Source organism: Lytechinus pictus, chromosome 5, assembly GCF_037042905.1.
Source record: "Lytechinus pictus isolate F3 Inbred chromosome 5, Lp3.0, whole genome shotgun sequence".
Classification (NCBI taxonomy): Eukaryota; Metazoa; Echinodermata; class Echinoidea; order Temnopleuroida; family Toxopneustidae; genus Lytechinus; species Lytechinus pictus.
This window is the reverse complement of record NC_087249.1, coordinates 42,990,103-43,134,281: the sequence shown is the minus strand read 5'-3', so window position 1 is coordinate 43,134,281 and position 144,179 is coordinate 42,990,103. Positions and strand designations below refer to the sequence as shown.

Here is a 144,179-nt window from a genome sequence, read left to right as displayed (position 1 = left end):
ATCAGCTACCCCCGTACTCGGGGACTTAACCGGATTTAAAACAAAGATGGCTTCACTTAATCAACCAAGTAAGACATTGAAAATGATTAAAAAGAAGTATTTCTCAATTTTCTTGCTTGAATTTGTAAGCCCGGAATATTAAGACACTGCTACATTATGTATGGGCATGCCCATTTTAAAAATATTTTTTCGAACTCTTAATACAATACTCCTCTGCAGTATCATATGAAGGTTTAGTAAATTTAGTTCTCAAACCGTTTAATTGTCAAAGCCATTGACTCTTTTTCAGTTCAGCGGTCTACCGGTCTGCAGAAAAATGCACCCATGATCAGCAGCATGGGTCAGCCACTAGTGGGTCGGAGAGACTCTGCCCTAATCATAATCCTCATCACATGTTTCTTAAATCAGTGGCAAGTTTGAATCACTTCCATCATCAAGCCCCGGATTTCAATACCCCCTTCCTGTTTTGGGGACATTCTTTACTTGTTCATTTATATTTAATCTTTTCTTCTTCTTCCTATCTTGCATTCTTGGGTCTTTTATTCTTCTTCATTTTCTTTACTGTTGTCTTCTTTTCTTTTTTTTCCTTTTTTTTTGGCGTGCCTGCTGAAAACGGCAACTGTAGCACATGTTCCCCTGCCATATATATAAGGACAACAACAGGATTCGTTGTATTTGAGCCGTACTCACCATTCAATGGATGCGATTCTGAGTCGTGCAATCTCCTGCCTCGAGGTTGGTTTAGTCTCCTTTTCACACACACGAATGCCAAACATACCATAAGGCATACTGACAGGAGAACAAGAACAGCAATACCAATAATAAATAGAACAGAAAGTCCACCTGTAAAATGCAGGATCAAATGAAGTATTAAAAGAAGAAATAAGGGATATTAGGAAAGGGGAACAAATGTATTTCTTAACAAAATATAAAACATTACAGTATTAAATGTATTCAGGAAGCTGTGAACGGTTTTTTTAATAGTAAATTAAGAGGCTTTTTTATAGGAGGAAATTATAATTTCCTCCTATAAAAAGCCTCTTAATTTCCTCCTATAAAAAGCCTCTTAATTTACTATCTATTGTCCACGGCGGACGGCATTTGAATATTAATGAGTCAGAAAGAAGAGGATCGAGGGTATTTGAATTCCAGTTCATCGTGGCTTAGCCGTGAACCAAAATAGCCTGGTGGTTGAGTCGCTGCCCGGAAAGCAGTAGATGGCAGGTTCGAATCCCACTGGTTCCAATTTTTTCTGACTTATGATCTTATGATTTTCATTACAGATCGAGCATACTGATCTTAAACAAATAGGAGTAATGCAAAAAATTTGTTAATCAAATTATAATTTCCTCCTATAAAAAGCCTCTTAATTTACTATCTATTGTCCACGGCGGACGGCATTTGAATATTAATGAGTCAGATAGAAGAGGATCGAGGGTATTTGAATTCCAGTTCATCGTGGCTTAGCCGTGAACCAGAATAGCCTGGAGCATACTGATCTTATGAGTTTCATTACAGATCGATCAAACTGATCTTAAACAAATAGGAGTAATGCCGAAAAATTTGTTAATCAAATTATTTTTTTTTTAAATCATGCATTTTGAAAGCAAACATTAAGTTTGGGAGAATCTATAGATTATTTAGTTTCAAAATTTGAAGTCACTGAAGGATTAGATAAGAGAAATTAAAATGAAATGCATATTGTTTAAAAGTTGTGATGTCAGATATGATGAATGCAAACAAATTTTTTTTAAATATATTTCTACACAAAATTGGAACCTGAATTCTTTAGTTATTTTTTAATATTTTGTTGTGTGAAATAACTTTTCAAGGAGAAAACTGGACTAAATGTCAACTCAATCAAGGTACTATGTTATATCAGTCATCACATTTTGTATAAAGAGAAAAGAATTTATAGTCCAACTTAATTCATGTCATTGAAACTTTGCCACAACTTTGGAGAGTGTGCTTTAATTAAGCTACAATGAAACATTTCTATGTAAACTGGTTTAGATTTTAGGTACTCCCCCTCAAAATATAAAGATATTTGGTAAAGCTCCTAGAAAATTAAATACTGTATTCTAATAGCCCTCCAGAAAGTATGAAAAATGGAAACACATCACATGAAAAGTGTAATAAAATGGTCATGGTAAAAAAATACAGTGTGAAAATGTGGTGACAAGACATTTGCTCCTGCGACAATTTCTCCGGTCTTAATATCATAGAGGTCATATGATTAGAGGAAGGATTGTAATAAGAGTATTTGGTTCAGAATAATGCAGAGATAAGGATTGGGTTTTATTCAGTTTTGGAGGTTGGGATTTATGTTTGGCTTTACGTTCAGATTTACCATCGGAGCAATAGTCGCCGGAGCAATAGTTGCCGGAGCAAATGTCATGGAGCCAAAAATGTATCGATATCTAAGATTCCTTCATTATGTCCCATATTCTCAAAAGAGGTAGCATGCACACAAACCATGGACTGTATACATTTTATATTACTTGTACATATTTTACCATGCATAATAAGAAAAGTCCAATTATGAATATGCGCTTTTGGCAAGCGCGCTATTAAAATTCATGCTCGAATTTAGACACGATAATACAAGAAATTTGCATAGTCCACTATGGTACAATTGAAACCTCTTTTGAGAATTCGGGCCCAATATGTTTGTCTGGTAGCTTTGACCTTCACACTGACCTTCAGGTTGGCCGGATTCATCTCCCTTTGGTGTGGTATGTTCCGTTCCCTGAGTACTACCCGGTACGCTAATGGTAGTAGGAGGTGAGGTAGGAGGATCCACTGCACAAAAAGGAAAACAGTATACACATTGAAATCTATGTATCGATCAGTCAGCTGATAATCATCTGTTTGGAAAGGTTTCCAAACGTTTCCTGACTTTGGGGGTTTCTTCTCATACACGGACGGCTCGCCATCTCGCACACATTGTTAGAGACCAATACCCCATAGGCTTAATGTATTACTCCTCTAAATACAATGGTTTCAATATTCTTACATTAATTCTTATAAGGTGGTCTGTCTACGACAGATCAACTATTAATTTCGTCAGAATTTTATTTATTTATTTATTTACATGTATTCATTATTAAGCACCAATGTTTGTCGCCAAGTTTTCTCCGAAATGGCCATATCAATTTTACTGAATATTATGCCCTCTATAAAGTCTATCTTACATGTAGAGATGCCCAACTAAGCTTTTCAAGGGCATCAGGTCATGATGACGTCATCTAGGCGTAATTTTGTAAAATTATTTATTGGTTCATATCTACATAACGGATCATCAACAATCATATTTACAGCAAATAAACTTTAGGTCAAAGGTCAACTGTTGATGTCATCAAAATTCATGCAGAGGTCATGACACGCACGTGTCAAAATTAAAAAATGCTCAAAATCGCCTACATGTATATCCATAAAACAATGACCATTATAAACATGGCCAGAATTTATTCCCATCATTACTATGGTAATCCTCAAAGAGTTCCGTTTGTAAATAAACAATTTCATATACATTGTTTAAGAAAACTGAGACGACAGACCACCTAATTCGTCCGCATGACAAAATAAAATCTAGTTTTGTTATGAAATTGCACCGAGATAGTGTTGATTGCTAGATTCTGATTATAAACTGGGCTATGAAACGGCTCCCAGATCTAGAGAGACATACCGTATTCCAGAAAGACAGTCTGATTGGCAGTTGGGACACCCTGAGAAGCACATGTATATTGCCCTTCGTCACCCTTCTCAAATTCCTTTGTAAGAAGAGTCGACACAATCTCTTGGTCATCAATGATCTCCTGCGTCGTCGCCTCTCCCCAAGTATCAGTTGGGGCAAGGAGTTGCCCGGACGGATTGAACCACTCCAATGTAGGGGTGGGCATGTTAATGAATGATATTGTGCACATCACAGAATATCGGTTGGCAGTGGTGTTGTACTTTCGCTCGCTCATTGTCACATTGACAGATGGAACTGCAAGGAATATTCAATTAAAGAAAAAAGAAAAACATGGTTAATAAAATATCAAAATGCGCAAAATATCGACTATTATATACATGCATATACCAAACTTTTTAAACTCATGTAATTTCAGCCAAGAACGTGGCATGGTTATACAATAATTACAAATGTAATACATGGGATTAAATTTATTCCCCCTTCGCCCCAAATTGGTGAAGTTATAGGGAAAATCAAAACTTGGCTCTGTACAAGATCCAGTATTTTTATCAAAGTTTACAAATGTAAAATATTGATGACTATTTCTTTTATTTCTATTTACCCGTTATATTCATTCTTGTCAGTTCCCCCCCCCAAAAAAAAAAAAAGAATATATATGTTTACTTTCTGTTTATCAACTATGCACATTGCTCTACATCATAACATTTTCAAAACTTCTTGATCACGTCATTCACAGCAAAGCCCCAAAACTCAATATTTCCCTACTCGTTTTCACTGACTCACCTTGATCATTCAAGAAATGCACTTAGCATGACAAAGCAGAATAATAAAAATAAATATCAATCATAAATGAAACAGGAAGTTGAATAGGCTTATTTCCTTGCTACTGTCAAATGGATCTGCATACACAGTATGTTAAGGGAACAAAAAGAGGCACATAACGGGGAATTTGACATTTTTCATCACCATTATATGAAATGGTAAAAATTCCTTTTTATAATTCCATAAAACCAAATCTTGCATTATACGAATATAAAGAATGTTATTCTTGGTCATGTTATTCTTATACATACATGTATGTGTGTGTACATGTTGTATGTTCAATTCCCATATTGTGCAATGGGTATGATTCAAACATAAATTTCAACTACATGTATGTCTAAATATTATTGCTTTTCAGTGCATCCCAAAAGAAAATGGGAATTATAAAAGTAGTCCTTTATAACTCACTATCAAATATAACTGATAAATGACATAAGGCTTAGGGCCACTTCTTTGATCTGACACAACTACATGTACATGTATCTATTTCATGCATGACTATGCAAAAACAGGTTAAAGATTAGAAAAGAACCAAAAGGCCTGAATTCACAAAGGTGGTTTTTAAAACCATCCGTTAAACCCATGGTTTATGCAGATTTCTGGTATAAATTACGCTTATTTACTGCGTATAATAAAAATGTCCAATGCTGATGCGCGCTTTTGTCACAGTGCGCCATGGTTATCCACATTAGTTTATTCACGAGTCCACTGTTTAGAATGAATGAGTTCACAAAAATGCACATCAGCATTGGTCATTTTTTAATATACGTGGTAAATAAGCGTAATTTATACAGGAAATCTACTTAAACCATGGGTTCAACTGATGGTTTTAAAAAACCACCTTTGTAAATTAGGGCCCAAGTGATTTGAAAGACAGTATCTTCAATGAGAAAATCAAATATAAATATTTATAAATTCTTCCCATTCATGTTTCACCCTATTTAACAAAATTGAATAATTAACAAATCTCGATTTGCTTAAAACTCGTCTTTGCATTTCCTCAATTTCATTTGATAAATTCATTTTCACTGATTGCTGTCTGAAGCAATAGGCCCGTATTCTGAACTCAGGTTTAAATTAAACCCTGGTTTAAAGTTGTGGTTTAAGCATGGAGAGCCAATTGGGGCACAAATCCTTAACATTACACATCCAATCTATTAACTCATTTGACAATCAAATTGTTCATAATTGTCTGGGAATGATAACTGAAGTATATTTCTTCATTATGAGGGCAAAAGGAAACAAAATAGTAAACATAAGAAATATACAATATACACAGAATTTTTTAATTTTTGGCTCCCCATAATTTTAGCACAGAGTTAGACTGTGGTCTAAGTTAAACCCGACTTCAGAATATGGGCCATAGTATTTAAATCAAACAAACAAATCATTTTGGACTTGCTGATCTTCAACATGACATAGTGGTTGTTTTAGTATGACAAGAAGCCTGTGAACTTCTTTAAAAAGTTTAAATTCGGATACCGTACACCAACTGACCTTTCAGCATCCTTTCTATTAAAAAATTCTTTTTTTCACTAATGCAAGATGAATGAACATATAAAAAAAGAATGTAAGCCTTTACAATGATATTCCATCTATTCATCTATGATTAAGTAATGATAAGACACTGACAATTCTTGGGTTTTTTCAGGGATACATCGTGTAAAAAATAAGAGCGAATTGCTCTTCATTGATAATAGTTCACCTTCCAAATTTATAAAAAAACAAAACTTTTCCAACAAAAATTGAAAGGAGCAGAGCTTAATGTTTGAGCTAAAAAAAAACAGTAAGGAGAAAATACCAATTGAGTGAAGGTTATTCATACACAGATACACTCTCACTCTGCTAAATGAATGTTAGCAGATTTGGTGGCGTTTCTTCCTGCATTTCATGACAGAAAACTCCTGACAATATTAATTTTTTCTTGCTTTTCAAACAATTAATTGAATTTTCTAGGACATTTACGGATGTTTAACATTTTCAAAGGATGTCAGAATGTATGGGAATAATCTCTTTATTTTTTCTTCATAGATTGACCTCCAAAGTTGATGGGCCTGGCTTCGAGGGTTTTAAAGAAAAATAAATAATAATGTGGCTTAAAAAGCTCAAAATCCACTCTGTTTGAGGTGCATAAAGAAATTAAGAAGTAAAATGTGTTTTGATCAAATATATGACAAAAATAACAATATAGTATATTAATCTAACATTTGTTTCTACATCACCCTTTAATAAACTGAATGGGTACAGCCATCACATTGGGTGTCAATGAGTATTGCCAACACTATATCATTACTGTTGTTTGCACAAACAAAATGCAATCATAAGTGGGGAATCCCAACACAAGGTCAACAGAATGCTACCATAGACATATTATATATACTGTACATGTACTTTGTACATGTAGCTTGCATTAAATTTATCATTGGTTAAATACATTCTTTTGAATGACACCTCCAAATCCATATGATTTATTACTTGCCATTTGACTACTTCTCAAAACCCTTGTTAGTTAAAAAGCCTATTTCTAGTTTTGGTAAATCCCCCCCCCCCCCCCCCCAGTGAATGTCGCTATTCTGGTTATTACTACATGATACAAGCGTGTACAATATGCCCTATAAACAGTTACAATGTGATGGATGTTAAATCAAAATGTTTTTTCTTGGACAGATTCTGTGATTTTGCATGAAAATTTATTTTGATTGGATACCTGAGCAATTAAAATATTTGCATATTTCTTTTCTTCTTTTGATATAAAATATCCTCCCAAGCTTCGAATGGGCTGAAAATTTCAATTCAAAATTTTCAATGGCCGCTACACTTCTGTAAGATCAGAATACACAATGGTTAGCAATTGATCATATGCTTCATTTTTAGAATTGATTGTACATTGTTGTCAATGCAATCAATCGTAAAGTTATTCTTTTACGATGATTGCTAAGCCCAGATTATAGAATATTTCAATTTTTACTGATATGACAATAACAACCAACTTGACTTAATCATAATCTGTTAAAATAATGGTAATTGAAATTCCACATGTTCAGAGTGGAATAAAATTTTGTTTCACATGACAATGAGGAGAAAATTAGAATTTTTCATATTTCATATTCCATCCCCTCACAAAAGAAATAGTGAGGAGATGACGTCTGCTCATTTGCATATTGACCAGGATGTGCATATAATTGTTTTGTGAAACTTCAAAATGTCATAACTTTCTTATTTTACATCCGATTTTGATGAAATTTTCAGAGTAAGGCTTTTTCTCCTTTTATTCAAATCAACTTTTTATTGGGGTGGGCTTGACTTTTAAGTAGGGGTGCGCGGTGCAGGAGGGATTTTACAATTCCCCCAAATCAGGGGATGAATCAAAATGACAAAAAGAAAACACCTACACACACTTAAATTTAGAATAGCATATTTCCCTACTTGTACTTTCCATACCTTTAAAAATACATTTTGCAATGATCACAATCCATGCAAATCAACGTTTTTTAATGTTTTATAGTGCAATAAAATGATATGATTAATACATGCATAGCGTGGCAACTAAGGAAAGTCACATGCAATACATGCATTCATATTGCAATGCAAAAATAATAATGTACAAAATTGTACAATTTTTTATCATAAAGCATGTAGCAGAAAATGGTAAAAATGTGCTAAATATAAAGACAATGTAGAGGGAATAGAAACAGGGTGGTTCACAAACCACAAAGTCTCGCCTGATCCTTTGACCCCTAGATGACCTTTGGCCCCATCATCCTCAAGAACACACATGTGGTATTACCCAATGATCATTTGATCCAAGTGGGATCAAAATTGATGTAGAATAAAGAAATGAGAGCAAGTTGAACGAAAACTTTTAACAATTTGTAATAGATTAACAAGGATGGACATGACCTCATATCATTTGACATTTTTGATCCCCTATGACTTTTGACCCCATCATCCTCATGGACACACATCTGGTACTACGCAAGGATCATATGTACATGTACAGAGTGTGAACTGATTCAGAATTAAAGGGATGCTCCAGGCTGAAGATATTAATATCTCAATAAATAGAGTGAAATCCACAGAGCAAAATGCTTTAAATGCTGAAAAATTGGATAACAAATAACAAAGTTATTGAATATTAAAGATTTGCATTATTCCAGTGGAACAGTTCTAGACATGTCTTGAATATTCATTAGGTGGGCTGATGATGTCATATCCCCATTTGTTTTTTTGTATTTTATTATATGAAATTAGGTGTTTTCAAAAATGTTCTACCAAGAACTAAAAAAATTGGATTGACAACTGATTAATGCATTAGATATTTATTGCCGCAACCTCTTTCATCATAATGGAACACATCATTTACACATGAAAAAATGAAACAATTATGATTTCATGTAATAACATAAGAAAAGGGAAAGTGGGGATGTGACATCATCAGCCCACCTAATGAATATTCATGAAGACATGTCTATAACTATTTCACCAAAATAATGCAAATCTTTAAAATTCAATAACTTTGTTATTTGATAAAATTTTCAGCATTTTTCTCTGTGAATTTTACTCTATTTATCTAGATATGAATACCTTCAGCCCAGAGTATCCCTTTAGAGAAAGGGGAGCAAGTTGAACAAAATCTTTAACATGTTGTAATAGACTCACAGACCAATAGACTAACAGACCAACAGACTAAAACGGACCAGCAGACTAACATGAAAAGTGATCACTAGGTCTCTGCCAAACTTTGTTCAGGCAAGACAAGAAAGGAAGTGTGTTTATAAATCGATCTGCTGTTAATACTTGATTCAGTCATCAACTAATATACAACTGACCAGGTGGGTGTTTCATAAAGCTGTTCGTAAGTTAAGAGCGGCTTTAAGAACGACTGGTGATCCTTTCTTGTGGAAAATAGTATATTCATTGACGATAGTCAAGCGTGTAAGAAAGGTTCACCAGTCATTCTTAAAGTCGCTCTTAACTTACGAACAGCTTTATGAAACACCCACCAGGGTCTTAAATTGGGCACAACTACTATAATGTACAAGCATTTTTCTACTCCATTACAAACCAAGAACCCACATACAACAATAATATCCAAGTCCTTTGGAAGCGCATAGAGACATTATTCATAATTGTGATATGCGCTATACAAGAACTGTTTATTATTATTATTATTATTATACATGTATTACTACAAGAAGCCAGAAGAATACAAAGAAAATATGTCAATTTTTAGCTCCCAGTTAAAACAAGAAGCTCATGCAGGTTATCTTTTTTTTTAAACATAAAAGGAGACAAAAATGGATTGGGTACTTATATCAAAGGGGAAAGTTGACCTTGATACATGTATCTTGACTCCTTTCAGTTATGCGTATTTGTTCTTGTAGATGCATGAATACATTGGGGGCAATCATGGGGTGTGGCAACAATTTGGAAAATGTATTATAAGGCATTAAACTCAAGATAAGCAAGAGACAAAACAGGACCTCATTTCAAAAGAGGTGTCGTCTAAAAATAATGCCCAAAATCTGTGACATATTTGCTCTTAGCCAATCAAAATACAGGACTTCAGTAGCTTATAACAGCGAGATGGACATTGTCTCTGAGGCAATGACACTGTCAGCAAATAAAAGAAGGGTAATGATATTGCACAGGGGTGAAACTAAGGCTCGATAAAAAAAGTTTGTAAATCTTCTAGAATGACTCATTCCCACATGAAAAAGGTGTTTTCTATGGCCGAAAATATGTTGAAAAATTTGAATTCAGACTTTAGTCTGAAAAGTGGAGTTCTTTATTGTATTTGCTGGGGCAACAACAAAGATTATTAAGGAAAGGCTGGGATTGAGTTTTAAAGAAATACACCCAACCTGTAATCTGCTAACTGAACAAGAAGGGTTTTGAAAGTCTCCTTTGATAAAATCAAAGTATATTGGAGCAAGGAGGGGGGATGTATCTCCCACTATTGTTAGTGCAACTGTTCATTGCCACAAACTACATTGTGCTCGAAATTTTGGGCTGCTAATTAGCCGTTCACCTGACATTAATAGGTTATAGAAAGTACACCACTGTTGAGAGAAATTTTGTTTTATAGCATTCTAGAGGTAGCTCTGTATGACGGAAGAAGCAAAGTTAGTTTACAGTAGTTGATCAATTAAATGCTGCAAAGGTAGATCTACAGGGACATTGTCGGAAGAGACATCTATGCTCATGTGCACTCTTGGCCTGTTTACCTGGGGTTGGGGTGGTTGTGAGAGGATTCTTATTCCTGTAACATGCATCTAGGATATCATCTCCAGAGGGGGCGGACTGCCAGGGGGAGCACCAATCTGGACATGTGACCCCCTGGCTATAGCACGGCAATTGCTGATACATTTCACTCAAGATCAAATTAGCAGGGCAGCGGGAACATTTAGCACATTTACGGCTGCTAATATCGTAGAACTCTCTGTGGTTGAGGCAAACAGAAATCAAGAAATTAAAAATAAAAAGCCGTGCAGGTTGGGGGTGCATGCGCATGCAATCTACCTGGCGGGGTGGGAGTGGTCGGAGGGCACGCGTCTCTTCCTTCGTTTGGGTTCCACGTCTGAGTCTCCTCCGAGCACCAGTTGGGGCATAGTGAGTCGTATTGACTGCACATGCTTATCTTGACAATGACACCTTGACCAAGAATTGCATCTCTAGGACAAGGGCTGCATTCTCTGCACGCTCCAAAGTTCGGGTCCCAGTATTTCCTATAGGGAATGTTAATGGTAAAGGTGGAAGGAAATATATCATATGAAATTAGAAACATTATGGATTCTAAACTGCACAGTCTGCACAGTCAAAATGTATACCCCTGCCTTACTGCCAGATCAAAAATGTACTATTACACATCTTTCTTCTAAAATTTCCCAAAATATGACCTCTGATCTAATGAGATCATTCGCGCTGACATACATTAAACAAGTGGGACGCATCTGGCAGTCTCGACTGCATTACCTGATTCAAAATAGCAGCAGTGCTGACTCTGTAAACAACTAAGATGAATAATTACTCACAAAAAACACCAATCAAATCATAATATAATACCAAGTTTGACTCATTGACCCTAGATGACCTTGATCGTGTGACCTCAAACCTGTGCAACCTGATCAGTGATACTTAATTACCCTTATTTCATGCAATAGATCCATAAACTGTCTAAGTTATAATAACATAAAATTGAACCTTGGTTAAGATTTCAATGTTGATACCACAAAATCATCAGAGTTCATAGACCCAAAGTGACCTATGACCTTTATCATGTAACCTGGAATTCAAAAAAATTATCAATACTACTTGATTACCCTTATGTCCACGTTTAATGAACTAGATCCATAAACTTTCTAGGTCATGATGACATTTCAAAAACTTAACCTTGGCTTTTAAATTTTTAATGTTGATGTCCCTAAATGACCTTTGACCTTGGTCATGTGACCTGAAACTGATGCAAAAAGATCAGTAATACCTAATAACCCTACATGTATGTCCTTGTTCTGTGCAATAGATCCATAAACTTTATAAGTTTATTAATGATAACATAAACAATTAACCTTGGTTAAATTAAGGCAAAATGATTAATGCTACTTTATTATCCTTATGTCCAAATGCCCAGAACTAGATCCATAAACTTAAAGTTATGACATTTTCAAAAACTTAACCTTGGTTATAGAATTTCAATGTTGATCCCCAAAACATGGTTAAAATTTATTGTGCCTAAATGACCTTTGACCTTGTCACCTTGGTCATGTGTCCTGAAACTCATGCAAGATGATCCATGATAATTTATTACAATTATGGGCAAGTTTCATGAACTAGATCCATAAACTTTCTAAGTTACTATGAAATTTCAAAAACTTAAACGTGATTAAGATTCAAAGTTGACGCCGCTGTCATAGCCGTCAGAGCTCGCTTGATAGTCTCCGCTATGCAGGCAAGACAAATATGCTTTAAAAAGTCCATGGACATGGATGCCTTTTGTACAGCAAAAGGACGCTTAGGTGTGGGTTTTCTCAGCTACACACCCCTGTCAAAATTGAAAACTGGGTAAAGTCCATCGACGCGAGAGGGCGCACGAGATATAAAATGTCATTACTTGAATTTTAACGAAAATAAACAGTTGAATAAAAGATAGCCACTACACAGATTGACACACGATTGACCCTATCCGCCTTTCATATTTAGCATCTGAACAAGATTTTATTTCATTCTGTCATTACTGCAACTTCAATGGACTCTTTGATCTTTATTGGCTGTGGAACACTGCTACCATGGTACATTACAATGTACATGTAGTTACCACTGGTGACAAAGCTAAACCATCATGAAATTAACTTTCATACAATGGGGTTCTGGGTCCCGTTGCATAAAAGTTACCATTACATGTATGGTATCTTCACCATCCAATGGTAACTACCATGGCAACAATGCTCAACAAGGATTCCATGGAAGTTTACCATTGGATGGTAAAGTTACCATAATGGTAACTTCTATGCATGGGACCCTGGTTATACATTGTAAAGACTCCTTTTCTACAATTAGCTTCCCTTGTTAATACAATAAAATATACCCTTCTTGACATAGAAGACAAGAAAAAAATACCAAAAGCTACTTTATGACTTACCCGTAGGGGCAATCACTTGCTTGGCAAGACACTACAAGAATACAAAATAGGCCTCCTGCAAAAAGAAGCTGATTTGGTAGAAAAGGAACAAAGAAGAAAAAATCAAGTGAAATTCTATTTTCTTTTCTTTTCATTCAAAGAGCATTATAAAGTCCAGTCTCGGGTAGAGAGCCATACAAGGAGAAGTAGGCCTACATCAATTGGAGATTTTACTATTAAGGGCAAAGGAAGTTTATAATATTGCCTTAATACAAATTAAGATTTATTTGGAAAACATAATTCTTGATACAAATTTATATCTGGCTGTGAGAGTTGCATGGTATATGTGTCTCAAAATGATTGATAACAAATGTTTTGCAGAGCTCTTAGAAACTACACCAGATGGTAGAATCAACATATATTTTGATACAGTTTTAATTCATTAAAAACCGGCATCACAGAAGAATATTAAGCTCCTTAAGTATCAAAAGATGATTAAAAACAAATTATTATTGTCCAACTAAGTGATGAAGTGCACCCTTCAAACCCCCTCAACCCCCCCCCCCCCCAAAAAAAAAAAAAAGTCAAGCAAAGCAACTTACCCGTAACGTTGCCATGGTCTTTGAAAATCCAATCGGACCAATCCAACTGCTTTGACCCTTTTTTCTGATCCTGAAATGAATTCAAATCAAATTCAACAAGGTAATGTTCAAGTACATGTAACAATGAGCAGAAAGAAAACTGTATGGTGCAAAAATGACTGAAATTCTGAAAATATTGCATTGATCATGAAATACGGTAATTAAAACACAAGTAATCCTGGTAAGTAAGCTGTGGCATAGGCCTACATATGGGGGGGGGGCTTGGGGGTGCTTGCCCCTCCCCTATTGTTCACGACCAAGGAAAAAATAGAAGGGAAAGAAAAGGAAAGAGAGAAGGGTAAATATATTATTTTCTGAATATTGTTTTATCAAAATCTATCACAAAATTGGATTTTGTCATAAAAATGATGATTTTTTTTTTTTTTTGCCTCATACACTATTACTGGCCTCCTCATTTTTTTTTGCTCCTTACACCACTGCCGGTATTAAGCAATCAACTTCAAGAGGATAGTACAGTCATGATTGGTTATATACTCTACCATACAGACCTACATATAGACTTGTACGTGCCATCACATCAGGTTATCACGTGTGGACGGGCAATCACATAACCCGACCATTCGAGAAAAGGGCCCCCTGAATTCCTGAAAGATCGGGTCCAATCCAACATATCTCGTAAATCAGACCTAAACATTCGTACATTTGACTGATAATTTTTACAAAGTGTTGAGCTAACTGGACCCGGCCTTTCAGGAATTTAGGGGTCCCTTTTCTTACACGATCGGGTTACAGGATTGCCCGCCTGTTCATGATACCCTAAGCAAAAAATGAATGCCTACAATACACGTGTATGAGTTAACATCTTGAAATCACAGAAATCTAGCAAAATTTAACTTTACACGTTGTCTGTAGAAGAGGCAGATAATTCATACTTTACTAAACACAGTTGAGCATTAATGCATACATTTCAAAAATTTCTTTAACAAATAGACAGTTAATATCTGAAAGAATTTTACACTATATTTTGCACACAATTCAGCAAATTTTTCATTTTCTATCACTCAGCACCTGTATAGTTTATGACCATTTTGATGGTGTAACAGCATGCCATTTTGTTGAATTGTATTATTTTGAATTCACTTTGTACCACACCCAGAACATTCAATCAAAAGTACACGGTAGCTACAAGTGAACACAAAACAATCATGGTTATCATGCAATAGCAAAACTCAACAAATATGCCCAGATCTTAATTCCACAATTTATGGCAAAACGAAACCAAATTTGATTTTAAATAAGAAATAACAAACAATCTACAGTTCAAGTACTTCCTGATATACAGTCATGGCAATTCAGAGCTTTACCTTAATTGGAATTCCTCTATCAACTACAAACACAAAAATAATTTTTGAAAGCAGAAGTTATAGAGTCCACTTTCGGATAACACTGTAGACCCAGTTGATGTATCCATTGAAAGAGAGGACGACGATTTGTTTAGAGTAAACCACTTCCCATTAGAAACAACATGGTAATCAAATCACAGTCTACTGCGTAACAAAATCATGTGAGCAAAATGTACAAAAGAATATGTATTGATGAATGAACAGAAGGAACTATCAGTGTGACACAAGTCCAAAGTACACCTTTAGCCCCATGTTAGTTGAATAGTATAGTATGTATTGTGTATATTGTGAGATGTTATGATAAGAATATAACAAATACACACAATATGATAGTATGTAGCTACATGTATATAATAATGAAAAAGTATATCCGTGGGTATGAAATAAAGAGGCTTTAATAGGAGGAAAATATAATTTGTAAACAAATTTTCAGCATTTCTCCTAGTACAAGTTAAGATCTTTAATGACAATCTTTTCTGAAAATGATTTTCATACCAGATTGAGCATGCGATCTTAACTTATAGGAGTAATGCGGAAAATTTGTTTACAAATTATATTGGAGGGCTGTATAACGAACAGTACACTGTTAAACTGTTGTTTTATAATGTAAAGCAAGCTGAATGCCACGTTCACCCTATCCCATTTGTGCTGTGCCTGATAAAAAAGTGGTATTGCCCTAAAATTATTGAAATTTAGAGGGAAAGTCTACCCCAACAAAAGGTTGGTTTGAAGAAAGGGAGAATTTTCATGGATGTTGAATGTAAATTGTAATCATAAGTTTAAATATTTTGATTTTTTTTGCTTAACATGCAAATGAGAGAGTTGATAATAACACTCACTATTTCTTATGTATTTTATTGTACATTTGTGTCATTTTTTGTAGACTTGAAAATAAAGAAACTTGTCATCAACTCACAATAGGTGAGAACATCAGAAATTCTACATGAAACTTTGTTTCATACAAATGTATTTTATGAGGAGAAAACTAAAATGTTCATTTAATAAAATACAAGACAAATAGTGAGTGGGTTACATCACTTGTTCCTTCCTTTGCATACTAACACTGACGTATCCGGGGGGGGGGGGGGGGGGCAAAGCCGGCCCGTACCCCCCCCCCCCCCTTTGAGATTAAAATTTTAAAATTTTTAATGTAAAAATGCTGGTTAATCAGAAGTGCCCCCCCCCCCTTTTTGAAAGTGAAGACCTTTTTTTTTTGGCTTGTCATATTTTTCCTTGGAAAATGTGCCCCCCCCTTTGGAAAATCCTGGATCCGCCCCCTGCATTACAACCAGGATGTACTGATTTTATTAAAACTTTGGAATACCATTGTTCTTATTTTATACCCGATTTTATGAAATTTCAGATTTATTATCAAAAGCTTGACTGATTTTCTCTTTTCATTCAAAGCAACTTATGGTGCCCAGGGTGACTTCCCCTTGAAAAGGAGAATGATACCCTGGGGTCAAGTTTAGCTTGTGTGAAAACAGCAAAATCAAAGAAAAAAAATGAATGACAGTTTGAGAAGCAATGATCAAATATTAATCAGTTATGAGCAATTTAATGTTGAGAGCACAAATGATGTGGACATCGTCCTATTGGCAATGTGACCAACAATGACACCGTTCTCATTATACTTTCTAAAACTAGTTAACTGGAAACCGTTTCAGGAAACCACTTTGAAAGATCGCTTTGCTAGCATTCCCATTTGATCACTTGAAAGTGGTTTTCAAAATAACTTCACATAAAGCGTTCTTGTTGCTACGGAAAAAATCTGTGGGGTGTCACGTTTCGCGCGAAATTTGAAACAGCAGCGTAGGCATTCTACACACAGTGTGTGGAGTAGCGCGCTCAAAATGTGCAAAGGTTGCTTCCCGAAGAACGGTTCTGTCCTCACTTACGCTAAAACCAGTTTAAGGAGGCAAAGCGATCTTGAAAACTTCATTGCGAGGTGGTTTTATGAACCGGTTCAGAAGATCGCTTCCAAGATTGCTTCGACTGTTCTCATTACATTTTAAACTTTTAATTTCCACTAAACTAGTTTTAGGAAGGTAGTGAGAACGGTGTCTAAGTGTGCTGTCACATTTATGCAGCTCTCCAATTACTTTTCTCTATTTATCAAAATGTATCTAAACGTGCACCCCTTCCCCCCCCCCCCCCGCCTATACCCTTGCAGCCCACGAATGGGAAAGACTCTCTGAAATTGACATTTTAATTCAACATTTTTGCGTTTCTATAGCCAAGGAAGTCGAAAATAGGAATTCAATAGATCATTGATATTACAATAAGAATAGTTTTGAATATATTAGTGAACTGATTTTTTTTCAGGTGCACCACAAATGAATTACCAAAAATTAATCTGAAAGTAGATCTGCAAATAAGTGCCCCCCCCCCCCAGTCTTGGTTTTTCATGCTCTACACACACAAACATTTGAACTTTGAACAACACCAAACATGAACTTCCCACATCAACGCTATAAATACTGACAAAAACATTGTCTCCCGCATAAAGACAGAATGTAGAGAGTCTAACAGACAGCTCCAGCTTTCACAAAGTTAATGATTGCTTTACCGATGAAGGGGGTGCCCTACCAGGGTCCAGTTGCATGAAACCATGGTAACAATGATCAACAGCCAATCAGAATGAAGGATTCAATGAAAGTTACCATAATCAACTTTTATGTAACAGGGCCCAGGAATAACAATTCCTTGGATTACAATAACCACATAAATTATAATGAATAGATACCATTAGTGGACAAAGTGGGAATGGGGGTCAAATGACCCACTATTCCCCCTCCCCCCCCCCCTGGTGCTGCCACTGCTTGTTAAAAATAAGAGAAAATAATAGGACTATTTTGCGTAGATTTTGTTTATAAGTAATCGCTCTTAAAAAGAAAGAATTATAAGCAATAAAAGATAAATCATTAATCAAACAATCCATCTTGTGTTAGAATGCATAATTGTGGTTATCAAAATCATTTCAAAGTAAAACAAGTGGAGCGCCTCTGGCAGTCTTGCGTACATTAAGCAATTCAATATAGCAGCAGTGCTGACTTTGAAAACTACTATTAAATAATTATTGACAAAACACACCATTCATATAATGACATAATACTACGTTCATTGACCCTAAATGACATTTGACCTTGATCATGTGACCCAAGACTTGTCAATGATACTTGATCACGGTACCCTTATGTCCACATTTCATAAACTATACCCATAAATTTCAAAGTTATGAGGGCAATTCAACAATTACCCCCAACATGGCCAAAGTTCATTGACCTTAAATGACCTAATACTACATGTACGTTCATTGACCCTAAATGACATTTGACCTTGATTATGTGACCCAAGAATTGTCATTGATACTTGATCACGGTACCCTTATGTCCCTTAGGTCATGTGACCTGAAACTCGCACGGGATGTTCAGTGATACTTGATTACTTTTATGTCCAAGTTTTATGAGCTTGATCCATAATTTTTTAAAGTTCTGATAATAATTCAACAAATACCCCCAACTTGGCCAGTTCATTTACTCTAATGACCTTTGACCTTGGTCATGTGACCTGAAACTCAGGCAGGGTATTCAATAATACTTCATTAACCTTCACAAACTAGGTTCATATACTTTCTAAGAATCTAAGTTATGATGACATTTCAAAAACTTAACCTAAAGTTAAGATTTTGATGTTGATTCCCCCAACATGGTCTAAGTTACATGTATTTGACCCTAAATGATATTTGACCTTGGTCATGTGACCTGAAACTCATGCAGGAAATTAAGTAACACTTCATTATCCTCATATCCAAGTTTCATGAACTAGGTTTATATACTTTCTAAGTTATGACGACATTTCAAAAACTTAACCTAAGGTTAAGATTTTGATGTTGATTTCCCCTACATGTACATGGTTGAAGTTCATTGACCCTAAATGACAAGTGACCTCGGTCATGTGACCTGAAACTCAGACAGGATGTTCAGTAATACTTGATTAACATTATGTCCAAGTTTCAAGGTCTATATACATAGTTATGATGTCATTTCAAAAACTTAACCTCCGGTTAAGATTTGATGTTAAAGACGCCGCCGCAGTCGGAAAAGCGGCGCCTACACTGTAGTCTCGCTCTGCTATGCAGGCGAGACAAAAAATATAGATACATGCCCTTGTTGGTCAATACCAACAGCAGGGCTCCACACTAACTTTTTTTTCTGCTGGTCCGACCTAATTATGTCGGACCAGCAGATACCCAGTTTTTCCATTTTTACTGGTCCATATCGAAAATTTACTGGTAAAAAAAAATAAAGAAAAACATTTTTTTTAAACTTATTTTATTGCTCTTTGTTACCCCCCCTCCCCATAAGAAAGCAACAATGTATGTAGGTCTACACACACAACATAATTCATAAGAGCAATTTTTTGAGACACCTGAACCATTTTTGTAATTTACAAAAGAGAAGAAAATATCATTTGCATCAGTTTTCATTTTTACTGGTCATGTCGGACCAGTATATCTGGCTATTTCTTGACCTGACAGCAAATTTTACCAGTCTGGTACCGTCGGACCACCGCAAATGTCGCACGCTGCCAACAGTAATTTAGAGCAAATTCAGAATACGCTAAAGATAATACGCCAAATACATGAAACTCCATACATATACATTAGGTTACACACCTACTGGGCCAGGTCATAATCCTACTTCGAGAGCACACGCTCACCCGGCCCACTCAGTTCAATAAAACATTTTTTTTTATATGTTGTTAAAAAACAGGGTCAGTCTGATTGGCCTATATCCCATCCCAATTCACATACATTCCATAGGGATTGATACAGTACAGTATTACAACATCACAATCTTATTCTTAGTTGTAAGCTTGGAAAAATGAAAACATTGTATTTCCCCCCCCCCCCCCCCCCCTCTCTCTCTTCCCTCCTCCTCCTCCTCATCCTTCTTTTTCTTTACCTCCAACTGAGCTTTTGGACACAAATTTCCTTGTGAAAAGAAAAGGGATATGAGAACATAAAAAAGGGAAAACAGAAGGAAAAGGGAAAACAGAAGGAAAATGGACAAAGGAAGGAAAGTTAGAAGACATGTGAGAAAGAACAAATCATCCCAAAATGAGTGGCCGCAGATGGGGGGGGGGGGGGGGCTTGGGAAGCTTGCCCCCCAAAACTACCACCAATAAAAAAATATATAGGAATAGAAAGGAATGATAGAAGAGTGAAATATGATATCATTTCATGTCAAAATCTATTAGTGGATATTTTAACCAAAAAAAAAATCAAATTTTTGCTTGCTTGCTCACTGGCAAATTTGTGATAAATTTTGCCCGATACGCCGTACTATCTAGCCCCCTCAAAAATTTTAGCTCGTTGCGCCATCTGACTACCCTTAGTGCTAATACATTAGCATGAGAAAGGGAAATTATAAGATATTGAAATGGCAAGGGGAAAATGGCGGGAAATGGAAAGAGGGGGCATACAGAAGCGAGAAAGGAAGAGAGAAGGGAATGGACCAAAAGCTATTAGAAAATAAACTTAATCGGACGAAAACCGGGTTTCCGAAGATTGAAAATAAAGAACGAGAAGATGAATTGCGTATATAGAAATGTTTATTACTATAAGCTTGCTAAATTTTATGCAATGATTAACGGTCGCAACCAGGACAATTAGGTCCTTATACGGCCAAGGGCCCAGGTGGGGGGGGGGGACTACTCAGATAATAACATAATAGGCCCTACCTACATGTATATGTGCCACACCAAATTCGAAAATAGGCCTGGGGGGTCTGGAACTAAATCTTGGTCTCTTGGATCAACGATTGCTATTTAAACTAAAAATGCCCTGGAACGGACACATGAAAAAGATGAATGTCTCTGGAACTCACATCGTACCATGGTAGCGGCAATGGTAGCGCACTGGGACAAGAAACCAGGTATTTGAGGGTCTCTGGAACTACTTAATCTACTAAATTATTATTTTCTGGCTCGCTTCGCTCTCTGGCGACTCTTTACAATTTTTTTCAAATCTATATCACCCGTGATTTGATTTAAAAATCTGCCATCTGTAAGGATTAAATTAGATAAATTAATATCCAAAGGTCCCAGGGCTACCAGCATACATGTAGCTCAGGGGTAACAAGGGTTTGGCCCATGGCGCCGAAATGTCTAGGAGGAAAGGAAAAAAATGTAAGATCATTGTCAAAATCTATCTCAAAGTTGGATTCTCATGAAAAGTCTTTTTCTCGCTCGCTTTGCTCACTCGGGACTTACATATTACGTAACTTTTATTTTCCACATGCGACATGTGCTGTGCCCCCTCTTATATACCCCTGCACAGACTCGTCTACATTGATTTCAGTACACGTATATAAGCGTCATTGTAAAATTATAACAAAAAGAACGCCTTGAATAAAGGCCAATAAGCCTAGAGACTCGCGAGTGTCATGCGACAACTCGCCCTGGATTTGCATGTACACGATCCTACTGCGACAACAGGTGTCGCAAGAGTTGGCCAGAAGAGGGGATGAAATCTTCTTTTTTTTTTCAATTCAAGAAAATTACCAGTGAGTACCGATTTTAAATTCGTAAATGAATATCAAATGAATTTTTTAGACCTAAATTTAGAGGACTTGGCTGGAAATTAAAGGCCGAACCCACACCCGTTTGGAGTCGCCTTTTTTAACACGCAATTTTCTTGAATAGGCGTGTGGCCTAGAGTGGGCCACTCACACGTATTGCGAGGTTAGTATTAGTATTACTAACCTCGCAGGCTCGCACCATGAACCGCGTTTGGCAGTACTTGTACTTGTATATTTCCTTCCTCCGATCTTCGGAGATCGGCGGCAAGCCGCAAAGTTCAGGTCCTTTCTTGATGGTGCTGTCGACGTAGGTGGATTTTTAAGATGTATCTTAGGCAGTGACATGTCAGAGAGGAAGCAGAAGAGGAGGGCAGAGAGTGTGAGGGAAAGAGGATGCAAGGATGAGGGGGTCATTTCCAGTGAAATCATTTAGGATGTGTGCAGGCAAGTCAAGGTTCTCAACATGCTGTAGTAGGTCCAGACGCTGCGTCAAAAGGACTGGACATGAGGCAAGAAAGTGGGTAGTGGTTTCTTCCTCTAGAGAGCAGAGCTTGCAGGTTGGGTCTGTGCTCTTCCCGATGGTGACTAGGCGTCGTTGTGTGGGATAAGTGGACGTAAGCAGCTGAGCGCGTAAGATCACAGCTGATCGAAGATGGGTCGGAAGTGAAGAGGGGTAAAGTAACAATATCTTGGGGAGCATTGAGAGGTTACTCCATAGGCTGAGGGATGAGAATTTCTCAATGCACACTCTGGCTTCTTCCATTTGGGCATCATACACTTTACTCCTGCACACAGTTTTCCAGCGGTAGTATGAGAAATCTTCAGATAGGAGAGAGGTGAGTGAGGGAAGGTTGTACTTAGAGAGCAGTTTATTCCAGTAGATGATAGTAGGAGTCTTGGTGGAGAGGGCATGGAGGAATGAGCGAAATTCAAATCTACTATGGTCGATGTTAAAGAGCTGTCCTATTAGAAGGAAAGTGTTCAGTTCAATCTCGCGGGAGAGGTGAAGTAGGTCAGTTAACAGGAAGATAGAGATATTGGGGGCAGATCTCGGTAGACCCAAGAGTTTCTTGAAAAGGGAGTGTTGGGCAAAATCAAGTTTGTTGAGTGAGGATTGAGTGAAACACAGGAGCTGTGAGCCATAGGTCATTCGGGGTAGGCAGAAAGTTTTCCAGAGCTTCGCAAGGGTGTGGGGGAGGAAGAGGTTATTGCTACTGTTGCTACCGATGATGGCGAAGAGGGTGTTGTATCCCTTGGTGATTATGTGTTGAGTGTGGTCATACGGGATGGTTGATTTGGTGATGCCAAGGTGGGGATGACGAGAGACCTCTCTGATTCTGTCACCGTCAATGAAGAATTGGCAGGATGGGTGGATGCTGCGCTTTGACTTGAAAATGAGGATGGCACTTTTTGAGGGATTGATAGAGTATTCCCAATGAGTGGCATATTCATCTGTGACATTCAGCATTTGCTGAAGTTCAGTGGGAGAACTTGCAAGAAGGGCAACATCATCAGCAAGGATAATTACACCTGCATATCTATTCTGGAAGGTGCAGCCAAGCCCCTTGTCCCGGAGAGTCTTGATGAGGCCATCAACGAATACGTTGTACAGCGTGGGAGAGAGTATTCCTCCTTGTCTGACACCCTTGTTTAGAGGGATGAAGGAACTGACAGAACCTTTCCAGGTGACACGGCTTGAAGCACCTTGGTAGAGGGCGTTCAAAGTAGATTGTACAGAGGATGGAATTGGTGTGTCTTGAAGTTTTGAGAAGAGGCCACTATGAGAAACAGAGTCGAAGGCTTTATTTGCATCCAAGAGGGCAAGATAGGTAGGGTTCATAGCAGATATGTTGAGTTTGATTGAGAGTTGGAGGGTTAGAGAAGTCAGAGTACACGACTTTCCTGCCTGGAACCCGAATTGAAGCTCGTCCGGAACATTGACAGAGGAGAGAGGCTTTTCAATATGGGGCTTCAGAACATTCAGTGGATTTCTAACTAGTGGGTCGCGCGTGCTGCGATCCCACTTCTGGTGTCCACAACACATGAGTTCCATGGCTTTATTTTTCTGTGCGTGGCAGCATGTAATGAACCCTTGAGTGGAGCATCGCACTGTGTGGGCAGAGCTCCAGGTCACTGCTAGCCATAGACCAAAAGCTTCGGTCTGTTATGTTGGTTGTTCAGCGGAACTCCGTTAGCTTCACTCACCAAAACAGAGACCGAAGTTCTAGCGCGATCTGTACAGGGGACTCAATGGCCATATGTTTATGTACTAAGTTCGGATAAAACAGGGAGGTGAAGTTGCGCGACAGCCGAGGTAAGTCACTGTGTTTGTTCCTTTTAACTTGATTTTTCCCCGTTTTTTGGCAATTAATACCAAGAGGGAATATTAATGAAGCCGCGCGGGTCCTAAGTTCAAATAAATAATCCACTTACCTGAAACTTAGTTCAGCCCGGCTTGGTTCTCGTATCCAAAACAGCACTTTTGTAAGAGTTTCGGCAAAAGCGATGCTTATCATTCAAAGGTTCAGACACATGTGATGTTTACTGCGGCAGCCCGAACACGTACCGTAAGGGCACTAGTATTCAACCCGTTTGGAGAGTTTCCTCAAATATATCATTTAGAAATATAGAATTTACCTGAATTTCAGACCCGTCTTATTTCCAAGAGCAAATGCTGGTTATTCCTTTTGCATTATTTTTTTCTTCAACCAGTTGACTGTGTGCGCGGGCGATCGAATTATACGGCGACGGATTTTGGTACTAGTATTCAACCCGTCGGCACTAGTATTCAACCTAGCGATGAAAGATGGCCCTGTCTCTCAATCTGCCCTTGTCCCATCCGACTATGGACTAGACCATTTGAGATGAGACCTAACAGGGAATTAATCAAAGCCAGAAATTTACATAGATCTAGATCTAATTTAGAGATAAACCCTTTTGAGATTTGCTATCAATCCTCACTAGGTTGAATACTAGTACCATTCAGCAAAAGGCCATCGCCGCATAATTCGATCCTCCGCGCATACAGTCGACAGATTGACAAAGAAAATATCGACAACAGATTACCCTGGAATTAACAAAGGTGTGAAATTAAGATAAATTCCCTATTTCTAAATATTTTAGGGAATATGTCAAAATCTTTGAATTATGCCGGGTTGAATACTAGTACCCATACGGTACTGTGTTCGGGCTGCGTTGTGAGTCACCCCGACTCACCAGATGAAATCAGATGAGCATCGGGAATCAATCAAAAATACATAAAATTGCACAAAACTGTTAAAAAGGAATCAATACATACTTACAACTTAAGCCGCAATATGGGCGGCCCTCAAAACTTCGAAATAATTCCCCAAAACGAAGCAAAAACGTCGGAAAATTTTGCCGGTGTGCATTAAAACTCGTTCGTACAGGAAGCAATGGAGGATTGATATAGCCTTTTGACGAGGCAACGAGATAAATTGATTTTTATTACCAAACGGGCAAAAAACAAAAAACAAACGATAAAAGAGAAAAAATACTTTAAAAATAAAATAATTGAATATGCGATTTCAGTAAGTTCTTATTATCATCAGATCCTGCCAATACCACTAAAGTCCATTATAGATAATACAACAGAATGCCCCGACAAAAGGCTATCATTTGATGCGTCGGATAGAGATTGTTATGAATATTCATGAGTCTAGTTCCGTAAATTCTTGCTTCACCCTTTGCCTGGCAACTATTTTAGCTTCGGCTTTTTCTTTGAAAGAAGTAACATATTTTCGTTTGAATTATTTGTTTTTCTTTCTCCTCCATTCTTTTCTTTTGTTCTGTTTTATTTTCTTTTCCCCTTTTTTTATTTTTCTTTTTATTTTTTCCTCTACCTTCTTTTCATTTTTGGGGTCTGTTTTCTTTTTCTTTCTTCCCTTTTTTTAAATTCTTCTCTTTATTTGCTCTTTTTTCTTTTTTCCTTTTTTTCTTCGTCATTTTTTTTTTTTTTTTGTCTTTATTCTCTTTGTTCTTGTTTCTTCATTGTTTTCAAGAGATTATGCACATGGTATCGTACTACACGTTTTTTTTATTATTATTATTAAAATTGGAAACTGTATAGATATATGTAAATAAAAAAGTGAAGAAATAAATGAACACTCATATATTAAAGGAATATATTCGTTGATCAAAATTATTGAGTGATCAGCAAACCATCTCTTTAAGATTTTGATGCCTATTTCTGGAACCCAGCCTCTGACAGGGCTTTGCTGGCTTAGCCTAGAGGACTCCGTGATGCAAAATTATTTTAAAAATATCACGGAATCCAATGCTGGCTCCCACATATTTTTTTATCTCTCTCTCACTTGTTATGTTTTCCACATTTTGTTTATTTTGTATACTGTCCATGTATCCTTAGTTTTAATTTCAATTGTATGTTGTATGTTTTAATGAGAATTTAAAATAAATGAAATGAAAATATATGCAAATCTCATTATCATCCAACAACCATTTTCATACAATTGATGCCTATTAATTTGTATTATGTTTGAACGGAGATGTGATTATAATTCATATGTTTGTTTATAAATTAATATGTTATCTTTCATCTTGTTGGCATTTTTAAGCTTCAATAATTGGGTATATAAATCTCTGCGGGATAAGTATAAGCCTATAATTACTAAGAATTGAGTTGCTCATTATAGGACGCATAAAGTCGCCGCAAATCCTGCTTGTCTGATTGTTTTCCAGGTGTCCAAAAGGGTTTTTTCCTAAAGACATCCCATTCTTTATATTGTTTTTGCTTAAGAATTAATGAAAATCATGGTGACGCTAAATCAGCTTATATACTTCTAATACCATTGGTGGCGGAAGCCAAAAAAATCAGGGGGTCCACCTGAAATTGAAATTTTGGGATAGACACAGGTAAAAAAAATTGACAAGCAAAAAAAAAATTATCAACAAAAAATTTAGGGGGGGGGACCGTCCCCCATCTCAAATTTAGGGGGGACAGGTCCCCCTCTGCTTCCGCCGCCTATGACTACTACTATACCATTGAAGAATTGACGCAGAAATCAAATTTTGTGATAGATTTTGTCATAACATACCAATAGGCCTTTATCATGCACCTTTTCCTTTTTTTTATAACAAGTACGTAGCAAGGAGGCGGTGGGATGATCTTCCCCACCCTAACTCCCCCCCCCCCAAAAAAAAAAAAAAAGAGAGAAGAGAAACGGTGATAGCGAAGGGGTAAACAATGGCGAAAAAGAAAGCTTTGCGGGATTTTCTTTCTCATTCTCTCTAAAATTTTACTTCCGCGCATGTTTGCGAGAAAATCCTTGTTTTTCTCCTTTGTTTACCTTTTCTTTATTACCCCGTTTTTTCATCTCGGCTATATTGCTAGTTTGTTTTGTGGCGGCATCAAGTTTTAAAGAATAATATTTGGGAACGGAATTAGTATTAAGATTATAGGTCAAAGTATATGAAGTCATATTTTATTCAAAATGATCACCAACGTTCCCGATCCTTATAGGTCAGGGTGGTAAACTCTATAATGATAATGCCGTATACCCACAAAGGCTACTCCTTCCGTTTTTCAGCTCTTTACTAGTCGGTCATAATTTATTTGGGGACCACGGACGGCCTGTTCCTCATTTAAAAGGGGGAGTTATAAAAATTGTGCCGTATATATAAAAAAAGAAAGTACAATATTACTATAGAATTATATGGAAGTTTATGTCATCAATCTCCTGTCGTCTACTTTGCGCCATTAATTAAGTTCCTAATCATTCAAATACACTGTTAAAATAAATTTAAAATCGCTGTCTACGATGTGAATCACACAGTAATTGTTTAAACAGTTTAAACAAGTATTTAAAATCTTAAAACACACATTTTAAATTTAAATATTTAATTATCAATAATTAAATTCAAATATTAAATTATCAATGATTTAAACATGATTGTTTAAATTTTAAACACTTGTTTAAAATGTTTAAACAACTACTATGCAATTCTCACAGTAAACAGCGTTGTTAAAAATATTTTTGACAGTGTAGAAGTGCTCCATATAAATGAGTTTAATCAGGGGCGGATCCATGATTTTCCAAAAGGGGGGCACAGGGCCAATGAAAAATTTGACAAGCAAAAAAAAAAGTTTTTCAACCAAAAATTGAGGATATTTCGTCCCCGAAAAAGGGGGGGGGGCAGGTGAGGGGTTGATTATGATACTGCCATGCGGTGAATTAAACAACAAATGGTGATTGGTGATTATCAAAGCGGCAGATTTTTTTTTTAAATTATAATTATATATTAACATCTTGACTTAGCATTTCTTTTTAAAGCAGGCAAAATTGTTTTTAAGTATTTCCTTTTGTTTTAAAACCATATTCAATCCTTCCTCATTGTTATAACATGTGAAAAAGATAAATAACATGAAATCATTTACGTTATCGAATCAGAATTCATATTTAAGAAAATCATAAATTGGTTATTCTAAATGTAAAATTAGAATCCATTTGTAAATATTTGTTGGATTTTTTATAATCACAAAGGGAATAATAATAATAATACAGACTAAAAAAATTCGGATCTAGAAATCTCTGAATATATTAAAACACAAGCACACTATTGATAAATATTTTTTTCATTTTTAGTATCATTAAATCAAAATAATTTGAGGAAGTTATATGAAATAAAACACACACCAAGCGAACAGTCACGCTTTACCCCCCCCCCCTTCCCATAAACAAAGCATAAAAAAGAATGAAAAGGAGAAAGAAAGAATATAACAAATGACAATAAAAACACAAAATGTAACAAAATAAAAATATATATGAAATAAATATTTTTTTTCATAAATATATATCTATTTTTTTCAAAAAAAAAAAAAAATGAAAAATGGTATTGAATTATATGCCTAAATCACGATTTAATTGAATAGAGACGACTTGCCGAAAGTTTTCACTCTTCTGACATGCATATTCATTAAACTGTGCTGTAAAGGCATGCAGTGACGACATCTTATAAATATTCATATGCGCATGCGCAGAATTTTACCTCAAACATGGCGATCTCGCGATTGGAACAAAGTCCGAAAATTGATGCTCTTTTGAAGGATTTCATGGAATTGTATTCATTATTCTTATTTCAAAGGTAAGCTGATTTAGGAACAGTTTGTTTAGGTAAGATTGATATTACTCGTTAGATTTTTAATTCATTATGATCATCGGTTTTCTAATGCCAAACATCGCGAAGTTTTGTACTCCGGTGATAATGAGTGGTTGCATTCAGGACCTCGACACTGTCTAAAGACGTGTCGAGGTCCCCGGGGCAAATGTGATGTATGAATAGCGAACGACCCGCGACCCCAGGTCACAGGTCGGGAAACCCCGCCGAATCCTCACGAAGTCCGCCGAAAATAGCCGAACCCAGGCCCCCAGCATGCCCAGGGCAGTCGCTACTACATTAATTTGCATTTCGGTCGCACTAATTTTCAAGTTTTATTCATTAAAGACAAAAATTGAAGAGCCCCGACGGGGGGATTTTGCATTGTAAGTCCCCTAATGGTGGCTGCACGATAGCGAGCCGTCTGTGTACGAGGAGAAATAAAAAAAAATTTAAAAAACTCCTCGAAACAGATGGCTGCCAGCTGTCTCTATGCTAGCCACTGCAAGCAGGCAAGTGAGTAGACAGGAATAACCGTCGTTTCTGGGGATTTATTCAACAATTTCTGACATTTTACTGTAATAGAGCCAACGCAGTTCAGCGGAACAACCCAAATACAGACACTGAAGCTTTTGGTCTAACGTTAGCAAGTGAGCTGTGGTGAGTGGCTTAGCCTTAGGCCTTAGACACTGGCGCTGACGTGACCCGGCCACTGACTGTCACCGGCACGACCCTGGTCCGGGTCGTGCCGGTGACAGTCAGTGGGCAGTGCAGTGACAGTCGCGAAAGAGTTTTAGCTCAGTCAATTAGTAGCCTGAGTATACCACAAAATCATTCCAGATATGACATTAAACAATATAAATTTAGATAAGAAAAAATCATTCTGATAAACTTACAAGTTACACAATAAAGACAAAAATTCCACAGACAACACAAGGACATCGCGGACGATCGCGACTTCGCTGCTGTTCTCGATTATCGATAGGTTGCATGCTGCGCGTATTTATATTTAGTCGGGTTTTTTAGGTTTTCAAAGAAACTTACCTGTATTTCTTTTAAAATCTTATGATTGAGTACTGAACTTCGATCAGAGGAAAACTGTAATCATTCCATGTTCAATAAGGGTATTCAATCATCCACTATTTTCACTTTTTATCCGACTCAGATTTATATAGAACTGATCATATTTGCGGAAGAATAAGTCGTGCTCAGGCAGTGGGGGAAATCCCCATTTTAGAAGGAGAGCGAGGAAATAAATGTTTTCTATCAGCTGATGTTCGCCGGTGGGTTGCAGCCTTGCAGGTTGATGGGGAATGCGAGAGATTGCTTAATTGGTACCATACCATGGAGTAACTCCCTGCATGGAGATATAAAGGGATCAACTCCCTGTGCTAATAGCCTAAGGGCATCGTGTTGACCGTACCGGAGTTCGCTTTTTTCGGTTTTTTTTTTTTTGGTGGGGGGTGTCGGAAATTCACAAATTCTGTCGATGCGCGTTGGACGGCGGTGAAAGGAAAAGGGTCAAGGAAAGGGGGGGGGGGGGAGAGACAAACGAAGTCAAGGAAAAGATGATCGAGCGGGTGGGCGATTTTTTCCTCTTCTTATTTTCCCTTCCTCTTTCTCTTTTTCCCATTTTCCCCATCGGCATTTGTCAAAATTGTCAAGCACAATTCGATTACCTTTCTCACATTTTTGGTTTTCATGCCTAGATTGTAATGTTTATCAGTATCGTTTTTGCAGGGCGAAAGTAAAACTAACGGGTGACGGATTTATATAACGACCTGTTTTCTTTGGCAATGAAACCCAGTGAAACATAAGCCTATACAGAGAGAGGGAGGTGAATTCGACTGCTCCCGTTAGCATCCTCACTGATCGGCTTCTTGAAATGATAGCCGGATTTTTTTTAATTTACTCAGGATGCACCCGATCTCTATAACGCAGCAATTCCTTTGAAAATGCAAGTCAAATCACAATGGAGAGCTGAGAGGCTTTTGTCGAAAGTTGGTGGATCAGGACAGCATCGGAATCTCTTGACTCTGGACAACGACATAATTATTTGCAATTGTTCGTCCGGTGCAAATCATGCTGATGATCTGCTGTCCCAGCTAGTCCACCAACTTCACAAAAGCCAGGGGCGGCGGAGCAAAGTTGAAAGTGTGGGCCGGGGGGGCAACAGGGAAACAGGGCACCTTTTCTTTCGAAAAAAGGCACTATCTTAAACTGGCCGCACGCAGAAAATTTTCGCTGTGGGGGCGGGCAGCACGCGTAAACTTTTTGAAAAAAAACTCAAAAGCGGGGGCGAAGCGACCAAGCGCTTATCACTGAAGCGCTTTTGCATTTTGTTAAAATTGAAATTGATGGACTTTGAGTATACTTTTGTGAAAATCTGCAGTAAAAAGATGTGTTTTCAAAAAAAATTTGGCGGGGGCAACTGCCCCCCCCCCCATGCGTACGGCCATGATCTTAAAACAAAGTAAAAGAAAGACTTTTCATCTACCCCACTCACATGACCCATGAACTTAAGGCACGAAGGATTATTTTTACAATTTTTTTCATTCATTATGCACTTGCAGAAGCAGAACCGTACGGCGCTAAATAAAGAAACCTATGGCGCTCATCGGACACGGAAATAATTGTTTTTAGGACAATTTACTTATCTGATATGAAGAACAGGTACCTATAAGAAGGCAAAGGGTACTTGTTAACACATAAAACATGTCCTTCTCAGGTAAAAGGGGTACAGGGCACCAATAAGATAAGGGCACTTGCTAACGGCATTAAACGGATCCTTCTCAGGTAAAAGGGACACAGGACATGTTCGTGAGGGGCACTTTTCTTGGGTAAAAAGGGGCACTAATTCGAGAATGAGCACTTACAGGAAGGGAAGGGAGCATTTGCTCAGACATAAAACGGGTCACCTTCTCGGGTGAAAGGGGCACGTACAGCTAGAACACGTTCGTGAGGGTTTTTTTTTTAAAGAAAAAAAAGACACTTATACGAGAAAGGGAATTTGGTAACACTTTAAACGGGTCCTCTTCCGATGAAAGGGGCACAATGCGCGTTCATGAGGGGGCATTTATTTTGAAACAAAGTGGCACTTATACGAAAAAGGGCACTATAGGTAACACGTAAAACGGGTCCTCTTCCGATAAGAGGGGCACATCGTCAGGTGAGAGGGCATTTTTCTTGCGTAAAAAAGGGCACCTTTTCAGTGCTTCAAAAGTGGGGGGCACTGTGCCCCCGTCCCCCTCCTCAGGATCGCCACCCCTGCTCTCCATTGTGATTTTCATTGCGCATTTTCAAAAGAATCAATGCGTTATAATAATAATGTCATCATAGGTCGCCACTTCAGTTCCGAAAACTGTTCTCCCAGCGGGCCCTGCTTAACATGATAATATTATTACTACCCTGGCTTTACCACGTTGTAGAGATCGAGTGTCTCCATAGTAAATGCAAAAACTCTCTCGTCTAAAGCTTTCTAGATTTACTGTAATTTACATGCTAATACATTCACTTAATTTGCTATACAGGTAATCAATTTTTTTTTATCTGTATTGTTGTCAATAACGCTTGATTATTTCGGGAAGGTCAAATGTAAAAACAAAAACATGTACTGGCCTCTCTTCGATATCTCTCGGGCCCATTGTATACTTCAACAACAAAATCCCATTTTAAATGGGTAGCTAGAAATATGTTTCCTTGTATAAGGATTCCCGATGTAAGAAATTCTTGTTTTAAAATAATGTATTGTATGGGGTGGAAGACGGGAGGGGGGGGGGTTTGCCCCCCCCCCCCCAAAAAAAAAAAAAAAAAAAAAAAAAAAAAAACTATATATATTATATATTTTTATGAAAAAAAGAGTAAAAGAAAGAAAAGGGAAAGAGAAAAGGATTAAATATGAGATTATTTTCTGAATATTATTTTAAAATCTATTACATGGATTTTTGTACTAAAAGAATGTCGGTACTTTTGCTCGCTCGCTTGCAACTTTTTAAAAATAAATTTTACGCGATGCGCCGTATCTAGCCTCCTCAACATATTTGGCCCACTATGCCCCTCTGGGGCTATGACGAAATTACACCAATTGGGCGGGGCAGACCGTGCACCCCCGGTGATTTTCATGAAATGAAGAAGGGAAAGAGAAGAATAGAAGAGTGTTGAAAGGTGAGGTCTGTATGTATGCATGAGTTGTATAACTCACGTCTGTCTAAAGGGTAATTATCTCTGCCATTCAATCAAGAGAGAAAAAAATATGTAATCTAGGCCCCCCCCCCCCCCCCCCCCCTTCACCAACAAAACACATCGCGTCGGGTCTCGCACCTTTCTCCATCAAAATCAAAGTGAAATGTTGTCTGAAAAGAAAAGAGTATAATATTCCAAGAAATATAATCTCACAAAACAAAATGCAAGACATGGATTTGGTGATAATCACTTATCGGACCTGAAAACTAAATATTTCAAGCTTTCTGTTTCTTATGAACATGTATGTCACTGAACAGAATAATGAAAGCGCGAAGTGCGAGCTGGCTTTGTTTATTGACCAGCAAAATGGGACATTTCAATCTCTATAATACTTATATGTAATCCTCAAGTCATGATCGAAATATGTAAAGAAAATTCAAGCGCGAAGCCCCAGCGGAATATTTATTTTGATATAGTTACTTGAAATGTTGTTCTTTACATACTATTCCCCTCCCCTTATATTCTTTGCTTTCATGTTTTTCCTTTTCATTCTCCTCTCTTTCCTTTTTTCTCCATCTTTATCCTCTTCTTATATTTGTCTACAATTTTTGCGCCGCCAATTAGATAAGAGGGCTGCAACCCATCTACCTTATCATGCTAGGCCTGTACTCTTTAATTGGAACCAATATCGTATTAAAGACTTTCACATTATTCACGACCTTATTGATGAATTTACAGCATCCATAAGTGTTTATATGCCTAATTGTGCAATCGAAGAAATTATATTAAAAAAATGAATAGCAACGTTTTAAAATGATGCTTGCATTTCCATGTTTTCGTTAACCGAAAAGGTGCGTTTTCACTGATTACAAAGGACCATCATAAAATGCCGATCGTCAACAAAATTAGCAGCCTATTAAAAGCGACAGTCAGCCTATTGAAAGCTTTATAATGACATATGCCATTGAAAATCATATTTGTGATCAACTTAAGCTATGATTAAAACATCGATAATTCTCGGTTTCGTTTCTGCTGTCCTGAGACGCACTGCACCGTCCCAGTGCATGGTATTATGACCTGTTGTCTTTTGAATCGGGGAATCCCACTGATCCCACTGACCTTCGCATGGGGAAATCCCCTTTAAACCTTGTGCAATTTTAGACGGGGATGCCCCGGGTTCTCCGATGCACAAGAGTCTACCGTTTTTTTTTATAAATATATTAAACATACAATTTCGGAGCTTGTTCTTAATCAATATCTTTTACAAAATACTGATTTTTCTCTCTATATTAATTCTTAATATTTATTATTGTTATGTTTTTGGTTTTGACTATTGTTATCATATCAATCTATTGTATGTATTTATGATTCTTCTTGATTTACAATAACATTTAAATAACATGAAAATCCTTAAAACATGAAGCCATATATAACTAGGGGTGGGGGACAGGTGTGAAACGGGGGGGGGGGGCAATCATATCATCCCACTAAAAACCTGAAGAAAGCAGTACCATTTTGCTTGGCCCCCTCCCAAAATCCTCCTTTTTGCTCAATGCCCCCCCCCCCAAAAAAAGAGACACACTTATATACTTTTCAGGAGCTGGTGACACCCTCGACTATTCAACAGGGCATATTGGCACAGGGAAATGCAGCCTCCTCTACAATATTCACATGTACGTAGCACAGTACAGTGACCATATCCCATCCAAATCCAGCTGGCGGAGTAACGGGCGTTGGCCGGGTATTCTGATGGAGGGGGGATTCAGTTATTCTCAACTGGATTACAGTAATACAGAGTAACACAATATATATAAATGTATATACCTCTCATTTTGTTGCTATTTATTCTTCTCTCTTCTTTTTTATGGGGGGGGGGGGGTTTGGGGGGCAGAAATTGTTCCATGGGGTAGGGTTTGTTTTAAATATATTTTCTTTGATCGGCCACATTTCTCTCCCATCAAGCAAAAAGAAAGAAAACGAAAGTTCCCACTCTTAAAAGAAAAAACATTTTCAAAAGGGGAAGGGGCACAATTGAGAGGGGGAGGGGGCACTACATACATATGTCACTCAGTGTACCACTTGTGTACAACTTAGTAACACAGGTCAGGGAGGCATGTGCCCCTTGCCCCCCCCCCCCCCCACTTGCCTGTGCTGGGCTATGCAAAATATTTTCCTCCTTTATAACTCTTTCCCTCTAACCTCTTAACACAATACACATCAGCACAAGCCCATGCAATATTTGTGAAATCCAAATCAGAATTTATTTCCAATTCAGCTTCACAGGTAGTAATAATTATATGAAAATGCATCTGCATGTATTTGAAATTAGAAACAATATTCACAATAGCATATGGCATGATTAATTATTATACAACAGAATAAAACAAGATATTTGATATACCCATAGAAATACTATGTAGAAGACAATAAGAAAAGGCATGAAAAGAATTTTAAAAATGTCAAGGAAGCAAAAAAAAATTAAACTTGATAAAAATATAATGTTTGTAGGAAAATAACGTGAGATAAAATGGGGCATTCTCATACACTATTTTCTTTTCATTATTTGTGGCTTTTCCCCCTTAAAGATATCCCATAATTTTTCTAAAGATATATATACAACATATTTCAAAACAACGGCACATAATGTGACCTTTTAAATGACACAAGCAGTGGAAAAGTAACATTATTTACACATTGCACATCATATTCATAATTACAAGCAAATAAAATTCTATTTCTTACATGATTGATAAATAACATGGCCAAGAAAGATCTTAAACTTTGTTGGCGGCTGATGGTTTTGTGTGAATTACATGAAGGGGAATTTTAAATTTAGCAATAAACGTTTAAAAATACAATATGAAATCAAAAAGCTTTAGATCTGATAAAGCATTATGTACCTGTCTCTCTTCAAATAAAATCAATCTCCATACAAACTGTATTAATGCTCAGCATCATCTTGAGCAGTTAAAGGTCAAGGCCACCCAAGGAAAATGCTGACTTAAATAAAAAGAGAAAAATCAAACTAGCATAGTGCTGAAAATTTCATCGAAATCGGATGTAAAATAAGAAAGTTCTGACATTTTAAATTTTCGCTTATTTTTCACAAAACAGTGATATGCACAAATAGGTGAGTAAGTTGATGATGTCCCTCACTCACTATTTCTTTTGTTTTTTATTGTTTGAATTATACAATATTTCATTTTTTATAGATTTGACAAGAAGGACCAACTTGACTGAAACATATACATGTAGTATTAAACAATGCTAATTCCACATGTTCAGGGAGGAATTAATCGTTGTATCACTTGACAATGAGGAGAAAATTCGAATATTTCATATTTCATATAATAAAATACAAAAGAAATAGTGAGTGGATGACATCATAGTCTCCTCATTTGCATACCAGCCAGGATGTGCATATAACTGTTTTGTGAAATTAAGCGAAACTTTTAAATGTCATAACTTTCTTATTTTACATCCGCTTTTGATGAAATGTTCAGTGTTATGCTTGTTGGATTTTTCTCTATTTATTCAAATCAACTTTTTGTTCGGGTGGACTTGTCCTTTAATAATATCAACACCACCACCAATAAGAAAAGCATATATAAAGTCAAAATGCTTTAGATCTAATAAAGTAATATGTACCTGTCCCCCTTCAAATAAAATCACTCTCCATACAAACTGTTCAAAGCTTAATACAAAACGGTAGTGGCGTCTCAGGCAGTTACTAATATTAACATCACCACCACCACAAAAAGGGGCAGATCCAGGATTTTCTGACGGGGGGGGGGGGGGGGGGGTACATTTCCCGATGAAAATTTGACAAGGAAAAAAAAAAAGGGTCCTCACTTGAGTAAAAACGGTATATTTACATTACAAAGTTTGATTATGGCTCTCAAAAGGGAGGGGGGTTGGCACGGGCCGGCTGTGACCCCATCCCCCTGGATCCGCCACTGAAAAGCCTTTTTTTTTCAAGTACAATCAATCTCCACACAAACTGTAATGTTGTATGTAATTAAATACAAAATAACAGCAGCATCAATTTGTAATTAATATCAACAAACATCAATAACAAGAAAACCACATTTGTGTTCATCTGAGCTGCAGCATTTTACAGGTAGTAAAAGATAATATGCTTTAAATCCCACATATAGCTTTGGTAATGGGTCAATAATGTAATTTACAGGCCGACTCAAGAATCACTGAATTTTCCAATTAAACTGAAAAAAATAGTTGGGGCTGGATCTCGTTTTAACTGTAAATTCTGTGGGAATAATTGAAATGAAATCCCCCTCTTGGCGTGTTTTTAGTTTTCTTAGGAAAAAAGGGACACTTTGAATACTTGTCTCACAAATTATGTGATTGGATGTCAGTGTGCTTCCTTCAAAGACCATAGCCAGCAATTCTCGGCCTAATCTACAGGTGTTTTTATATCAAAAAGAAAAAAAAAGTATACAGTCATTTTTATATTGATCCTGCACCCGGGGAGTGTTTCATCAACATTTTCATACGACAAGTTGTCAGATCTGACATCTTTCTCTGATGTTGATTGGTTGAGAGGTACTGTTACTATGGTAACTGTCGGATAAAATGGGACTTGTCGGATAAAACGTCCGACAAGTCCTTTCATGAAACGCTCCCCCGATCTAAATAAGTTCTCCTATTCAATCTTTGAATACATCCACTAAACTAAAGCGTGTTTTTATTTCATTTCATCATCACAGCAGTTGTAGAGCATATACAATCATATAATCTACAAATGCGCTGGAATAGTGACAGATGTTCTTGGAGGAATTGACCAAGCCAAAAAACAGGCTTTTAATACATGCAACAGTTACTAAATTTGCCTAATATTTTGCCTTCATGTAATTAAGGTGAAAAATATGTCATCTCACGTGAAGAGAAAACAAAATTTTGATTAAATCTTAAGGCAAATTCAGAACACTATTTAATACGTACCCATCCACAATTTACTTATATTAATAGTGGAGAAAGGGTTTGGGGCAAGTTAACACTTACTACTGGCGGAGTGATGGGCTAAGAAGTCTTTAAGAGGTCTAAACGTAGACATGTAGGGAGTATTTTCTAAATACTTGTGAATGATCAAACAAGTGAGCAAACAAATTGACCTTTTCATGACAATGTTGTGTGTTATGTAGATCTATAAATATCAGGTAGGAGATTCCAGCTTCTTTATCTTATTATTTTCTTCTTATTTTCACCATCATCATTGTTTTTCATATGAATATATGTTGTAGCAAGTGTATGTTTTTTTTTTCTTACTTGATATTTTAATAATTTAATAAAGTCATCCATTCTGCTCACTCAATATGATTATATAATCAATATATGTTTCTGTTTGTCATATTTTCAAGCATTTTTGCTTGCAATGACAATCCATCTTCTGCAAGTGATTTTACATTCAATTATACTGTATATATTTCTGATTTATTGTCACAATGTCCTTTTTATATTTATGTTACCATATTATATTGATATGCAGTATTTATAGCCCTTTATAGTTTGGGCTATGGGGGGGGGGGCTAGGAATTTGGAAGAGGGTTGGGGTTGCCCCCCCCCCAAATAAAAATAAATAAATAAATAAAAAATAAATAAACAAAAAATAAATAAACATGTAAACAAATGGTGAACAATCAAACTTCAATCGCATTACCAAAGAGCAATTAATGAGAATATCCATGACAACGCAAAATTTCCTGATAATACATAGAACAGTACCTTTTACAAGAAACTCTTAAACAAAAAAAAAAAAAAATGTGAATAAAGCACACCGGCAAAAGATACCAGTCACTATAAGGACATGTTCAATGTTGATTTTCAAATTTAAACAGCAATCATTATTAAAAACTCAATTACAAAACACAGAGCACAAACACTGTTCAGTGTCGAAAATATAAAGCTGATTATTTGTCGATCGTCCTTAAATTTCCTACTTTCGTTAGCGCAGCTTTAGTGCACAGTTTGACCCATCATAAGAAAGGTCAATTCTGGCATCTGCTTGTGTAGGCTTCCACTGCGAGAGCAAATATAAAGACATTTAAAAACTCAAATCATGTTCAATGTCGCATTCGCGATGACGAACGTCGTAAATTCTGAGCTAATCGCGTTTGATTTTTTTGATGTTCAAATTTTCCTCCGAATCATGATTTGAAAGAAGTTTACTTTTATGACCAGGAATGGGGGACATTGAACACACCCTTTTGTTTCTCCTTATACTGCATTTTCTATCATGATTCATGTTGCTGTTAAATTTGGAAACTGACATTGAACACACCCTAACTCAGCCACACTCAGCCCTATAATCGCTCTTTTATTAATTACCCGGTAAATAACTCCCCCTATTTCAATTGAGAGGCAGAGGCAAATAGAAAAAGAGAGAGAGAGAGAGAGAGAGAGAATGCCAAGAGGAAAATAGTACAATACATTTCCATGCCATAAAAGATACTGATTTACAGAAATGTAAAGCTGATCCGGGGCCCGTAACACAAAACTTAGCAATGATCGTAGAACATTTTTCTACGATTGATTCCATTGACTATAATGTACAATCAATCATGAAAATCAAGCGTACGATTAATCGCTAACCTTTGTGTTATGGAACCCAAATGAGACATGCATGCAGGGCCTGCCTGAGCATGAATTCAAGAACTGTCAAAAAAACACAAACCCCTCAAATAATTTTTCAGAACTTTCTTAAAGAAATTGACAAGTCCCCTGGAATTTTGCTTTAAATGGAAAGGATATTTCATAATTTTGTCGAACTTAATGATCATGAAATTCCAACCCATGTGGATCCTGTACGCATAATGTACATTCACAATGCCATGGCTGTTTATGTGTTGATGTTGAATCTGGTAAAATTCAAGTACAGATATTCATATTTATCTATTATTAAACAATTCAATACTTTAAATATGAAGTGGACTAAAACAAACTACAACAAAAAGATGAGCGTTAACAATTTATTTAATCAATTAATACCTGAATTGAATCTATAGCTTTAATATGGGTATATAGATCATACAAAATTTAAGGAACATTATTATAGTGAATGACGAGTACAGTGGTGGCGTCCTGGTCTAGTGGTTATGACTCTCGTCTTTCAATCCAAGGGACGTGGGTTCAATTCCGAGCCATGGCGTGTTTTCCTTCTGCAAGAAATTTACCCACATTGTGCTGCACTCAACCCAGGTGAGGTGAATGGGTACCTGGTAGGAAGAAATTCTTTCAATGCTCCAGCGCCTATGTGGCAGCATAGCTAAAGCCGGAGTTATAATAGCAGCGCTTTGTATCCTCAGTCAAAAAGCACTTAATAAATCCAGCTACTATTATTGTTATTATTACATGTTGAATTCTCTTTACTTGATTTATTACTAGTCGGTGCCTCTTGTTTGTACATGGAACAACATGCAAGATTTATAATTTAAAAAATGTGTGTGGAATAGTGTAAAACATTTGATATTTTTTCCATGGGAATGCAGCACACTTGTCAATATCAGTGATAGGCTTTAATAGATGCCTCTACGCCCACAAGCTTGGTGTTAAAACACACAGCGCTTCCGTTACGTAAGCATGCAAATGTAATACCTATTGTATTTATGTGTGTGCTGTTTTTTTTTAGAAGTAAAATGAGCAACATCAATGCCAAGAGAGAAAGAGAGAGACATTTGCTGTTTCTTTAACATTTTTGCCATTTCTGGAACAAATTTTCCCAATTAAACGGTGAATATATTAAAAAATTTGCAATTAAAAGTAATATGTACTTAATCTCATTCCAGCTGATAAATTTGTTGCGCCATGTCTCCCACTTCTGATCTACATGTAATGATGTGTCATGTGTTCAATCATGAAACATATATATGCTAAGGTTAAGATTAGGAATAGGATTACTCAACGAACATTTTCCACACATCTGGGTTCTTCAGACGAGTGCCTCCATCTTGCTTGAGGCGGAACAGAATCATGTGATGCAATATGTGTGGAGCGTTGTGGCCCAGTGGATTAGTTTTCGGAGTTTGAAACAGAGGGTCGTGGGTTCAAATACCAGCCATGGCGTAATTTCCTTCTGCAAGAAATTTATCCACATTGTGCTGCACTCGACCCAGGTGAGGTAAATGGGTACCTGGCAGGAATTTATTCCTTGAAATGCCACCGTGCTGTAAAAGGCTGCGGGGCTAAAGCCAGGGTAATAATATCCAATTAAGCGCAAAGGGACGCATTTGGCAGTGATATGCGCTATATAAGCATGTTGGTATTATTATTATTATATCAATGTGTTACATTTGGAAAACACAACACAATCAAGCAACATTCGAGTACTTGTTTGTTCCTGAAACACTGTTTAACATACATTGCTTACATACAATGTTATCATCTCATGGGGACTTCATGAAGAATTCACTCTGACCTCATTGTGACCTCATTGAAAAACCCAGGATAGTCTCATGCACAGACCCACACACAAAAAAACATGGTGAGTCAGGACCCAAATCCGATAATCATCTTCATGAACTTCTCAATTGTTTAAAGCCTGATCCTTGATCCCTTAGATGCTACAGGCAACTAGACTACTAACATCAGGTAGATAAGGATATGTTGCAGCAGTACTGGTATGTCTTTGGGCTGCAACACTAAATTCCTAGAATTCATTTCTCGGTAATACGAGAATCTGTATGTTGAACCATAGCTCAGGTCAGGGGAGAGAAGATCCAGTTCACGGTGAGAAGTACACTCTCAGACAGCCAGCATTGGGTGTAGTAAAGCTGCAAAGAACAAAAAAGAACAAAAAAGAAAAGAAAAATAATGAGGATATGACATAAGGCTCCATTTACTGAAAAGAAATTCATGGGTCATCCTGAAAGAAAATGAAACCTGGGGGGTGTTTCACAAAGATTTAAATATGACTTAAATCGCACTTAAATCCCGACGCGTACATGATATGCAACGCGCGATCTTATTGGTCGATACGCAGTAGTGCGTGTCCTCTAGGCATGATCTGGCCAATGCGGTCATGCCCTTTATACCGCACGCAATGAGGCATGTAAGTGCGACTCTTAGTCATACTTAAATCTTTGTGAAACACCCCCCAGGATGAAAATTATTATTCAGGAGGAAGAAGGGAAGAATTCTGCCTGCTGAAATAATTTTGAGGGAAAATTATGAATGTTTGTATGAAATCTAAAGGCCGAGTTCAACTCAATAATACGTTGAATTGAAAGAATATAAACAAACGAAACAAGCTTAATACTTAATCAAAACTGGATGTTAAGAAACAATAGTTCTGGCACATTAAAGTTTGATTCACTTTCACAAAAATAATGATAGAAAAAACAGTGGCAAATAAATGAGCCAATAATTTCACATAGTCACTACTTCTTTTGATATAATTACATGAGTTGTCAAACCATTTTTTGCTCTAATAATGTAGAAACATGGTTGTGTTGAACTAAGTATGGAACTTGTACAATCATTATAAGTTCATACATGTACCTCCAACCTTAAAACCCAAGAAAGAGGTTGGGACTAGAGGGAAGACAGAGGCTGAAAATTGGACATTACAGACCGATTCTTCACAAATATATGAATCAACTCTCTCTCTTTCTTCATAAATCTAGGAGCCCGTCTTACAAAGAGTTGTGATTGATCCGATCAATCGCGACTATGGAAGGCCAGCAACGTCAACATCTATTATGCATGTTTGTTCAAAATATTTTCCAGCTATGATGTATATTCATGCATTCATTGTTTTCTTGAAAATTCACTGTGCTTCTCTTTGTTTACAAAGGACATTGTGCAAATTTCCTGTAGAAAAAATTATGACACAGATGGATTTCCATAGAGATACGATTGATTGGATCAATCGTAACTCTTTGTAAGACGGGGCCGTGAACTGTCCCTAAACTCCCTATTAAATAAGGACAGTTCGCAGGAATTTTATCGTAACTCACTGTGATCCATAAAGGTTTATATATCATCAAAACTGTAAAAAGTTTACATTTTGTTTCACAAAGATACATAAAGATTACAATTCTTTGACACCAGAGCTGGAAGAAGGCATGTACCATTCAGATTAATAACTACCAAAGTTTGCATCAATCTGAATGTCTTACAGAGCTAGTTTACACAATCAACTCGACCACTCTTAACCCTAAAGAGACTGGGCTATTTTGATGCCTAAGAAGACTGAGGGGGGGGGGGGCTGTCGGTCGTGCGATCGCGACAAAAATTTGCACGAGTGTTACCCATGGCATAATCGACAAAACTACAAGATCAAATTCTGCGAAAAATCTCAATGCTAATTAATTATGCTAATTTGTGCGTAAAATCAAAAGTTTGCTCTAATTAACTAAATAATGCCCCTAAAATGCTAATTTTTGGTACACAGACACTTTATATGAATCTGATCAAACGTACTTTAAAAGAATTTGAAAATCACATTTTTTTTCTAATGTATTTTATTGTTTTCTAAATTTCTTTGTTTTTTTACTTTCTATTTTTTATTGTTTTTTCAATGGAAATTGTCGGGGACTTTATTTTGACCATACATGTATATAAGATAGAATTAATTGATTTTAATCAGTAAAAGGAAAAAAAATGATACATTTATGAATTTTGGCTAAAACACTATTTGCATTGGATTTGTACACAAATTCATGTTTTTGAGCAATTTTGGGTCTGCATGCACTTACAAAATGTTGCATAATTTCAAAACCGCGTACCCGGGGGTTGCAATTTTGGTCTCAAAAGTTGCACGAGACTTGACTGTAAAAAGTCAGTGAGCCACCGAGTCAAAAAAATTCCCTCGGATTTATCACGAAAAATGTCGAGGGGGGGCTGAATCAGTCCCCCCAAGTCTTCTTAGGGTTAACAGAAAGAAATAATCATTTTATCCTTACTTGTAACCTCGCTGCTCCAAGAACTTCTCTACGGCTGGTTTCAGCCTGGCCACACCCCCTTGACTGTGCCTGCCCCGCCCTGTCACCACCTCTAGGTACCTCTGTTGCCCCGGTGATGGGGTGCCACGCCTTATTTTCTCTTCTCTCTCGAACAGAACCTCCTGGAGGGCCTCTAAGGCTTCCTCCACGTGGAGATTGTGCAGATCTAGCTTGTTCGCACCGGTTTCATGTTTCCTAAGCAAGATAAAAAGGGGACTTCACATTAATCAGAATTGTCAAGTGGGCTGAATCACAAGGCTATTTGCAAAGTTATGACCATCTCCACGAAAGATTGGAATACGTAGCATGAAGTGACAAAATGTGTAATTTGTCCACTTTCTATGCTTCAACCCTCTTAAAATTATCAATATTTGCACAGAAAAAATTCATGATGGTTTACAGACAATTTATAACATCATAGCAATTTCATTACAGTATCTTGAGTCATGTTATAATATTTCATAATGTGTCACCATGATCTCAAGAGTCTACACCACCTTCAGCATCAGTAATATATGGAAGAGAAGGTAGTCCTGTATGTTTTCCGGTTGCTTCTTTAGGGGAAATTACAGCCGAGAAAAGCGTAACTTCAGACAAAATGATAACAGAAGTGCTAAAATTTCAAAAGGAATTAATACTTCCTGCATGGTTGGTACACATTCTTTGGTGCTAAATCAAATTCCCATTTATAGCTTGAGTCAAAATAAAAATGTGTAATTAAAATTTGTGTTGTTAACAAGCAACTTAACACAGTTTATAGTCTTGTCAAAATTTGAGCAGGATTGTAAGAAAGCTAGTCCCACTTTAACTACCTCAGAACTTTTGAGATCTCATTTAGGATACGAACAGGTTACCAGTCAGCTATGCATAAAATCGTGACAAACTCATGAATACTGTATAGTGTTGTGAAACACCCCATCCATGCTTCAGTGTTGTAATGGCAATCATTACCTTTGTTTGAGCATCATTTCTGCAGCTCTTCTGTTGGCTTCCTTCAGTTTCATCGAGTGTAGACGTCCCTGAAAACAAACAATCAAAGATGAATTGCCACTTGAATTCTAGTAGGGTAAAGTCATATGATAAAATACAACACAGAAAATGTCAGTGACTCATTGGCTGTCACATCAAATTTGCATAGCAACCATTTCATAAACATCCCTGCTTCACAGAATAATGTGAGAGAAATAAAAGGTACAATGTCTACCAGATGGGTATAAAGAATAAAAGGTATAATGTAAAAGAACAAATTATAATGATATGTGGTATATGTACATGGGAGCACATGTAAAAGAGGAAATTCAATAAAATAAATGCACCTTTTTTCTTATATGTATGATTTTTCTCCATTCTTCATTCAGTTTGTGAATTGCTTGAATTGTGATCAATTGAACGATTTAAAATTTTTTATAAGAGCTAGAAATCACTTCCAAATAATTCCAGAAAATTCCCACATAAAAGGGAAGATGTTGTACATATCTCACATTTTCATATGGAATTGCTCTTATTCCTTAGGTAAGGTAGAGTAGCGAACCAGTCCGCTACGGTTTTTGCATTAACCGCAAATGGCGTTTTTGGCGCTTGAGGGCTTTATTACGGACGAAACACACAGTGTAAGGCAGCTCTTGCAGACTATAGATATCTGAGTATCACAATGACTTTGAGGCTGTTCTCACTACGTTCCTAAAACTAGTTTACTGGGAACCGGTTCAGAAAGCCAGTTTGGAAGATCGCTTTGCTAGCGTTCTCACTTGATCACACGAAAGTGGTTTTCAAAATCACTTCACGTATAGCGCTCTTGTTGCTATGGAAACGCTCTCAGTGGGGAGATACGTTTCGCGCGAAATTCGAAACCGCAGCATAGGCATTCTACACCTGTCGTGTGGAGTAGCGCGCTCAAAATGTGCGAAGATCGCTTCCCGAAGAACGGTTGTGTCCTCACTTACGCTAAAACCACTTTTCCGATGCGAAGCGATCTTGAAAACTACATCGCGAGGTGGTCTTCCAAACTGGTTTGGAAGAGCGCTTCCAAGAGCGCTTCGACCGTTCTCACTTAGCGTTAAACTAGTTTCCACTAAACTAGTTTCCACTAAACTAGTTTAAGGAACTGAGTGAGAACAGCCTCTTTGTCACTTCGACGCTGGATTGTGGTCAGATGACCAACTCCCTGCATTCTCTTCAACTGGGCTGTATAACAAAGTTTTACTACTGAGGATGTAATTTCAGGTAACTGGTGTCGGTGTTAATTGTGATAACCTGTATGAGATGCTGAATGGTTAATTATAATTAAACTATGACAATTGTTATTTAAATCATCATTTCCAAACTGTGTGATTCATGAAATCTCAATTGGCATTGAAAACATCAGTATAAGCCATCTCATAGGACATGAGAAAACCTCCCGACTACTTCTAAAAAAAGTACGCAATACTTTGACCTTCCCTTACCTTTTCTCTTTTTTTTAATTTTGTACAGACATACAACTCTACATCATGGAGGTTATGGAACTACTGCTGATAATAATTTTTCAATTAACATTAATCATGGTGAGACTTTAGACTTTGTGTATGTGACAGAACATGAATTCCATCATAGAAGAGGCAGAGCCCGTTGAAATGATAAGACTGGAAGCCGCAGACTCTATGGGCTTCAACGGTTCTCAGGACTTAGTTGAACGTTCAGACGATTCGTGGTCTACGGAATGTTGATCTAAGACTGTAACAAACTTTGGGAAATTCTCTTAAAAGGACTATATAATGTTTCAATAGAGTATGAAAAAAGGCCATTCACCATCTTGAACCCCACATAACTGGATAAATTGGTCAGACATGAACTTCTCTTTTCTGTATTGTTTTGCATGGCTTACAAGTGCTGCTACGTTAACCGGTCAGGAGAGAGCTGCGACTGGAGAGGCCAGGAGCTAAAGGAACTGAAGAAACATGTGGCCCAAGTACACAACGGGTTTCTTGATCGAGACCCCACTTCTAGGAAGCCAACTAGACCAATGAAACCGGGCTATCACCGTCAGCGGCACAATCTAACCAAGTCCTTGCGCTAGGGGCTGCCGCCGATCCCGAAAGTCACCTCATTTGTTATGTTTGTTTTTTTTAATATAAGTTTCATACTTTTATACTGCATGTTGAGTTATAAAGTTGTTTTGTAAAACACCACACAATTATCTGTCAAATAAATAATCAAGGAGGAGTCCTATAGATGCACAAGTATACATGAAACTAATTTTGCACAGAAAGCATTCACTGTAATGGTAATATTCAGGGTTAATGTCCATAGAAAGAACATGTTTTTATACAGTTAATGATAATGATGATGAATTTGTTGATATCAATAAGAGCTAACAGAAAGGATTTTTGAAAGATATAGAGAGATTGATTGTCGTTTCATTATTAAAGGAGTGTATACATGTATAATGAGGACATAACTCTCAGTACGATTAATACATCAATGCATAGTTCAATACATTTGATTGTTTTGTTAAACTGTTTGGAATCCCTCTTATTAATGTGAGGACACATTACTCGAAGAGGGGGTGCTGTGTAGAAAACCAAGCCCACAGAGACAAAACCAGCAGGGAACTAGTTGCAGATCTCCAAGCAGCTATGGAGGTAGCTCAGACAGACCTATCTCATCTCTACGCACCGGTTCTTCCAGCACATCTTCTCCATAAAAGTACCATAAAACTAATTTTGCTTTCTCTGCAAAGAAAGCATTCACTGTAATAGTAATATTCAGAGTTAATGTCCATAGAATCAACACATTCTTATACAGGAAATGATTGTGATGATGATGATGATGATGAATATCTTGCTATCAATAAGAGCTGATAGAAAGGAGTTATGAAGGATATAGAAGAGATTGTTTGTTGTATAAATATAAGGAATGTATATAAAGAGGATATTACTCTCAGTGTGATTTATACATCGATGCATGATTCAATACATTTGATTGTTTTGTTAAACTGTTTGGAATCCCTCTTATTAATGTGAGGACACATTACTCTAAGAGGGGGCTCTGTGTAGCAAACCAGTCCGCTACGGTTTTGATTATCTTGCATTAGACGCTGATGGCGCTTTTGGTATGTGAGAGCTCTATTATGGATAAATATTGGAGTATCGTGGTGAATTTCTTCTTTTTGGCTCCAAAGTACAGCTTAGTAAAGTCCACATCGACTCCATCTCATTTTCTGGCCTCAATGTTAATTTGTCAAGTTCTTGTCGCAATCTCGGTATAGGTTTTGATTCTCACATGACAATGTCGAATCACATATCTTTTATTTGTAGATCAGTTCGCTGCCAATGTACTTGTCTCGACCGGCCACAGAAATATTGGTTCACGCTTTAATTTTGTTCCGTCTCGATTTTGGTAACTCCCTTTTGTTCAATCTACCCCAGAATCAGTTAGTCAAAGTTCAGAAACTTCAAAATGCTGCCGCTCGCATCGTTTCTCTATCCACCAGGCGCACTCACATTACTCCTATTTTAAGATCATTACATATTATATTCAAGATTTTGTTGTTAACTTTCCACTGTGTCCATGGCTCTTCTCCCCAGTACCTCATTTCACTGATCAAAAGTTATACCCCTTCAAGATCCTTACGTTCCTCCTCTTCCAGTTCTCTCGTTACCCCCAAAGTTTCCAAAGCCTGGGGGGGAGATCATTTGTTCACTCATCCTCCAAGTTATGGAATAGCCTCCCTGAAAGCATTAAACAGTGCTTGACCTCTGAAACTTTCAAACAATACCTTAAAACATTTCTCTTCAATTCTTCTCAATTTCCTTTATAATTTCCTAAAAAGCGCCTTGAGCACTCTACAGAGTGGATTTGGCGCGATATAAGTCTAATCATTATTATTATTTTGTATCCTCGACGACTCGCGGTCAGATGATGAACTCCCTGCTCCTCTCCAACAGGATCGTATAACGAAGTTGTACTATGTGGATGTAATTTCAGATAACTGGTGTCGTGTTAATTGTGATAATCTGTATGAGATGCTGAATGATCAATTGTAGTTAAACTATGACAATTGTTACTCAAATCATCTCCAAACTGTGTCATTAAATGGAATCTCCATTGACTACTACAGTACGAACCACCACAATGAGAAATTTACATCTCCAATAGAAATGAAATATTCTATAATTCACCTGTTCACATTCCCTCTCAAGTCTCAACCCAATATATTTTGGGAAAACGGAACATGCCTGGGTCTCTACATTACGACATATAAAGATACAAGGAAACAGCGCGCATCAAGGATGGCTAGTTCATCATTGGATGAAGGTGATAGAGGATAGGGACAGGCCGGCCCTCCAGAATTCAGGACCCGTTCTAAGACAAAGGGTCGCATGAAACAGCTACAAGGTTTAAGGTGTTAGGCTTAAAAAGGTATAAATTTCAAAAAGGCATATAGTATCAATATGTTTATGGTATAAGGTATGAAAAAGGTATTATGTATGAAAAGGTAAACGATATGAAAAATAAAATGGTATAAGTTTTAACATAGTGGCCCGTATTCTGAACTCAGGTTTAAATCAAACCGTGGTTTAAAGTTATGGTTTAACTATGGAGAGCCAATTGGAGCACAAATCCCTTACAGTACACATTAAATTTACCAGCTCGTATGACACCCAAATTGTTCATAATTGTCTGGGAATTATTTTCCTCATTATAAAAGCAAAAGGAAACAAAATAGTGAACATAAGAAAAATACAACATAAACATAATTTTTGATTTTTTGGCTCCCTATAATTTTAGCACAGGTTAGACTGTGGTCTTAGTTAAACCTGACTTCTGAATACGGGCCATAAAGGTTCAAGTACAAAAACACACCTGATTGGAGTAATGCACAGCCAGCTCTTTTTGTCCAGAGTGATATGCCTTAGCAGCTTTCTTGAAGCATTCGTCCCTCTGCTTGAAGTGCAAGGTGGCTTCTGCTCTGTAGTCTTCGTAAGCAGGCTTCTCCGTTGATTGGAATTGACCGTCTGTCCTGTCAGACTGTCCCTTTCCCTGTATTAAGACAGATGAATGAAGAGGGTATACAGGATGGCTTCCAAAAAAGTGCACAGAATGCTACTTCTTAATAAAAAAAAACAAGTGGAGCGTGCTTCAATATAGCAGCAGTGCTGATTTTAAAAACGAAAATAGAAAAAAAAAAAAAACAATCATATGATAATAAAATGCTATGTTCATTGACCCTAAATGACATTTGACCTTGATCATGTGACCTAAGACTTGTGCAAGATGATCATTGATACTTGATTCCCACTATGTCCCTATTAATTCTAATCATGATGGAACTCAACTTCATCATCACACTTTCATGATTTCGAAAAATGCAATGTCATTAGAGCCTACTTGAATTTAGGCTGAAATAAATTGAGTGTGGTGGGCTTAAATGTTTCTGCAAGTTCTGGTAGTGATCCCAAAATAACTTCTGAGATAATCCAATTAAATGACCACCCAAGTGTATGAATGTATGAATAATAAAATATGCAGCAAATTGTCCTGATAGAAAGAGTGAAAGTGCCGAGAGATAAGCACAATAAGCATGACATTCCAGCCAATAATAGGGTCTTTTCCAAGCAATATTGATAAACTGCCCCACATGAGCTTATCTTTTTTGGCAATCTTCTGTGTGATCATTTTCCAGCTTAGATTTCACGAATTAACAGAGTTAGTTTATTGTTATTAAAGGACTTGCAACTGTTGTAACTTTGTCATTATGGCAAGTACCATGGTAACCTTGATTCTGATTGGCTGCTGAGCCCTGTTACCATGGCAGTTGCCATTGTGTTAAAGTAACAACAGTTGCAAGTCTTTAATGAAACGGGCCCCAGAGCATGGGGGTGTTTCACAAAGATATAAGTATGACTTAGAGTCGCACTTAAATGCCGACGCATACATGTACATGATATGCAACCACAATCTTATTGATCAATACACAGTAGTGCGCATCCACTTTGCATGATCTGACCAATGCAGTCATGCCTTTTATACCGCAAGCAACTAGACATTTCAGTGCAACTCTAAGTCATACTTAAAGTACACACACAAAGAAAATTCACGAAAGTGATGATTATAGACAAATTATATATGGATGGAAAGGTCTTGTCTTTTTATACACAAATATGTCACTAAAAAGTCTTATAGATGTCGTGGAAATGCAAGAAATGAAATTATCAGAGACCCTTCTCAGCCCCCCAGCCGCCCCCAGACCGACAATCGCGCACTAGAAAACAGTTGAGAATAATGACGTCACACAATAAACGAGCTCATCATCCCTCTGTGCTTCACCTTACTGACCTGTTCAATATCTTCCGAATTTACCGTTTTCTTCATGTAATATGGTATCAGATTTCTGTTTTTGACAACTTCAGACCAAAAGTGAACCGGAACTGTGTTACTTTGCCCGTTTTTAATTAATTGGGAACTGTTAAAAACTTAAGACCAATTTTGTCCACTGGACAGGCGTCGTTGTGTTGCTCCAGTCAGTCAGTGACTGAGTGAGTGAGTGAGTCAGTGTTTATTGAAAAACTCCAAGTTGTAGCGGGCCATTCACTACTTGCCGCTGGGCCGGGACTGAAGGGGAGCCGATGTTGCTGTTTGATCCATCCACAAAAGGCGTCATAGGTAAGCATGTTTGGAAATTGTACTTGTTCTGGTGTCTGACTGACGATGCATTCAGGTCAGATGACAGATACAGATCTAATATAATTTTAGAATCATGCATTATTTCATGCTGTACTACCATCCATGGCATGACTTCGTAAAGTCTTTTAAGAAGGTTTTGCGGCAGATTTTTTCTTCAGTCAGATTTCTAAATAAACTGGCCAGGCAATGGCTTGGCTTGGTTAGACTGAAAAATCTGCAGTTTCAGAGGAATGTTTAATTAAGCTATTTTTATTCTTGGAATTAGGATATCATGAAGCCAGACAAAATTTCAGCACTGCAGTGGTTACCCTGATTCCTGACCGAAATTAGAGTCTTGTGTTTCTTTTAACAATGAAGATAAATGCACTCTTTGTAATGACCCAGAGAGCACAGCTCAAGTGATATTCGTGTAGGCTCCACTCCGCTTCACTACGCTACACCTATACCCGGGTAGCGTACGTGTAAGTGTAGCGGTAGTGAAGTGGAGTGGAGCTTACACGAGCATCACTTGAGGTAGAGCACTGGTGCTCTGAGTGGAACTTTTCACAGTCTAAACCTATTATTTGTCGTCGAAAGGGAATTACATGCCACTGCACCGACTTATTCCTGTATCAGATGATGATGATAATCTGTGCACCAAAACTAGAATATAAACTGATTAAAGTCAAACTAAAAATGTCTGGTAGGCTTCCTACTAGTGTACATACTTCCTACCGTAGCCTGTAGTACATTTATTAACCAATTTGTTCAAAAATATTGTGGCTGTTGCAGACAGTATTTCTTGTAGTCCTTCTTAATCATCAACATAATAAAATTCATACTTTGATTTGATTATTTAGACTATTTCTCTTTTTTTCTCTCTCCTACATACAGATCTGCACACTTGCTGACTCTGGTCTCTGCTTACTACTTCAATCTGGGAGATTCTGATATGGACATGTGGCCATTTTTTCTTCACTCTGCTTTCCTGGAGGAGGAAATTTATCTTCATTGATCTTGGAAACATAAACTTAGCGCAGTTTTGGAGAGGACTATAATATTGAATTGGACAGGAATACAGCTTGTCAAAAATACGAACACACAATTTTAAACCAAAGAACAATTTTAATGTAACTAGGGCATTTTGTGAGAAATTTTCTACTCAATCACACGTCCCAAATCAAGGGTACATGTAAGTCCTTTGATTAAACAAAAACATTTAGTTGAATTGCACGTGCAACTCGACCTTATTACGCTTGAATTTGAGACTTACGCTTTGAACATAAGTTTCTTGCAATGCCCCATAGTTATATTTTGTTAGCAACTCTGTATCAGTTCTATAACATGCTGATTGCTGAAAGTTAAGTGTCGTGAATATATCGTCACAATTTTTTCTCGAAAGGTATAATATATTTGTTCTTTTAAACGATATTTGAAAATGGGTACGCCTTTTATTTGTTTTCCATGATATTCATTGCATGTATGAACAAAAGTGAAATATTTATTGTGAAGCACTGTGAATTTTGTTTGCAGTTGTGTGATGGTTCATCATGTTTGTTATAAGACGGTAAGCCTGGTGGATGTGAGGAAGTGGCCTGGATGAAAGGAAAGTGAACATGTGTCCAATTACTGGTTTGCATATTTTAAGACAATTTTGTTTCTGGATAAATATCGCTATGCATTCTATGTGAAGAGTAAAGGAGAAGTCCGCCCAACCAAAAATTCATTTGAATTTAAAGAAAAATAATAAAATATTGCAGAAAATTTCATAAAAACTTTGATTCAAATTTAAATAATGAAATGCCCAAAAAATTGAAATGAATGTGATGTGACATAACTCTAATTTGCATATCATTGTTTTGTGTATATAACTGTTTTGAGTAAAAAAAACCAAAAAAAACAAGGGAAATTACTCTATTCAAATAATTTTTTGTTGATGTGGACTTGACTTTTAACTCATCCTCTACCCCTCCCATCCCTGCCCAAATACGTGTAGAATCTAATCAAGAACTTGAAAATCAAAAGCAGCAATTAAGAAGTAAGATTTAATAAATGCAGGTCTGAATAGAATCTCACATGAAAATAAAAAGAGCTGGGTAGGAATATAATTTAAAAAAATCCCTGAGTCAGAGGTTCGAACCAGGGTCCCCGCACTCATCAAAACAAAGGCCTTACAGGTTTGGCCACAGACCATTTGCCTCTCATTTCCGGGTTTTTAATGGTATATGAAACAAAGTCCGTTCGCTGCTGTTGCCTCATAATGCTTCGGCAATTCAACTGCAATTCCAATCATTACGCGATGGATATTGCCGTGTTTTGGGGGGTTCCTTGACTTTGCTACGTAATGAAATTTCATAATTTTTGTTCAGTCGTGAAGAAGAATATCTATGCTTTTTATTGATTATAATATCAATGTGACGCAAGTGTGATTTCTAATTGAAAATATGCTTTGTTTATTCACATGTATTTCTTGAAAAAAATTATTTGTTTCTAAGCTAAATATCGGTTACCAAAATATGTTAAATGCGCATTTCATTTTACTGTTCAGAAAATTCAAACTTTTATCTATATACTAAGACCAATCTTGTGAGGAATAAACAATTCAAGAGCAAAGAACGCTGATTGGAAAGATCATCTTCAATGGGCTGCTGTCAGCTCAGCTGCTCACTGCTCTTAGTGTGACGTCACTCAGCTGGAGCTCGGCGAAGGACCGTTGAAGGCAGAAATATGCCATGAAAATAAGTCATTTTTTGAGAGCTGATTTCTGCAAACTCTAATCACTATTTTAAAAAGTGAAGTTATATACCTGATTAGTAATACTTCCCCTTTACAATGATGACCACAAAAAGTCATTATAAAATACTTTTGATTCTTCGGGTGTGTACTTTAAATCTTTGTGAAAACACCCCCTGATTTATGATAACATGGTGAGAATAGACCTTTTATGTCAAAGACTTTCTCATGAAATCATCGTTTCCTGCTAGAATCTCTTCTTACCTTTCTCCTAGCAGGAGAGCTCTCTCTCCTCTTCTCCATCTCTATCAGAGCTTCAGGACTGAACACATCTTTGACAGGATCAGTATATTCTTGATAAACAGCATTCACTTCCCACTTTGTAGCCTGGAGGTCATAGCTTTAAAAAAGCAACACAGGTATTTAAATGACATGGAATTGAAACTTCCTGCTTTATTCTTTGTGACATTCTTACATTTGTGTTATTTTAAAAAATCTATAAATCTATTGATGCATTTATTTATTTATATATCAGGTATTAATTTATCTATATATCATCTAATTCATTATCTATCTGTCTTGTCTATCCGTCCATCCATTCATCTGTCCATCCATCTATGTTATATCATCCATCCATTCATCCATCCATCCATCCATCCATCCATCCATCCATCCATCCATCCATCCATCCATCCATCCATCCATCCATCCATCCATCCATCCATCCATCCATCCATCCATCCATCCATCCATCCATCCATCCATCCATCCATCCATCCATCCATCCATCCATCCATCCATCCATCCATCCATCCATCCATCCATCCATCCATCCATCCATCCATCCATCCATCCATCCATCCATCCATCCATCCATCCATCCATCCATCCATCCATCCATCCATCCATCCATCCATCCATCCATCCATCCATCCATCCATCCATCCATCCATCCATCCATCCATCCATCCATCCATCCATCCATCCATCCATCCATCCATCCATCCATCCATCCATCCATCCATCCATCCATCCATCCATCCATCCATCCATCCATCCATCCATCCATCCATCCATCCATCCATCCATCCATCCATCCATCCATCCATCCATCCATCCATCCATCCATCCATCCATCCATCCATCCATCCATCCATCCATCCATCCATCCATCCATCCATCCATCCATCCATCCATCCATCCATCCATCCATCCATCCATCCATCCATCCATCCATCCATCCATCCATCCATCCATCCATCCATCCATCCATCCATCCATCCATCCATCCATCCATCCATCCATCCATCCATCCATCCATCCATCCATCCATCCATCCATCCATCCATCCATCCATCCATCCATCCATCCATCCATCCATCCATCCATCCATCCATCCATCCACCCATCCATCTATCTATTATTATTCATTTATTCATTCATCAATCTATTTTCTTTTATTTTGAGGGGAGTGAGGTAAGCAGTGCCAAACATTTCATTTCATTTGCCCAATGCTCTGGACTCTGGCTTTAAATCAATCAAGCTACTTCAATGAATTTAAATATATCAATATTTTACCTACATGTATATGTATGGTTTGCCAAATGACACCAGTCTTTCAACACTATTTATTTTATCTGTCTTAAATTACAACACTTAACCTTTCATCTTGGTAAAATTGTTAAATACCAGTCTCTTACCTCCCTTGATATGCCAATGAAAGAAGCAAAGGAATTACGTTGGATGAAAGAAGTCAGAGATTTTGCTTCCACGACGCCCAACGGACTCAAGAACACAGCAAAATAATATTGAAAATGCCCGTCAAATGAGAACGAATAGATGGGAGGTCTTTGCCCAAAATTGGTGAACTTGAACAGCAGTTTTGTCACAAGTTTTGGAGCTGTAAAAAAAATTGCAAATGTCGTCTGTCCAGAGTCCACATCGAAACTGCTGTTTCAACAACGACTTCTTGGTTGTTTTGTCATGAAGGGCACTCGACAATACATTTTCTATGTTCTTGAATGCGTTGTGCATCGTGGAAGAAAAAAACTCCCCATTGACCATGGACTAACATCATCAAGTCATGTTCCACACAACTCTACGTTACCAATCCAAATCTCTTTAAGTATAAACTGATTCTACATAGTATTTTCCCTTTCAAAGAAACCTACTTGTTGGCAATGAATATTTCATCCAGGGCCTTTCTGTCCACATCTGGAAAGGCCTCAAACAGCTGATCCCGCTTTAGTTTAGTCGCTATAGTGTTGGCTCTTACAGGACTAGGGCTGTTCTTACAGGACTAGGGCTGTTCCAAACCTAATATACAAAAAATTATATAAAGATATAACAAAAAAAAAATACTTTTGTCTTTAATAGTGTAAACAGTTTTACTATTTTTCTTACTGGGGGAACATTTTAACCCACAGGCTTTGCTTTTGTCGTCCCCCTTTCCACATCTACTTTATTATACATGAATGATTTATGTATAATGCATTTATCATTTACTGTATTTCTATGTAAACTATTAATGATTTGAAATGCATTTATATGATCTTATGTGTTGTGAATGTGAATATGTACAATTTTTAATGATTTGGAAATAAAGACATTGAATTGAAATACATCAAAGAGTAGACAGAACAACAGTCACAATGTTTTTTACATGTATCTTTCACCCAAACAGATTATGATCCTCACTATTTACGAATCATGAAGTATCGCCATATTTGCAAATCAGCCAGTGCATTTACTGTACAATGAGCGTGGGAATGTAGGACAAAATCAAGGTAGTTTGGAATATCATTTCCTTTATCATGGTGATTCATTCAATCCCTGAAATATTTCAATCCATCTTTAAACCACAAATATCCTGTAATATCATTAAAAAATAATAACGTTTGAATAGGTAATACAAATTTTAGTAAAATTTAATATCAAATTTTCCTATCTTTTGTCAAGCAGTGAGTCTTTGCGACACAGTTTCATACATACAAGTAGATCATCTGTCTTTTGGTTCTCTTTCACAGGTTTGTTATAAACATTCAGAGCACAATTTGGAGAGGGCCAAAAGAGGAAGTCCCTGTTCATATTTTCTCTAATAATCCTACATTTCTTCACAGAGTAAAAACCCAGATGCAGCAATGCTGCCAAAAGATGATGGACCAGTATTTTGTTATGCTACTTCAAACATAATCTTCATGATGATGTGCTGAACCATGCAAAATAAATAAAACAAAAAACCAAGGTCAAATTATAAAAAAAATACCCTGAAACACATGTGTAGAAAAAAGTATCGTAATACCTGCAGACATAATTGCTTCTTTGTTTCAAGTAATGACAATTCAAAGCCATTCAGAGTTTAGAAGGACAGAAAACTGACATGATAGAGCGATGAAAACAAAACAACAAACAAACACCAAAATAAAAAACTCACCCCATTCTTTTCTCTCTCCTGTTTCAACTCCTCTTCCGCCATGATCTGCGCCAACTCCGGCACCTCCATCCTCTGCACTGGCGGAGGGTACTTCCCCCGTTCTGCTCTTCCTACTGCTCCCATCTCACCAAGATTCCTCAACCCTCCTCCTACCAACACCTGCTCCCCTCTCCTTGAGTCTTGACCCCCGTTGGCAGCGGCTCCGTCCGGCTCAGGCTCCTTCTGCCGTCGCTTGCTCCGTTTCGGGGATCCCGGCGAGACGAACTTGGTGGGTTTCTTGTCCCGGTGAGCTTTGGCCAGCTTCTTGAGGTTCTCCTCCTGCTGCAGCCTCCGGGCGAGTTCTTCGTCTAAGAGGTGACGACGGAAAGAAGACATTCTCATTAGCTTATGCATCATGAAGCAACACATAGGAAAAACGTACTTCAAAACACTACGGAAAGACACTGATGATGTTCCTGATACAGATCCAGCAATAGTTGGGATGTTAATGTTCACTGTGATGAAACTCTTGTATCTACTGCAAACAGACTTTAAAAAACTCAACAGAAGACAATGACAATGCTACATGTATGTCAAAGTGCTGGGAGCAGTCCTCAAATAGAATAAATCCCCCTGAAAATTCCGTTTTTTTTAACTGAACAATCAAATTTGAGCACAGTGGTGAAATTATATGATCAAAGTACACATGCACTGTTTGTACATGGTCATTTACAACAAAAACAGAAGCAAGTTGGCAAATTATAAAGTTTACTCTATAAACTCCCTTGATACAGGAAATGAGTCATGGTGATATATGCACAAAACAAACACATCCATCCATTCAGGTCGACTGAAGGCCAAGAATTTCCTGTTGTCAATCCTGTCCGAGCCATGATTGGCAAAAATACCCCACTTGATTATACAAGCCTGAATGAACTCAAATATGTCCTTTACAATATTTACAATGTCTGTACAGCACATTGTCAGATTTGGGACAGAAATTTTTTATGCATATTTTTTTTTATTAAGTTTGTCTGTTCAGTAGGGAAACATTTTTGGCAAACATAATCTTTGGTAATATAATTCCAGTACAACACCCCGCTATTTCCCATCTAGCTCTCTTGCACTACATGTACTTAAAGACCACCACAAATTATACTGTAAACACTTAAGTGCCACCACTTGGTATATATATTGGTATTAAACTTTTGTGTTGTTGCGGCATATCGTTTCTGAAGCATTCAAATGTGACTGCAATTTCAATATAAAACGGGAGTGGATACTGCCCACTTTCTCAAATAATGTACCATATAGCCAACAAAACTCACTATTTTTATGTCATAAAGCGAGGTAGGCGAGGGTACACGTACATATTGTTTTTGTTCTTGTTCAAAAGATGAAATGTGTCTCAATGTCCTACATAACACACATGGAATCGCCAGAAGAGAGAAAGATCATACCTCTTTGAAGCATATCTTCCACCTGTCTCTCTTGGTCTTGAAACCTTTCTTCCAGTCCGCTGGACCAGGCCGAGTGGAGCTGCTTGGCTACCTGGTAACCGATCTTCACCTTCAGGTCATCGGGAGACAGCATATCTAGAACGCAAGAAAAGAACATGGAGGATCATTAGTGATGAGAAAGAGATAATAGGACGATGACAATCATGATGATGAGGATGATGGTGGTGGTGATGATAAAGATGGTGATGATAACGATGATGATGGTGGTGGTGATGATAACGATGATGAAGATAGATGATGGCGGTAATGATGATAGTGAGTGTTACTAATGATAATTATAATGATTATAATGGTGATGATGATGATAAAGATGACGAACATGACGATGGTGATGACAATACTGGCCTATGATGATGCCAACTGCTTTGGTATTTAAAGCACACAATGCTCAATTTTCCAATGATTTTGCCTTCACTCCAACTTCAAAGAGCAATTATCACAAGTTTTACCTATTTGATCTGGCCTACGAGCTCATTTTGATTATGATGAATTTCTTACTGTATTGATCAACAAAGTTACTCATTAACCCTTGTTAAGTGAAAAACTGTCAAATGCCCTATTAATGGACAAATTATAATCTTTGGAGATGAAAGGCTCTTGAACGAAGTAATAAATACATATAGCAAGATGACGGGAGTGATGAAGAAAAAGAAACAGAGAGGGGGTATACAATACAATAAAAAGAATTGTGAAAATTCTTCTCAAAGAAAGACATCTGCATGTAACATTTTTTGAAAATATAAACATTGATTTAATATTGTAGATGTCTAGATTTATTCATTTCATTTATTCAACTTTAAAATATTTTTCAGGAATTGGGTGATATATTTATAAATATAAATGTTAATATGATTACAAGATAAATGCAACAACCTTCATGCAGTACTCCAATAAATCCTACATGTATGTGTATGCACATTCCATCTATTTGCAAGTTTTATGTTTTTACAACATTGTACTATCATGAGTAATTTTGTATCGACAGAACAATGATATAGAGGATTGAGTTAATGTTACACAAGGACTAATTCCTACTTACCAGGATCAAGATGGAATCCTACTTGGCCAAAGAGTTCCTGGAGCTGAAGAGCAAATGCGGCATCCATCTGAAGCACCATACCCCCGAGATAGTCGTACACTCCTTCACCACTCTCTGCAAACTTGTCCGCAGTATTGCCTTCATCGAGAAGACCTTCCGCCTCGGGCTTGGTAACATCGTAATCAGCTTTCCAGGGTATATCTGAGTCACTCATCTCATCTGCAGATGTCTCTTTCAAACTTTGAATGTCATTTAACAGGTTATCTACAGTGTCACCCTCAGGTTGTTCAACTCTGTGCTGCTGTTGCTGTGGACTAGTGTTTCCACTTTTATGGTCATTTGTCAGTGGATCTTGACTGAGAGACTCCTTTGAATCCTTCTCGGTGTTGCTGGGGCTAGATCTAGAACTTTCTTTCTCCTCGTTCCTCGATTCTTGAAGGTCGTTTACATAGGTCGAACCGTCTTCATCTACTCTAGAACTAGAATTTTCTTTATCCTCATTTCTCGATTCTTGAATATTGTTTACATAGGTCGAACCGTCTCCATCCACTCTACGACTCTCCGGTTCAGACACAGGTGTTATCTCATCATCGCAAGACTTTATCCCTCCAATCGTTGCACTTTCGGTTACAGGAAGGTCAGGTTTTGTCTGTGGAGCAACACAATCTTCAGTCTGCAAATCAGGTTTAATCGTGTCTTCTGTGACTTGCTTTGGGGTCACTGCCAAAGTTTCTGACGGTTCCTGCAATGGAACAAGAGGATCTGGTTTGGATAGGGAAAGACCGTGTGCTGCATTATCCGGACTGTGACAAGCAGCAGCCAAATGTAGCATTTGCCGATCCTCAATAAAAGACTCTAGCATTGGTAGTTCATCAGAAGTGGTGCTAGTAGTGATACGCATGGCACTCTTTGGTTTTATCAATTGACTTGTACCAGAGTAAAAATTGTTGAAATACTCAGAGTCGTCACTGTCTGTTTCCTCTTCCTGTTTGTGCAGTTCACTCTCATTGTTACTGTTTCCATCTGCCCTTGCTTTGTCATTCATTGTCCTTGCTTCGACAGTGTCATTTGTGTTTGAGCCTGCATCACCCGGTCTACAGTGAGCAGTTTCTGGAATGTCTTCAGTGCAAGTTTTTAGATTATTGCTGAAGATAATCTGGTTTGCTTGCTTTAATTCACTGGCAAACCTCTGGCTGTCACTAGCTAATTTGTTAAGAGCATCAATCCTGGAAGACGATGTATCGGTTTTTGTTTCATTGTTCATTCTTTGAGATATTGCAGGATTGCCAGAAGAGCTGGCTCTTACTTCAGCTCTCGCCCCCTCCATATTTGGTCCTATTCTGACATCTTGCTCTTGCAGAATCTTCACAAAATCATTGGTTACATTATCCTTGTTTCCTGAAAATACGCTGGCAGATTCTGAAATCCCTGCGGTATTTGTTGAAACATCTCCCGGTATGCCCCTGTCCTCTGGAGAGTTTGCTGCTGATTGGGCTAATGAATCAAGCAATATATTTGTTGCCATCTCAACATCTCCACTGCAAGTTTCCAACAGACTCTTCAGATCTTTAGTTGAGGAGGCAGGAAAGCAACCTTGCATCATCGATAGTTTCTCATCCTCAAGGTCAAAGGTCTCCTCAATGATTTCCTCAGTCATGCAGCTTTTGTTGAGTTTCAATGACACTGGAATGGGTGATGATCTATCTTGACTGTCCTTACCAGCTTCACTGCTACTACCTTTGTCTGCGCTGTTCAACAAACGTGCCACCGCTGTTCTGCATAGATATCCTTGAGGAAGGTCCCCAGGTTCCATGGTCCCACTGATGATTCTCTGGAGAAATGCAAAGTCCTGGCCACTGGTTTCAGTACTAAAGTCACACTGACTTACTTCCGCATCTTTTGATTCTTCTTTACTCACAGGGAATGTTGGCTTTGGAATGCTTCTTGATGGATCAAACTTTGACCAGTCAGTGTTTTCAGAGACAGGAGGGGTAGGGGATGTTGGTGAGGTAAAGACTGCTGCAAGGCGCCTTGAAGACTTACCACCACTCAACCTTCTCGATGTTCTTTTCAATGCTGGTGTAGAGGCACGGGGGCATTCATTTGATACTTCATCCTCTTTTGTTAGAGGAGATGTTACTTCAGGTTTAGTTCTTGGTGCACACTCAAATTTGTCCTCAGGCTCTTGAGGAGAAATGCGAGGTAAACCTTTCAAAATGCCACAGTCACTTTCTTCCTCCTGACAGGGTGTGTGACACTCCCCATCTATTCTTTCAGTGCCATCTATGGACTTCTGTGTTGTTTTGGAATCATGAGCTTCTGTATGGTTTGTCACAACATTAACATTCAGTGGTTGTTTCTGCTCTGCAACAATTTCTTTGACAGAATTGTCACCCTCCGTCTTTTGATCATCACACTGTAGCGGATCTCTTCTGGTGTTGATGTTCTTGTCATCATCAGCATGACTGTGTACAGGTACGTCCCCTTCAATGCTCCTGTCCACGGTGATATCGACACTTATGTCCACTTTCCCTGTCACTGACATGTCCACAGATCTATTGACATTGCCTTGGATATTTTCTGCAAGTAACATCTCAAACATTTTCTTGTCACTGCCCAAAGCTGGATCCTCCGGCACTGTAGATGAGGCACTTGCAGAGGAATTTCCTTTCTGGTCATCACTACTGGAGAGCCGAGTGTTTTGTTTCACGCTTCCTGAGCTGGGTGACTTTGTCTCATCAATGGTCACTTCTAGCATGGGATCTTCTGATACTGTCTCAGGTTGAGCTTGGGTGTCGGTCACAAGTGATGCCCTGAGAGTCTCAGGTTCATCATTCTGAAACACTTTTCCATTCTTCTCTACATTGTCAAACGTTCTCTCTTTCCCATTACTTGATGATGCCAATGTTGAACTCGCCAGTCCAATATCATTCATCAATCTTTCCATGGGATCCTGTGACAAACTATCATCACTCTCAAGAAATCTTATTGCCGCATCAGATGGCTTGTGTTGAGGATGTTGTTGATTATGCTGTCCCTTGTTCTGCTGCCCCCTTTGATTCGCATTCATATTTCTCTTTTTCTCCAATCCACGATTTGGTGATGGGGAATGGGAGTTTCCACCGGTCCGCTTCCCTCTCTTAGGTGCTGAAACCCATCCTTCATTCTCATGCTGGGGTCCATCGTTTCTCATACCTCCTCTATCTTTAGGTGAAGGTGAATGAGATGGGGAGTTTACCCTGTATGGACCGTTGTAAGGTGCACTCTTTGGTCTACCTGGAGACCTCATACCATCTGAGCCGTCTGATTGGTATCTACTTCCATGATGCTCATTGTTGTACCTCCTGGGGGAGCCACTCTTAAGATTGTTCCTCCGATTCAGATCCTTACTGGCATCTCTTCCTCCTCTTGTCCGGTTCCTGTGATTCCCCTTATGATGTTCTCCAACGGTTTCCCATCCCTCCTCAGTGGAACCGTCACCTTCTCTGGTATTGTCCTGATGACTCGCCTCTCGCTCAGGTTTGCTCACTTGGTCATTCTGGCGTCCAGAATGATTGTTCCTCTGATTCAGATCCTTCCTGGCATCACTTCCTCCTCTTGTCTGGTTCCAGTGGTTCCCCTTATGGTGCCCTCCCATAGTTTCCCATCCCTCCTCAGCGGCACTGTCACCTCCTCTCGCATTGTCCTGATGAATCACCTCTCGCTCTGGTTTCCTCACTTGGTTCTTCTGCTGTCCAGATTTCCTTGGAGACTGTCTGTCTCTTTTGGGGATATCTGGACCCTCTCGGTCGAGACTGTCAATATACTCTGGTGTTTTCTTCTTATCAGGGCTGCTCATGATGCTTTCTACGGTCACATTTGGATCATAGTTCTGTAGCATCCTTGCAATCGCTACCCGAGGGACACCATGAGAGTTCCGTCTGTCAAGGATCAAGTGAGAAATAAAAAAGTAAAGAGTGAATGTAAAACATTATATTTGTTGTAATACCACTATTCTTGTGTACTCTGGTGGGTGTTTCATAAACTGTATATAAATTATTTATGAATTCACTCATGACTTTGTATATGACTGCTTATCTGTTCTTGAGATTAATGAAATTTCCCAATGATCCAATTTTTCCTTCATGTACATGTATAATGTTTTTGTAAGTTATTATACTATATAGACATGTATAGTTCAGCCACTGACTGCCATAATAAACCATTTCTATTCTTCTATTCTATTCTACTTTTGATACTCACTTGGCCAATTCTCCAGCCTTGTGTTTCCATGGTGTATCAGGTTCTCTTATCACAACATGGTACTGGTGTTTCAGTGCCTATGTAAAGATACAACAGGTACATGTACGTATGAATCTGAATGCGACCCTAGCAATAGAAATATCTGACAAGCAATTTTGCCCTCATTATAGCCCAAATTGCTACCTTTCCTTAATTTAACGCTTTAGGGCAACTATTTTTAAAGGAGTCGCCCCGAAAACTGCCACAAACAATATATGCAAGAATATGTCAATATTTTACAACATACATTGTACACCAGAATAAAACAAAGAGTGAAATTTTTAAAAGTTTTGAAAAGAACTGGTCAATATCACAATTTACCTTTAAGGCCAACCATATAACTGCCTTTTTTGCGTGAAAAGTTATCCTTGAAATGAAAGTAATAGCCCATAACAATCTGAAATCACCCCATGTGAAAAAGTAGCTTCTAAAAAAATAAAATTATTTCCTCATTTCCTACATGGATTGCAGCTTCAGTGTATATTACTATAAAGTGACGTTACAATTAAACAGTAAACCATTAACAATAATGCACAGCTGCATCTCAACTCCTTCTTGCAATAATGTGTGGAGTATCAAAACCTCTAATCTCCCCCCCCCCCCAAAAAAAAAAGGTTAAATTATCATTCAATTCTAAACATGTTTGTTAAAAATGTCTACATGTGGGATTGATACCAATCATCAATGCTCTATTATTGTGAGTCAACTTAAACATTTACTCTGGGATAACCTACATAGCATTGTGCTACTGTAGTAGCTTCGATTGCCAACTACTCAGTCTTCTACTTGTGATATAAAACAAATAATACATGTAACTACACATTTAAACAGAGTCGAATCATACATGTAAATGTATTTATATATACTCCACCAAATTCAGAATACTGGCCTTTAACGATTACTTGAATTGATTGTTACTCTCATACATTTTACAGATAACATTCTTCTCTTTTCATTACTCTTTCATGAATATGAATGAATTGTATTTTCACATGTACAAAAGTAAGCACAAAGGAAATAAAGGAAATGACAGAGGTCACTAAAAACAACTATGGTATCTTATCCCTATTCAGACAAAGTTGTACAGAGACTTGATAATGAAACATTACGGTACATCAATTTATGTAAATTCTTCTCAGTCATCTAGTCGTGATCAATGTAAGAAATTAAATCTAAAAACTGGAAATAAACTCACTGTTGCGACGTTTCTCCAATTATCAATTGGCTTCTTTGGGCGAATGCTGATCCGGATGAACATGGGGCCCTTATAATGTTTGAGATTGTGCAGATACGGTGGCAATTCAAAAGATTCCAAGTCGTCATTCGCCCAAAGAAGCCAATTGATAATTGGCAAAACGTCGCAACAGTGAGTTTATTTATGTTCAAGGAGGAATAGAACTTTGTTTCACATGATAATGAGGAGAAAATTGAAATATTTCATATTTCACACAATAAAATACAAAATAAATATTGAGTGGATGACGTCATCAGTCTCCTCATTTGCATACCAACCAGGATGTGAATATAATTGTTTTGTGAAATAAAGCAAAACTTTAAAATGGTATAACTTTCTTATTTTATACCCGATTTTGATGAAATTTTCAGTGTTGTGCTTGTTGGATTTTTTGTTGGGGAGGACTTGTCCTTTAATTTGAATTAAGAATAAAGAAAAGAAAAAAAAAACAAATTCACCAAGGAGCAGGAAACTGAGGAAAGGAAACAAAAGAGAATGGAGGAAAAAGTGTTTGCTGAAAAAAAGTATTAAACAACACATATTTGCTTGATTAGACCTATTTGCACCACGATTGAAACCGTGATCTAACTCTTGGAGTAATCACAGCAATCATGTCAGATCTTATCACATCTTAAGGTCAGTCTAGTAATAGATTTGATTGTAGAAAGATTTTTAGCCAGCTTGAGAATTTTCCCGATCAGCTACGAAAGGCCGATTGTAACGGGTCGCACGACAAAGTGAACGAGGTACCACTCACCATGACAACGTATGGTTTCATCTCCCAAGTGTGGACATTAGTATTGTCTATGATGATTGGGGTGATTCCTTTCTCTAAGCAGTCTTGAGCTGTTTTATACAAAAAATGAAAATAATAAGCAGGGGACATCATTATGAGTAAAAGCCTAAAACTCACCGAGAATGAGCCATTTCATCATCAGGAATTTCCGTTGACTGAAAACTGTACCTGCCAAACCCTGAATCAATGTTGTTGCTTGAAAAGTGGAATACGTAAATACATGTAAATCATGCAGGAAAAATGATAACCTATTAAGCACTTTATAGAGACATGTTTTGTGATAATTGCTTTCAATTCATGTTAATTATTACTGTTATTAACCTGTACTGACCGCACGGAAACGTTAACGCTAACAACACGCTAGACCCTGTCACAACCGCTAATGTGGCAGCGATGCCTAATGTTACAACAATGCATTACTAATACACATTGAAATAAATTTTTTTGACTTCACAATCTGAAAGATGTGACAGGGCTTACTGTTAGCGCTCTGTTAGGCTAACAATGTTTCTGTGCGGCCGGTACTGGTTATTAGCAGGACAGTTATGATGCATTTGGTGGTACATGCATAATGGCCAGGTTTATACATGTACATTGTAGTCTGCAATTGAATGGAATACTAGTATTGACTTCACTTTTTCAATGTTCATGACAAAGGTATTGTATCGAACACTTCATCACAATTACTGTATACTCCTATCCTTTTCTTCTTAACAAAAATTTCATAACTAAATCATTTTGGAAAACTTGTTACTGCAAGATTGCATACATTGTTTTCATTTGAATGAGTTCACTATTCGCATTCCAAAAACTGTGATGTAACTTAACCTAGGTTTGTATGCTATGAAAATGACAATCCCTATGCACATGGGACTAGCTATATATAGACCTTATCTAGTAGGGGGGGTATGGAGGCCCTTGATAACAGACAGATATTGGTACCAATCCGATGACCAATATAGATTCAACCATGTAAAGTCAACGGCCATGACAGGGGCGGATCCAGCTTTTGCAATTAGGGAGGATATTTTCTTTTGATTCCCTGTTCAGCTGTTAAAAGCTGATTTTGTGTGTGTGCGTTTTTTGAGGTTTTTGTCATCCAACTAAAGACTGAAGCTCTGATCTTACATGTACATGAAGATAAATACTCCCATAACGCGACTGAAGCTCTGATCTTAAATGAAGATAAATACTCCCATAACGCCTAAATAGATACTGAAGATGCGTATCTAAATAAACAATATTCATATGAAGACAAAGCATCAGTTAAAAGTTTTGATATACTGACCTGGAAAAGGACCTACATGTAATATTGAGTATTTACAGTGACTTTAAGAGCATAGGGGAGACCGGGGTTAGTTGGAACACGGGGTAAGTTGAAACATTGTTATTTTCTTTAATGTCTTTAAATGAATTTCTGCAATACTACCCTCAATTTATTGCCATTATCAACAGCCATCCACCATATTACAGACAACACATGTGCAACAAGCCTGGTGAAGTTAGAAAGGAATTTTTGTTTTTTGACCTTCTGAGTAATTTTTTTCTCTTTCAGAAATGTTTTATTATCTCAGAGAAGTTTATAGATCAAGTTGGCCAGTTTGGGGGTATAATAGACACTTGTACCAAGCTACAAAATGAGGTTATTAATATGCCATGGTGAAGTCCCTTTTTTGGGCTGTAAGCTTATAAATGTCAAATGGGCCTTCGGGGTTAGTTGGAACAAAATTGAAGGGACTAGTTGGAACATGTTCCAACTAACCCCAAACATGATTATAAATAAAAACATTGGATATGAGAAAAAATGTATAAAGTATTTCTGCACTCTTCTGAGCATGTATTGTATACCATGCTCGTTTTGTTTCTCAGTTAGGTCTGAGTGTGCATTTAAAGCCTATTGTAGGCCCCTAATGCAATATTAACCCTTATCAAACTGGGGGGTCAATTTGAGCCCCCCCCCCTCGAGAAATTTTGTCACTACGCCGTCGCGCGATTTTTTTTTACTACACTGCTCGCTGACTTTTTACTTTCAAGTCTTGCGCATCATTTGAGACCAAATTTGCGATGCCTAGGTGCGCGGTTTCGAAATTACGCAACATTTTGTACGTGCATGTCGGACCCAAAATTGCTCAAAAACATGATTCCATGTACAAGGTCAATGCAAATTGTGTTTTTCAACCAAAAATCATAAATGTATGATTATTTTTACTTATGTTGGTTCAAATGGATTTATTTTATGCTATTTATGATCGCAAAAGAGTCCCCGACAAAGTTCATCCGAAAAAACAATAAAAAACAAAGGTTCAGAAAAACAAAGAAATACAAATTAAAAAAATAAAATAATACAAAAGAAATTATATTTTTTGCAATTTTTTGTGGATATTTGTTATAAAGGTAAAAATTGATACTCTCACCAAAAATTAGCATTCTACTTGATTAATAAATAGAGTTAAAGGCAGAAACATTAAAAAAAACAAATTTAGGGCAAATTTCATATGCTTATTTGCATAAGTAATTAATGAAAAAATATAAACAATTATTTTTGTCATGTAAATTTAATGCAGAAGTACATGAAATTGCTGATAGTACACTTAATTGCATGTAAAATCAAACACACATTAATAAGCGGAATTCTACAGTTGGCTTGTGTGAGTGGCTGTATAATAGAAAACATCAAGTTCAACAAATCCACTTTTAATATTTTGAACTTGACAAAAATAAAGTAAATATGCTAAAACCATGTAATATTACGGTTGTAAGTAGTTTAAGTATAATTCTTAATTTACCATGCAGTGTTCCAACTTACCCCATACCATGTTCCAACTTACCCCTATATGGTGTAAGTTGGAACGCTTGCGATGGTCTTGTTCAAGGTGGATTTTTTCAGAAACCATCATAGAGTTAAAAATTTTATGGGGTACAATTGAAGCCCTTAGATATAATACATGTACATGTATGCTTCAAGCTGATATATTGATGTTTCTCAAATAAAATCTATTTGGATTTTACAGCCATTTTTGTCAAAAATGTTCCAACTAACCCCGGTCTCCCCTACCTATCTCACCAATCAATTGATGTAAGTGCTACCTGAAAATTTTTGATATTCAGACCTAAAAACTAGAAATTCTAAGCACTTTTTGTAATTATTAAGATAGGGACAAGTATCCGAGTAAATAATTGATAAGAGTGTGGAACACAAGCTAATTTTTTTTTTATATGTAAACTTTCTTCGTTAAATTCTAGAGCATTTACTGTTGTATCACTTTTAAAACCTGAATTGCACACTATAAATCAATAACTCTTTTTAATCAAAGTAGCTGAACGTTATAAACTCTCCGACTCTGATATATATTTTTCATCATCCAAAGTAGATTTAGCTCACCTCTTTTGTGATTCCAGTCATGTGCCTCTCCAATAGCATTCCTGTCAAACAGGTACTGCCCATTCACCATGAAGAAATCATCAGTACTCAGAACTACTCCATTCCCCTTCAAGCTCCTGAAAAAATGAAAAACATTCATTTCCAAAGTTACATATAATATGGACATTATACATATATCATTACTAAATAGGCATACAACATTTTCACAATTTCGTATTATTTTTCCCATAATGTGGGTATTTAAGATTTGTGACATCCTTTGAACTGACAATGTAGCTTTTTTTTCTAGTTTGACGAACATTTTTCAAAAAATTAATAAAGGATGCATGGTGAAACCCCATTCTGCTATTTAAAAAGGGTCCCTATGAAATATAAACCTTATTCTACAAATTTAATAGGGAACCTACATGTTCATCACATAGTTTAATACAAGAAAAGTACCTTGGCTGAGTGGTCTAAAGCACCTGCTTTAATTTAGGCATGAAATTCCAAGATTTGATCTGCAGCACATTACCTAGATGTATGCCCTTGAGCAAGACAAAAATATCTGCATGACTCTTTTGTTGTAAAATTAGATATGAGAATGCTATATTGGTGACAAAATGCGTAAGTTTTAACAAAAGATAAATAAAAAATAACTACTCTATTCATAATTCAAAGAATCTTGGGAAAGATCATTTGTCCACTCATCCTCTAAGTTAAAGAATAGCCTTCCTGATGATATAAAAAAAAGTTTAACTTCTGAAACTTTTGCAAAACACCTAAAAACATTTCTGTTCAACTCTTCTTTAATAATTTCCATCAGAATTTCTTGAAAAGCACCTTGAGCATTCTACAGAGTGGATTTAGCACGGTATATGTCCAGTACATTACTAATATTATTATTATTATATATATTAAGCTTACTTTGCAACAAAGCTTTTGCCACTTCCTGGACATCCCCTCATAAGACAGAGCACCTTGCCAGGTGGCAGTGGTGGGATCGTCTTTGGACTTGGTGCAGGATACTCATTGCGCTTCAGGTTAGTATGCTGGATCACAGGCCACCTTGGTGGACCAGCCAATTCTTGTTCCACATTTGTTGAGGCCAAAGGCTCTTCTGGTGATTCAGGGAGTTCAGTTATTGTCACTTTGGAGCGTGGGACATGTGGTCTTAGGTGTAGGTGTGGTCCCTGGAACCCAAAGACCTTACCCATGTGATGAACATGCGGAGGGTACGCACCGGTTCTGGTGCCGGTCCTAGAAGGCACATGAGCAACAAATGCTCTTGGGTATTCCTGATTTGGCCACGGTTGGGATGATCGTGAGTGAGGTGAACTGTCTTTGTGGTACGATCTGGGCAATAAGCCTGGTGTGATATTCTTCACAACAAAGTGTGTTGTACCGTAGCCAAATCCAGGCATGAAGTTGGCATCATAGGCAAAGGTCCTGGGTTTATTTTGTCCTTGTATCTTCGCTGTAGCAGGAGTAGCATTTACTGGTCTGTACTGTGAATACAACATATTATTTTCTACCTGAACACGACTTTGTGGTTGGCCGTTTGGTCTTTGCTGGGAGCTGACTGATGGCACATTCATAGCACCTTGTCTGATTTCATTCACAGAGAATCTCTCATCTGCCTGTTTTAATGGTCTTTCCACTGAGAAAGGATGATCTAACTGTTCTCTTTCTGGAGGGAAAGCACTATGTATCCTATCAGTAGTGTTGTTTGGTTTGGCTGACTGCTGCTGCTCCTGCTGCTGACTCTTCAACAGGTTGCTCCTTTCACTTCTTTCTCTTACCTGATTACTATCTCTTTCTGGTTTGACTTCTGCAAAAGAAACTGAATCTTCCTGGAAGCTGATATGCTTATCAATGTCTTTCTCAGAGTCTTCATCAGACCCATTGTCTCTGTCACCTTGCTCATCAGTCAAATTATTCAAAAAGCTAACGGTTGCTTTTGGTCTAGCACTTGCCACTTCTTCATGTCTATTCTCTGATGTACAGAGTTGTGTGTGATTTATTGTATTGCTAAAGTTTGGATTGGTGCCCAGCTTAAGTTGTCTCTCCATATCACTGTTATTGAGACTCAAATTTTCTTGTGGTTTTTCAACTGATTCCATTGGGACTTTTGGAACTGTTAAAGGGGTCCAATTTGACATTGCATTCCCTCTACGATCCTCAGATCCTGCGGCTTCATATCTTTCCTCTTTGCTTTCTGATTTGCTCTTGGTATTTTTGGCCATAAATGCTCCATCTGGTTGATCATCATTATCAGAGTCATTAGGGGAACTGTTAACAGAGCTACCACTGCTACTAGACATTCCTCCAACAAGTCGATCATCCGTGGCACTATATACAGGAAGGCGTGAGTGCAGCGATTTAAATTGTACTTTAGATGATTTCATTGATGATTCCATCTTTAGCTTCTCTTCTTCCTTGACACCGACTTCTAACACCATCTCTGCAATCGCACTGAGGTTTCCAAGCTCCGCCAGTTTGTTCCTGTCACCTGTGTCTCTGTAGGCCATCAGTCCAGCTGTGACCTTCTCAACTGACTCTTCTGAGAACGTATTCCTGTCAAGGTCTTTGGCCATAGATATGGCTAGGTCTATGCCCTTGATGCTGCTCTGTATACCTGGCAAGCTAATGTCGTCCAGACCTACGCCATTCCTGGAGGTCACAGGTTGTTTCTGATCTGTACGAGAACCTGCAATGGTTTTCTCTGATGCCACATGATGCGGCGGATACAAGCCGTTCAGGAAGTCGTCTGGGTCCTCAGAATCATCACTTTCGTCACTTTCGCTGTAACTGACAAGGTCTCTGGGTGCCTTGGACATGCCATTCACATCAGATCCAGGAAGATCAGGTACATCGCCAGCCAGCTTGAAAAGGGTCTCCAAGGCCAGATCAACTGAAAAGATAAATGAAATGTTGTTCCTTTACATTAAACATAGTAAAAAAATCAGATTGGATGGTCGCATCTAGAAGAAATTTTCAAATTTTCAAATTACATGTATACACTGTACTCTGAAACCATGTAAGGCTTAGACGTACATGTACACTATGTGACAAAGATTTTGAGCATATATTCTGAATATTCTCACAGGAGAATGTCTGTGATCACAAGATGTATTGAGTGTTAAAAAAAATCACTCGAATATGAATCCTTTGTAAAATATTCAAATATCCGAGATGTAAAACGGATGTTTTTACCTTTCAAATGTGTGCTTCATTTAATAACAAACTGTATATCTACATTAATAGGTGATATGCAAATGAGCAAGTCGATGATGTCACACACCCACAATTCCTTTGACAGTATGAAACATAAATTATTTCATTTTTTCTTGATATGATGATGAAGCTCTTAATTGATAGCGATTCCCCATATTTATTAAGAAAAAATATAGATTTTTACAATACAGGAGAAAGAAAAATAGAGAATGGTGTGTACAGTGTTTTAGTTGCTTATTTGCATATGTACCTGTAATGTGTGAAACTGTTTTGTAAGGTTACAACAAAACATTCAATTGTCTTAACTTTATTAAGACTGTCTAGATGGGTGGGGGATATTATTTGTAGATCTTGCACTGCAAGTTCATACATCCTACATTTCTATTTATTTTCATATCATTTTCTTTATAGTTGTCATAGAAACGGTTTGTGCCTATGATATTAAAGTTCTTTTTTTTTTACATTCATTCTTATGTTTACATTCGCTCATAAGTGGTACAGTGAAATTTTTGTTGATAAATATTTCTGTATTTTCAATTTTCAAATAAAACCAAACCAAACCATTTACCAAATGATCTGAAATAACTGTGATCCAGCGACCAATACCGCAAAGTACTGCTATGTAAATCTTCAATTACATACTTATGTAAATGATGATCTACATGTAAAAAACAACAAAGTTTTAAAGAATACTACAAACAGGTACAGTAAAATTCCAAAATTATCTTAAAAATTAAATTAAAAAAAAAGTTGTTACAAGTTTATTGACCCCAAATGACCTCTGTTATTGGCAAATGACCTGAAATAATATCCATCCTTTTGTCCATACTTCAAAACTGTCACTAAGTTTCATTGACTATGGTTTTAGGTTTTCAAATTCATAATTTGGAAAATTCAAGATCTGGTCTTTTTTTATGTTGATGCCACAATATTGTAAAACTTCATTAATCCTAAAAGACCTTGGAACTTAATAATCATGTGACCTGAAACTCATGCCAAATGATCAGTGTTATATGTACTTGATCATCCTTTTGTCCAAGTTTCATGAAATACATGTAAGTCCATATTACTTTCAGAGCTATGACATTTCAGAACATTTGCTGTTTCCCTTCGGTGGCCGTTATACACACATTTGACTGTAGAGTAAGATTTACCAAGCAAATCTACGTGTATTAGAGTTCAAAATCTGAAATTTAAATATATTTTCTTATAGTAAAATACAAAAGAACTTCAGTAGTGAGGATATGACATCATATTGGATGAGGAAAAATCAGAAAAACAGAACACTGAAAATTTCATCGAAATTGGACACAAGGAATAACAAAGTTTTGTCAGTTAAAGATTTGCATGTACACTGTATGTCCGATTTTCAGTGTTCTGTTTGTCTGATTTTTCTTTCTTTCTCTGTTCAAATCATATTATTTTCAGCCTGAAGTACCTGTTTAAACCTTTGTATGTGTATAGTGTACTATGTGTATGTAGTACAATACATGTACATGCACAATCTACATGTACATTGTAGCAATTCATGTTGCCATTCAGGTTCATTTTTCATTACAACTTTCAAGTTCCATCCTTCTTTATAAATGAAGTTTTATTATGTACAGGAATCTAAAAAGTCTTTTGATATCATAAAATCAATTTAGAAAAAAAAATTTGATGTGAAAGCAATATCACATATCACATGAAATTATTAAGGTTATATGATCTGTTCTAAATATAAGAACGACGAATAGATCATCTCATTTATTTTACTTCATTTATTCCATGTATTTCTAGAAATTTGTAATTCACTACAAAACCTTGTCTGGAGTGGCCGGGGATTTCCAAATACACACAAACCAACATGTCTCCAAACCGCCCACATCACATTTTATAATATTGCGCACCAAATGGGGGAAAACCAGATCAACGCACAACAATCAATACAATACATGTAGTTGACTTCTGCCACTTATTGCAAAGTGCTATCATGGGGAATCCCCCATACATATTACAGATTGTATATGAGCGTCATGTTGTGTTTACTGTGTGAACATGCTATGATGTACAATACGTAATACATAATACATACATTATCTCATGGTCTATAAAGCATTGATAGATACTTTACCCACTGTATTTAGAGGCTACACTAATAATTTACAAATTTGGGCACATCTATTTTAATTAATGTCTGATTACATGTACGTACACACAGTGTACACTGTACTGTACTGTCAAAATGCTAAAATGCTAGATAAATTAAACCACAAAATGTCTAAATCCAAACTACATGTGGAAAGCACTTTTACAGAACCAAACATCTTGTTTTAATGTAAAATATTGAAATGGTACGCAAGTACAACTGCTGTAGAATGTTTCAGGCTAATATTTTTTACAATAGTTTTATGCTCTTGGTAATCCCCCCGCCCCCCTTCTGTTTTAACCCGACTACACTGTTAGTATAGTCATTATCTGGAAACAACAAGAACACACTTCTTGAAACGTCGAGTTTGGGTGGTTCTTTTCAGGACCACCATAAAATTATATGCCCACAAAATATACATGGTGTACCGTGAAACAACTTCACTCTATAAACACTGTCAGTGTTTAACCACTTGGTGCCCCCGATCTCAACACCATAAGTCTTACTTCTTGACTATTAAAAATAGGAGATAGTGAGCTACTTGTCCGCTAACCATTTCACAAATACCTCTTTGCCAAGACTGGGGACAACAACCTGACTAAACATTCATGAAATCTTCCAACCTGTCATAACTTCTTGCGTAATGATGTAGTGGCATCACATGGGTAGACTATGACATGCAAAATTGCCTCAAAATTTGAAAAGTATAATCTTACATACTGGTAATCATTCATACATGTAGAAGTTGAAATTACATCAATTGCAAAGTTAAGTGGGATATATCATTCAATAATGTAGTGTACAGATACTATACATGTACTTAAACTTTTTTAATCAATAATTCATTTTGAAATAATTGAATCAATAAGACTCTGCCTCATCAGGCCATCCATACATGTAATTGGAATTGTATTCTTTGTTTTCAGAGCCTTACATGTATATACCATTATAATATATTCTATCTCTACTTTATGCATAGAATTTGTCAAATCAATATGTTTCGGTATCTAAAGATTTAAATGTGTTTAATACCTGAACACTATTTTGATGATCTTTAGAATCATATTTTCAAAAAAAAGCATAGAATTATCACCATTTTATTTTAGGGTTTATTTGGAGTGTAAACTATGAAAATTTAATATCCCGGTGGTAATTCACCTACTGCTATTGGAATGATATGAAAATTTGTATTATTTTTTCATCAAATAGAGGGGAAAAAAACATAATTATCACTGCTGTACAGTGAACTTGAAATTTGACAACCTAGGTTGACGAAAAGTGGCGAACGGGCCATATTTCTTTCAAATTTTTATGAGATTCTCAGCACTTACATGTATGTACTCTTAAGGAACATTATCAACTTATTTTTTGTGAAATAAAAAGAAATTCATGTTAAATCTTAACTTTAAGGACAAGTCCACCCCAACAAAAGTTGATTTGTATAAAAAGAGAAAAATCAAACAAGTATAACACTGAAAATTTCATTAAAATCTGTTAAATCATGTTAAATCTTAACTTTAAGGACAAGTCCACCCCAACAAAAGTTGATTTGTATAAAAAGAGAAAAATCAAACAAGTATAACACTGAAAATTTCATTAAAATCTGTTAAATCATGTTAAATCTTAACTTTAAGGACAAGTCCACCCCAACAAAAGTTGATTTGTATAAAAAGAGAAAAATCAAACAAGTATAACACTGAAAATTTCATTAAAATCTGTTAAATCATGTTAAATCTTAACTTTAAGGACAAGTCCACCCCAACAAAAGTTGATTTGTATAAAAAGAGAAAAATCAAACAAGTATAACACTGAAAATTTCATTAAAATCTGGGGCCCGTCTTACAAAGAGTTACGATTGATCCAATCAATCGTATCTCCATGGAAATCCATCAGTGTCATAATATTTTCAAAAGGAAATTTGCAAAATGTCCTTTGGAAATAAAGGAGAACACGTACCAAATTGTCAAGAAATCAAAGATACAATATATACACCAAAAAAAAAGTAAGTCCCCCCTAAATCAAATTGCTGTAACTTTTGAACGGAGTTATTTTGAGATATGATATTTCGTAGGTGGTTTTCTACACTCATTAAGCAACTCCTGGGGGAAAATGAAATTGATCGGTTGAGTCATGCATGAGTAATTAAAGATTGAATTAAAAATGACCATTTTTGAAAGTCACAAGAGTCGTTTTTTCAGATTGTGCAAATACAAGGTTGGGCAAAAGTTGTTTTTAGGTGAATTTTATGGTCTTATGCTGTTTTACTGTTCATCATTTAGCCACTCCTTACACAATTTTGATATCGTATGTTCATGGTTGAGTGAGCACAATATCGTAGGGGCCGCGGAAGCGGGGTGGGGGCTCACTTTTTTTCCAAAAGCATGTACAAAATGTAAAAATGACCATACGATTGTGATTTTTTGCATGGTCAGCCCCCCACTTTTGACTCAGCCCCTCCCCCACACTTTGAAAACCGTTCCGCGGCCCCTGTATTGTGACGCATCATCATAGGGGTTTTTGGTAGTATCCTCTACTTACTTGTTGGGTCATATTAAAATTTGAAAATGTTGGTGGCTCCCCCGATTATAGGCCCCTCCCCCATTTTTTAATTCTGGATCCACCACTGATTTGTCCATAAATTGAACTGATTATGAGAAATTGTTAGGAAAAGAATACATTTATGCAGTATAAAGAGTATTCATTCCTAAGTTTTCGAATGTGCTCGCTCAACCATGAAAATGTTAAAAGTTCGGAAAGTGTGTGGTGATAGAAATGATAGATGATAAAAACAACAGCAATTTAAGTCACATTTGAAACCGAATTTGCCCCCAATATTCATCTTATTACCCTTTAAAATGAGTCTGTGACATTGAAAATACCCATTTTCCCCACTTTGATGCGTGCTCAATCATCCGTAAATAAACAAATCGATTTCATTTTTGCACAGAATTCTGCCCATAGGTTGATAAACATTACTGCCAAATGACATTGCTAAAGACAGCCTTGAAAAAAAGTTCCACCATATTGAATAAGGGATTACTTATTCTTAAACATATGCACCCATAATGTACACAAGTCTATGAGAGAGGAAGTCAAACTTTTAACAAATATCAAATAAGGGGTTTGTTTCATGGGCGGTTTTTGTTACTTCTGCCAACAGTTATTTCATGAAACTTCGCACATGACTTCAGAGTAACACTATCCAAAAGGCGCGCACACCGAAATAACAATTCGATATGGCACAGAGCAGGGCCAAGGCCTTAAACTTTCTTCTCATTTGCATAATTTTCAAATATTGTGTGCTCACTAATGCATTAAACATCGGGATTTTCATAAAAATCAAATCAAATGAACCATGCAAGGTGGTTTGTGACAGATATCCATTGTTACAAATTGCATTTTTTCCAATAACGTAAAAAAGAGCTAATCACATTCCACATGTTCATTCAAGCGTGAATGTTTAATTAAACGCCTTTAAATTATTGAAGCATGTTAATTGGTCATGAACATAACGAAAAAGTTGATATAAGATCAGTTTCAGTTACCAAAATGAAACAATACTTGCCTATGATATTTGAAAATCGTATTTTTTGTTTTCAATAAATGTTCATTGAACCGTGAAACGATGAATATTGTCGAAGATACTCTTCCCAAAAATAACTGTCATCATATTCTATCATTTTTATTGATGAAAATGTGTAAAAATCCAATTATGGCAAATTTGGACTTGTGTTTATTCAACCGTGAAATTTAGCCAAAAAATTGTATCGTCTTTTAGAGAGTACCTTTTACAAGCCTTCTGACTATTTTTCGTGATGAGAATGTGGAATCAGTTCCAATAAAATGGAATCAAAGTCATGATTTTTGGCTTGTGACTTTTGAAAAGTGACATTTTTGCCTTCTGACGGTGCTCACTGAAGCATGACGTAAAATACGTCCATAACATTTACTCAGAGTGTAGCTTATAAAATTACCTACACGTTCATGTAAAAATATATCAAAAACTCGCATTGGTTCGGAAATTATTGATGTTTGTTCAAGGGGGGACTTACTTTTTTTGTTGTGTACAGTATATATACATCATATCTATAATTTTTTTTTAACAAACATGCATTTACATGTATGTACGTATGTTGACTTTGCTGGCTTTCCATAGTTGTGATTTGTAAGATGGCCCCGGATGTAAAGCAAGAAAGCTCTGACATTTTGAAGTTTTGCTTAATTTCACACAACAGTGTTTATGTACAGTACTAGCACATCCTGGTCAGTATGCAAATGAGATGACTGATGACTTCATCCACTCACTATTTCTGTTAATACTTTATTATATAAATATTTTAATTTCTAATTTTCTCCTCATTATCCTGTGAAACAAAGTTTTGTTCCTCCCTGAACATGTAGAATTACCATTCTTCAATATTTTATGGTTCAGTCAAGTTGGACCTATTGTCACATCGGTAAAAATTGAAATATTGTATAATTCAAACAATCAAAACCAAAGAAATAATGAGGGACATCATTGACTCTCTCATTTGCATATCACTGAATTGAGAAAAATAAGCAAAACTTCTGATTTTGATTAAATTTCCAGTGTTGTCCCTGTTTGATTCTTCTCCATTTATTCAAATAGACATTTTTCTGGGGTGGACTTGACCTTTAGTTAGGTGCGCAGACATGTCCAGCGCCCCCTTCATATACAACCAATTTTTTTTACATGTAATTCTTCATTTCTTGGTGGACAAAATTTGAATCATAATCAATGGAATATAAAAGAATAATAATAATATGGTGCCCATGTTCGTGGGCACAATCACTGCAAATGGAAAGCAGTTGCACAATATTATTGGGCAAATACTCAGCTGGGCAATCAATACACTGCATGAGGATTTCAATTGTCTGGATATAATGATCACGATCCACCCATAATTACGCAACTGCTTTCCATGATAAAAAAAAAAGAAAACGTAGAGATCTAGATCTATTTTATAAAAACATAACTGTTATAGATCTAGATCTCTTGGCAACTTTTTAAATATCGAGACAAAACAGTGCATCTAACTATATAGTATATTGTAGGTCTACCCCACTCCACTCACACGTATTGCGAGGTTAGTATTAGTATACTAACCCCACTCATCCTACTCACACTATTGCAATTGCAAGGTTATTTAATTAAACTTGTTTGACATTACATTCAATCAGTCACACAGACACAATAAGGGAGGAGACAAATTAAACAAAAACTTGAAAAATTGTTCACTGTTATTATAATTACCATCATATTTATGATCCTCCATTATCGCATGAACCAGGGCAGCATCCAGCTTGCCTTCAAACATCTCCTGCAATTGTTGAAGTTTTTGAGAGGGGGTCCCCTCCTTATCGACCTTCTTGCTACCTTTCCCTCCGGCTCTAGCCCCGGCGTTCTTCGCATGCTTCGGATGCTTGCTGGAGGCCCCACTCGAGCCGCCTTGTTTTCCATGTTTCTTCTTCCGTGGCATAGTATTTCTTCTCAAACCTATCAATTACAGCTCTTGGCATCAATACCTTACCAAAACATATCAAACTTTCGAGCAGTCTATCATTTACAGTTACATAAAATTATTATCTAGGCCCTAATCAGACTTTGACTTGTTGACGTTGCCGGTTCCGGGCACGAGAATCTGCTTGCTCTATTTTGAAATGTGAATAGCTCCATCTCGCGTTCGTGAATAAGATATGTTGGTTGCGAAAGTTATCATGCGAGGCTTAATTTCTTTTTCCAGAAACTGACCTGCAGAAGCCCTGAAAATTGCGTTTTAAAGATTGTTCGAAGGAATTCATAAACAGAATAGGTATCTAACTAACAGTTTGTTCTAATTTGATAAAACCTTAAACATTCACAACATTCTTGCAAAGCCTATGTTTGTGAGAAATAACCCCACCCCCTCTGACCGAATCAGTGAAAGACGGGGGGGAAGCAATATTTTAATCATCAAGAATAAAAAGCTGAATTGTTTCAAAGTTGGCGGTATTCGGTACCTGATTTGGAAGGTTTTGAACGTGAGAGACCCACAGTAAAATCCACTAGACATATTAAGGATCGCTATTCATAATCAATAGGGCCCACAACCTTAGCATTAGTATATTTCGTCGCATAAAAAATGTATTTTTTTTAATCTGTATGGTAGCTATAATAATGTAAAAGAAATACGAGCGGCAAATCCGAATGCTTTCATCACTCTAATCCACTCTTATCCTACACACATCCACGTCCACACACACAAAATCATAATGACCCCCCCCCCCTCTCTCTCTCTACCTCTCTCTCTCTTCCCTTCAGCTTTCTGTCTCTCTCACAAACGCATTCTCTATCTCTGCAGTATCACTAATACACATTTTAAAAAGTCACTTTTAGCTCTCTCTTTATTACTCAAATGCAGTAAATGAATTGCTCCATACAAAAAAAAATATTTTCCATACTCTTCCCTTTTTATTTCTAGAATGAATCAACAGCATTTTCAGCATTTGAGGTCCAAAATCGATACAAATAATGTAAAGGCGCACAATAAAATTGGGTAGTAAACGCACATTTTTTTAAATTCATATACACTTAATTTATTGTACACTTTATTGAATAGGGTAAACGATAGAGCTACACAGTCAAAGACCATTTATCCTACTTTCTAACTTTTTCTTCCCCCCCCCTCATTTTTTTATATATACTTAAAAAAAATCTTAGGCCGGGACGATTGCCCCCGGCACCTTGTATAGCTCCACCCTGGATGTGACACATACTCTAATGGATATTTTTTAACAAGAAATGTCCAGATCAGATCATGATCTACAAAATTAATAACACATACACAACACAGTTATAATTATAAAGAGACAAAGGGTATATACATTTTTGCGAGATAAATACGTTGATTCATTATTTCGCAAAGATGTAGGCCTTCTCTTTGTCTCTTTTGTCTTTTTATCTTTAAACCAACACACGTAATTTCTTATAGCTATAGGTATGACTGACTGGCGGATCCAGGGGGGGGGGGGCACAGCCGGAACGTGCCCCCTTTTGAGAGGCACAATAAAATTTGTAATGTAAAAATGCCGTTAAAACAGAAGTGTGCCCCCGTTTTTTAATGAAGACCTTTTATTTTTGCTTGTCAAATTTTTTCGTGGACGAAATACCTCCTTTTTTTGTTAAACCTCCCCCTTTTTTTTGCTTGTCAAAATTTCCCTCGTCAAAATGTGCCCCCCCCCCCCTTCCCCAAAACCTGGATCCGCCCCTGGACTGACTGCAATGTATATGTTTGTAATACTATATATTTCGCCCTTGTTATTGCTAATTATTGTTGAAACAAAACATTTAGCAAGTCGGCTTTTGCCGAAAACTTAAAAAAAGTGATTGAATAATAAACCGTTTTGAATTGAATTGACTCGATTTTCAAAACAAAGGATAGGTTTAATCTCAGAAAGTCAGCGAACATCGTTCGCCGGCTATTGAATCAGTATTTAAGTGGATGCCTCTTTCCCAGTCTGAGCCCGGCTAAAGAATGATTTGAGTTTTCCCCAGAAGAAGCGAATGTATAGAACCGTGTGAATCTGCTCGACGAAGGTGTAATCTAGGAACTCGAATAGGGTGAGGAGACTGGCTCCCATATGGACACCGATTATCCCTCCAAGATCACCTATACAAAGTCATGCAAGGGAAATGATTTTAAACGATAAAAAACATGTTTTAGACAATCACAAAAGAAGCGATATGCAAAATTTATAAACGATGGATTTATTTGTCTGAACGCTATCTTCTGAAAAGGTTCCATGACATTATTTTGCTCCGGCGGCAATATTGCTCCGATGGAAAATCTGCACATTAAGCGAAACATAAAACCTAGCCCCCAAAACCAAATAAACCCTTATCATAATCTTAATCCTAGCTCTAATCATATGCCTTCTGAGATATTAAGACCGGAGCAATCGTCACAGGAGCAAATGTCGTGTCACCTCTGAAAAAGCCGTCGGAGGTGTTTTTGCATAGCGATGTGCGGAGGATCCACGAACAAAGAAAATGAAATTTTAGAATCCATTCGTGACAAAGTACAACCAAGATCTTTGTCGAAAAATTGATTTAAAAAAAAAAAAAACAGCAGGTTTAGTCCTTGAGTCGGGACGAACGACACATCTGCGATTTTTCGTCGGCTCCGAAACTTATGATGAAACTGCTGTTCCGGTTCACCAATTTTCGACAAAGACTTCCGAGCTTTTCTTTACCATTTTACGGGCATTTACTATGTTCTTGGATCCTCCGTACGTCGCGGAGCGAAAAACTCCCTATTGTCTTATGATAAAGCTTACACTCTTGACCCATTAAAAAAAAATCAATCAATTAATCTAAATAACAATATTTCATAACTTAGTTGTCTTAAGTTTTCCCGCACATGATCTGCTGATATCCATAGACATTTTCCATTATCATCAAATTTGACGCAAACATTATAATTTTATTATTTCTAAGATCATGACATTACCCCATAAATCGGCGAGACTGTAGGCAGCCACGCTCTTGGTACGATGCTCGTTCATGTCAACAAAATATATTTCTAGCTCTGCGATATTTCTCCTGTTCAAGACATTGAAGATGAAGGAAAAGGGAGAAGATGATGAAAACGATTGAGGAAGAGGAAGAAGAGGTGGATGAGAAGAAGAGGGAGAATGAGGACAACCCGATATTATCAGAGAGTTATACAACATCGCCTATCAGATAAGACAAGGCAAAGGTAGATATAAACAATTTGCGAGTGAAGCGAGCGAGCAAATATTTCGACACTTTTATTACAAAAATCCAATTTCGTGATACATTTTGACAATATTTCACTCTTCACTTTTTTCATTTTCTTTCCTTTTCTGTTTTTTTCTTGGTCGTGATTTCATTTCCTTCTCCCCCCATCATCTGTACGCCACTACTTCACAATCGATTTGGGTATTTACTGAATGAAATTGATCAAAATCATATATTGAGTTAGTACGGGAGAAAAATAAAAATCATGAATAACCTATCGCCTTTAATTCTCCTCTATAGTCTGGAAGCCAATCAGCGATACCGCTTAGTTTATAAGGGGTGGAATTCTCAAGATAAATGGTTAACCATTCCAGGATGCCCCCCCCCCCCCTGGACTCGTCTGACTCCGCCCAGTCTTTTATTGTGTGATGGGTTGTGCGTGTGTGTAGTATTTGTAATTGAGGGTTTTTTACAGACGTATCAATCAGATATGATTATTTACGTCTGGGACCGACCTTTAACGTCACCATCCGAAAGACGTGACCAGGGCTCGATCCTCGAACCTCTCCATCAATCCGTCACTTCCCCCATAGGCCTATGGCTTGAATAACAGGGGCACTTCGCAATTATTAACGTCCATTTATTATCCCTGCTATTATATCGTATAAACTTACATTACATCATTCTCGGTCCAGTTGAATTGCTCTTGCAGCTTTTGTGATTCAACCTTCCCAGGTGCTCTCAGGTAGCTCATGGTCATCTGGAAATCCTCGATGTAGCAGGCCCTCTGACAATGAGCAGCGGTTCCGTTGGTTGTCTCTTTAATTTGGGATCAGCATTAAAGTTGTTGACGTGAAAACCCCATTATATTAAACATTAACATAGGTTACGATCATTGGTTAATATCAGATCACGTGATACATCTTATTCTGTCCAATCAATTACCTGGTGGTGTTTTATATTCTGCTAAACTCTCACGCTCCGGATCTCAAATTAAACGCTTTGATCCATTACGTCACAGCATTCTAAATAAGAGCGCTCCAAACTTCATAATTTGCCTTTCGTTAACTGGCTGAACAAACTGGAGAGGCTAATCAAGCATTATTTCAAATTACCAAGCCTTGGAGCTAAACGAATCATATATGGAAAATTTAGGTTTCGATATAAACTAAATTAGATATAGCAGTTCGTCCTTATTCGTCCGTATTTTCCTAAAATAAAGAGAATACCAAAAAAAAAAATCGTTTTCGTTCGACGTTAGCATATAACCCACATACCAAATTCGAAGTTAGGTAGCACACACCCCACGTATTGCCTGACCGTGCACACAGGGGCAGGTCCTGTACCAAAAAAAAAGAGAGAGCGAAAAAATGTGGATTACAAATCAGATAATCGTTATGATTTTAAACATAATTAGGATATAAAAATAGTAATTGATCGATTAACAGCAACACGGCACTTATGCTCTTGAGGAAGGCATTTGATTCACATTGCTGTTATATCGTACACCAAATAAATGATGATGCTATATGCATTAATTGTGTGGACTTGTTTTAAAGAAATAAAAGTATGGAGATAAGCATGTTAATAAAAAGCGACGATGATGATAAGGATGATGAGGATAATGATGAAAATGATGAGGTGTTGAAGATAAAAGTGATGATGTTTGTAATGATAGTGATACCGATGATAATAATACAGACCATTATGAAAATAACGACAATGGCGATAATGGTGATGGTAATGGTGATAATGATGATAATCATAGGCGGATCCAGGGGGGCCCGAGGGGCCCGGGCCCCCCCCCCCCTATTAACGTAGCAAAAAAAAGGAAAAAAAAGGAAAGAAAGAAAAAAAAAGGAAGAGAGAGGAGAAAAAAGAAGATGAGGAAGACGATTGAATAAAAATATTAAAATGAGGGGAAGACTTGGAGAATAAAAAGAATCTTTCATGTCACTATATTAAATTTCCGCTCGCGCTTCGCGCTCGCATTGCCTGTTATGTGATTGACATAACTTTTTCAATATGGAGCTTAAATATCAAGTTTGGAAGCCAATATACAAAACATATTTCACCTCGAAAATCGAACTTTCATTATTTTGTGTGATTTACAAATTGATTTTCATAAAGTGCTCTGTAAAATGTCAGTTTTATGGTCAGAATATTAACATTTTCTGCTCGCGCTGCGCGCTCGCAAATTTAGATTTATCAGGTACTTATTATTTTCGTGTATTCCATAAAGTTTTCAAAATATCACTTTTCAGGCCTGATTGTCAAAACGTATCAGCTAGCGCTGCACGCTCGCATTTTGATTGGCGAGTATGTATGTGTCAATATTGATTACACAACAAACTACTTAAAATCCCCCTTTTCATGACAGTTTATCAAAAAATTCGGCTCGCGATTTGCACTCGCATTAATTCAGCGCCCTCATTATACATTAATAAATAAGATATCAATTTAATAATTGAATTGCCCCTTTTGTTTCATCTCGCAATTAATTAGCAAGAGGAATAGAAAGATAGTCATTATTTTCATATGATGACAAGTCCTATGGATGTCCCGGTCCTATGTCAAAACTCAAAGTAATAATAATGAAAAATATCAGCTCTTTATTAAGTGCGATCCATATCCACCTCACAATTTTCATACAAAGTGCTTGAAATATAGAGCTGAAATTGACCTTTTTTTAGATCGAAATATCAAATATTTTAAGCTCGCGCCTTGCGCTCGCTTTGATTTTCATAATAAAAGATGTATTTAGAATGCCTAGATTCTAGGATTAAATCTGAAACACGCATGCGCATCTGCTCGCGCTTTGTGCTCGCATTATTAATGTAGGAAGATCCCCTATTACTCATCCTTTTCATGATTTACAAAACATGAATAGAGTGTCCCGGTTTTAGGTCTAAATCTCGAATTTTTCCGCTTGCGCTTCGCGCTCACATCAATTGTTTAGTTATATAGCTATCCTGTTCACGATTACTAATATTGATTAAAAATTCCCATTCTTTATGTAGAAATGTCAAAATTTTCAGCTCGCGCTTCGCGCTCGCATTATTTAATTGTTGAAGTATTTACGTCTCCATGGCTAAGTGCAAGCAGTCCTTAACATGTAGGGCCTATACCTTTTCGATCAGTTCAAAACGTATATACAAAATTTTCGGCTCGCACCTGGCGCTTGCATTATTTTATTGTTGAAATATGTAACGTCTTCATGGCTGCAAGCAGTAGGTAGGCCTACCTTTTCGATCAGTTCAAAACGTGTATCAAAAATTTCTGCTCGCGCTTCGCGTTCGTAGTAATTATTTAGTTGCGTACACATCTTTTTCAGGATATCAAACATTGCTTAGAATGTTCAAATTTTAGGAAAAAATACATGAAATTAAAAATAAAAAATGCTCGCGCTTTAGCGCTCGTATCATAAAAATAAGGATATGATATTTTATATTTATGTTGATTTATAAGAATAAAGCTCAGAAGTAACTATTAGGACTACCCCTTCAAAGAAACAAACAAAAATCAAGTTAGAGCGGCCGATCGGGGAAATATGGCTGAAAAAAATTCCGCCCCCCCCCCCCTATTGGCGAAGGCTGGATCCGCCCCTGGATAATCGTAATATTATCTATGATGATGATGATGATGATGATGACGGTGAAGGTGAAGATTATTCCAGCCTAAGGTGATACAAACTGCTTTTGGTGTTTAAAGCAAATGCTGCTTTCACTACTACTACTTCAACTACTACCACCACCACCACCACTATTACTACTACTACTACTACTACTACTACTACTACTACTACTACTACTACTACTACTACTACTACTACTACTACTACTACTACTACTACTACTACTGCTACTGCTACTACTGCTACTACTACTACTACTACTACTACTACTACTACTACTACTACTACTACTATACTACTACTACTACTATTACTACTACTACTACTACTACTACTACTACTACTGCTACATGTACTTCTACTACTACTACTACTACTACTACTACTACTACTACTACTACTACTACTATTTCTACTACCACCATTACTACTATACTACTACTACTACTACTACTAGTAATACTACTACTATTACTACTTCTACCTCTACTACCATCACCACCACCACCACGTACTATACTACTATTACTACTACTATTACTACTACTAATACTACTACTAATACTACTATACTACTACTACTACTACTATTACTATTACTACTACTACTATTACTTCTACTACTACTTCTACTCTTTAAATGAATTAACTAGTATATGAAATATCTTATGTTTCAAGAGTATCGTGCTGTCTTTTGTTAATAACACTACCTTCTACTAGAATTTCGTTAGATAAACCAATTGATTTGTAAAGTTCATAAAAAATTAGTTATTCAGCATAAATATCCTTTTTTTTTTAGGGGGGGGGGTTACTCGCTTCACTTTCTCAGATGTTTATTTTTTTCAGGAACAGTGGACTGTAATCATACTAAGCTTTTGGGGATGTTTGCCTTAATTATTAAGCCAGCGCCAGTCACGAATTGAAGGGATTCTGGTTTTGAAAAATTTCCCCAGACGTTTTCGACTCGGTCACACTAGCGGAACCAATTCCAGACCGATCAAATCTACTATACGATATTTCAAACGAATACCATCGATCGGGTTGGAGTCAGTTTCGTTGGAGTGACTGTTGCTCTGTGCAGATACCTGGCATATGAGGAAGTCTGCATCCACATACTTGACTGAGCTCCTTCATGTCGTATTCAGTAAGACACGCCCACTCAGAGTAAAAGGGGTAATAATCCAAGGGCGTGTCCCGGCAATCGGTGTCGAATGGGTGACCCAGGTTCCGCCTCTACAGAGAGTTCCGAAAAGAAAGAGAGAGAGAGAGGGGGGGGGTCAGGTCGGGATGGGGAGAGTGAGAGGCTTGAGAGAGAGGGGGAGAGAGAGAGAGAGAGAGAGACAGACAGACAGACAGGCAGACAGAGGGGAGGGAGGGGTGAGATAGGAAGTGAGTTGGGAATCGAAAAGGGTCGTTTGAAATAATGCATGTAGCTACACAATGGCTCTATTTATTATAAATAAAACGACATAATCAACGAAACAATTACAAATCGATCATGAAAATGACGACCGTTTACAAAGAAGGTGACCTTTCTCCCAGCTATTTCGTATTGTATTTCTTTGTTACTCGTTAAGATTCAAACTTTAAAGCAAAGCGAGGGATCTTATTTCAAAATTTGCAAAGATAAATAAAGTATTTCAAACATAGAATAATGTATGAATAAGGTAACGTCCTTGTAAACCAAACCATCTATCAAAATCCGGAAAGAAATTAATACTTTTCATTATGATCGATTACATCATCCGTTGTTGTTGTTGTTTTTTTACCACAGAGCAAAGCTATATGCTTATTTCAAACGGCATAAACAGTTAAAATGTTGGGCAACATACTGTTTACTGTGTTGGGTAATGTTTGTTGATAAAAAAGTATATATATTCTGGGTAATTATTATCCAATTTTGGGCAGATTTTAACCAATAGTTGTCTGGACAGTATGTAGCCCAGGGTTGGTTAAATGTTGGGCATTTTTTGCCCAACTGTTTTAAGAGTGTACCACCAGTCGTTTTCGTTGGTGTGAATGTGACGTAAATGGAAATTTCCGCTTTCACGAAGGACGACGGGTTCAAGAACACAGTAAATGTATTAAAAATGCCCGTCAAATGACAAAGACCAGCTGGGATGTCTTTGTCGAAAATGGGTGAACCGGCACAGCAGCTTCCTCCCAAGTTTCGGGGCTGACGAAACATTTCAAATATGTCGTTTGTCCAGAGTCCAGGACGAAACTGCTGTTTTGATTCACCAATTTTCGACAAAGACTTCTTGGTTGGTCTTTGTCATGAAGGGCAATTTGACATTACATTTGCTATGTTGTTCAATCCGTCGTGGAATCGAAAACTCCCCTGTGTCGAGGAATAAGATTATATTTGCAAAGTTGACAACGCAATGTTCTGTAGTTTTAGACTTTCGGGAGAGGATACACTACAACATTGTAGGTGTTAGTCAACCCAGAATAGCAGTATAATACTGGTATATCATTATATTAATACTGTTATATAATATTGTATCATATTAAATCAAGAGTTTTTAACACTGGCTGGTCGTGTTTGCCCAAACTAAAGTGGTCTTGTTTCAACACTTCTCTGGTTTGATCATGTAGGCCTAGGGTTCTTTTTTTGTCAGTATGGGGCCAGTGCACTGCGGGGATCATGTATTGTTCTCCCTCGAACACATTAGGACGCTAATCACGCTGATGGCCTTGCAATAATCTTTATGATTGAAAAAAAAAAATTATATGCTACCCACCGTTTGCTTCTGAATGGCGATGGTTGTTCTAAAACCTAGGACGCTAATCACGCTGATGGCCTTGCAATAATCTTTATGATTGAAAAAAAAAAAATTATATGCTACCCACCGTTTGCTTCTGAATGGCGATGGTTGTTCTAAAACCTGGACTAATTGCGACTCCGACATCACTCACAATGGGTACATCACCTCGGCGATGTACAAGGAGCTTTATGGAAATTAGAAACATTACATAATTAAAGTCTCGCCTAAAATATGCAATGTGATCTTTTGACCCCCTAGATGACCTTTGGCCTTATCAGCCTCACGAACACAAGTGTGGTGTTACCCAAAGATCATTTACATCGAGTATAAACACAATTGATGCACATATAAAGAAATGAGAGCATGTTGCAAAAAAAATGAGAAAAAGGATAAACATGACCTCATATCATTTGACCTTTTGACCCCTAGATGACCTTTATCCCCATTATCCTCATGGGCACACATGTGGTATTACCCAGGGATCATACATGTATATATACCAAGTGTGAAAATAATTGATGCATTAATAAAGAAATGAGACCAAGTTGAACAAAAATGTGACCTTTTGCCCCCTAGATGACCTCTGACCCCATCTTCCTCATTAGCACACAATGTGGTATTACCAAAGGATCAAGTATGAACATAATTGATGCAAAAATAAAGAAATGAGAGCAAGTTGAACAACCTCTAATAAGGATATTGAATATCGTATTGCCAAGAAAAGTAATAAACTTACAAGCCATTTTCGGAAATGGAGATTTAAGTTGTAAGATATTCTATCATTATTAATTTTTGTAACTGAAGAATATCTTGATATGCCTTCTGAGGGTGGAAGTTTTTTAATCTTTAATAATAGGCGAATCACCTGATTTTTATCCCTCTGTTATACATTCTTGCCTTTACTATACTATAGGGGATGAGGAATATTTTGAAGAGAAAAAGTGACTGCTTTTACTACATGTTTATCACTTATTATCTGTTGATAAGCTGTACTTTTTTCCAATGTAAACTAATAATGTGTATGCTGCTTTTTTTTTCTTATTATTTTTATTTTTAAATCACTTGTATTGTTTATATGTGATTTGTTACACAAAAGCATGAAAACCCAATAAAAACTTTAAAAAATCTTTTACATTTTTGTAACAGGCTAACAGACCAACGGACCAACAAACAATTAAGGTCTCTGCCGAACTTAGTTCAGGAGAGACAAAAATATATTTTCTCTCTTTGCTTTCAACCAAAGTGAGCTACTTGTTTCATTACTTTTTCAAACATGATTGGTCCTCAGACCGCTTATGATCGTAACAATGACGAATCGTGGAAATAATCACTTGCCTATATTCCTTATAATATATAAAATCACGTCGAACAAATAAAATCGGATCATTAGAAATATAATGGAATACTGTACTATTAGTTCAATGTACTTAGCGTCCATAGCTAAACAGTTTAATGCACTTAGCATCCAATGCGTCCAAAGTTTTGGTAAAGGGTGAGCAATCGAGTATCATCTTACATTACTTTTTTAAGAGTAATCTTGGATTAAGCCCGATGTGATATGTAATTAAGTCAAACCGAGAAGTGAGGACATGACAGGACAATGTCGTCATGCGCGTGTGCGTGCGAGAGAGTGAGTGGGTGTGTGTGAAAGGAAAGTGGGTGAGAGAGAGAGGGTGTGTGTGTGTATGTGAAATTGGCAGAGAGAGCTAGAGAGAGAGGGGTGTGTGTCTGAGAGTGAAAGAGAGCGAAATAGGCCTTACCCCCATTATTATTTGTTTATTATGTATATATATTATTTTTATATTGTGTATTTTAATTATGTATGTTATAATTGAGATTGTATAATGTTCGAATTGTGATTGATAGCAGGGCTCCCTTGTAAAGCAGGCCTCTGGCTTGAATGGGACTACCCTGCTTTTTTTTTTTTTATAAAGAAAACATGAATAAATGAATAAAATAAATAATAAAGTGGGTGTGCGGGCGCGTGAGCGGAGAGAGGGTGCGACAAGGTTAAAAAAATGATTGTGAAAATATGACCATTTGTTTATCATTTATATTATATAGAGAGAGAGGGGGAGAGGGGAAGAGAGAGATGGAGTATCAATATCATACATAAGAGCTACTATGTCATTTTCCTGACTATAAGGAAATGAATGATTTAAATATATATTGCTTCGGCATCCAGAAACACTAAATAATTTAATGCATGAAGCAATTAAATTTGACATGGGACGGTAATGCAATCCATGGCATAAACCTATAATAATTGGCTAGCCTCCATACTACTATCATCAATCGGGGACGTTTGACCTTACACCATTTGCCATTACATCCCTTTCTTCTCTTTTTTTCCATAGGAACAATAATTGATAAGCGCAGGAATATTATAAAATTTGGGAGTCATAAACAGTAAAAAAAAAACAATTTCAACCAACCAACCAACAGACCAACCCACCAACGAATCATGTTTGGGAGCGCATCTCATGCAATGCTAATCACGTATCACGTGACAGGCGCGTAGCCAGGGGGGGCGGTGGGGGCGGTCGCCCCCCCCAAAACGTCCCCAAAAAGAAAAAAAAAGAAGGGAAAAAAGAGAGGAGAAAAGGAAAAGGGAAGGGAGGAAAGGGAAGAAAGGTAGCTTTGTGTTTTTTTTTTCTTTTTATAATTTTTTTTTCTCAAAAGAGAATTAAACTCCTTCACTCTTGCTCTAAATATGAATTTTGCTTCCGCGCTGCGCGCGGTTAAATGACAATATTGAAGTTCTCCTTTGTTTCCCCCACCCTTTCTCTAACCCTGTTTTTCCACCTCAGCTATATGTGTTTCTTGCCAGTTAAAGTTCAAATGTATACATTAGGGCATGGAATTAGAGTAAGGTTATACCGAAATATATGAAGTTATCTTTTTTTGATTGATCGCGCAACTTCTGGCCGGGTCGGTTCCGGGCGGGTAAAATCTTTATATCAATTTCTGCCGTCACCTCCATAAAGTCAACTTCTCCCGCTTTTCAGCTCATTACTAAACAACCATAATTTTGGGGCAAACAGTTTCCTGATTTAAAAAGAGGAAGGTATAAAATTCGTGTCGTATATACTAAATAAAAAAGTACAATATTTCTTTATCAAATTCTATTAAACTTCATGTTATTTCCCTGCACATTCATCTCCTGTCATGTTTTGCGCCCTCAGTTTGAAATTTTGAATGACACCTAAGTTTCTTTATATTTCAAAATGAAGCGCTTCAGGATTAGTCAAAGAAATTAGGCATCCTTTTTTTATATAATTTCAATAAATCACAGAAGTTTCAACTTTTGAGCATTATTTTCTTTGTAATGAAGTTCAACAATCTTAGAAAATCAATTGAATTAGAGCCGATGGGGTATTAGAGATAGGCCTATCTGCATTTGATGAAACGTCCGCCCTTTGAAATTTCAGAGTTTCATTGCTCTGCGCGGGGAGGAATATCTTCCACCTGGTATATACACTTCTTCTCCTCTGTTTTGCGAGTTAAAGATATGCACTGTCGCTAAATTGTTTGTAATCAAATCTGATCTTTCCAAGGGAAGTATTCAATATATTTTTGAGAATACTCGTTTCTCGGGACCCTTTTCATGGCAAAAAAAATGATAAAACGCTTTAGCTTTGCGCGGGGTTATTATTATTTTAATTTCCTCCATTACCTTTTTTGTGCGTATACAATCACTTTTGAAAGCAAGGTTCATGAAAACAAGGTTCAAAATCACAATATAGTCAACTGAATTGGAGCTGATATAGGTACTAGAGACAAGAGAGACGGCTCCTTTTCATTTTAATTTATGAAACACCAATAGTTCCGCGCTTCGCAAGGGAGGGGGAAACTCCCCCTCCCTGCACCCACCCCCTAGGGAGCGCGCTTCGCGCGCTCTGTAAGTGTTGGCACGCTTCGCGTGCATTTACCGCCCCCTCCAAAATGAAATCCTGGCTACGCGGTTGTCACGTGATATATCTCGATACCCCCCCCCTCCAGTCCGCTCCCACTCACACGAAAGTTTCATGAAAATTAATACAGCTTGCCTTGAATCCAAATCCATCTGTTGAAAAGTCCGATACATATTCATCTACTTCAGCGTTAAGACGGACCAATAGACTTTGTCTCGATCCACTCCTGTTTACATCAAGACACGCATCACTTTTGTTGTCGTCGTCGACTTCGAAATCGCCATCGTTGAACGTGTAGCACACCCCAGCATCGGTCATCTTGGTGGTGAAATTCGCTGCTCCACACGCCTTGACCCCATTTTTCCATTGACATTCTAAAATCATGTCCGTTGCTCTGTGCGCGTAGGCCAGCAAAATCTCATCCAACCCCGTTTCTAAAGCGGCGTCGGTTTCGTTTAACCCAAACGCGTCAATGGACCCACTGAATGCGCTTACGATGACGTCGGCGGCGCCGTTATGGGTAGAGTTTTCGGCGATCGATTTGATGGGATTCGAGTTGCAAATGGTGATGGCGGGAAAGCAAATAGAAGATCGCCGTGTTGTTGACAACTCTTGCTTCGTCATCCTTGTAGTGTAGGTTGTTATGTGTTCTTTTGCAGTCAGTAACAAGGCGATGTATGATGCCAACATGACGCATACCCAAGATAATCTGTAAATACCAAACAGAATTTACCACAAAAGGGAATTCAAATAATTTCAGAAACCGGAACTTTGGTGAAACTTCTTCATCAGACAGGCCCATTTTATATGCTTTTGGCAGGTGCATTTTATTGAATATAAATACATTAATAATGCATGTCAGACGCATTACGGACTGTCGTGTCATGGATTTCAGCACAATAAAATAATGTCATGAATTCTCGATCCCCATCCCCTCCTCTCTCCCTGCCCCTTTCTCTCTCTCCCTGCCCCTTTCTCTCTCTCTTTCTCTCCCTCTCTATATATATCTGCATATCGTTCACTCCCCCCTCTCCCTCTCTGTATTAGTTTAATTAGTGCACGAGAAGTGATTTGTGTCAACACAGATTCATTAGAGCAATTGATCAATTACTGACACATATAATAAGATCCAAATGGGGTCGTATATTATCACAGTTCATCGATTAACCACCGCGTATACCTATTATGGAATAAGTTTAATTCCATGTGCAATTATCGATTATAGTTTTCCATTTTAAAATGCACCCCAAATGAGTAATTAACCGTTTTTCACTGTTTTTCAGATGTCAAAACATTTTCCTCGGTAAGACATAAATGAATAGATAAATGAACGAATGAATGAATAAATCAATCAACAAAATAGATAAATGAATGATTGATATGATTAATAAAGTTGATTAATGTATCAATAGGAAGAACAAATGAATAACTAAAATAATAATAAAATTATGATAAGAAAGAGACGATAAGTAAGCGAGAGGGGGAGGGAGGGGGAGAGAGAGGGGGAGAGAGAGGGGGAGAGAGAAGGGGGGGGTGGAAGACGGGAAAGAAAAATCATCAATAAAGTCCAATTGGATAAGAAGGTAAATGGTACCAATTAGGAGGAGACAATGGAACAACCTACTATAAGTCACGGGGTGTTTGTTTAGAAGTACATCAGTCAGCTATGTCACAATGGTGGGAGAGCGGGTCTGGACAATCTGAGATATCATTTCATAACGACATGAATGGTAAACAAGTGGTGAAAGTAATAGCGGAGATATCGATGGCGGTGACGGCAACGATGAAGATGCTTATGAAAAGGGTGGTGATGATGAGGAGGAGAATATTGATCATGATGACAGGGGCGTCGATCCATTTTTCAGATTGGGGGGGGGGGGGCAAAATCATGAATCAACGTTCCAAAGGCGCTCGATCACACACAATATAATATATATATATATAAATAAATATACATATTTATATATATATATGACTCATGAAAAAGAGATACATATCTCACCAACAAATTAATGCGAGCGCGAGCCGGAATTTTTCAGTATACCGACATGAAAACAGGAAAAAGGTACATGTTTAGGACTGTTTGTAGTAACTCATGAGGAGGATAGATACATGTATCTCACTACACTGATAATGCGAGTGCCGAGAGCGAGCTGAAATTTCTTTATATTCTGACCTGAAAGCTTGACATTCTAAGCATTTTTGGTACCAAATAATAAGATGGGTATCTAAAAGAACAATAGATGCGAGCGCGAAGCGCGAGCTGAACACTTTGATATTTAAATCTGACAAAAAATGACAGTTTAATGGAAATTTTAATAAAGAACAAGATATATAATTATATATAAAGATTATTGCAAATCGAAGCGGGAGTTCTTTTGAGGTTTAGAACTGAAAACGGGACATTCTATTCACCTATTTAATCATGAAAAGTATGGGGTTCTGCTACAGAAAATTTTAATATTCCAATCTGAAGGGCGGACATTTTTAGCACGATTTTAGATAAAGAACGAGTTGGTATCTCAATCTTGCTTGCTGATTTCTGTGTAACATTACAATCTTATTTTATTTTTGCACAGTATGCGAAATAATTGGGGGGGGGGGGGCAAAATGATATGTTTGCCCCCCAATATTTTCATTGGTGGAGCGATCGCCCCCCTGCCCCCCAGGATCGACGCCTCTGCATGGTGATATTGCAGATAAAGATGATGATGATGATGATAAAGATGATGATGATGGTGATGATGATGATGGTGGTGATGATGATAGTGGTGATGATGATGATGATGATGGTGATGATGATGGTGATGATGATGATGAACGATGTTGATGATGACGATAAACGATATGTTCTTGATGATGATGATTATGACGATGATGATGATAATCATGTCGAAGATGGTGATGATCATGATAATGATTAGGCCTATAACAATCTTGATAACGGTGGTGAAAAAGAGAATGGTGATGATGATTATGATGATGAACCACGTTTTTTGTGTTATTGGTGACGATGATGATGAATAGTAGTAGCAGTAGTAGAAATAGTAGTAGCTTACTAGTATTAGTGGTAGTAGTAGTAGTAATGGTAGTAGTGGTATTATTATTAGTAGTAGTAATAGTAGTAGTAGTATATTAGCAGCAGTAGTAGCAGTTAAGAAATAGTAGTAGTAGTAGTAGTAGTAGTAAGTTAGTAGTAGTAGTAGTAGTAATAGTAGGTGTCGTCGTCGTATAGTGCCAGAAACAGCAACACTAATACTAGTGTAGCCGTCCTCATCGCCTTCGTCTGCGTCATCGCAATAAAAATCGAATTCACATCAATGTCATCTCACTAACCTTCTAATATAGCTGTATTCCTTTTGGTAAACATATTTGATCCCATGCAAAGTTGTGTTGGCGAGAAAGTCATAAAACAGGAGGTTCGAGGCCGCGTCTATCGTCGATAATGTATCCAACTTATCCTCTGAAGTCGCTCCGGGTTCGACCACGCCTGGCTGCACATTCACCTCCTCCTCGTCCCCCTTCTCTCCATCGACACTGTAGACCTCGATGTCCTTATCGACATCTGGTTGGTCGGCATTTCCAGTTAAGTTTCCAGATACTGACCCTACTTTGTTACCTCGATCTAAATGTTCCATTTTCCCAAGGAGATTTTCCTATAAATCAGTTTCACTCACGTAATGTCATCCGAGTCTTTCTCGTTACTAGGATATGTGAGCTGCCCGATGAACGGACGATGGGGTGATATTTGATAATTGATAGGTGAATGTAAATGGTCATCTGAATTAGCGGGAAAATGAGCCAGGCTTTACCATCGCACGTCTCTCGAATCACTGCTCTGGAAATATCTAATGATATGGCTGGAAAATGGTAACGGAATCTCGACCGATCGCCAACTGACAGTCGGGGGGGGGGGGGGGAGTAGCATGAGGCGATTGGTGAATATTAATTAATTGATTAATGCTATAGAATCATCAAATGACGTGGTTAATGAATTAGTATCAAATTTCGACCAAATGCCAACAGAGTCGATTGATAAGTCAACCCCCCCCCCTTAATTCTCAAAAAGTGTTTCAAAATAACGAATTATAAATTATACATATTAAGGTTGACTTCTTCTCTAAACAGTATAGAAGAGGTTACTGTAACTTAAAAATAGTAATAGCTTCACCCTAAACTTCTGAAACTTCAGCGAGACATTGATATCACGCCCTGCCGCCGCTGGGAATGGATTTCATCCACTAATGCTATACAAAAAAAATACAAAATGGTTAAGTCTACATTAGTCTGAACTGTGTAACTTGGGTTAGGGAAGTGTAACTGTGGAGATTTGTAGAGCTGCGACACGTTTCATAAAACTTATTATAATAATACATTTTCGCGATAACAGTTTAAAATCATTCAATATGATTAGCCGATAGGGATAGCACACTTGTTACAGAGATAGTGAAGTCTTTATTATAAAAACGTCTTTTCGAACAAAATACGACATGCATTCCATCGCTCTTTATCCATTTTTCTTTCCGGTTGACCCAACATTACCTGCATCATGCTTTAGATGGGCGTCCCATTTTTTTTATAACAAGAACTTAACAATGTTTAACATGCTTGTTATTGATATGTCAAGGAAATTATATATTCCTTATTTATCTGTAAATAATTGCTTATTCATGATGATTTGTTATGTTTTGTATTTATGTATGCCTTGATTTGAAACTTTATTTAATGGGAATAGAAAATTTTTATTCAGTCCAATAACAGTAGAAGAGATGGATTGATGATTTTTATGTTGTCTGTCTGTCCGTTGGTAATTAGCTATACTGCACACACGTCTTAGTGCATAACATTAAGATGAGGTTGATAATTTGATATAGATTGCTGACTTGAAGATGTTTGTTTGTCCGTCTGTTTGCCTGTGTGTAAATGCATTTCTGCCTTCTACCCATGATATGAACTTTCTCTACAGTCTACACGTTTAATGCATGTATCAGTAATCCCTTACAGTTATGCTGATATTAATTGTTGAAAATGATTCGATGACATTCTGTATGTCCGTTTATGTCAGCCTAACTGCCTGTAGATATAAAACACTATGACGTAATCCAATTCTGGTACATCCAATTTCATACAGTAGTGCTTTTTGAGTGATAAAGGTTGGCATATCCATAGGATTGTCCGTCCGTCTGTATGTTTGTATGTCTGTCTGCTCGCTGATGTAGGTATGAAAACATCATAAAATCTCAATGACGGTTTAGCCTTCAATATAGCAAAGAATTAAAAGTTAAACAGGTAGATATGCTTATTATCGAAGTTTGTCTGTTTGTATGCCAGTCCATTCGCGTGTATGTATGTCTGCTTGCTACTGTAGATGTGAAAACATTATACACACTCAATGATAGTTTAACCACACTATTATCATAAATATATGGTTTTAGATAATTGAATGGGTTGAATGGGTTTAGCAATTAGTTATATTATGCTGTTTGTGTGTATAACCATATGTTTGTGTGTTTGTCTGCTTGCCATTGTAGATGCAAAAACATAAAAAAAGTCATTGGCAGTTTAGCCCTCAATGATGATATGCTTTAGTTTTAAAAATTGAACAGGTAGATATATTTATTATTTAAGGTTGTCAGTTTGTATGCATGTCCGTCCGTTTGCATGTATGTGTATGTCTGCTTGCTACCGTAGATGTGAAAACATTATACACACTCAATGATAGATTAACCACACTATCATCATAAATCTGTGGTTTCAAAAAGTTGAAGAGGTTTAATAGCAATTAGTGATTTTATGCTGTTTGTTTGTGGGTATAACCATCTGTCCGTCCGTTTGCGTGTATGTCTGCTAGCTACTGTATATGTGAAAAAAATTGCACGCACTCAATGATAGTTTAACCACACTGTCATCATAAATGTATGGTTTTAGATAGTTGAACGTATTTAGTAATTAGTGATTTTATGCTGTATGTTTGTGTGTATAACCATCTGTTTGTGTGTTTGTTTGTATATATGTCTGTCTGTCCACTTGCTACTGTAGATGTGAAAACATTATACACATTCACTGATAGTTTAGTCACACTATCATCATAAATCTATGGCTATAGATAGTGGTGATGAGTTTAGTTTGTCTGTGTGTTTGTCTCTCTGTCTGTCTACAAGCTTGCAACTGTAGATATGAAATCATTGTACTCATTAAATGCATATGCTGGTACAGCCCTGCAATTGATGATTTCAGATTTTCTGTTTGTATGTGTATATCAATCTCTATGTCTTTATCCATGTCTGCTTGCTACGGTAGATATGAAAACATGAGGCTATACATACTCAATAACGGTTTACTGATGCAATAATAATAAAATTTTAAGATTTTTATTGGTTGACAAATCATTGATTTCAGATTATCTGTTTGTATGTATATCCACCTGCCGGCATGTACGAGTACGCTTGCTATTGAGTTATGAAAACATTATACTCACTAAATGATGGTTCAGCCATTGGAGATATATTTTAATAACAAATTTCTGTGGTTCAGGTCCCCGCAAAAAGGAGATAGTTAAGCGTTAAAAGTTCAACAAGTTTGATAGATTTAGGATTTCAGGTTGTCTGTATGTATATTCGTTTGTCCGTTTGCTTACTACTGTAGATGTGAAAACATAATGCACTTGGTGTTCGTTCAGCCCACAATAATTACAAAATTTAAGTTTTACAGTTGAACAGGTTGACAAATTAATGAATTAAGATTATCTGTATGTATATCTATCTGCTATTCAGCCCAAATCATTATAAATCGATGAATTTAAATGTATAGTTTAACCCTAATAAGACTGAATCAGCCCCCCCACCCAACATTTTTAGCGATAAATCTGCTGCGCAATTATTTTTACCCCATCGCTCACTGACTTTTAAGCCGCGCGCAAATTTTGAGACCAAAATTGTGACCCCCGGTTACACGGTTCGAAATTACGCAACATTTCGTATACGCATACAGACCCAAAATTTCTCAAAAACGTGAATTTGTGTACAAATCCAATGCAATTAGTGTTTTTAGCCAAAATTCATAAGTGTATCATTATTTTTACTTTTACAGATTAAAATCAATTAATTTCATCTTGTTTATAAACTAAAGTTCCCGACAATTTCCATTGAAAAAACAGGTTTATAAATATATGACTTCAGTGTTGTTCGTCTATATGTCTGTTTGCATGAATGCATGCCTGCTTGCTACTGAAGATTTGAAAACATTACACACAATCAATGTTGGTTGAGCCACAAAATAATTATATATTTGAGCTTTTACATTTGAACAGGTTGATAAATCTATTATTTCATTTTTTGGGGTATGTTTTTATTTTTTCTCTCTCCACTATTTGAAAACCCATGGGGGGAGGGAGGCAGTCGCTCCATGCCACCCTCACTCAAACTTGACCATCCCATGTGCACACACTTTCTTGTACATAGAATCATCCACATGTAATCCTATCACTCTCATCTATGCAAAGATCCAGCCACTACACAACACTCATCTCCATGCCCTAAAACACCCTAACTTATTATCAGTTGGGCTCTCTCACGTACTCCTGGGTCGTGTCTTGCATAGAGCTGCGAATGATCTGATCGATTGCAACTATGGAAAGTCAGCAAAGTCAACATCTAAAATGCATATGTCCATTCAAAGTATTTTTTTTTAAGATGTATACTCATAAATGCATCATTGTCATGATAAATCAGCATGCTCCTCTGTCCCATTGGGAAAATTCAAACATTTGCTATATAAAGAATTAAGATATTGCTGGCTTTCCATAGTTAAAGGAGAATGAAACTCTTGGAGCAAGTTAGCTTTTGTGAAAGCAGAAAAATCAAAGAATAAGATCAACAAAGATTTTAGTAAAATAGGACTAGCAATAGAAGAGTTATGATCATTTGAATGTCGAGATCACTAATGCTATGGAGATCCTCCCATTGGCAACGCAACCAAGATCTATGATATCACAGATGAACAACTCTCCCCTTTTGGACACTGAAAATATACCCCAAAAACATCACTTTTTGCTCATTCTAATCATATGACAAACGATTCATCAATGATATAATGTTGTGAAACCTCTGTACTTGTCCTCTAATATAGAGAACACCTCACCTTGTGATAGATTCTATAAAAGTGAGAATATAAGTGAAATAAGTACTAAAGCAATGAGGGAGTTGTACGTGTGTGACATCACAGATCTTGGTCGCATTGTCAATGGGAGGATCTACATGGCATTAGTGATCTCAATATTCAAATGCTCATAACTTTCTTATTATTCATTCAATCTTCTTCAAACTTTCAACAATATGTTTCTTTGATTTTTCTCTTTGATATTGATTCAGCTGGTTTCAAGGGTTTCATTCTCCTTTAAGATTGATAAGACCAATTTCAACTCTGTGTAAGACAGTCCCAGGCTAACTCTTTTTGTCCCTTTCCTCTAATAAATCACCAATTATAATTCCTTCTCCTCTGAACACCCCCGTCTCTTTTTCTCTCACTATCTCTCTGTCCCTTGGTCTCTTTCTCAAACGCTTAACCCATTGCCTCCGAGATTATCTGAATCCCATATGTTTAACACAGGGATCACCGGGTTCCGGGAAGCAATGGGTTAACCTAGAGATATGGGAAAAAAGCATCCACATTCATAATAATGTAAGTATGTACATTTTATTTTTATTACAAATTTTTACAAATTGGTCAGACATTAGGATGTTTATTTTACAACACAAAAAATGGCCATTCGTTACATAATTGGAAATTCAGACCAGTCGTAAGATGAGTGGCTGCCCTATGGCCTCAGTTACAAGCAATCAGGGGTGGTATTCTGGAACACTGTCATAACTTTTGTCATAAATTTTGTCATTTCTCTCCGAGATGTGACACCCCTATGATTGTCACAAATCGGTATCCTGAACAATGTCTTTTCCCTGTCATATCTCTATAAGTTCCCACCCATCTTTTCGGAAGCAAACCAATCAAAATCATCGTTAGTTCCCAGTGGGAGCCATTCTAGCCAATAGGAAGGCCCCGTGACAGGTAGGGCGTATCCCCAATACAGTTGTTGGCATCGCGCAGCAACGCGAATATCGATGCGCTTAATTACAAAGAGAGACAGGGAGCTGTGAAGGATTTTAGAGAAGTAGAAAAAGAAGGAAAACAGAGAAAAAAAGGAGGAATTAATAAGTAGGGCCTAATTAATTGTAGCATGAAAATATAATATTGAAAATGTTCATGGATGATGAGTGAACCTAATACCACAATCTTATCTAAATAATATCATTATATGCTTGTTATTCAGTCGGCAGGGTATCTAGATATTTGGTACTAAAAGATATGACAAAATTTATGACTGCTACCCCCTGTCACAACTTTTGTCATATCTTTTGCTTGTATAAAAGGATTACGCGCATTTAAAGCCGCATATTTTTGGTGCGCGCTAAAGATAGAAGAGACAAAATTTATGACAATTTTTGTGACAAAAGTTATGACATCCACCAGAATACCGATTTTGTCATATCTCTGAGAAAAGATAAAATATGGAGAAATTACAATGTTCAGAATACCGCCCCAGGGGTCCATTTCATAAAAAAATACTATTAGCCAATCAGATTGAAGGATTTCAGTAGCTTTTACCTATCTATGCAAATGTTAGTATAACAAGCTTATATGGAACAGGCCCGTGGGGCCGTTTCATATATCTTTACATAAAAAATATGGATGATTTTATGAACGACAAGCATATGGCAAGCCAAGCTTGGATCACATCAACTTCAGTTGAATCTGTAAAAGTCAGATCTTTTGAAGCCTTTCTTCAGACAAGGGTCCTGTAACACAAAAGTTAGCGATTAATCGTACGCTTGATTTTCATGATTAATTGTACATTGTGTTCACTGCAATCAATCATAAAAACCATGTTCTACGATGATTGCTAAGCTTTGTGTCAAAGGCCCCTGATGTAGGCCTGGTGGGTGTGTCATAAAGCTGTTGGTAATGATCCTTTCTTGTGCTAAACCGTCCCTCTACAGCTGACTTAAGACCATATTCCAGGGCCCCATCTTACAAACAGTTACAATTGATACGATCAATCTCAAGTATATGGAATTCCATCCATGTCATAATTTTGTCTTTAAAAAAAAGCTCAATGTCCTTTGAAAACAAAGAGAAGCATACTGAATTGTCAAGAAAAACAGTTAGTGTATGTATATACGTCATTTCTAGAAAATATTTTGAACAAACATGTATTTTAGAGGTTAACGTTGCTGCCGTGCCATAGTTGCGATTGATCGGACCAATCGCCTCTGTCTGTATGACCGGCCCCAGTTGTCTACTAAGTCATGAACAGCATTATGAATTCCCATCTGAATCTGCGACCATGTGTTGTTTACATCTTCTCATGAGAAGTTTGCCTAAATCAAAGAGATTCCTGTGGTGCCAAAATATCTGTAAAACAGTGAATGTAATTATTGTTATTATGTTCTTATTTGCTTTTGTGGAATGTGAAGTAATAAATCAAATCGATTCAAATCAAACATTATTTCCTATCAAAATTAGATTTCTCTGCCTGGGCTCTGTTGCGTAAAAGTTATCATATAACTCATACAAAGATTATTGTGATTTCACCGGTTGAAAGTCATTCAATATTTGATCCATTTTGTGCTGCATGCAAATTTTATTTTCCATTGCACAGCGACCATGCATTTTTCCATTGCACGGTTGAGCTCTCTCCCTTAGTGTAGACCACTGAGCATGTACATTTTGCATGTGCGTGTGTATTTGCGTGCATCAAAGTAAAGTACATCAACAAGGCTGACTGTGCGCACTTAGATTAATGAATCAAAGCGCGTCACAAACGAATGACAACAACTGCTTTCAAACATAGGGAAAATAATCATGTTATCAGAAATATCTAGTTGTTGGACAAAGGCAAATACATTCTAATTCCATCTTTTTCCTAGTTTGTCAAATAACACAATCTAGAAGAGTCGTTGTATAAACCAAATGATGCATGTCTTCATTCGTCCATTATGCGACCTATCCACTCTTGTTGAGGCTGTGTTCAAACCATTGCACTCAGCCTAAACGCTTTGTGCAATGGATTGAACAGAGCCTCAACTCAAGTGAGGATAGATCGCATAATGAACTCATGTGCATGCATCATTTGTTTACTATTATGGTAACTTTGCCATCCAATGGTAACTTCCCTCAAATCCTTGATTTTGATTGGCTGATGAGCAATGTTACCATGGTAGATACCATTAGATGGCAAAGTTACCATAATGATAACATTTATGTAATGGGACCGAGAACTCTCACATAGCTTTAACAGCGTAAATCATTATGATCAACTACCCAGTACATATGTCAACTTCAGGTAATATAATTGATGTGTATGTTTGGCTTGCCATATCCAAGTCACTGTAGGTTTGTGCCTAACTCTACAGACAGCATCAATCGGCATGTCATATCTCTGTCACTGATTTGTGCCTAACTCTACAGACAGCATCAATCGGCATGTCATATCTCTGTCACTGATTTGTGCCTAACTCTACAGACAGCATCAATCGGCATGTCATATCTCTGTCACTGATTTGTGCCTAACTCTACAGACAGCATCAATCGGCATGTCATATCTCTGTCGCTGATTTGTGCCTAACTCTGCAGACAGCATCAATGACATGCCATATTTCAGGTCACTGATTCATGCCTAAATCTACAAGCAGCATTCTATCCGGCAACCAATGTTCAAAGAAGTAACAGCTTCCCATCTTTTTCTCTTTAATATTTCTTCTTCTTCATGATCTCTGGCTTCCAGTTTAGAGGATGTGTTTCTTCCGTCTGAAGAAAAAAAAGAAAACACAGGAGTTAAAAAAATTAAACAACAGGATTGTATGCAAATAAATGGAGGACAGACACAGAATAACAGTATGGGACCTTTACCCCTTGTTTTCTTATTTAAACTCCTAGAAAGTCAACTCATGAATTGACTAGTTTCTATGGCCATATACCGTATTGGCCATTAAAAAAAATAATGAAGAACATTTATTGTTTGGGCTGGTGAGTAGCATGAAACGGGTAAGACTGAGAAACAGTAAAGTTTTTGTCTTCATGAAGATGAATACCCCCCCTCCAAAAAAAAAAAAAAAAAAGACAAATCAAACTTATACAAGTGGAACGCCTCTGGCAGTCTCGCCTGCATTACGCGATTTAATATAGCAGCAGTGCTAACTTTGAAAACTACAATAAAATAATCATTCACAAAAACACCATTCATATAATGACATAATACCACGTTCATTGACCATAAATGACATTTGAATGGTGACTTAAGACTTGTCAACTACACCCTTGTCCACATTTCATTCACTCTATCCATAAACTTTCAAAGTTATGATGGCAATTCAACAATTACCCCAACATGGCCTAAGTTTATTGACCTTAACTGACCTTTGACCTTGGTTTTGTGACCTAAAACTCGTACAGGATGTTCAGTGATACTTGATTACTCTTATGTCCAAGTTTTATGAACTAGATCCATAAACTTTCAGAGTTAGGATGGTAATTTAACAAATACCCCCAACTTGACCAAAGTTCATTGACCCTAAATGACCTTTGACCTTGGTCATGTGACCTGAAACTCAGGTAGGATGTTCAGTAATACTTGATTATCCTTATGGCCAAGTTTCATGAACTAGGTCCATATACTTTCTAAGTTATGATGTCATTTCAAAAACTTAACCTTAGGTTAAGATTTGATGTTGACGCCGCCGCCGCCGTCGGAAAAGCGGCGCCTATAGTCTCGCTCTGCTATGCAGGCGAGACAAAAACCTTGTCCCTGTTCTGCTATTCATATATAAAACAAAGAAGAAGTTACTGACTTTCTCACAAAGGCACTGTGATTTAACATAAGACTGAAATCATGACTAAAATGTCAGATCATATTGTGCAGGTATCATTATATCGAGTCATATAATTTGACACTATACTCAGTCAGGTTCAGACCAGGGTCCCATACATAACACAAAGGTTAGCGATTGATCGTACGCTTGACTTTCACGATTGATTGTACATTGTAGTCAATGCAATCAATCGCAGAAAAGTGTTTTACGATCATTGCTAAGCTCTCTGTTACGGGCCCAAGGAAAGTTTTGCTGCCAATTTGTTTACAAGGGTCCCAGGAAAGTTTTGCTGCCAATTTGTTTACAAGGGCCCCAGGAAAGTTTTGCTGCCAATTTGTTTACATGGGCCCCAGGAAAGACTTGATGCCAATTTGTTTACATGGGCCCCAGGAAAGATTTGCTGCCAATTTGTTTACATGGGCCCCAGGAAAGATTTGCTGCCAATTTGTTTACATGGGCTTTTGAGCTCAATTCCTTTACCATTCCAGCAATAAATATGTGCAGTGAGAATAATGTAAAAATTCAAGGGCTGGTCGCATGAAAGGGTTAGTTTTTTAAGTTGCCAATTATTGTGATAAAAAATGGATATAAATGGGCTGATCGCATGTAAGAGACCGTCTTTCAAGTTGCCAATTTATTTTAATTCAAATTAAAAATGGATTTAAACACAATTTAAAGTGCTGATCACATGAAAGAGTCTGTCTTTCAGGTTGCCAATTTCATTTTGATAAACTTTCAAATAACAAAAAGACAAAAAAAACGTCTGCGTCTCTGATTTTACCATTAATCTCTTACACTCACCGCTTCTTCATCTTCCTTGTAGATCTTGATTGTTTTGTCGCCCTCTGCAGTCAGTAGACGACTTCCGCTGTGGTCAAAGGTCATGGCAAAGATCCCAGCATCGCTGTCCAGCGACCCAGGCTGGGCGGGAGCCTGGGTCCGCTGGAAGTTGAAACCCGATCTCCAGTCCCAGAAATGAAGGGAGCCGTTGTCTCCTGTAAAAGTAAAAAGGGTTCAACATGATTGAATTAAAGAAAGGAGAAAGCGATTTACTTGGTCATAGGGTGAAATTGAGAATAGCTATTAATAATAATAACAGACATTTATAGGAGATCTATCTAGAAATAATCTATTCCGAGGCGCATTGTTATTATCATTATTACCCCTGCTTTATCTCGAGCTGCCTTCCAGCGCTCAGTGCATTTCAAGGAATAAATTCCTGCCAGGTACCCATTCACCTCACCTGGGTTGAGTGCAACACAATGTGGATAAATTTCTTGCTGAAGGAAACTACGCCATGGCTGGGATTTGAACCCACGACCCTCTGTTTCAAAGTCAGAAGACTAATCCACTGGGCCAAAATGCTCTCAGGAAATTGCTAGAGAATAATGCAGCAGTCACATTTCTCCTACAGCGGCCGTACGTCGAGTCAAAAGCAGCCATATCATTTATCTTTATTCAAACCACCTATATGTAGCTGGTACAAAAAATGTTAAAACTGCCATTTTCGACTCATCGTTTGGCAGTCATAGAGCAAATGTGGCTGAGGTATAAAGGATGTAGCGGCAACATTTACATTCTCGCTACCACGCGTCACAGTGGGCGGGCGCCGACAACCATGACAATTTTCAGGGCAAAGCCGCCAACCGTGGCCGACAACTGTAAAACAGGCCTAGATCTACACCAAAAACTGAATAATATGTAAAAGAAAAAAATAAATAATGGTAGTACTTGTAAATACGTTCAAAAATAAAGTGAGGAGAGAGGGGTATGGTGGGTTCCTGAGTTGGGCAAGGCAATGTAATTCAGATGTTACGAATTTCTGTTGATATTGTCACTTATTTTGTCAAAAGTGTGTCCAAAATAATATCAAAATTCGATCAATATTTAATTTCATCCAGTCAGTCCCAGCCTTGGGACCAGGATACATGCATGCTTTTCCGATGACACTGCCGGAGCTCGGAGGGGCCTACTCAAAGATCACGTTAATAATGACAAAGTCAAAGGAATGGATTGATATAATGTCCAACTCATTTACTTACAGCAAAATGATTTATTCACATTTATATTCCGATTTTAATCCATAATTATCAAAGTCTTTATCTCTACATCGATCTTTTGAAAGTGTTCATTAATTTCGCGACGATGTGTCTACCAAGTCTACCAAGTTATGTGTCACTCGCCACATGCCACACATCAGCTACAGTACATACAGAATACAAATCGCAGATGGCATGGCATCAAAATCCTTGATTTGAGTCTTCCAACATTAGATGGGGTCCAAAACTAATTTCATTTGAATGTATTTTATTTTCAGATATTCATTGAATCTATTATAATTTTCAAAACTAATAATTTTTATTAATATTATTCTTACGTTTTATCATGTTACGACTCATTTATTAATGTGAGTTATACGTACAGTGTATATTCATTGGTATTGTTCTTTAGTGTTTTTTTTTGCCTGCCAATTAAATAAAGAACGCACCTGTCACTGTCCTGAGAAATGTTTTTAGTCATCACATAGTGAATACTTCATAAATTTGTTGTACATGTGCTTAACACTTACGATTTGAAATAAAATATTATTTCAAATTAATTTGTGTAAAAGATCAAGAGAGAATAATGGGGATGGTCGTGGGCAATGTAAATGAAAATGATGAGATGTTTGCGGGGACGTTTGTGACTTTGTGGGGGAGGGGATTGGCGAAAAGAAGTTAATGTTCGGAGCGAATGAAATTAATATTCATTTATGGATGTGTTACTGTGAATGTGGCTGAATCTTTATGTCGATAGGAAATCCACCTTGGGTCGGGAGGGGTACGTGATTCAATAGAAGTACACATTCAACATAATAACAATACTTCATTAAACATATTTCTGATAAAGTGGAATTGACAATTCATTTGAAGTACGAATTATTGGAAGTTGATATGTGTGAATGTTTTAGAAGATATGTATGTCGTTTGTTCATGCCCACATGAGTTCCTAGTATAATTGGAATATCGTTGGATAAATTGTTTAATTTCACTTATGTCTTTATATGTTTTATCGGTATTATGCTTTATAAAGAGTTATCTTTACATCGTCAGCCTAATTACTGCGAGTGGATGATTTATGAAATGAGTCGAAATGTGCGGAATTACGAGACACCCCAAAGCTGATGGCACGTGATCGAGTTAGTATTCACTTTCTGGGTTGAGCCCTTGGAATGTGTGCCACGTGCGAGACCTGTTAATCTGTTGAGTGCGAATCAGCTGATTTCGTGACCTCAAATATTCTTCATGATGTTTACGCTGGGTGGGGGCTATAGAATTAAGAAGATCTTTCTGACTTTTTTAATTCATTTTTAATAATCTGTTCGTGAATTTCTGTAACTTTAAAACTGCACCTATGGTTATATTGTGTTGCAATATATTGAATCACGTACCTCTTCCCACTCATGGTGCAAGAAAACATTTTTAAAATAAAAAAAAATCGCCAAAATATACATGTATGTAAAGAAAGATTATTCAGCCGTCATCATCAGTAGTGTAGGTACATGTATGTATATAAATATGTATCCGCTTCGAATGTTGACTTCTTCACCAATCCCACACACACGATCTCAAAATCCCTTTTCACAGTCCACGACCCCTCCTCTTTTGCTCTCTCCCTTCGACCATCCTACAACCCCACCCTCTTCCTCTCTCTTTCACACACGCTGTAACTGTACATAGTGTATAATGTAAACATAGAAATCTGCTTTCCTGTCAATTAAGCTATACTTTCAAAACATATTTTAAATCGCAATTAATTTTATAATAACAACAAAATCGTAATATTAAAGTATTCATTATGAATAACTAAAAATATTTCTCACGCTCATAGTGAGCACATTCAATATTTTATTGAGTAAAGAACAATACAAATGAACATAGCAATAACTGATAGTAAGAAACGAATCTTGATTGGATATTATTAGTATAAACATCATCAACAGAAGTCTTATGAGAGTTATAGTTTCAGTGAGTATCGTATCTGAAAAAAAAACAAAAAAAACATGCAAAGTGTTTAAGTTGGAGACCCGTCTCATGATACAGATGCCCATTATTTGTTTGGAAGCCTCGGAGCTTCCGAGGCTTCGATAAAGTCGGAACAATCTTTGGATTTTGATAAGGGCATGGTGCGGCGCAAGGGGCTATGCATGCGGTCCATAGTCGGTCACTGACATAAGAAGCAACACGCATTCACAAAATTAATCGCACTTTCTAAGGATGTAGCGATCTAGACATTAGAAAGTATGGAGTGAATTTATCTATATCATCGATGTGAATAAATCTATAAACTGTAAGTATAAAATGAGATTGAGTTTGCATCCTTTCCTTTAGTTTGACCTTTGAAGTTTTCAGTAATGCCTTAATTTTCTGCTTCAATCGCAATTCGTGCAACCGTTACGGCTGTGTGGCCGGCCGGAGGAGCAATAAATAGACATAAAATGTGTTGCATTTAGCAGCAATCTAAGCTCGTCGATATTGATATTTTCGCTAGCTACTCCCCTCTGAACCCTCCCCCTGTGCGCGGCTTGCGTCGCTTCCCGCCGCCAACCGTCAGAATGAACCTGGCGAGAACGTTGTGTAGCGGTGTTATGGCCCTGTGAATAAGTGTAAAGACTCTGAACCACATTGGTTCGGGGTTCAAATCCCATCGCAGCACTTGTGTACTTGGCAAGCGTTTATCTACATTTGCCATTCGTTACGCTACTGCTTGATATATACTAATCAGACAATCTGAAATAAAATGTTGATTATATTTTGTACAAGTATGATGGTTACCTGGGGCCCGAGTCATAAAGAGTTACGACTGTTGTAACTTTGTCATTATGGCAACTACCATGGCAACAGGGCTCGGCAGCCAATCACAATCAAGTTAACCATGGTAGTTACCATAAGGGCAAAGTTACATCAGTTGCAACTCTTTATAAAACGGGCCCCTGATCTCCATTAAAAAAGCAGGAATGATCATGAGTTAATATCATAAAGAGTACATTTCAAAACATTGCATTCTGGATAAAGATGCAGGGTCCATGTGAGGCAGTTTAGGCCTCAAGATGGCGCTGTTTAATGTAGTGTGACATAGTGGCTTTAACCTACCTCCAGATACAAGAACATTATCTGAGTTGACGGCCAGGCAATTAACGATGGCGTTGTGCCCTCCTAGGTTCTGCATGAAGTTTCCTTCAGGGAACTTCCATTGCTTGATGTTATCAGGAGAGGCAGATGCCAGCATATACCTGTGGCAAGAACAAGAGTGTTGGTGGGGTGAGCACATACTACGCCCGCCCGTAACGCGGAAAATGGAGCTATTGGTTAAGCAAGAAAATTGGAAGGTGGCATCTTGACCTTTGTTCTTTTGACCTCAAAATCAATAGACTTCCTGGGATCCATGCTAGTATCATACACACCAAATTATATATGCCTACATGTAGGTAAAGTTAAACTAAAGTTATCGCATTTACAAGGACTTCAGAAGGGTAAGATGAAACATGTCACTGTGACCTTGACCTTTGACCTCAAAATCTACAAGCTTCCTGGGATCCATGAAAGTATTATACACAACAAATTATATGAGCCTAGGTTAAGTTAAACTAAAGTTATCGCATTTACAAGGACTTCAGAAGGGTAAGATGAAACATGTCACTGTGACCTTGACCTTTGACCTCAAAATCTACAAGCTTCCTGGGATCCATGAAAGTATTATACACAACAAATTATATGAGCCTAGGTTAAGTTAAACTGAAGTTATCGCGTTTACAAAGAGTTAATGGACAGACAGACGGACGGACACCGAGCGTGGTACCATAATACTTCCCGTAGGACGGGCGAACAAAAAAACTTTATATAACTTTGGAACAATTGGTCAGACAGTCAGACATATAAGAAATGATTGATGTAAAAAAACTACAATTGTATTGTACAAGGAAAAGGAAGACTAGTAGTGCCCGTCAGACCAAGCAACATGTGTACGAATCTACCCTGAGTGGAAGACTGAAGCCTGCTTTGTGTGCTAATGTGTCCTTTCTCTCTTATTAAAGGGATGGTCCGGGCTGAAAGTATTTATATCGGAATAAATAGAGTATAATTCACAAAGCAAAATGCTGAAAATTTCATCAAAATCGGATAACAAGTAACGAAGTAATAGAATTTTAAAGTTTATCAATATTTTGTGAAAACAGTTATATGCACATCGTCATGACATCTCCACTTTCCTTTTTCTTATTTCATTACATGAAATCATAAATGTTTCATTATTTCATACATGTGTAAATGATGTGTCTCCATTATGATGAAATAAGTTGTGGCAATAAATAACTAATGCATTAATCAGTTGTCAATCCAATTGTTTTAGTTCTTGGTAGTAAATTTTTTGATAAACCTAATTTCATATAATAAAATACAAAAGAACAAGTGGGGATATGACATCATCAGCTCACTTAATGAATATTCATAAAAACATGCCAAGAACTGTTTCACCGAAATAATGCAAATCTTTAAAATTCAATAACTTTGTTATGTGTTATCCGATTTTGATCAAATTTTCACCATTTTGCTTTGTGAATTTTACTTTATTTTTATTTATGAGATATAAATATCTCCAGCCTCCAGGAGAGTCAGCACCTTTGCATGTCGAGAATCCATGGCAATGATTTAGAACATTACGTTTGTAATATATGTTATCTATACTTTGTTATCTACATTATGTGTATATGGATAAACAGAATATAATCATCAGGGTATTTTTTTCAAAATGAAGAACCCTGTGGAAGGAGGGGGGGGGGGAAACCCCTACTGAACTGTATGTATAAGAGTATTGGGAACGAAGGAGAAGATACCCCCCCCCCAGCAAATCCCCAATCATTCATATTGGAAGGGGAGACCCTTAGCTAACAATAATAATAATAATAAGAGTAATAATACATAGGATTTACATGCATATAGTACACAAGGTCACAGTGATTTAGTTTACTTTTCACCTCCCAGGCACAGGCGACACCAAACAAATAATAATAACAATTACAAGCCTATATCATAGGATAGTAATATTGGATTTGTATAGCGCACGTATCCACCTTGCTAGGTGCTCGAGGCGCTCCTATAACATGCTTACAGTTTGGGATGTAGTACGACTGATCTGACGCTTTTCTTGTGGTTGGTGAGAGTTGCCCTAGTTTTGCCCGCTGCCAGGTCCCACAGCCTGATGGTTGAATCATGGCTACCACTGACAATCTGAAACAATATAAATATATAATAATAATTAATATATGGTCCATTTATATAGTGCAGCTACTATAATTGCATAAACTCTACTGCGCTTGATACTTGGTATCATATTATAACCCCGGCTGTAGCTGAGCCGCCAAATAGACGGTAAAAGCATTCAAGGAATAAATCCTAAGGGGTACCCATTCACCTCACCTGGGTCGAGTGCAGCACAATGTGGGTAAATTTCTTGCTGAAGGAAAACAGGCCATGGATGGGATTCAAACCCACGTCCCTCTGATTGAAAGACACAACTCTTGTAAAGGTTGACACGACAAAATTTCTTGGCGTATATATCGACAGTAAATTAACTTGGAAAGCCCACATTAATCACATTAGTAAAATTATATCCAGAAATACTGGTGTCCTCTGCAAGCTTATCTTTTCCCGCCCGTATCTTATGTTTATACTCCACTCTAATTTTGCTGTATTTAAATTACGGTATCCTTTCTTGGGGGAACAGTTCAAAACTTCAAATCAACAAAATTTTACTTATCCAAAAAAGACTAATAAGAATTAATAATAATACAAGTTACTGGGCTCATTCTAAGCCACTCTTTTATTCATGTAATGTTCTACAATTCCATGATCTTTATGCATTTAACCTTTAAATATTTATGTTTCAGCTCTCAAGAGAATTACCCACTTCTGTATCTTCTCTATTTAGAACGAATAACGAGATTCACAGCTATCCTACTGGTCAATGTCATTATCATCTTCCACTTACTCGTACATCTTTTTCACAATTATTGTCACAGGTCCATTATTTTGGAATGATCTACTAACCGACTTTAAAGATTGCAATTCTAATTATACTTTTAACCCTAAACTGACCGGGGGGGGGGGGGGTTGAATCAACCCCCCCTCAACATTTTCTGCGATCATTCCGCCGCGCGAATTTTTTTGACCGCGCCACTCACAGAGTTTATACTTTCAAGTCTCGCGCATCTTATGAGACCAAATTTGCGACGCCTGGGTACGCGGTTCCGAAATTACGCAACATTTCGTAAGTGCATGTCAGACCAAAAATTGTTCCAAAACGTGATTTTGTGTACAAAGTCAATGCAAATTGAGTTTTCTCATCATGTTCATAAAGATAATGATTATTTTTGCTTTAAACAGCTGAAATCAATTGATTTTAGCATAATTATGCTTCAAAAAGGTTGTGCAATAAATCTGGTGAAAAAAACAAAGAAAAACAAAAGGTTGAAAAACATAGAAATACATAAGAAATTCATAAAACAATAAAATACATAAGAAATTGATTTCCAAACCAAAATTTTTTTCAATTGCGATTGTTAAGAATGCTACAAAGAATATTCTTACCAAAAATTAGCATTCTAGGAGCTTTATTTAGTGAATAAGAGCAAAAAGTATGATTTATGCATAAATTAGCATAATTAATTCATATAAAATAAAATCTCATTATTTTGGAAAATTTTACCATACAGCCTTGTAGATTACATCGCACACTACCAGCGTGCAAATTTTTGCGGCGCTCGCGCTATCGGCGGCCGAGATCTCAGGGGGGGGGGTTGAATCAACCGATGCCCCCACTATATCACACAGCTCAAAACTTGCTTAAGCTCTAAGGATCACATTTCAAGAGAAATATATACAGAGAGACAGAAGGGTAGAGTGGGCAGGGCTTCCTGGGCCCCATCTTACAAAGAGCTGTAATTGATCTGATCAACCACAACTATGGACGGCCAGCAACATCAACATCTAAGATGCATGCAAATTCTATTTTCTAGATATGATGTATATTCATTCATTCATCATTTCTTTGAGAATGAGTGTGCTTCTCTTTGTTTATGAAGGACATTGTGCAAATTTCCTGTAGAAAAAATGATGACACTGATGGATTTTCATATAGTTGAGGTTGATCGGATCAATCGTAACTCTTTGTAAGACTGGGTCCTGATCTCATGTCAAGGTCTTTACTAATAAAAATTGTTTGCGTACACAGTTCTATGTTGTAAAATATTCTAATGCATTTTGAACAATGCTCAACAAAATACTGAAAAACTTATTGAATTATGTGATTGGTAGGTAATGGAGTCTTCAAATAAGGCTAAAATAAGAATGTATCAAAAATGTGAAAAAAAAGATACATGATAAAACAATAAAACGTAGAGATCAAAATAAAATATACCTGAGGTTCCGCACTCTGGCACTTGACTGATGCCACTGTATTGGTGTGACCGGTCAGTGTGTGGACACAGGCCTTTGACCGGATGTCCCATATCCTGATGGTAGCGTCACGTCCACACGTAGCCAGGATATCGATGGTCGGATGAAGGTCAAGGGCATAGCAGGCACTGAGATGACCGTGGTAGTGTCTTATCACCTGTTGCGATAAACGAGAAGGAAAAGGGTGATTCATCAAGGGGGTAATTTTCAGACATGCCAAGTCCCACGCATTAGGCATGAGATTTTTATCAAAAGTTCATACTCTGTCTAAGTAAACCTATTGAGATCAAAGAAATCTGCATGATCTAGAAGAGGTTCACATACAGGTATACATGACACACGTTTTGGAAAGTTTGGTCTAAAAATTGCTTTGTCTTTAATAGGCAAAAATGTGACATATGGAAGCTCAACTTAGGCACAGTTACCCATATTTTTCTTAATTTTTTTTTACTAATTGCCAGAGCACCTAGGGCCCATTTAATAAAACTTATGTTAAAAAATTTGCAATAACCGTTATAAGCTACAGAAATCATTCGATTTGATTGGCTGATATCGACCTTGTTATAGATATTTATTTAATATTGACTGGCCTTGAGGGGAACATCAAATACATTGCCCACAGCAAAATCATATTGGCCCGAGCCTTTAGACGAGGGCGATATGGTACTTTTAACCCTAAATAGACTGGGCTATTGTGATGCCTATGAAGACTGGGGGGGGGGGGGGGGGCTGATTCAGCCCCCCCCCTATGATCTGGGCCGTCGACTGCGCGATCGCGACGAAAATTGGCACGTGCGTTACAAATGGCATAGTCTCTAAGACTGTAGGATCAAATTTTCCGAAAAATCTCATAATTCATTAATTATGCTAATTTATGCGTAAAATCAAAGATTTGCTCTAATTAACTAAATAAGGCCTCTAAACTGCTAATTTTTTATTCAGAGACTCCTTGTAGGATTCTGATCATATGTATATTAAAAAAAAATTCAATATCACAATTCTTTTCTAATGTATTTTATTGTTTTTAAAATTTCTTATGTATTTCTGTGTTTTTCGACTTTTTGTTTTATATTGTTTTTTCAATGGAAATTGTCCGGGACTTTATTCTGACCATAAACAAGATGAAATTAATTGAGTTTGATTAGTAAAATTGAAAATAATGATACATTTAGGAATTTTGGCTAAAAACACAATTTGCATTGGATTTGTACACAAATTCGCGTTTTTGACCAATTTTGGGTCGACATGCACTTTCAAAATGTTGCGTAATTTCGGAACCACGTACCCGGGCATCGCAAATTTGGTCTCAAAAGTTGCGCAAGATTTGAAAGAAAATAGTCATGGAACAACGCGGCGGCAGCTTTTCATGTTACAGATTTATCGCGAAAAATGTCGAGGGGGGGGGCTGAATCAGCCCCCCCCCCAGTCTTTTTTAGGGTTAAGGGCAAAATATTTGATGTTTCCTGTAAGAATAGCCAGTCAATATCCAAATCACACATCTACAGCGAAATCATAATTTAGATATTTCACTCTTTCAGAACGTGATTCTATTTCTTTCATGCTGAGCAGGCTGTGTCTCTAAGCGTTACCATTGTGACGTATGTATCCAGTATTTGTCTCATCTTGTTTGACATATGATAGGGGAAGGCGGGGTAAGTTGTAACACTTTTTGCATTTTGCATGATAGAATTGATATGACTAATGATATTGTAGAAATAAGTACCTCGCCTTTAAATATGATTCTTGGAAAATCTTTTTCACCTATATACAACTTTCTACCCCCACACAGAAAGTTGTTGTGACCTTTGAAAAAAATGATGTCAAGTGGCACAACTTGCCCCATCTGTGGGGTAAGTTGTGCCACCTTCTAGGGTAAGTTGAGCCACAAAAACTACATGTACAAAATGAATGAGGGAAGAACCAGCATGTCAATATTTCATTTAAAGTCTTTTCACTTGCTAATTCTCTATAAATACTAACATTCTCTAAAAGTAAAAAGAACTGTCATGTGAATTTGCTCTTTTCTGCCTGCATATCGATGGATTTTTAAGGTTTGATTGTTTTTTTATTTACATTACCATAAGAATGACCATGGCTCAACTTGCCCCATGTTGGCTGGCTCAACTTACCCCAGTCCGAACTTAATGCGATAATTTCACATCCACACATTTCTTATGCATTCATCATGTAAAAGACTATGACAAGAATGAAGGTCCATACCTGGACTAACAATATTGTTCTTATGTCTTTATTATATGTAAAGACGTGTGTGTGTAAAAAACACTTATCTATTTCACACCCGTTTTAACTTTTTTGGCTGAAATTTGTATTTTTCCCTCTAAAAAAGTACTTTTTGTTTCAAAGGTGAAAACAATGTGGTGGGGTTAAAGGTTATGTAATGGGTCATCAATACATGACACCACCATAATATCTGACTCATTCATTTTTGGCCTGGGGCTGGTGGCTCAACTTGCCCCTATGCTCAACTTACCCCGCCTTCCCCTACATATTGTGCTGCGCGGATCATTATGGCGCGTTATCTCTTTCTACGCGTCCTCAGATGCCCGGATGTGAGACCAGGGAAAATACAAAGGTATATTTTGTGTTGTCTTTGCATGCAAATTCAGTACGCACATATAGACCGAGGAAAATACAAAGGAGATACCTATCCCTTCCTGATATTTATGAAATGTAGGGCAATAACATTTTGTAAATTACCAGCTCAGATGTCTGATACGGGTGCACCTGCATTGCACCCACTTGTTCAGTATTTATACCAATCATAGTCACGAACCCTTTTTATGAGGCCGCCATCAATTACAAGCTTAACCGCTCACGATGGAGGTCTCCTGCGTTCATTAAATTTCGTTAATGTTCCTTTTTTATTATCAAAATGTGAAGTATATGCCCACACCATTTTTTCCCTTCAAATTATGTATTATGTTTATATTGTATGCATTATGAATTATTTTGTATATTACAAACAATGCAAATATTTATGATAATGTATTGTGAATGCAGAAATAAAAATAAAACAAACAAAACAAACAATAATGTGCATTATTATAAGAAGTATTGAGGAAACAGTACCCTGCAGAGGTCTTCCACAATCCCCTTCTATGGCATACATAAATAGCATTCAAGCATTCCATCCTGAACCCGCTCATCAAAGTAGCATGTAAACGACTTTCAGCGAATGTGTTCACATACAGTATTACGTGAATACCTATGAAAAATGGATCTTTCGCCCCCTTTTAGAGTTTTTTATTCAGCACTGAAGTCTACACTTTGTGGATGGCCATTCATATTTTGTATACTATACCTGTCATATTTCCATAACAAATATAAATTTTTGTAACAGTTGGCAGGCTTTTTTTTCAGCACTGAAGTCTTACTTTGTGGATGCCCATTCATATATCTGTATTCCTGTCATATTTCCATAACAAATACACATTTTTGTAAACAGTTGGTAGCTCTGCTAATGAGAAGGATGACCTACCTTGTTTTGTTCAAGATCCCAGCATTTGACCATCTTGTCCTCACCACAAGAAAAGAGGTAGGGCTGACGAGGGCTCACTGCAAGACCACGCACAGCACTCACATGACCGGTCAACGACAGCTTCAGCTGACCGCTAGCCTAAGGCAACAGATAAACATACAAAAAGTTATTTCTGTTTACTCATATTTAATAATACATGTATTCATTAAAATTTGTGAAATGAAGTTTAATAATTTTGAAGTCTTCTACAGAGCAGGTATCTGCAAATTCAGGAGTTCACAGCACTTGCTCAAACTTGAATGAATTAAATTTCAAAGGTACCAGCATTGTAAATACAGGAGTGCAACAGCGATTTCACCTGCAACATGGCCTAAATTGTCCTGAATTACCTCAAATGAAATGCTCTGGGGAGACTGTTGCCTCAACAACTGCCACGTATAAGAGTCAAAGATTTAAAAAAAATCCATATTTTACTTTACAACAGAAAAATGACATTAGAATTTACTGCATAATTGCTTATTGCGCCAAAAAAGTAGCTCTTTAAAATGAAAAATAAAAATTGGACCCGACATTGAACAGGGAGAGAGAGGATGCATGGGGGAGGGGGAGAGAGGGGGTAAGAAAAGGTGGGGGTAAAAAATGGAGGGGTTGGGGGGTTTGGAAGACTTACCAGATCCCAGATCTTGATGACCCTGTCGCCTGCCCCTGTGACAAACCACTGATTGCCCGGTTCCACAGCTATGCTCCGAACCCATCCAAGATGGCCGCTGATCACTCGATACAACTTCCAAGGAGGATGCCACTTTGGTTTGGGCATTGTGGGAGCTTTCCTCGCAACAAGGGCTTGCGAGTTCTTGGTGCCCGAGGAAACAGCCACCAAGGCCTGTTTAAAAGAAAAAGAAAACAATCGCTTTTCAACAAACAAAGCTACATACCGAACCATCTAACCCAGGCCTTAACCCTAAAAAGACTGGGGGGGGGGGGGCTGATTCAGCCCCCCTCCTCGACATTTTTCGTGATAAATCTGTAACGCCAAAAGCTGGCGCTGCGCCGTTCCATGACTTTTTTTTCTTTCAAGTCTTGCGCAACTTTTGAGACCAAATTTGCGACACCCGGGTACGTGCTTCCGAAATTACGCAACATTTTGTAAGTGCATGTCGACCCGAAATTGCTCAAAAACGTGAATTTGTGTACAAATCCAATGCAAATTGTGTTTTTAGCCAAACTTCATAAATGTATCATTATTTTCAATTTTACTAATCAAACTTAATTAATTTCATCTTGTTTATGGTCAGAATAAAGTAGCGGACGATTTCCATTGAAAAAACAATAAAAAACAAAAAGTCGAAAAACATAGAAATACATAAGAAATTAAAAAAACAATAAAATACATAAGAAAAGAATTGTGATATTGATTTTTTTTTAAAGTACATTTGATCAGAATCCTTCAAAGAGTCTGTGAATACAAAATGAGCAGTTTAGAGGCCTTATTTAGTTAATTAGAGCAAATCTTTGATTTTACGCATAAATTAGCATAATTAATGAATTATGAGATTTTTCGGAAATTTTATCCTACAGTCTTGGAGATTATGCCATGGGTAATGCACGTGCAATTTTTGTCGCGATTGCGCGGTCGATGGCCGAGATCATAGGGGGGGGGGGGCTGAATCAGCCCCCCCCCCCCCCCCCCCCCAGTCTTCTTAGGCATCAAAATAGCCCAGTCTATTTAGGGTTAAAATGTCAATATTTTTAGAACAAAGTCACTTTTCTATCCAGCAAATCACAAATGAAATGGGGAAAAACAAAAAGTGCCATGAATATCCAATTGAGGCCACTGAATAGAAAGTCTGTGGCCTCAGACTGCTTCAAGGCGTGCTAACCGTGCACTGTGACCTGCCACCCCAAAACCAACAATAAGTCAACCAAAATGAATATTGAGATTTTTATTGAGCTTGACAATTTATTTCCTAAGCTTTAAAATTATATATAATATGTTAAAATTGACCAACAATAACCATTACAAGTACTTGATTGAATGCAGAGGATATTCAGCAAGAGCTTGAAAAATAAGGAGAAAACAAGGTTTGAAGTTTGGGGCTCACTCAAGTATGAGATGTGCATATTGTGTAATCTCAGTGAAACTTCAAAGCAGTCTGAAAAAGCAGTGTCCAAGAAACTCTTGTATCTTTTCTTTTATTCAACTTCACGACTTCAAATTTTCACAGAGTGGAGAAGAATTGCTCTTTTAATTTTTGGATTTTGGAGACTAAATTACTATTTTGGCTATTGACAGAGAACCTTACCTGGCGACTTATTTGTGGTTTTTGGGGGTGGTAGGTCACATATACCCCTTTCAAACTTTATTCAACAGGAGTATGAATATCTTACCCTTGATCCTGGGGGTTGTATTCTCTCTGGAATGCCAGCTTTCCTTTGAATGTCTTCAACTCCATGTGCTGTTCTTGAAGCTTGAATCCTAGGGAGTTAAATCGAATGGAACAATGAGTACAGGGGCCCGTTTCATAAAGAGTTACAACTGTTTTAACTTTGCCATTATGGCAACTACCATGGAAACCTTGACTCTGATTGGCTGCTGAGCCCTGTTACCATGGAAGTTGCCATTATGGCAAAGTTACAACAGTTGCAAGTCCTTTATGAAACAGACCCCTGGACAATGATTACTGGACTATTGATTCCCTCAAGTTCTCCACTATGACTCTGATGTAAAAATGAATTAACATGGTTGACAAACCCATATATTTTGTTCATTGCAACACATCTGCAAAAGGATAGAAATAAATGGCTGCCAAGTGAATTTTTCATCAAAGAAATGGTTAATTAATCAAAACAGTTTATTTTCCTTTCACTTTCTGGCGGAGTAGTATGAAAGTATTTTTAACAATATTTATTCACCATTAAACCTACAGATAGATCCCCTCAAATATAAATTTGACCCCCCCTTCAGATCTTGGCTGCCAATTGCACAATCACTGCAAAAATTTGCAGGTGCGTAGAGTCGGATGTAAACTACAAGGCTGTAAAGGTTCACAAAGTAATGCAAATAAGTGTATGAAATCATGTTTTTGCATTTAGCTCACTTTATTAAGTAAGAAATGCTATTTTTCAGTGAAAATTTGAATCTTAACATTTTACCAAATATCTACAAAAAAAACTATGCCAAAACAGAATCAAAGTGGTAAGGTGGAACATAATAGTATAGTGTTAGTACGTAACAAGACATCAAAGTGATGAAGGGGGAAAAGACAAGTGCTGTCTTTCTCTCTCTTTTCCTTATCTTCCGCTCTCTCTTTCCCTATCTTTCTCTGTTCCCTATCTTTCTCTGTTCCCTATCTTTCTCTGTTCCCTATCTTTCTCTATTTTTATCTCTCTTTTCCTTATCTTTCTCTCTCTTTTCCTTATCTTTCTCTCTCCTTTTCCTCATCTTTCTCTCTTTTCCTTATCCTTCTCTCCTTTCATTATCTTTCTCTCTAATTTTTTCCTTATCTTTCTCTCCCTCTTTCTTTCTCATACTACCTTTGAGAGCGCTCAGAGACTTAACTGTAATTTGCGCTATATAAAAATTGATTAGAGGAAAGTACAGAAAGATTACTTACTGTGCTTCTGATGGTGGAAGCCCCCTCATCACCTGCTGTATCCCACCCTCACTAAGACCGGGCTGTCGTGCATTCTGCTCAGATAATGGTACTCCTGTTTAAAAACAAATAATAAAAATATTTGGTTAGAAAGGGAATAACTTTTGATGGATCTGCATTACAAAGACACTGTCAAAAATATAAAATGTTAATTCAACCCATCTTGTATGTGCACCTAACCGTCACCAGCATTATAATGGACAATTCATTAGATAGGATAAATAGATTCATTGTTTGCAAATTTTGATAACAAATAGCAAAAGACCCTAACCTGGAGCGTTTGGATACGGATGTCCGGGCTGAATGTGAGCTGGAATCTCCTCATAACCTAAATCAATGATTGAAAGAAACAAAGATGAGTCATATTTTCATACGGTGAAAGAAGTAATAATAGCCTATGGTTGTAAGTAACAATGCAATGTTAAATGATAAACATATTAATTGGACCTGCTGCAGAAGTTCACGAAATAAAACCAAATATATGCGACACTCATTTGTGTACTTGTTAAAATGTTATTACTTATTCAAAAGCAGCTTTGCCAATATGATAATTTGGGGTTTGCAGTAGATTACTTCCACCTTTTTTCCCCTACAGATGTTCATTGCATTAAAAAAAAAGAATTGAGTAAATTCTACATCTAGCATCAGGGTAAAATATATATTTTGTTTAATTCAAAAGCAGCTGTACCTCAGTCTCCACACATGTAGATTATGCTAATGAAGAACCTTTATAACACTTTCACAAAGCATACAGCATTACAATTGTGATGGCATTATTATACAAGTGATGAAGGAAATAAATACCACTATGCATTATAACTTTTGTAGATTTATGAATGGACTTCAAGTTAAACCATTGATTCAGTCAAAAGAAAGGAGAAAAATTTCTAATTCATATAGTGAAGAAACAACAGTAGACGGGTCAATATACGACCAAAAATAGCCTTACCCGGAACGAATTGCAACAAATGATTTTTCAACGGTATTTTGTACTATTTGACCTCAGGAATAACATACTAAAAATCTACCAAAATCCACATCCGGGAAAGTGATTATTTTCAAGATGGCGTCCAAGATGGCCGCCATTCACTGAAAATGGATACAACTGACACATTATCCACCCTAGAATCCTATTTTGGTTCATATTCCATGGTCTGGTGGTACAAAAATTGATTTAGGCTAAAATGAATTATAAGCCCTCCAGTGTACCAGGCAAATCCAAGATGGAGCCCAAAATGGCTGCCGTAGGCTGAAAATCCACAATTCATCTAAATTTGTTTTTTATTCAATGGTTTTAAGGGTTAAATAGTACATTGAAACAAGTTACAAGGACAGCCAGTGGTCTGGTGTGTCCAAAAATCCAAGATGGCTTCAAAAAATGGAGTTTAAAATGGGTGTTGATAATTAAAATGGACATAGTTCATTTCATATCCACCTGAGAGATATGATTTTGGTGTCTAGACCATGGTTTCAATGGTCAAATAAGACATTGGGACAAAGTACAAGGACAGTCAGTGGTCCGGTTTGTTCAAAAATCCAAGATGGCTTTCAAAAATGGAGTCGAAAATTGCTGTTGCTACTTTTAAAAAGCCAACATAGTTTGCTCAATGTCCAGAAATATGATTTTTGTGTCTATACCATGGTTAAATGGGTCAAATAATACATTAGGATAAGTTTCAAGGAAATTCAGTGGTCTGGTGTGTGCAAAAATCCTCGATGGATTCTAAAAATTGATTCTGAAATGGTTGCTAATACTTAAAGCGGACATAGCTCATTTCATTTTGGCCTGGGATATGTGATTTTGATGTCTAAAACACTGGTTTCAAGGGTCAAATAATATATTAGGACAAGTTACAAGGACAGTCAATGGTCTGGTATGTCCAAAAATCGAAGATGGCGTCCAAAAATTGGTCTGAAAAAATATGTTGCTGATACTTAAAGCGGACAAAGCTCATTTCATATCGGCCTGGAAATGTGATTTTGGTGTCTAAACTACTAGTTTCAAGGATCAATTAATACATTAGGGCAAGTTACAAAGACAGTCAGTTGCCTGGTCGGTCAAATAATCTAAGTTGGCTTCCAAAAATTGGTTCTAAATTGACCGCTGCTACTTAAAGCGGACATAGTTTATTTCTTATCGGCATGGGAGATGCGATTTTGGTGTCTAAACCACTGGTTTAAGGGCCAAAATAATACATTGGGACAGGTGTTAAGGCCAGTCAGTGGTCTGGTAGGACCAAAAAACCAATATGGCTTCCAAAACTTGATTCTAAAATGGCTGTTGATACTTAAAAGTGGCATAGCTAATTTTAAATCCGCCTTAGAGATATGATTTCGGTGTCTAAACTATGGTTTCAAGGGTCAAATTATATATTAGGACAAGACAATGGCAGTCAGTGGTCTAGTATGTCCAAAATTACAAGATGGCTTCCAAAAATGGAGTAAAAAAATGTCTGATGTTACCTATAAAAGGACATAGTTTGTTTAATATCTGTCTGGGAAATATGAGTTTGGTGTTAAAAGCATGGTTTAAAAGGGTAAAGTAATACACTAGGGTAAGTTACAAGACCAGCCAGTTGTCTGTATGTTAAAAAAGCCAAGATTACTTCCAAAAAATGGGGTGTAAATTGACTGTTGCTACTTAAAAGTATGCATAGTTTATTATAAATACACCTTGGAGGTATGATTTTGCTGTCTATACTAGAGTTTACAGGGTCAAGCAATACATTGGGTTAAGTTGAAAGGACAGTCAGGTGTCAGGTATGTCCAAAGATCAAAGATGGCTTTAAAAATGGGGGTCTTAAATGACTGCTGTTACTTAAAGGTGGATGTAGAACATTATAAATACACCTTGGGGATATTATTTTGGTGTCTACACTAGGGTTTCAAGGGCCAAACAATACTTTGGGACTGGTTACCATGATATGCAGCTATCCATTTTGCCTTAAAATCCAAGTTGGCTTAAAAAATGGGTTCTAAAGTGACTACTGTTACATAAAATATCTACCTGTTAGAAATAATATTGGTGCCTACACTTAAATGCATGGGAGACAAGTTATCATATTGTTTCATGAGTGTTGGTAACAGCACCCATTTTGATGAAATTTTAGAATCCATCAAGGATTCTTTGACAAAATGGAGAACTAACCACCCTTGTTACTTGTCCGACTGTATTATTTGACCCTTCATACCACAATTTGGACACCAACATTATTTCTTGCAGATGAATATTGTAGAACTCTGACCACTATTGAATGATATGAGCCGTTTTAGATTCCTTTTTTTTTTAACCCTCTTGTGTTTTAGGCACAATGGACAACTGCATATCAATGTAACTAGTCCAAATTTATTATTATTATTTTAACCATGAAACCATAGTGTGGACACCAAAATCATATCTTCTAGGTGGATTTTAAATTAACTATGTCCATTTTTAAAGTAACAGCAGTCATTTTAGACTCCGATTTTTTGAAGCCTCCTTAGATTTTCGACGTACTGGACCACTGACTGTCCTTGTAACTAATTTTCTGCATTTTGAAACCATGATATAGACAACAAAATCATATGCCCTTGACGAATAAAACATGAACTATGTCCATTTCTAAATACCATCGCGGCAAATCGATACTATTTTTTAAGCCACCGTGAACTTTTGGACATACCTGACTACCAAATCGTCCTTGTAACTTATCCCAATTTATTATTTGACACATTTAACCATGGTATAGGCACAAAAAACATATTCCCGGATATTGAACAAACTATGTTGGTTTTTCTTTTAAGTAGCAACAGCATTTTTTACTCCATTTTTGAAAGCCATCTTGGATTTTTGAACAAACCGGACCACTGACTGTCCTTGTACTTTGTCCCAATGTCTTATTTGACCATTGAAACCATGGTCTAGACACCAAAATCATATCTCTCAGGTGGATATGAAATGAACTATGTCCATTTTAATTATCAACATCCATTTTAAACTCCATTTTTGGAAGCCATCTTGGATTTTTGGACACACCAGACCACTGGCTGTCCTTGTAACTTGTTTCAATGTACTATTTAATCCTTAAAACCATTGAATAAAAAACAAATTTAGATGAATTGTGGATTTTCAGCCTACAGCAGCCATTTTGGGCGCCATCTTGGATTTTCCTGGTACCCTGGAGTGCTAATATTCACTCTAACTTGTATAAATAAATTATTTTACCAATTGGACCATGGAATATGAACCCAAATAGGATTCTAGGGTGGATAATGATTGAGTTATATCCATTTTTAGTGAATGGCGGCCATCTTGGACGCCATCTTAAAAATAACCACTTTCCCGGATGCGGATTTTGGTAGATTTTTAGTATGTTATTTCTAAGGTCAGATAGTACAAAATACCGTTGAAAAATCATTTGTTGCAATTTGTTCCGGGTCAAACCATATATTGACCCGTCTACAGTAGGATTTTTGAAATGAAACTACTCAGACCTTAATCATATAGTGTAATTGAGCGACTTCTATAATTTCAGCCAATTCTTCTTTATTGGTATGATTTTTACGAGGTCGCCATCATTATCAAGCCTTATTGCTCACGATGGCAGTCTCCTGCATTCTTTTAAAACTGTCATTTTGTTTGATATTATTGAACCGATGCTTATAATGTAACTATATTATAAATTTATTATATATATTACATGTTTACATATATTACCTTGTAAACTTATATCTGATATATTCCGTTCGACCGACCGACCAACCGACCAACCAACCAATCAAACATTAATGTTCATAATGCCTAAATTATTATACAATCAAGTCATCGGGTTACCTTGTTCATACTCCTGGCTCCCTTCTCTTATTTCTCTGTGTGATAGTTCAGCTATTCTCTGGTGTTCTGTGTTAGCTGTAAGATTCTGTACCATCCCATACTGATCTCTAACTTTGCAGGCAACCTTAACCGTATCTCTGTTAGCACACACAAAGTAAAGGATATACATGTATATATGGAAATATTTGGCACGGAAAGTGACAAAAAAATGTCGGCGTGTTTCTACAGAGAATCATTAAGAAAGGTTCTTATTCCGGAATCGAATAACTGTATCGCCCTTAAACTATCCTGTTTCTACAGAGCGAATAATCCAATTAACTCACATTCCGCGTTGCAAATAAACGGATAAACACGGTTATGAGAAACGGTGATTTGCGCGATGTGGTTTATCAATAAACCGCATCGTGCAAAATACGGTTTCTCAGAATCACCTCTGGGAGGTGTTTATGAGATGCAGTTTATCAATAAACTGCATCGCGTCTGTTTCTACAGGGAAGTTTTTCCAGAATTCTGGATTGATAATGGATACTTACGTGGGTAATACCGTTGAATGGTTCTCTGCAGAAACAAGCCATTTGATTACAAAACTTTATGAAAAACATCTCATGATTGAGTAAATTCCAACTATTCCAATTGGTAAAATTTCTCCTTATTCTCAGACCTGCCAACCTTCTACAAAAAAAAGTATTCTTAGAAGGAAAAAGAGTATCTTTAAAGATTTGTCTCAACGTAACAATTGCCAGCCTGTTGTAGTGAGATCAGTAAAAAAAAATATGTGAAATGACTCTACTTGAAAACTTGATAATTCACCATTTTAACATGTGCTCGTAGGCAAGAATTTACTTGTTCTTTTCATGTAACAAGTTACTGGCCTGACAGTGATTTTTACCGGTCTGGGACGGTCGGACCGGCGTTAGTGTCGCGTGCTGTGTGTAATCTATACTCCATGATCGGAAATTTAAAGAAAAGTATTTGCGTATTCATAGCAAAAAAGAGGAACAAACACTCTAAAAAGGGAACGGTTGCATGTCTAAAGCTCTCACTGAATGTCTTCTGCATTCAATCAAGTACTTGTGTGGGTTATTGTTGATCAATATTGACAAGATATTATAAAGCTGAGGATGTTTTTTTTATGGTTGATGATCCTTTTCACCTAAAAACTTCCGGCATTAGTTTATGACGTGTACTTCTAATTCCATCAAATACAACTTGGTTTACTATTGAAAAAATTATTCCATCCTTTAAAAACAAATAGTGATTTTGTTCAAAATTAAAGATACTATTACATGTAGTTACACCCTGATTGTACACATATTATGTAACCAGAACATGCACGTAGATACAAGCAAGGTGTAACGATTTTATCTCTTTAAGTGTATCCTTATATTATTTTGGAATAGGGGAAATCAATAGAATAGAACTAAAAATCAATGCAAACCCTGCATTTTGAGAGTGATTTTTGAAAGGAAGTCATCCATGACATCACAATGATCACAGTAAAAATAATGCACATTATGCTATTGAAATTGATAGTAGCAAATAGTAGTGCGCAGCGCGATGCTTGAATACACATGTAATACTGTCTCATATTACGGGGTTGAAATCATCACTGGGAATGCGCGTAACAATGAGAACAACATTAAAACAACAACAGCTTGTTCAATATAGGTTTGTCTCACAAACAAATTGACCAATCAGATTACAGAATTCATGAGAAATATGGCCCACTAGGAGATAAAAGGTTTATCATAACATATGAAAGTGTCAAAAACAATATGCCCATACCAAAGATGTACTAATAAAAAATGATGTTTGATACTTACGCATGAGGATCCCTGTTAGGAGGATGGGCATTATCAGCTATGAACATTTCATGTGACCTCTTGAGTGATCGAAACACCAGGGTATGGACGGACTGTTTACTGACCTGTAAGTTAAATAAAACATTGACATTTTACCCTGAATTCATGCAAATTCAGCCTTTGACTACTAATCAGATTTCATCATGATAAATACCAGGTATTGAAAATTATCTACTACACAAATAATTATGTTTTTGAGTGCAATGGACAAAGTACTTCAAAGATGAATGATCCATTAATCTTATTCATTACATTTTTCCCTGAATGAAGTATTTTGTCCATTGCATGATTGAAAAGAACGTCCATTATTTGATTTATACGACACCTAAGAATAGATCCTTTTTCATTTTGAATTTATGACTTTTGATGCAAAATATGCTCATGCAGTGTGAGCTCAGTCTGTTGATTGTCTTGTACATACAACCGTCGTTTACATACAACCGTCGTTTCTATACAACCGTCGTTTCTGGGGAATTATTTAACAATTTCTGACATTTCACTATAATCCCTATTCACCGACGGTAGTGTGTTAGCAAGGCTCGACATTAGCGGTGGCCCGGGGCCACCAGAAATTCACCTCGGGCAACCATTATTGAAAAAATGTTAAGTTTTGGTGGCCCGAATAGAGCAACCAATAATTTTCAGCGCAATTTTTCTCCCGATTTTGCATGCATTTATCAACTTCCTACAGTTCAAATTGCAAGCCAATTCGTCATGCGCCCTTTTTGTTAATCTACACACACACAAAGATTGCATAGTCATGACAGTATGTAGGCCTACCGCTATAGCATACAGTAACTTTTATCCAGCTGTGCTGGCCGTCTGGCGTGAGCTTTGCATGCATGAAACTACTGAAGCTAGCTGTGCGCTAGCAGACTATTCAGACTTAGGGAGCTGCGATACGAAATGTTGCTGCTAAGAAATCTTCCACAGAACTTTGAAAATCTACGTCAAAGTCACATTTTACACCAATGAAATGCCCTTCTACAGTCCACATTACTAAAATCTGGTGTAACCTGTTTATTTGCAAGCATTAAAAAGAAGAATTATGACCTCTCTTTTGACTCAAAAAGACCAATTTCCAAATGCATTAATACACATCACAGTCCCACATGTGCATTTGTATGTATGTTGATACTTGGTTTCTTTCGAAGCTGTGTCTTTTCTAGCTAAAAATAAACAGACAGTTTCTTTCTTTCTTGTTTATAAATGACTTCTTAAACCACTCTTGAGGAAGTTAATACTTTGGGAAGGCATTTCATTGATATGAAATGTGAATTTTTCCAGCATTTTGGCAAATATAGGGAAGGATTTTTTTCTCACACTGTTTTTTCCAGATATAACTTTTGCCGTTGTCTTATTTTTCTCTAAATTTTTTCTTTTCTTTTTTTTCCCTGTTCTTTGTTTTTTTCTTTCTCCATTTCCTTTCTTTCGTTTTATTTCACTTATTTATTTTATTATTTTTGTTTTCTTTTTTTAATATACTATTCTAAAAATTATTTTTGTTTGTTTCCCCGTTTTATGCATTAATCTAATTTTGCAGCATATTTTTCTGTGATTTTCTCCTGCTATGATATGCTGGAAAAGAGAAAATAAACTGGATTTGGGGCCTGCATAATCTACATATAGGTTTTAGGATTAAAAAAAGAAGAAGGGAAAAATCATTGTTTTGTACATCTATCTGAGTTTGCTATGCACTATTTATTTACTTACTATTATGAGTGTGTGTCTATACAGAGATTTTTAAAAGTCCACACAACCTGGGAACAATACAATTCTTTTATTCTCTTTCAATCATTTCATATTTACAATAATAGAACAATTTATATATTAACACAAATCAATTAGCAAAGTAAAATAACAGCAAACAAGATTTACATACAAGATGTATTAAGTGAAAGTAACTTAGTGGTACTGGCTGCAGAATTAATATTTCAGAAGTTTGTTTTATTCATTTTTAATTCATGTTTTTCTTTTTCTTTTTCGGGCCACAAAAGTTTAATATCGGACCACAAAAAAAAAAATTTTGAAGGTTTTGGTGGCCCGAACGGGACACAACAAAAAAAGTTAATGTGGAGCCTTGGTTAGTGCGAGCCTGCATGTGTAATCAGGTCAGCAATTCGGGCGACCGGGTTTTGACCAGATTTTAATTTTTTTTTTTATTCTAAATGACATTATATTATCTAGAACGAAGGCCCACTATTTTTTCGTTAGACTCTAATCTTTCTTTTGATACTATATAAGTTCTAAGAAAATATCAAAAATATACGTTACCGATGATTTATTCCTTATTTTTTTAATTTTCCGCCGGAGAGGAAAAATGGCAGCCGTGTGTTGCGCTTTTATCAAGGCTTTCCGATTAAATTTTCGATATCCTGGCCAATCAATGCGAGCGACAAGTTCCGAACGCACGCACATCTACAAGCGCAAAGCAGCGGCACAAATCGCGATATATAGCGACTGGTAAATACGTCTGTAAGGATGATGACGTCATCCAAGATGGCAACTTACGTTGACCAAAGAAAGGATCGAAGATGACTATGTTTCAATCATCATTTGAAAGGAATTAGCGGTAACTGCGGTCTGAGGTACGATATTTCTTAATTTTATATTTTTTAGTAAGTTCGAATGTACTTTCTTTTTTATGTGACATTTTATGTACAAAAATACGATCCGAAAATTGGGTTTCTGCAGAAAGTTAGATCTAACGTTACTGCTAATACGTCGGCTGTACGTACGGGCCAACAACTCTTCAGTCTATGTATTGGTGAGTGGAGCCAACGCAGACAAGTCGCAGTTCAGCGGAACAACCAAAATACAGAGACTGAAGCTTTTTGGTCTTACGTTAGGCATGGCCCGTGTTTTTGGACCAGTCGCCCTCGACTAACCGACTAAAACTAAGTTGCTGTCTGTCATGTCCGTCTTTCACTTTCTTTTAAGCCCGAGTCATATCGATTATTTTGAAAACCGGTGTTCGACATCTTTAATTAGATCGATCATCGATGAATCGAAATTTGAAGGTGGGGAAAATCGAGTCATTGTTTTTGCTCCGGCCGGCCGTCGATGCAGCGCTATGCATGCACTACATGCACTGACGGTCTACACTGGCTGGGTGAGCGTTGCAAAAGCAGATGACAGAGCAAAGTTCGTTTGTATTTTCCATGATCAAAAAACACAAAAAAGGCCGGGTAGCAATGCAGAATTCTTCCCAAAATATCTTCAACAATGATATTTGCAGATGATAACATATAGGTTTAAAATGAAACAATATTAAAGAATTGAATCACGCAGAGTCGATCCGAATGATTTTCGGTCAACTAGCATTCGCAGTCCAGACTCGCACACACCAGCCCCGTCCGCAGCCCCGTTCACTCACTCTCCCGAAACGACAGGCGTGCTTGCCAGCGCCATCTAACAAGTGCAAACAGCGGGGAGAGCGCTGTAACTTGCCTGAGATTGTGTAGTTGGCGGGGTAGTTGGATCCAAAATTAGCTCCAAATAAATTGATGGAAATAAATACGTAATTTTCTCTGGATGGTCATTTGAATTGGTATTCAATGCTGATATAACGATTGTGAGGAAAGATTGTGGAATATGAGTTCTGACGATGTTCGAGACTTAATCCTGATAATGATAATCCATTTTTTTTTTACACGAGCTTGTGATCGAAATAAATACGAATGTCTCGGATCGAGCTCTAAATTCATATAAATTATTATTGGATGTTAAATAATTACAATTTAATAAGATTTTATGGCCATACTAAAAATATTGACGATGTCAACAAAGTATGTTATTTTCATATGGAAGAATTAATAGTATTATACTGGCATTATTTTTATTTTTTATTCCATCTCTGGACGTCTCCGAGCTCCGAGAAAAGAAGCACAATGCGCATGCGCTTTCGATTACGTCTGACATATTTTCCATTCATGAAATCAGAGCCCAAAGTTGGGCACAAACCACTCACACTAATACGAGGTTAGTATATATACTAACCTCGTATAAGGGACCGTGTTTGACCCTGGATTTCGAAGTAGTCGGCAAACATCGCTTCATTGCTGAAGTAATATTTGCCGAAACTCCTTCTCGCTACGCACCGGGGCTCTTTCCGGTAAGTAGCAAAACATAACAAAATTATACATATGAGTTTGAAATAATTTCATTATAAAAAGAGCAAATTTCGCTTACCTCGGCCTAGCAAGTGACTTCGTTTGTCTCTTCTACGAAAATACAAGGAAGCCCGCTAATAATTTCACAACCTTGATTCAGCTCCTCTGTAATTTTATAACTGAGTCTAAATTCTTTGAATGCTCAATTCTTAACATAATTCAAGATTACTATTGGCAGGGTGCTACACAACTTTTTTGAAGCACTTGCCCAGTCAGGCAAGTAAATTTTCAAATAGTTGGAAAATACTTGCCCGAATATATATTTCACTTGCCCGAAAAAATCCTTCAAAACAAAGTTTTATTGCTTCAAAACAAGTTATAGCCTTACAGTTTTACATACCATACCATTGACGGCTTTAAAAATACATTTTTCAACATGACTACTGATGTACCTTGTAGTTGCATTTCTTTTTTAAATGATTTTTATCTTGAACATCATGACAAAATAAATATGCTCTTTAATTAATTTCCTAATCTCATATATTTTCCATATATTTTGGAGGAGAATAGGACACACAATAAAAAAGGGGAAATCACTGAAAATGACCAGAAAAAAAATTAAGAGAGGGGGAGAGAATGAAAGAAAAAAAGTAAGAAGAAAGACAGAAAGGACGAAGAAATAAAGGAAGAAAGAAAGAAAAAAAAAGTAATAAAGAGAGAGAATGGCTGCGGGGAAGGGAAAGAAAAAAAGAAAGAAAAAAAGGAAGAAAGAAGGGAAAGGAAGATGGAAAGAAAAAAGAAAGAAAGAAAAAAATTGAAAAAAAAAATGAGAGGAAGAGAAAGGAAGGAAAGAAAGGAATGAATAAATGGAAAACAAGAAAGAAAAAAGGTAAACAGAAAGGAAGGAAAAGGGAAAGAAAGAAAACGAGAGAAAGGAAAGAAGGAAGAAAGGAAGAAAAAAAGGTATAAGGATAGATGTAAGGAAGGAAAAAAAAGAAAAGAAAGATAGAACGAAAGACAGAAAGAAATGAAGGAATGAAGGAAAGATATGAAGGAAGGCAGAAAGAAAAAATAAGGGAAGAAAAAAAAGAATGGATGGAAAAAAAAAGAACAAAAGACAAAAAAAAGAAAATCAGAAAGAAAGAAGGAAAGAAAGAAAGAAAGAAAGGAAGAAAGAAAGAAGGAAGGAAAGAATGAATAAAAAAAGAAAAAGAAAGAAAAAAGAAAGAAAGGAAGAAAGAAAAGAGAAAAAGAAAAGGTAAAGGATTGATGGAAGGAAGGAAAAGAGAAAGAAAGAAAATGAGAGAAAGGAAAGAAGGAAGATAGGAAAAAAGAAAAGGTATAAGGATAGATGGAAGGAAGGGAAAAAAAAGAAAAGAAAGATACAACGAAAGACAAAAAGAAATGAAGGAAAGAATGAAGGAAGGCAGAAAGAAAAAATAAGGAAGAAAAGAAAGGATGGATGGAAAAAGAAAGATCAAAAGAACGAAAGACAGAAATAAAGAAGGAAAGAGAGGAAGGAAGGAGAAAGAAAGAATGACAGACAAAAAGAAAGGAAGGAATGAAGGAAAGATATAAAGAAAGAAAATAATGAAAGGGATGAAGAAAGTAAGGAAGAAAAAAAACAGGAAGAAAAGGTAAAGAATGGATGGACGGAAGGAAGACAGTAAGAAAGAATGAAAGGAAGGGGAAAAAGAATGAAGGATTAAAGAAAGGGGTAAACAAAGGTTGGATGGAAGGAAGAAAGAAAGAATGACAAAAAGAAAGACAGCTATAGTAACAGAAAAAAAAGAACAAAAGAAGGAAGGAAATTTAAAGAAATAAAGAGAGATTCAAAAGAAGGAAAGATAGGCAGAAAGAAAGAAAATAGAGAGGAAGAAAGCTCAAACTATCCAGTCATAAATAAAGAAGAAAATTTATCAATTTCCTTGGCTAAAAAAATAGTTACGAAAGAAACCACGTTTATCAACATACACAAATGCATATGTGGGACTGTCAAACAATATATTTCAGTGTGTGCGATACAGACGATCATTCGAAACCCGATCTTTTTGAAGCATAACAGAAGTGAAAATTTCTCCTTTACTGCTTACAAATGACAGAGCTACCCCAATTTTTAGGAAATATGGACATTACAAGAATTTTCATTGGTAAGAAATGTGAATTTTGACAGTTCTGTGGGAGATTTCTTCCAGAGCAAACTTCGTTCGTGCAGCACCGTACTCCGTAGACACTTAACTACATGCATCGGCTGCGTGGACTAGGCGCTAGCTAGCTAGGTGTGCTAGACTGCCATTGATTCTGTGTGTGTGTGTACGTCTCTGAGCTGTGTGTTTATTGCAGAAAATGGCGCAAATTTTGCAATTCGAATTATAAACTTTTTTGAAAGAAGAAATTAATGATATTGCTTTTTTTGTCTCTTTCTCTTATCTATATTTTGATGGTGAAATATGGGGAATCTTTCTAAAATATAATTTCCATAGCCTATAGGAGAATTTTGCTTGCCCGATTCGGGCAAGCAGTTTTTGTCTTTGCTTCAAAACACTTGCCCGACTCTAACTTTTACTTGCCCCGGGCAATCGGGTAAGCGCTTATGTCGCACCCTGCTATTGGCGATGATAACACTTTTTTGCAATTAATTTAAAACGATGACTAATAAAAAAAATTGAAAAAAATACACATGCCTGGAACAAAACCAGCAGTACAAGCTTTAACGAATGTCAATAATACGGTATACCAAAGTCTATACAATGAAAAGATTGGACACTTTACGGACTTCACGTAATGCCTTGCGTCGATTTGTGTGTAAAATAGTGTAGGTGCCTAGTCTTTCCCTTGTCGTGTCTTTGATATGAATATAAATCGCGCGCCCTCTTTAGGAGAAAATTGATATCCACGCTAACCAATTTTTATCTCCGTGAAATCTTCACTAAAGATCAAGAAAATATACATATTTTTTAACAGAAACTTCAAGGAGAAGTCACGGAAGGATCTAAATGATTTGGTAAGTGTCATAGCAGAATGTGAAATACCAGATTATGCGTGATATTTTATGTGGGCAAAAGCCCAGTATATTTTGGATGTGTCGTGTGTGTCGCGTGAATATGACTGATATTCCTTCGCACGCGAGCTGATATGAACCCATGGGTGGGCACAAACAAGCTTCAAATTAGTAAGCTTCAAATTGATGGGGAAAAAATATCAAATGTAATTTTTCTGTTTTGTCATGTAAAATATTATTATATGGTGATATTACGATCTTCAAAAGAGTTTCTACATGTTGACAATGTTCGATAATCAATCCTGACGTGATAATTATTTTTTTAGACAAGTGCGATTCCACTCACTCAAGTCGATCGTCATGTGATGTCCGCCATTGAAAATTGAAACGAAATACAAACGTTTCACATCAAGCTCTAAATTCATATTAATGATTATCATATGCAAATTATTGTTAAATATTACGATTAAATCATGTTCTATGGTCATGATATTAATATTGTTCATGAAAGCAAGATTTACTTTTATACGTTGATCGCGTCAATTTTCCGGCCATTTTCTGATTTGATTAAAGCACAGTACCGTACTGCGCATGCATGATCAATGGCGACTTCCATTCATAAATTCATCGTGCATAAATTATCTCGGCACGAGCAGACGAGTAAGACTCGAGTCAAACTATGATCGAAATAAACTTCAAATTAATGGTGAATAGCTAGGCATCATAATTACACAATCGGTTTCAGTTTGGGGGCAATATAAATGAAGTAGTAGTCGAGTTGGATATTACTGTTTATTTTGATGTTTGATTGTGCGAACCAAATGGATCGGCCGGCCGACGTATTTTTTTTTTTTCAATGCACCGATTTTGCAAAATCTGCATCGGCGTTCGAAGACATCGATCGAACACCGATTTTAAAATCGATTCGACTCAGGCTTACTTTCTTTCATTCATTATTTCCTCCCTTCCTCCTGTTTTTTCTATCTTAATTCATTTCATCGGCGCTAGTGTAGTTTCGCACCTCCCCGTTTAATGGTTTTCAAACATGTACAATCTCACCCTAAATAATTCACAACCTAAAATACTTGCATCTGAGCCTCCAAAGTCCAGTAGAAGTTGAATATTTGCCGTTTTGACACTTTTTTTTACAAAGTTTTACACCTATTTCGGAATCACTCGGTCGCTTGAAGCTCAGCGCTGCACATAAGCAGTCGGTACGCGTACAGTACGTACCACCTAGTGAAGTGCAAGAAGAGCGAGTTTTTCTATGGTATCTTCAAAAAGATTTTTTTCCCCTCTTTCAGCTTATTTTCATCGCTAAATCTACGTGTATTCACATTTTTCACATTTCTTATTTCATTCAAAAAATCACACACACGCACACCCCACACACATACCTTCACACAACAAACATCAACCACTCTGCACAACCACTACCGTAATACTTGGTGCAAGCTGAAAGAGGGGAAAAAATCTTTTTGAAGATACCATACTCCATAGAAAAACTCACTCTTCTTGCACTTCACTAACTGGGCGTTGTGGCGTGCGCCTGTAATCCAAGCTGTGGGGAAGTTACAAATTGATGCAGAGGTTCGAGCCCTGGTCACGTCTTTCGGATGGTGACGTTAAAGGTCGGTCCCAGACGTAAATAATCATATCTGATTGATACACGTCTGACAAAACTCAAATACACACGCATACACACACACACTAGGTGGTACGTACTGTACGCGTACCGACTGCTTATGTGCAGCGCTGAGCTTGAATCTTGATCAAGCGACCGAGTGATTCCGAAATAGGTGTAAAACTTTGTAAAAAAGAGTTTTAAAAAGTGTCAAAACGGCAAATATTCAACTTCTACTGGACTTTGGAGGCTCAGATGCAAGCACTCCTAGTACCAATGAGGTCCAAACATTAGCATGTATGGACCTCATAGGCGACAATGCGTTAAAAACAGGTTAGAACTTTTAACCGTACTGTTTCCTGCACCCAAGTATGATATTACTCCCAAAATATGAGTTTTGTCCTCGTTTGTTTATCATTTATTAAAAGATTGCCCATTAAATATATTCCTATTCCTAATTTAAATTTAATAAAATAAATGGAAACTTACATTTGAGTCCTTTTTCGATCTTTTTTTGGCAGTCAGTCCGGTCACCGTCGAGTGCGATCAAAGCGGTATGAAGCTGATTTTCAGATCACGTGATACGTGTAGTCATCACCTGATCGATCGACTATCCTTTTTTAAAGACCGCAACAATTATAAATTTTATTATAAAATATATATAGAATAAATTATTGCATGATTTTATATATATTTCTACAATTAAAAAATATTTTGTGATATAAATTTAATATTTGACGTAAAAATCGCTATTAAACAAAATATTTATTAAAAAATAAAAAATAAAACAAAATAAAAAAGCCTTGGAGACAGTGCAAAAAACCTAACGATTTGGCCGCGTTGTTAACAACTATCGTAAGGGGCGCTTTATTTATAAATAAAAAAGAATATGCAGCTGTCTATGGCGACGTGGTTTGTCGCAAGATTTGAGACAAATCCGTGGGAATTCTTGAGAAAATACATCAAAAGAACCGGTGAGTACCGATTAAACATTATTAAAGTAGTTAATAGATTATACACACCTAATAGATTATACACACCTTGTAGATATAGTTTTTAAAGTGATATTAGTGCTTAGTTCTAAGCTAGGGCGGCCCAAATGCGCGTGAGTGGAGTCCCAGTTTATTAACACGGGTAAGTATTGCGGTGTCGCCTAGAGTGGATGCAAGTATTTTAGGTTGTGAATTATTTAGGGTGAGATTGTACATGTTTGAAAACCATTAAACGGGGAGGTGCGAAACTACACTAGCGCCATTTCATCTTTGCCATAATAATAATCAACACTTTGTCGACATCAACGGCCACCGCACCGCCGCCCGCAGAACAATTTCAAGAAGCGCGATACACCATCACACATGAAACGCAACGTGTGGGATAACCCAGAGAGCTCCCGCCCGCTACGCGGGCGGGAGCCCAGAAGCTTACCGTGTATTTTACCATTGTCACCGGACTAGGGTGATTTATGGTCTAAATATTTCTCCAAATGAATTGTGAAAACGGAAAGTAGGCCCTATACAATTACCACGATTATATGGATGAAGGTCTAACGAGTGGCAGATTCCTGACATCTGGGCACAGTCTGGAACCTCAAAAAAACGAAAAGTTCTCTCCTTCTACCCAGTCTCGATCGGCCATTTTGTTACGATTTTTAACAAAAATGGCCGATCGAGACGGGGTAGAAGGAGAGAACTTTTCGTTTTTTTGAGGTTCCAGACTGTGCCCAGATGTCAGGAATCTGTCACTCGTTAGACCTTCATCCATATAATCGTGGTAATTGTATACTTTCCGTTTTCACAATTCATTTGGAGAAATATTTAGACCATAAATCACCCTAGTCCGGTGACAATGGTAAAATACACGGTAAGCTTCTGGGCTCCCGCCCGCGTAGCGGGCGGGAGCTCTCTGGGTTACGTGTGGGACTGATATATCAAAACGATTATTTTCCATCGTGAATTCTTTGAGAAAAACATATGAATATTCCTCGAATAATTTTCAGATGAAAAAAAAATCACATTAACTTACCTCCATCGTGATGTATATTATTGAAACTGAGTAATATTCAAGTAGATTCAAGTCCAGATCTTCACCTCGCTTTCACGCATTCTGTAACGAAGCTGGCAGTCTAGAATGAGCGGGGCGTTTTTTTTTTCAACGCTACGAATATACCGCACCTGCACCGTGCACCGGTTACCGGTACGTACCAACTAAAAACGATAGAAGAAGAAGATAGGTGCTTCTGATGCATGAAAGCCCATCTTGAGGAGAATTCTCCGAGAAAATTAAACCGGGGCTCTAGTTACACGTATTGAACTGCCCTCCCTTTGGATTATCTCATTTTAACACAAATACTTATCCCAGAAAGTTGGATAACAATACAAATTATAACAAAATATAGTGGTTTATGGGAGGATTCTTTTTTTTTCTTCAAAAATTGGGAAGTAGAATTGCATGGCCGTTAACACATGACTCCCATTTTAATGCATGAAAATTACAAAAAATTATATTTAACTAAAAAAAGTCCACCCCAACAAAAATGCATGCATTTTAGCAAAATATGTAAATTTAGAACTCCAGTTTTATCATGCTATCTCACATTTGTATGAGCCGCACATTTAGCCATACTCACTGAAATAGTACAGCGGCGAAATGTGAGCGTGACGTCCTCTCTCAATTTGCATCATTAACTCTTTCAATTTGGATCATTTCTCCGATTTGTCTGTTTATTTCATTTCATTTCATTTCGTTTATTTCCATTTTCAACAATTACAGTTTATTTTGTACATTTTAACATATAAATAACAAAACATATTTCAAGTATTCCTGGACAAAAATTATATTCAAGATTATTACTTATCAGGTTGGAAATGCTGGAGGAGGCTGCTAAAAAGCGGAGCTTGTAGAGTGCAGCCTCCTAATAAATATTCTTGTAGTTGCATAACATATAAAAATCAAAATAACAACTAGAGCATGAACCAGTTAAATTAAAAGGAAATAGGGGAAACTAAAATAGAAAAGGAAATTAAGAAAAAGAGAGATTAAAGGTCTCCAGAATCCAGCCCCAGCACTCACAGACGGACCTCGTTGATCAACAGGAAAACGAAAGAGATGGAAAAGCGTACGTGACATGATAATCATGTTTGATTTAAAAAAAATACAAGAGTTTGAGTGATGAAGAGTTAAATTCAATGAATTTATAAAATTAAAATTAAAATAAAGAATTAGGGTTTGGTTGGTGAATGAAATCCGTGAATTTTTTTTGTGTTAATGGTATATTGTCTGCAAGACTTTTTCCAATTTGTGTAAAGTATTGATTAAATATATCAGCTATACGAAAAGAATCATGAATTTCAACATTATTGTGCTTTATTGTTTTTATGCGTGCTTTTGTGCTTTGTTTATTTATGGCAGTGTTTATTGTTTTCCATGTTTTATTGATGTCGTGTTTGAAACGAATTAATTGATTTGTGAAATATTTTCGTTTTTCACTCCGCAATAATTTAGTGAGGGTATTTTTATATGTAGTATATTTACGATGTGACTTTTCTGAGCGATTAATTTTATCGGCATAGTATAAGTTATTTTTGCGATTTATTGATCGTAATATTGATTTCGATATCCAAGGAAGTCTTGGACTCTTTTTATAATTATTACATTTACTGACCAATGTTACATGTCTATCTAAATTTGAAGTAAAAATTTTCATAAATATATTATATGCTGTATTTGTATCTTGAGAACTGAATGCCTCAGACCAATCCGCGTCTTCAAGACCATCTTTTAAGTTCTGTAAATTATTTGGTGTTAGTCGTCGGAATTTATGTTGCGGGGTATCTTTTTTTGCTAACCTAAACGGAGTTCTTGAAAATATCGGGAAATAGTCAGAAATATGAGATAAAATTATTCCAGACTCGGGTAAAGGAGAAACATTACAAAAAATATTATCAATAAGGGTTGCAGATTGGTTAGTAAAAATAGTAACCCTAGTGGGTTTTGTTATCAATGGTAAAAAGGATGATGAAAGCATGATATCCAAAAATTCATGTGACCTATCGTGATTAGATTTAGATATGTCTATCACATAACAATCTTTATTATAAAAAAACGGATTTTGTAGAAAGTCTTGCAAGTATTCAAAAAAATTATTTGTGTTGGAGTTAGGAGGTCTATAAAATACTGCGATCATTATGTTTTTAGAGTTTGGTACCCGAAATTCAATGATAAGAGATTCAGCAATTTCATTCATACAATTAAGATCATTGTGAGTAAAATATTCTAGTTGTTCATTGATATAGATACCTACCCCTCCTCCCCATCTATTACCCCTATGGTTTTCTACAAATGTGTAACCAGGAAGTGAGTATAAACCATCAGATTCCTGATATAGACTCAGTCTATATCTTCCTATTTACCTTTCTCTTTCTCTCTCTGGCTCATCTCTCCCCCTCTTTCTCTCTCTATAATATTTTATGTATTTCTTTCTTTTACTTCCTCTTTTTTCTTCTGCAAAATGCATCTTCTTTTTTCATACTTTTTGATATTCAAGTAGAGTAATATGCATTTTTTCTTACAGGATATCTATTATGTGAACATTATTTTAACAATTCAGAATTCCTGCTTTCATGATCTATTTTTATAAATATTTTGAACTCATGCAAAATTGAAATCCCCATAGCAACAAGTGGAATGCCTCTGGCCGTCTCACCTGCATCACGCGATTCAATATAGCAGCAGTGCTGATTT

General features: G+C 36.9%; 4 protein-coding genes across 14 annotated transcripts in view; all 4 read right to left on the bottom strand.

Annotated features, from left to right (window-relative positions):
- Window positions 1-15,409, bottom strand: part of LOC129261392 (uncharacterized) — a 24,391-nt gene extending 8,982 nt beyond the window's left edge. The window contains exons 1-7 of one of the 7 annotated variants that reach the window (XM_064099040.1): window positions 15,103-15,409; window positions 13,739-13,808; window positions 13,158-13,225; window positions 10,747-10,961; window positions 3,689-3,991; window positions 2,701-2,802; window positions 691-843 (exon numbers count right to left, since the gene is read on the bottom strand). In XM_064099040.1, coding sequence (XP_063955110.1) covers window positions 691-843; window positions 2,701-2,802; window positions 3,689-3,991; window positions 10,747-10,961; window positions 13,158-13,225; window positions 13,739-13,753 — 856 coding nt within the window. In that variant the 5' untranslated portion in view covers window positions 13,754-13,808; window positions 15,103-15,409. Of the gene's footprint in view, window positions 1-690; window positions 844-2,700; window positions 2,803-3,688; window positions 3,992-10,746; window positions 11,248-13,157; window positions 13,226-13,738; window positions 13,809-15,102 lie in introns of all 7 variants that reach the window. The other 6 variants (XM_064099042.1, XM_064099047.1, XM_064099043.1 and 3 more) reach the window with 6 other exon arrangements.
- A 23,795-nt stretch (window positions 15,410-39,204) lies between these two features.
- On the bottom strand, window positions 39,205-81,097 carry LOC129261913 (uncharacterized). Its single transcript, XM_064099038.1, has 14 exons — window positions 80,660-81,097; window positions 70,947-72,933; window positions 70,041-70,156; window positions 66,620-66,708; window positions 64,590-64,666; window positions 60,348-64,267; window positions 59,249-59,383; window positions 57,810-58,156; window positions 56,548-56,675; window positions 54,641-54,776; window positions 49,844-50,020; window positions 44,951-45,018; window positions 43,961-44,194; window positions 39,205-41,827 (listed from the first exon to the last, which is right to left on the bottom strand). The coding sequence occupies exons 1-14, from the start codon at window positions 80,883-80,885 to the stop codon at window positions 41,779-41,781; spliced, it is 7,689 nt and encodes a 2,562-aa protein (XP_063955108.1). The 5' UTR covers window positions 80,886-81,097; the 3' UTR covers window positions 39,205-41,778.
- Window positions 81,098-82,025: 928 nt separating this feature from the next.
- Window positions 82,026-98,099, bottom strand: LOC129261393 (acid-sensing ion channel 2-like). The gene is made up of 8 exons (XM_054899458.2): window positions 97,798-98,099; window positions 94,597-95,170; window positions 90,633-90,731; window positions 88,865-89,012; window positions 85,423-85,485; window positions 84,820-84,964; window positions 83,895-83,986; window positions 82,026-83,054 (listed from the first exon to the last, which is right to left on the bottom strand). Exons 1-8 carry the CDS (start codon window positions 98,097-98,099, stop codon window positions 82,879-82,881), a joined length of 1,599 nt encoding a protein of 532 aa, XP_054755433.2. The 3' UTR covers window positions 82,026-82,878.
- Window positions 98,100-103,141: 5,042 nt separating this feature from the next.
- Window positions 103,142-130,769, bottom strand: LOC129261918 (pleiotropic regulator 1-like). 5 transcript variants are annotated; one of them, XR_010293472.1, is made up of 14 exons: window positions 130,664-130,769; window positions 128,841-128,977; window positions 124,299-124,355; window positions 123,989-124,082; window positions 122,763-122,850; window positions 121,045-121,257; window positions 120,375-120,512; window positions 116,838-117,032; window positions 114,531-114,649; window positions 112,517-112,656; window positions 108,186-108,379; window positions 106,138-106,323; window positions 103,954-106,082; window positions 103,142-103,329 (listed from the first exon to the last, which is right to left on the bottom strand). XR_010293472.1 is itself a non-coding variant. In XM_054899942.2 (12 exons), exons 1-12 carry the CDS (start codon window positions 130,708-130,710, stop codon window positions 106,264-106,266), a joined length of 1,482 nt encoding a protein of 493 aa, XP_054755917.2. In that variant the 5' UTR covers window positions 130,711-130,769; the 3' UTR covers window positions 103,142-106,263. The 5 variants fall into 5 exon arrangements, 1 of the variants encoding a protein (XP_054755917.2); XR_010293470.1 differs by having other exon boundaries at window positions 103,954-106,323; XR_010293469.1 differs by having other exon boundaries at window positions 103,142-105,665; window positions 105,773-106,323.
- Window positions 130,770-144,179: the final 13,410 nt, after the last annotated feature.

Coding starts and splice junctions, on each gene's coding strand:
- LOC129261918 (XM_054899942.2), bottom strand. CDS start 130,710: ATGTTCATAGCTGATAATGCCCATCCTCCTAACAGGGATCCTCATGC. Junction 117,033..120,374: donor GGGATCTTGAACAAAACAAG/GTAGGTCATCCT, acceptor TTATCGCAACAG/GTGATAAGACACTACCACGG. Junction 106,324..108,185: donor ACAAGGAAGATGAAGAAGCG/GTGAGTGTAAGA, acceptor TTTTTTCTTCAG/ACGGAAGAAACACATCCTCT.
- LOC129261913 (XM_064099038.1), bottom strand. CDS start 80,885: ATGCCACGGAAGAAGAAACATGGAAAACAAGGCGGCTCGAGTGGGGCC. Junction 45,019..49,843: donor CTGTGCATTACTCCAATCAG/GTGTGTTTTTGT, acceptor GTTTGTTTTCAG/GGACGTCTACACTCGATGAA. Junction 44,195..44,950: donor GAAATGATGCTCAAACAAAG/GTAATGATTGCC, acceptor TATCTTGCTTAG/GAAACATGAAACCGGTGCGA.
- LOC129261393 (XM_054899458.2), bottom strand. CDS start 98,099: ATGGAACATTTAGATCGAGGTAACAAAGTAGGGTCAGTATCTGGAAAC. Junction 95,171..97,797: donor GAATACAGCTATATTAGAAG/GTTAGTGAGATG, acceptor TGGTATTTACAG/ATTATCTTGGGTATGCGTCA. Junction 89,013..90,632: donor TCGCCATTCAGAAGCAAACG/GTGGGTAGCATA, acceptor AACTCTCTGTAG/AGGCGGAACCTGGGTCACCC.